General features: G+C 51.7%; 2 protein-coding genes across 3 annotated transcripts; both read right to left on the bottom strand.

The window, feature by feature from the left end:
- Positions 1-21,643: 21,643 nt before the first annotated feature.
- EPHA8 (EPH receptor A8) lies at positions 21,644-55,257 on the bottom strand. Its single transcript, XM_080656406.1, has 17 exons — positions 55,063-55,257; positions 49,892-49,956; positions 42,806-43,469; positions 35,708-35,863; positions 33,966-34,301; positions 30,671-30,795; positions 30,434-30,596; positions 29,179-29,272; positions 27,869-27,936; positions 26,885-27,049; positions 26,479-26,664; positions 26,157-26,218; positions 25,418-25,627; positions 24,483-24,632; positions 24,207-24,397; positions 23,739-23,912; positions 21,644-23,587 (listed from the first exon to the last, which is right to left on the bottom strand). The coding sequence occupies exons 1-17, from the start codon at positions 55,154-55,156 to the stop codon at positions 23,473-23,475; spliced, it is 3,018 nt and encodes a 1,005-aa protein (XP_080512532.1). The 5' UTR covers positions 55,157-55,257; the 3' UTR covers positions 21,644-23,472.
- A 20,872-nt stretch (positions 55,258-76,129) lies between these two features.
- Positions 76,130-138,006, bottom strand: ZBTB40 (zinc finger and BTB domain containing 40). 2 transcript variants are annotated; one of them, XM_080655045.1, is made up of 19 exons: positions 137,878-138,006; positions 116,896-116,970; positions 111,181-111,940; positions 110,593-110,726; positions 100,913-101,105; positions 100,153-100,295; positions 95,887-96,079; positions 94,041-94,177; positions 93,477-93,678; positions 93,014-93,147; positions 91,306-91,474; positions 89,634-90,098; positions 88,650-88,856; positions 86,411-86,575; positions 85,365-85,579; positions 84,076-84,238; positions 83,317-83,403; positions 81,866-82,092; positions 76,130-79,950 (listed from the first exon to the last, which is right to left on the bottom strand). In XM_080655045.1, the coding sequence occupies exons 3-19, from the start codon at positions 111,863-111,865 to the stop codon at positions 79,756-79,758; spliced, it is 3,714 nt and encodes a 1,237-aa protein (XP_080511171.1). In that variant the 5' UTR covers positions 111,866-111,940; positions 116,896-116,970; positions 137,878-138,006; the 3' UTR covers positions 76,130-79,755. The 2 variants fall into 2 exon arrangements, with proteins under 2 accessions (XP_080511171.1, XP_080511172.1); XM_080655046.1 differs by lacking the exon at positions 116,896-116,970 and having other exon boundaries at positions 137,878-137,969.
- Positions 138,007-141,192: the final 3,186 nt, after the last annotated feature.

Raw genomic sequence — 141,192 nt, 5'->3', positions numbered from 1 at the left:
CTGGTCAAGGGCACATGCCTGGGTTGCGGGCTCAATCCCCAGTAGGGGGGCATGCAGGAGGCAGCCAATCAATGGTTCTCTCTCATCATTGATGTTTCTCTCTCTCTCTCTTCCTCTCTGAAATCAATAAAAATATTTTTTAAAAATCATCTCTAAATGACTCCAGTTCTTTCTGGTGGAGTCACATCTCACTCGAGTTGGGTTCCAAAATCAGCATATTGGACAAAAATTGTATGGTAAGTGTTAGTGTTGGGGGGAAAATACTTAGGAAAGTGCCATGTTGGAGACCATATTACCATTTCGCAGGAGCCCTATGATATCACGTTTGCCTCTGACATTAGAATAGATTTCTATTTTTTTTATCAGTTGGCTAAGGTGCATGCCCTTTTTTGAAGAAAGACATTGAATCCTTAAAGATTGGAGTCATACTCAGTGGGAGGTGTGTAGACCATGAGGAGCTCATAGGAGCCGAAGCAGACTTGGGGACAGACTTGGGGACTGCAGGGGCAGCCAGATCTCCCCGTCCACGCTCTGTGGGTCTGGAGTGACAGCAGCATCCCCTTCCTCATTTAAATTGGTTTCCTTAGCTCTTTCTCTCTCTGAATCTTATTAGGCAAAATGCAGAGAATCAAATGTATATGGAACATAACTCTGAAGTTCTTGCATTTCTTTTTTTAATTAAAAAATGGAGGTTGAATTCACATACAGTAAAAGGCAGTCTTCAGCGCACTGCTCACACACCATTTGTCTCCACCCAGATCAAAATACAGACCGTCTCCATCACCCCAGCAAGTTGCCTTGTGCCTCCTGTGTTACCCCCAAGCCCCACAGAGACCAGTGAGTTCTGACTTCCGTCACCACTGGGTGCTTCTGCCTGTTCTGGAACTTCATGGACAGAGAAGCATCGAGTATGTGTCTTTCGCTTCCCATGCTTGTGAGATTCATCTGGCTTAGTACTGCTGAGAAGCAGTCCATTGTGTGCATGCATCACCCTTTGCGTAGCCCTTCCCCCGTTCGTGGGCATTTTGGGTGATGATGAATAAAGCTGCTAAGGACGTTCTTGTACGAGTCCGCCTCTGGGTGCCGCCCTGTGAACGTATGTGCTCCGCCTGCTGCCGTAGTGTTTGAACACCAGGGAGTGGCACTGAGTTTACACGGACACCCTTTCCTCTCCCATCCACTGCCCCACACCTCTCTCCTCAACAGTCTCTAAAACAAACAAACAAAACAAAACAATTCCTCCTGCACCCTCTGCCTGAACCACTTTTTCTCCCTCTCACTCACTCTTCCTCGTTTCCCTGCTCTGTATTATAAAGATTGTCTTTATTTTGTCTTTCTGGCTAAGTCCCTTGCTTCGAGGCATTTGCTGGGTCTCTCCTTCTATTCTCCATCCCTTCACCCGATAAGATCAAGCTTTTGTTGCGGGGAGGGATGTTTGGGAAAAGGGGAGGGAGCTGTCAGAGCCTGCCACACATCTTCAGTGCACATTCTTTATTCTTTGCATCTCTCTTGGCAGATAAAAGCTCTTTTGGGGACTGTTTTATGAAAAACGGAGGGGATTGTAAACAACGAATAATATGTGCCTCCCATTTGCGCTGTCTGGGGATGACAACAACCCTTCAAATTATGGCCAGAGTGGCTCAGTGGTTGAGTGTCGACCTATGAACCAGGAGGTTATGGTTTGATTCCCAGTCAGGGCACATGCCCAGGTTGCAGGCTCGATCCCTGCAGGCCTGGTGAGGGGCGTGCAGGAGGCAGCCAATCAATGATTCTCTCTCATCATTGATGTTTCTCACTCCCTCTCCCTTCCTATCTGAAATCAATGAAAACATTTTTTAAAAACAAAACGAAATAAATTGTGGCCAGGCTTCAGATCAGTGTGGTTTGTCCCTGACCCGAGGTGGGCACTGAGCAAAAGTCCCATTTCCTCCTTCTTCCTGCTCCTGCCACTCAGGGGCCAGGGCATGGCACAGCTGAGAAGGCCTCCACCCCTCCACCCAGGCCCCAGCTGGGTCCCAGAGTCCTGGCTGCCCAGAGGGAAGCAGCCAGCCTGCCAGGGCCCAGGTGGAGTCTGGGAGCAGCTCCAGCACCAGATCTCCCGGGAAGGTGCTAATGGAAGCCACCAGGGGTGCAGGCAGGTGAGATGTAAAAAGATTAAGAGGATTTGGAGAGAGTTTGGAAAACAAACAGCAGGCTGTGGGAGCCAGCAAGGAGGCCTTGCCTCTGCCTTGTGGGGGCTGGGTCCTGGGGCCTTTCAGGGACCATGGCACCCAGAGGCCAGGAGAATATGGCTCACACAGATCCCAGGGTCAGTCACAGGTGAGTGACTGGGGGGAAGCTCCCCAGGGAGAAATGGTCTCCGTCATCGGCCCCTCACCTGCCTGACATCCCACCTGGACCCATGGCTTCCATGCGTAAGCACTGCCTTCTTTGGGAAGCTTCATGAAGCTGTGTCCTGGTGCATTTGCAAGAGGTGACTGGGCCCTACTGAGTGAACCCTACTGCTAGGCTTAGTACTAGTGCTGAATACACGATCTCATTTAATCATCCCAACTCCCAGGAGGGAGTGCTTGATGGATGAGCCCCTTTTACAGATGAGGCAGCCGAAGCTCAGACAGGGCAAGCGAATTACACAGGGCACACAGCTAGTAAATGGTAGAGTTATTTCTACCACACAGGCACCTTTCTGAAGTTGTTCCACTGTCGTCCCGCACCTCTGAGGCCTGAAACAGGAGCTCTGAAAGGAAGAGGAGAACGGAGGGGATGAAAGCATTGGGTATGGGACGGTGAGGAAGGCAAGACTGGTGAGCTTCACATATCCACCTCCCCCGTGCCAGGCATTTCACACACATCAGCTCACTTCATTTACACAGTGTCCTCACAGGGAGTATTTTGGTTTATTTTCAAAGAAGAAGGAGCTGGGGCTCAGAGAAATGAAGTGACTTGCTCATGGGTCCGGGGTTGCTAGATTTAACAAATGAAAACATAGCATGCCCAGTTCAACTTGCATTTCAGGCCAACAACGGGAGGCAGGGATATGTTTTATTTAAAAAATGGTCCATTCTACATTTTATATGGCCCCCTCGGGAGATCATACAGCCTGGAGGTAAGTGACTATTCCCCACCGCCCTGGCTCATTGGAAGGAAGAGGTGGGCTGAAGGGGGTGCTCCGCCCTGCCTCCCAGGGGAATAGGGTCAAGGCCACTGCTTTTGTAGGGGAGCCACAAACCCCAGCAAGGTTCTCCGCATGACTCCCCACATCATTGCCACGGCGGGCTGCCCTCTGGGTATCTCTCCCTGCCCCAGAATTCCATCAGGAGAGGCCACTGTGGGCGGGAGGCGCGGGACTTGGGTTCCGTTCCCAGCTCTGAGTGTCCTGGGACATCGCTTCTCTGGGTCTCAGCGCCCCCCCCCCCCCCGCCCCCATCTGTAAAAAAGAGGGGGGAGTTGAAACAGCAGTGGTCAGAGTCACCTGGGGGAGCTGGTTGAGAATAGCATAGCCTGAGCTGCATCCTTACTACATCAGAATCTCTGGGGCGGAGCGTCTGCGGTTTTCACAGGTGCCCGGGTGAGCTGAGGCAGGCAGCCCGGTATCTTTTACAGCAACTGAGCGGCTTCCCCACCTGGACATGTTGGGGTCACAAGGAGGGCCAGGCCAGGCCAGGGCAGGGCAGGGCAGGGCCAGGGTCTGTGCTCCAGCTCGCACTCATTTTCTCCTGCGGAGCAATCCGGAATTTGGGCAAAGGACAGCTGCTCGTGCCCTGCTTCCGCCCCCTCCTCCCGGCGCGCGGCTGATTACAAATAAACACCGGGTCTACGCGGGAGAGTAATTAACTCTCCGAAGTGGGGAGAACTAATCAGCCTAGAGTTTGCTGCAGGTGGGAAAAGCAAAGGCTTCCCTAAGTAGTATGCAAATGGCACCGTAGTATGCAAATCAATCCCCGGAGGCTCCTGGGAAAGGCCGGCGGAGCTGCCAGCACCCCGCTGAGGAGGGAGGGACAGGCTCTGGGGAGGGAGGCCCTGACGGCAGGGCCAGTCCCTCAAGTTCAGGAGGCTGGAGAGGTCAGAGGAGGAGTGGGGGGCTCACCTTCTGGGTTCCCCACAACACCTGCCGCTTGTGTCTGGAGCCTTGAGGGAGGCAGAGAAATAGGCTGGGGGCTCAGGGAGGACTGGCTTTGAACCTGAACTCCATCTTACCTCTGTGACCTTGGCGAGTGATTTGCTGGGTCTCAGTTTTCTCATTGAACCATGGAGACAATGCATATTTTCCAGGCTGCGCTGAGCGCTGGACGGCACCTAAAGCACCTCGCATGGTCTGGCACGTGAGGTGTTCAGTCACTGGGAACCCTTTTCAGAAAGCATCCAGCTAAGCCCATGGCACCCCCTGTGGGCCACATGCTGCTAAGTCAAAGCCCAACCCGGGGGCTCTCCTCAGTAGGTCTGCCTTTCAGGGGTGCGGTTGGCCTTGTGATTCTCGGAGTGTCCACCTGCTCCCAGGCACATTCTCCTTCTGCCTTGCCTGAAACTCTGGACCAGGACTAGTAAGGAGAGCGGGGCTTCCAGGGAGCAGTATTTAAGGAGCACACACTCGCAGGATTCCCTGTGAGCGAGCTCCTTCTCAACGTTTTGCACACCCTGGGCACCTCACTCACTCCATCCTCGTCCAGGCCCTACGCACAAAATACCAGAGATGACTTATTCAAGAAATCTATTGGCTTGCTCAGGGAACCTTGGCCAACTTACTGGGCAGGATGAACCTTAAGAGGGAGTGTGAGTTCAGAGACAGTGGGCATCTCTGGGGGCTTGGAGTGAAGGCACAGGAAAAACAGGGCAAATGGCCCTTGGCTCAGCGATTTCTTCCCCTGGGAAAGGGACTTCTGAGCAGTCCTTTCCGGGGTCCCCCCACTCAATTTCCCCAGCCTCTTGGCTCTGGCAGATAGGCTGCAAGACCCGAATGGAAGTTGGCACATTCCAGGGTAGGGGCTGGTGGGATAAGCACCTTTCCCTTCGCTCTCACCATCTCCTGCAGGAAAGAGGCTGGGGGAGGCCTTTCTGGAGGCTGGCTTGACCTGGTGGGGAGCAGAGGAAGCCTCTGGGTCCAGCCTGGGGTGTGGTTTCAAAGCTGTTGCGAGAGCCAGGCCAGGAAACTGGTTCTGGGCCTATGCGAGGGAAAAGCCCTCGCGCGGGAGCCTGGAGACCGGTGAGCGGCCCGCCTCTGTGCTGCCTCCGTCTCCTCCCTTGCTTCTCAGGTGTCAGTAACTACATCTCTGACAGGCACTATCCCTCCTGCCTCGTGGGGCAACCTGCTCAGGGTCCCCCCCAGACATCCAGTAAGAGACAGACCAGGTCCTGAACTTGGAGATGTTTATGGAGCAGAAAGAGGGCTGGCTCTGCTCCCCGTGCAGCCCAATAGCGGCCTCCAGTCAGTGACCCCATCTGAGAGCCTCAGTTTCCCTATCGCCAATGGCAATGGCAGTTACCATGCTACAGGGCAGGCAGGGGTTTTTATTCTATGTTTTAAAAAATGTTTTTATTGATTTCAGAGAGGGAGAGAGAGATAGATGAGAGAGAATCACTGACCGGCTGCCTCCTGCACGCCCCCTATTGGGTATTGAGCCCACAATCCAGGCATGTGCCTGTGACGGGAATTGAACCTGGGACCCTTCAGTCCGTAGGCTGATGCTCTATCCACTGAGCCAAACCAGCCAGGGCCAGGCAGGGGTTTTAATTATTATAACCAAATGTTTACAACTTCCTTTCAGGGTAGATATATCACTCCTAGTGTACAAGTAATAAAGAGGGCTCTGAGAGGCAATGTCCCTCACCCACGGCCACGCACTAAGAGAGCTTCAGACGGGGCTCTAGCATACAGCTGTGTGGCCTTGAGCAAGCACCTTTGCCTCTCTGAGCTTCGGTTTTCACATCTGTAAAATGGGAATGGCGGTCTCTCCCCTGCAAGTGCTAAACACGGGTAGAAAGTAACACTTGTAGGAGAGCTGGCTGAGGTTTGACCCAGGGGCCACATGACCCCCTGGCCCTGCTGGACACCTGGCTGCCTCTGTCACCCCAGGCGTGGGACTGGCTGATCTCCAAGAGCAGCTCGCCTTGGACACTTCCCGGCCTTCACCTAAGCCTCGAGTTTCCTTGAAGGCCTCTGCCTGATTTCATTGGGTCTGCTGCCTGCTGTTACTCAGATCGCAGGCCTCAGGCCCCGGGGCTGGTTTTGAGGATGTGGGGTCCCCGCTCTCAGCTCTATTTCCCAGAGCCCACGTGTGTGAGGGTCTTCCATGGCCAGGAGGTGGTCGTGACATCCTAGGGCTTTCGGCATCTGGGAAGGGCTAACTGGGGGTGCCACTCCAGAGCACCCCCCCTTTGCTTCTCAGCAGGAGGGGGTGGCCAGGTTATTTTTATGATAAAAGTTTAATAAATTGAAAGGCATGCTTTTCATTCCGTGGGTAATTAGCTGCGGCCGCTGGGCTTCCTCCTAATTGTCTCTCTCACACCAGACGGGCGCAGATCAATAGGAAGCAGCCGCTGTGCGGTGAAAGTCACAATTAATTAATTGTCAGGCGAGTGTGTGTCTCCATCTCTGTCACATCAAAGGCCCGAGGGTGGCAGCTGCCCACGTTTCTGGCTCTGCCGTGCTGGCCCAGCCCGGAGCCCCAGGTGCGTGTGACCACAAGCCATGGCGCATGTTTCCTGCCTCTCCCTCGGGCAGTGGGAGGCTCATGCAGACGGGGTCCCCCGAGACCCCAGGCTCAGGGGCCTTCTCTGACAGCCAGCATGGTCTTGCCTCCTCACTGCAAATGCATCCTCCACCATATCTCTGCTGGGTACCTGCACCCTGGCCCCCTTGTCTCACCCGTGCCTATCCAATTCACCCTCCTCCCTGTAGTCCAACCCCACAGCTTTTCTAGGCTAAAGCTTTGCCTGTATCTGGAATAGTGGGGGTGGGTGGTATTGGCTGAGAGAGAGAACCTTCTGGAATGCTGGGAAGGCTCTACGTTTTTATTTGGGTGGTGGTTTCATGGATGCATACTATGTACTAAACCATTTTGTGGTACCACTGAAGATTAGAGCAAACAGTTAAACACGCACAGACCAAGGCCCCTCCCCCATCCAGCAATAACTTACGTTTATGTGTCGTTGAGACACTAGGATGGCGAGGAACACGGCCCTGCTTAAACGTGTCTTTCCTAATCCTCCCACCAGTCTTGGAGATAGGTAGCATTTCCCCTTTTTACAGATGGGGAAACAGGGGCACAGAAAGGGGTTGGGAAGGAACTAAGGACAGGAGAGGGGAGGAGAGGATGGAGGGTGGAGGGTTGAGGAGGGACCTGTGGCCATAGGGGGCTCGTGGGTGCCAAGCGCTCCACACACCACCACCTCTCCATGAAAGCAAAGCCACACGTCCCAGGCTACAGCTGAGGCTCGGAGAGGTGGGCCCCTTGTCTGAGGTCACATGGCCTGGGAGGGACGAGCTGGGTCTGGATCCTGGGCTGTCCCATTCCAACGCCTTTCTGAGGGGGAGACACGGAAGAAGGGGAGGGAGGACAGAGAGAGGTGAAGGTGAGGGGGCTTGAGGTGGAATGAGTGAGTCAGGGAGGTGTGTGCATGGAAGAGGCGGTGCTAAAACACACGTGTGGGTGCACACACACAGGCACACACAGGCATACACGCACCTGCACCCCCTACTTTTGCTTCACTCTTTCTGCAGGGGCTTCCTGCTGCCTCTCTGGGGCTAGTTTTCCCTCATCTGTAAAGGGGGACAGGAACCGTGTGGCCCCAAGGTTTGCTGTGGCCTGCACACTGTCCAGCACACACAGGGCTCAGTGCGGGTCTGGCCTTTCCCCCTCCTCCTGAGCTAGAGCTGGCCAGGGCCTTGCTGGGCTCCCTGCCACCCGGCCCTCCGCCTGAGGCCTGAAGCTCTGCAGCTGAGCGTGGCCTTGGGAAGGGTCAGGCCGGCTGTCCCAGCCCATGGCCAGTGCTCCACTCTGCCCACCCCCCAAGCATGCTCATCCGTGTCCCCCTGGAGCTCAGAGGTTGACAAATATTGTAAGAGCTTCCTGGCTGTGGGGAGAGGCGGTACCTGTCCTTCTGTCGCTGTTTCTCCGTGAGAACACAGCAGCGCGCCCAGCCTCCCGCTCTCGGCTGGTCACCAAGGGAGGCCACCTCCACGCTCCCACCACCGTCACCGCCTGTCATCGCACCTTTGAAGTGGCGCCTGATTTTCCAGTCTGTCTGAAGTCGCTTGCTGTTTATGCAGCAGCTGGTCCAGCAAGTCCCCCGCCGGGCCTCTCCATGACGGTGCCAGCCGCCAGGGACTCGGGGAGACAGCCACCGGGTCTCCGGGGGGTGGGAGGCGGGGTAGCGAGAGGAAGCCGAGATGCCATTTCTATCTTCAGGGTCTTCTAGACTGAGCTTGCTTATTTTTTGTTTAAAAGGAAAAGAAAAAGAGTTTCCAAAACCCCCAATGTGCTATTTTCTTCAAAGAAAAAGGAATAAAGATTTAAAAAAAAAACCCCAAAAAAACAAAAAACAAGGGCCAAAGGTAAAGCTTTTAAATTCGTTGAACATTTTTAGTGCTATGGCAGTGCGCGGGGGGAAAGCGCGAGGCTGGGAATCCTTTCATGGATGCTAATGTGCCGTGTGACCTTGGACAAGTCACTTCTCTCTGGGCGTCAGATCCCTGATGAGGGTCTGACCGGGTCCGCTCCACTCCACACTTGGGGACCTTCTGATACTGTTTGTTTCTCCTGAAACTCACTGCCACTGGCTGCCTCTTCCTCAGCCCAGGAAACCAGCGAGAGCCATGGAGGGGCCTCCCTACAGCAGAAGAGCAGGCTGATCCCTTTCAGGCACGGATGCTCGAAGCCTCCCTGTTGAGGATGTCACAGCTGGGCACCAGCGGGGTTGAGCGACTTGCCCAAGGTCACACAGCCAGGGAGTCTGTGGTAGAAGCAGGGTTAAATCTGTGCCTTTAGCTCCCCAGCCGGGGCTTTTTCTCCTGCCTCATTAAGCCACAGGAGGACATTCCCAGCGAGCGAGCGGGGAACCACATTTATGTGACATACGTGTTTCAGCTGAGGCTCCTGAGAGTGGAGTTTAAGGGTGAGGGCCCTGGGGTCAAACAGAACGTGTCCCCGCATCTGCTGCACTGTTCGTGTGTCCTTAGGCAATGAATTTCAGGGCTCTGCGCCTCAGTTTCCCTAACTGTAAAATGGGGCCGTTCCTTGTGCCTCCTCCATGCATAGCTGTGAGGGCGACGAAGAGGGTGCTCAGGAAGCACTCAGCGCGGATCCTGGCACGTGGGAGCCCTTCCGAAATGCTGGCTGCTACTCTTGCGAGCCTTCAGCGTGGGGCTGGAGCCACAGTCTTCATCAAGCTCGGGGGGAAGGAGGGCACACCGGGCCGGCCTCTCAGGCCTGGCTGTCACATCTGCCTTTCATGCCACACGCCCTCCCACCAGAGCCCCTGCCTGGGAGAGACAGGCAGCCCAGGCAGGCTGCACTGGAAATGTCAGCCTCATCTTGCTGAGAGGCCTCTGCTGACACTGACGAGACCCCTGGCTGGTGGAGTTGCCAGGGAGCGGCCCTGGGCCTGGCCTCACTCCCTCTGGGCCTGGCCTTTCTTGGCCTCCCTGTCATAGCTCTGGCTTCAGCCCCAGGAGAGGAACCAGAAGGTCTCCTGGGGCCGGGGAGCCATCAGCCGAGGGGCCGGCCTTAAATGGAGATGGTGGGTGGGCTACTGGGAGGGCTCAGCTTTAAACAAAGGGTCCAGGAGGTACGCGCTCAGGGCTCAGATGCAGAATGAACTGGGTGGGAATCTGACCCTGACTTTACCCTCATTAGCTGTGCCACCAGGCGCAAGGCAAGTCGCCTCTGTAAACTCAGGTTCTCCAACGGAAAACTTGGTAAAACTCAACAAGGCTTTGCTGCACAGTCACTGGAATCAGCCAGCCCAGTTCCAGGCACTGGGCAGATTTGGAGAACAGACTCCGGCCCTGGTGGAGTTGACACTCTAGTGGGAGAGGGTGTGGGAGTTCAGAGGCTCAGAGAGGATAAAGGATGGGGCTGGGCAGCAGCAGGGAGTAAAGAGAACTGGAGACCTGAGTTCAAATCCTGTCTCAGCCCCTTTGTCCTGTGTGAACTTGGATCAAGCACGTCCCCGCTCTGGGCTTTAGTTTCACATTTGCAAAATGGAACCGGCCACCCAGCCTTGCATCCCCGAGAGATGAGCCTCCAGTGAGGGCAGTCTTGGGAGGGCACTAGGAGACCGGGGTTCCTTTCCCTGTGCAGCTTCTCTACCCTGAGACCAGGGTGGGCAACTAGCAGAAGTGCCACCTACAGCACTTCTGCTCAACCTGGGCGCCCCAGCCCAGCATTTCCGAGCTACACACCTGGAAATGGCTGCTCCACCTTTTGAAGTGGGGCTGGAGCTCTGTAACTCTCCTCCCTCCCTAGAACCTCCAGACTAGGACCCCCTCCTTGAAATCCCGTGTCTTCTAGGCATCCTAGGGCAGTGGTCGGCAAACTCATTAGTCAACAGAGCCAAATATCAACGATTGAAATTTCTTTTGAGAGCCAAATTTTTTAAACTTAAACTTCTTCTAACGCCACTTCTTAAAATAGACTCGCCCAGGCCGTGGTATTTTGTGGAAGAGCCACACTCAAGGGGCCAAAGAGCCGCATGTGGCTCGCGAGCCACGGTTTGCTGACCACTGTCCTAGGGATAGGATTCTGGGGATCTAGGCAGCCTTGCTTCTGGAGAAGACCAGCTATATTCATTCATTCACTCATTCATTCGTTATCCATCATTTGGTTGGTCATCAGACAAACACTCATCCACCAGTTACCATGTGGCACCCATGTTAGGCACAGGAGATTGGGATGTGTCTTTTTTTTTTTTTTTTTTGCAAATATTAAGCATATCCTCTGTTCCAGGCTCTGTGCTTGACACAGGGGACAAAGTGATTAATTGGTTTATTCAGTGTTTAGAGGTACCTGCCATGTGCCCTGGGCCGAGTGCAAACAAATACTACTCTGTGCCAAATGCTATGACAGCCACAGGGAGCTAAGCCCCGCCCGCTTCCTGAGCCTGGCACCACGCGCCCGGAGAACAGTGGCCGGCGTTTTGTATGCAGACATGAAACCCAGCGAATCCCTGTGGCTAATGAATCATCGGGCTTCACATGAGAAGTGCGAACAGACCTCCTTGTCCATGAATTTGCTAATTGAGCTCCTCGAACTCAGACATTAACCTGAATTACCATAAATACTGCAGAGAACAGCCACTCTCGATGCATGCTCAGTGGTAATGGAGGAAATCAGACGAGGAATAAGACTGAAATGCAATCCTAAAACTTCATTTTCACCATTAATTTGAACTTAGTTTCCCCTAAATACCATTCACTAAATGTTTCTATGACACTCCAGGGCTAGAGAGAGGAGGTGGAGGGGGGCGGTGGGAGGAAGGGAGAGGCTGTACCACGGAGGCTCAGGTGTATACACTGGGGCTGGAGGGCTGGGGGCTCCTGGGCTGGCCTGCCTGCTCTGTTCCATTTGGGGCACCGGCCTGGTGGTGGTGGGAGAGGTGGTCTTGGGTGATGAGTGAGGCCAGCTCCACACGTGGAGAGAAATGGGGGTGGGGAGTGACATGGTGGATGGACAGGCAGACAGACAGGAAGGCAGGACTGACTGAGGAAAACACATGGACACACTGAAAACAGGCGGCCAGCCTGAGCAATGACGGGATAGACAGACAGACTGACAGAAGGTTGTAAAGACAGACTACCAGTGGCCTGGGTGATAGGCAGCCAGTCTGACTATTGGAAGGACAGATAGACTTAATGGGAAAACACAGAGGAAGACCAGCAGACAGACTGACAGACATGTGGACTCACAAGAAGCCTGACATCCAACACCGAGCAGTCAGACAGGCACAGTGACAGTTCAGGAAGCGGATCAAGGGAGAGACAGGCAGCCAGTCTGCCCATTGAGTGGACAGATGGACGGACGAATGGACTGGGCAGTGGGCAGTGGAGGCTGGAGTTGGGACAGAGGCTGGGCTGTGAGGGAGGGAGCTGGGGAGAGGGGAGGGAGTGAGCAGAAGAGGCCTGGTGGATGCCTTTACATCGCGTGTCAAGCCCCTTGCGTGAGGGAGACCAGCATGCGTGCAGGGTGCTCCCCTGGGCCGAGGCTTCACAGCCTCTTCCCCTCCTCCTCACAGCTGTGTGCATCATCTGGCACGCAAGGCAAGAAGGCTCAGAGCCATCCCTGAGGTCTACTCCGTGGTGGGGAGTAGGGACAGTGCCTGCTCCCTCTCTATGGGGTGCCTGGACCCAGTGTTGGTGGGGGGCTCTCACCCAGTGAAAGATCCTGGCTCTGGGGACATGGGGGGTTGGGAAACCCTGGAGGGGGCTTGTTGGTCTGGTGCCCCCCCTGCCTCATTTGTACCTTCTGATCCTGGCCCCAATTCTGTGTGGTGGGTTCTGCTATCACCCCCATTTACAGGATTTACAGGGTAGCAAGCTGGGGCTTGGAACAGGGAAGCTCTCAGGCCAAGGGTTCTCAGCACGAAGGCAGTGGGTCTTTTCTTCTGGGAGCCAGTCTGCCCACAGGAGGCCCCTGTGTACTCTGCTCCCTGCAGTTGATGGGCTGCCAGGTCCAGTGCCCTTGTGGCTGGGCAGTGAGTCTGTGGGACCCCGGGGCTCACCATGGGAAACCTACAAGCCCTCAGACATAGGCCACATCGTTCAATATCACCTTTCCAGCGACCAAGACGCCTCTGCTCTCTATCTGTCTCTCAGTTAGTTGCAAAGTCAGGTGGGCAAACCCCAAGAATGGGGGCCCCGATCAGTCTGATTCTCTATTGCTTGTCCCCCCCACCTTGTGAACATGGCTGTTTTCCTAAGAAGTGCCCCGCTCCTTTATGAATGGAACCGTAACTCCCACCACCTTGATGTTTATCAATTTCTTTTTTTGGTCACCAAGCACTAGGGACAAAAAATACTTCCACCCATTAATCCTATATAATAAAAGGCTAATATGCAAATCAATAGAACGACAGAAGGGCTGGTTGCTATGATGTGCACTGACCACCAGGGGGCAGACCCTCAATGCAGGAGCTCCCCCCTGGTGGTCGGTGTGCTCCCACAGGGGGAGCACCGCTCAGCCAGAAGCTGGGCTCAAGGCTGGTGAGCACAGTGACGGTGGCGGGAGCCTCTCTCACCTCCGCAGCAGCGTTAAGAACTCCCCAGGGGATATCTGGCTGCCGAGAGACCCCTCCCCCTCTCCCCCACTGCACGAATGTCATGCACCAGACCTCTAGTATAATGATAATAACTGCAATAGCACTATTACTACTAGAGTAGCAATAGTGGTCGCAGTAGTATTAGTAGCAGCAACAGTATCAGTATTAGCAGCAGCAGCAGCAGTATTAATAGTACTAGCAGTAGAGGCAGTAATGGCCATTAACTGAGTGATAACCAAGAGAAGATAAACTATATCCCAAGCCCTAGACACATTAACTCACACCTCACAGTGACTCTGTGAGGTAGGCATCTTCTCTATATGACTGGAGGGGAAGCCAAATCTCACGTGGCTTCTCCAAAATCTCATAGTAAGAGGCAGAGCCAGGATCTAGATTCTGGTCTGATTCAAAGTCTGGGCTCATTCTGCCTCCCGAGGCCAAATGGGAAGTGCAGTTGGAGCCTGGTGGGACTTCTGAGAGCCATGGCTGGGCCATGGGGAGCAGGGGCGGAGGGCAAGATGGTGGCAGATGGTGGGGCAGGGCGGGTCAGACAACCCGCAGAGCGGGAGGCAGGTGGCCTCAGTGACCTACCGGCAGCTTCCTCCACTGCCCTGGGGTGCTGCAGGTGAAAAACACTGTCCCATTCCTCATGAAAGAAACATCAGTGTTAATTGGATCAGGCCTCACAACTGGGCTGGGAGCCTCATTCATTTTAAATTTGTTTCTTCCTTAAGACTCAACCCATGGAGAGGAAAGGGGAGGGAGCTGAGAAGGCTGTGAGGGGACATTGGGGAGAAGGTAGGAATTCTACACCTTCTGGTTGCTTTGGAAGCCTTTGTAGCACAGAGGCTGACAGTGCAGGTCTGGAATCCCATGCCTGGGTGTGATTTCAGCTCAGTTTTTCACTAGCCATGTGATCTTGAACAAGTCAACTGCCCTCTCTGAGCCTCGGTCTCCTCCTCTGTTACACAGGGCTAATGATATATACACCTGTGACTTGTGGCAGGCACATCATAGATGTTCAATTAATGGCATCCATTGTGCCAAGGACTGGTCTGCTCTCCTGGGGACCCTAGAGAAAATGGTATGCTTTGTCTTTCTGTCGGGAAGCTCATCTCTTCCTGAAGCAAACTGACCCCTTGCTGGGGAAACTCTGACTGTAAGAGGGGTTTCTTAAGCGGAGTTGAAATCTGTCTTCCTGAAGCCCCCACTGTATGATTCTGGGAAGAAACAGCCTGAGTCCCTTTCCCAGGACAGCCCTCCAAGATCTGAAGACATGATTGGTGATGCCCCATGTCTTCACCAGGGTCTTGCCACAATCTCCCCTTGCCCTGTTTCTCCCCCCAGCATGGAGTGTGGCAGCAAAACCATCCCCCCTGATTGCGACTCTGCTTCTACTAATCTAGCATCTGCTCCTCCCAGAGCCCAGAGAGGCCCCCCCAGCCAGGCCCTGGAGGCAAGCCCTTCGGATGCGGCTTCAGTACCACGGACAGCTCCCAGCGTCACGGGGCGGCGAGCACGGATTTGAGGCTCAGGGAGTCTGGCGAAGGTAATGGGTTCTACATATAAAGACACATTTATTAACCTCAGCCATCCTCACCTTCATGGCATATACTCACCCATCACAGTCATACTCACATAGACACACACACAGTTATACACACACTTGCCACACATGCCCTTTTGCACAGTCACATGCCACCACATGCACAAACATTTCCACAACTCTTCATAGTCCCCCACTTACAACAAAGCACAAGCCCATAGCAATGGGCCCGTCCCCTCTGGCCCATCACTCACCCTCTTGGCCAGTGGGCTGGGGATGCTTTCCCCCAGGAGAAAGATTCAGGTGTGATCTACTGGCTGGGCATGATTCCGGAGGTTAGGGACAGGGCTCACACCCTTAACCACCCCCTCCAGCACACCCCCCCCCCCCATCGCCTCTCCCCAGAGCACCTGGCTGACCTGGATTTAAATACTGGTTCGCCAGTCACCAGCTGTGTAACTTGGAGCCAGTTACATAACCTCCTGGTGCCTCAGTTTCCTGACTAGTGTGCAGGAGACAGTAATAGTAACACTCACACGCTGCTGTGAGAACTGGGACGCATAATGCATAGAAGAGACTTGTCACTGTGTCTGGCACATGATAAAAGTGCAGTAAATAGTGACTCATTATTAGCAATAACAACAATCCACCCACATGGGTTCCCATTAGATGTCATACCGACAACCTTCTATCTCTTTGCAGCCCCTTTCACATGAGTGTGTGTGTGTGTGTGTGAGTGTGCGCACACATAAGGGAGGGGGGAATAATTACTTTCAGCACCAAAGAGGATGTCAGCACTGGGAGGAGGGGCACCTGGACTCCCCTTCCCTTCCTGCCCTGGCCCCAGCCCTGGGTCACCTTGGCCGTGCCTCCTGAACTTCTCTCCCAATGGGTCCCTGCTCCCTTTACCTGAGTCTGCATCAGCTCTACCCCGGCTCCCTCTCTAGCCAAGGCCCCCAGGCCCTTTTCTCCCCTAGGGCTCTTGCCACCTCAAGGCAGGAAGAAGGCTTTCTGGTTTATTGTGGTTTATTTTACAGTTGACGCTGGACCCCTCGTTTTTGGTATTCAGAGAGAAGCTCTTGCACTATTCTCCCCATTCTAAATGCTCATCACATTTCTCTTAAAGCCACAGGATTTCCCCCCACCCCCCAGCTCAATTCCCATCTTTTATTCATCACCTACCACCGGCCCCAACACAGGAGACATGGAAATGCAAACCCTCCAAGGACTGCGAATTTCATGCCAACAGATGACCCTTCCCCAGTGCCTACGGCAAGGGAGATGGAGGTGTCCTAATGAGGTGCCTGGGCATCGGGATGGAGTGTGAGAGGTGACGGCCCACATTATGTGATCTGTTCTCCTCTCCTCATACACCCCCTGTAGGGGTGGAAGGCTTTGACCAGCCTTGTCCACACTGGGGACTCAGAGAGTCATTCTTCCAGGGGCTTCTGTTTTATCCCAGGGAGTCCAAAGGGAGCAAGGCTCATGCCAGAGAGGTGAGGTCCCTCGGTGGGAATTCAGGTAGGTGTCTGATTAAAGGTTAAGGCGCTCCTCTGCCCAAGGATTTCCTTTGGTCCTCGAGAGAATTTGCTTCCCTTCTGCAGGTGGTACCTACAATGGCACCCAAGAGCCAGGAGGTAGAGGAGAGGCCAAGGTTGCTTTGGGGGGGCCTTCCTTTGAATACAACCTATGAGAAGTGAGGTGACCTGGGTTCAGATCCAGACTATACCTCTGACGCTGTGTAAACCTGGGCGAGTCCTGTTCCCTCTCTGGGAAAGGCTGGCTTTCTTTATCTCAGAAAAAAAGAAGGTGTAGAGAGTGAAAAACCTGTTTCCCTCAAAGTCCTCTAATACTCTGAGAAGAGCAAAGGGACTTATTCCAACACCCTATGATCCTGTGACTTGGTTTCTCTGCTGTCTCTAGCCTGTATCTTAAGGGCAAGAATTGTCTTATTTGTTCCAGAGTTCACAGAGCCAGGAACAGGGCCTGTCACAGAAGAGGTGCTCAGTAAATATGCACTCATTTGTTCAACAAATATATGTCACACAGAAATGAGGGCCATCGGTGTGCGGTGTGCTAGGGCTAAAGCACTGAGTAAGTTAGGTGAGGTACCTCAGTTTTTAGAGCATACTGGATGATGGGGGCATAGAAGACATAAATAAACAATAAATGGGATCACGTCAACTGGTGCTGTTACAATCACACTGGGCGGCATGGCAGAAAGTGACGCAGGTGGGAGGTGGTCACACTCCAGCTGAGCCCTTTGCAGACATGGAAGAGCATCAGGTAGAGGGAGGAGCTAATGCCCAGGCCTGGCACGTTGGAGAGTGAAAGGAAGGGTGTGAGTGAGGGGGAGGATGGCCAGAAGCAGATTAGAGAGGCCTGCAGGAACAGATCAGGTAGGGTGTTTTAGGCCAGGTGAGGATTTCAGGTGTCATTATACTGGTCAACTTGACCAGAAGCTTTTGGAGGGTTAAAACTGGAAAAGCAGCAAGATCTGGGTTATCCTAATATATAAAAAGCCAGGGGCCATCATGACTGAAACAACTGGATGGACAACCGAACAACAGGCTGCGTGGGGCGACCAGGCTGGCAGGGGGGTTAGTGAGGGATGAACAAACAACTGAACAGCAGGCCAGCAGGGGTGGCAGTTGGGGGTGACCAGGCCAGCAGGGGGGCAGTTGGGGATGACCAGGCTGGCGGGCGGAGGGGCAGTAAGGGGCGACCAGGCTGGCAAGGGCACAGTTAGGGGCAATCAGGCAGGCAGGCAGGTGAGCAGTTAGGAGCCAGCAGTCTCAGATTGTGAGAGGGATGTCCGACTGCTGGTTTAGGCCCGATCCCCAGGATCAGGCTTAAACCAGCAGTCAGATATCCCCTGAGGGGTCCCGGATTGGAGAGGGTGCAGGATGGCTGAGGGGCCTCCCTGCCATATATGAATTTCATGCACTGGGCCTCTAGTGTTTTTAAAAGATCCCTCAGGCCACTTATGGAGAATGGATTAAGGGGGAGGAGCAAGAGCAGAAGAAGGGAGACCAGTGAGGAGACTCCTGCAGAGGTCCAGGGGAGAGGTGGTGGCGGCAGCTCAGATGCAGGGTGGGTGGAGATAAATGGTTAGATTAGGATTTTGGGGAGAGAGCTGCTAGTTCCTTGCAGCACACCCAGCCTGCCCCTTTGGGGTCCAGCACTCTGGACAGCACACCTCCCAGGTTTCCGGAGGGCCAGTCCCCTTTCTCAGAGGACACTGAGATTCTGAGGGCAGCCCTAAGAACCCCCTCTCTTGTGTTTTTTAAAACATTTTTTTAAAATATATTTTATTGGTATTTCACAGAGAGGAAGGGAGAGGGATAGAGAGCTAGAAACATCAATGAGAGAGAAACATCGATCAGCTGCCTCCTGCACACCTCCCACTGAGGATGTGCCCGCAACCAAGGTACATGCCCTTGACTGGAATCGAACCCGGGACCTTTCAGTCCGCAGGCCGACGCTCTGTCCACTGAGCCAAACCGCTTTCGGCTAAAACATTTTTGAGTTATAAAACATTTCAACATACAGAAAGTGATGTAACAGACATATGTATCTATCAAGAGAAATAGGTGTTAACATTTTGCCATATTTGCTTCAGAGCCCTCTCTTTTTTAAAAAAAGAAAGCCAGGGAAACATTGTAGATACAGCTCAACACCCCTTCTCTCCTTCCCCTCCTTCCCCAGGGGTAACCAAGCAAAAACTGGTGTTTATCTGTCTCAGGCATGTACTGTCCTTATCTAGTTCTGCATTCAAAACCTGTAATTCTATTGTTAAACAGATTTTAAAAGTTTAAATGCATGGTATAATACTGTACATATTCCTCTGTCCTTTATTTTTTTCACTCCACATTGTGTCCTGGAGACTTATCCCTTTTGGTACATGTGGATGGAGTTCATTCATTTTAACCGTGATAGACGATTTCATTGTACTTATACAGCAGCTTAATTTCCTGTTTGCCTGCGGAGAGGCAGGCTGCTCCTCATTTTCCTATGACGGACTAAGGTGCGATGAATATCCTCGGACATGCATGCTTTGCATAGGAGTATGAAAAAGGATGCGCACAGAGCACTGTAGGTGCCCCACCCAGGTTCCTTGACCTGCAGGTGTACTCCCTCCCCAGCCGCTAAGGACTCCTCGCTGCCCCCTTCTTGGGAACCTCCCCGCGCAGGAAGTTATACGGCCTCCCCCTCACCATGGGGCAGCACACAGGCAATGACTGATGAACACGGGGTACCAAAGACTGGCCCCCTTGCCTCAAGGCGGATCAACGCTGCGGTGTTATTAATGCTCCAGACCTCTCTGTGGCATCAGATGGAAGCTAATCTCCAACAGAGAACACATAATTGCTTAGCTTTTCCTCCTCCCTGTCTGCCTCCCCCACCCCCTTTCACCTGGGAGCTGTCCCTCAATAAATCACCTGCACAAGAATCCCAGGCTCTGCTTAGGAACCTAGTCTAAGACAGGCACACACCAAGGTGGAACTGCTGGGCCTTCGATTTGCTCACCTTAAAATTTATGAAGTATTCCCGAATTGCTCTCCCACATAGTTGTACTAGTTTGCATTCCCATCAGCTCTCCCCCACCCCCACACTCTCATCAATACTAGTGTTATAGACTAATTGTGCCAATCAGATTGGTGCAATACCGATTTCGTTGCTGTTTTAATTTGCATTTCCATGTTTACCAGTGATGCTGAGAATCTTTTTATGTCTTTATCGGCCATTCACATTTCTTTCTCTTTTACTTGTCTGCTCATATCTTTTGCCCATTTTCCTATGGCTTTGGAAATGGATGCTCTGAAGTGTTAAAGTAATTTTATTTTGGAAACGAATTCTCTCTTGGTTGGTTATACAGGTTGCAAGTATCTTCTCTCAGTCATGGCTTTAACAATTTTTTTAAAAAAATTTTTTTGTCATGTAGAAGTTTTTTACTTAATGAAATAAGGTTTATTGTTATTTTTCTTATCATTTGTGTTTATTTTCTGATGAAGTTATTTTCCTGTGTTTTTTTAGATACAGATTTATAGTCTGTCTTTTACATTTAGGACTTTGATTACTGGAAACTTATTTTTGTGAGTGGTGTGAGTAGGGATCTAATTTTACCTTTTTCCAGGGGTGGTGGTGGTGGTTTTTAATTGTCCTAACATTACCCATTACCCCTTGTCATGTTTCAAACTCTCATATATATTTGGGTCCATTCCCAGGCCTATTCTCTATTCTTTCACTGTTTCTCTATTCCTGGGGCCAAACCAAACTGTTTCAATGATTAGAGTTTTATTGTAATTATTGTATCTGGCAGGGTGAGGTTCCCTTCCCCTTCCTCCCCTTTCTTCTTCAAAATCATCTGGGCTAGTCTAGTTTCTTTATTAGCCCTTATACAGTTTGGGATGACCTTGTCAAATTGCAGAGAAAACCCCATTGCAAATTCTACTGGAAATAAAATCTACAGAGTAGATTGGAGGGGGGCTGGCCAACTCTCTGACAGGGGGACTTCCCACCTGCCAACAGGGTTTGGTTTTTCTCCGGCTGTATCCTTCCTCTCCTCTGCATCCCATCCTCCGGCAGGGGGCTGCCTCGGAAGTGAGCCTCTAATCCCTTCTCATCCTTCAATGCCCAGCTGAGTGCCTCCTCCTCCAGGAAGTCCTTGGAGATAGCCCTAACCTTGCAGGCTCTCTCTCTCTCTCCTCTAACCCGCTTTATTTCTCTATTTCCTGGACACTGAGCACCCTGGGTCTGACGGAGGGAGCCACTTCTGTACACTGATCCCCATCTCAGCCTCTGAAGAGAAGGGGCTGCATTACCTTCATCTTTGTACCCCCAGTGGTACCCATTGCACAGCTGACGCCCAGTGGGCTCTGGATGATTGGTCCTTAGGTAAGAGAAGTGTGTAAAACAGGTTCTTCCTCCATGGGGCGGGGCCTGGGATAGCGTTGGGGGTTTCAGGGGAGACACACCTGACTGAAGTTAGACAGATCTAGCTCTTCGTGGTGGTGTGCTTCGTGGGACAGTGGCCTCTCTGAGCATGTGCCCGTCTGTAAGGTGGGGACATGACCAGTCTCATAGGGCTGTTGTGAACATAGCTGAGATTGCAGGAACACACCACAGGTGTTTTCTCCTTGCTCCGCTTTCCCCGTGTGAGGCAAGTACAGAGTCAAGTCCCTGCCCTCAGCCAGGAAAGCTGCTGGGGGTCATTTCCTTGTTCACCAGTAAGACCCAGGGGCACCTTCCCCAAATGTCTGAGCCATTGACTCCAATGGACTCCACTCTGCCCGTCTCCTGCCCAGCCTCTGATGCCACCCCCCTGCCCCCTGCTGCTGTGCCCTTTCCTGGAGCAGAGGTGGGTCCTATGGAATATGCTTGCACCCCATCTTCCCTTCCCTGCCTCATAGCACCCATCTCTCAATGGACCCCGGGGCCCCAAGTTGTTCCCATGAAATGCTTCTTCCTCTTGCTACTCCTCCAGGGGCATCTTCCTTCCCCGGGAGAACCAGAGGCCAGGGCAACGTCTGGCTGCAAGGGGCCGCGCTCCAGTGCTAAGCGCCGTCTGCACATCTTGGAAGAGAGAATACGGGGCTGATGGGGGTGCTTCCTGGTGGAGCATGGGCTCAAGTTGGACAAATCTGGGCTCTGATTCAGAACTTTAGGTAAGTTGGCCTCTCTAAGACTCAGCCTCTCCATATATACAGTGGGTACATGGGTCTGACCTGGGGGAGATGAGACCAGAAAGGAAGAGATGCATGGGCTGTATAAGGTAGCGGTCCAGCATAAGGTTGCCCCTTCCTTACAAGACAGTGGGAATGGAAAAAAATGAGGGACACAAGCAAAGATGAGGCAGAATTTATTCTCATTGTGGGCAAGTTCAAGACTCATGATGGAGACCACAGAGGCGGATCCCTGGAGGGCACCTCACGCCGGGGACAGGGGCACACTTTTGCAAGTGCCAGCCCCACGGTGTCCCCCCGACTATGAGGATCCAGAGTCCAGGAGCTGGGTCAGAGTGGGGTGGGGTGGGAGGAAGACAGGTCCTCCCCAGATCCTGTCCTGACCATGTTTCCGACTTCCATAGGAAGGAAGAACAGCTCGGCTATATGGTAACATATAGAGGTGTAGAGAGCTGGCCGCGGCACCTGGGCGGGGCTGACTCCCCGAATTATTGCAGGAGGGAGAGGGGGCTCAGTGCTGGTGTTTCCCCGGAATAGCTGGGCTGGCTACAGGGCGGGCTGAGCAGGGGTCGGGGCTAGGCCTGCCCCTCCCTTGGGGCCAGCAGGGGGTACCCAGCATCCTGCCCTATGGGATTCCTTGGGCCCTACCAGCTCCCCTTGGGGTGCAGCCTTCTCACCCTGGGTGCTTCTTATGTGCTTTGAAGACCATTTTTGCATTGTCAGGAGTGAGGAAAAAATATTCTGACATGGTAGAAAAAGATATTTACATACCCTGGTGGGCCGTAAGGGAGGGGGTCAGGCTCTGAATGGGGGCGCTTCCCAAATGCCCTCCCACCCACAGGTGTCCACGTGGGATGGTGAAGGAAAAGAGCCCTGGGAAGAGGCTCAGCTCCAAACTTGGCTGCTGTGTGCCTTGGACGAGACACACTCCCTTGGTCTGCCCAGACGGTACAGGAGCGGCGGACTTGATGGTCCCTGATTCCAGGCAGGGGGCTGGGGGCAGGGAGGTTGGCAGAGGGACTTCCAAGCACAGAGCCCTGGGCTGTGGAGGGGTTATCAGAGACTAGAGGGAACTTGGTGGCCCCTGGCCAGGCAGCCAAGTCCAGCTGAGGGCATCTCACCAACCCCGTGGTGACGCCTATACAGAGGTGGCCAGAGGGGCTGGCCGGGAACCCTGTTTTCCTGTGGAAGCAGCGGAGGGAGCCAGGTGGAGGCTGCAGGTGGCCCCCCACCAGCTAGAGGGAGGGCTCAGACCTGAGATAGAGCCGGGACTGGGGTCCCCTGGGGGGAGACAAGGGTGGGCCTGGTGCTGGTGTGCTTCAGAAGTGGCCCCTGGCTCCGGCCTCCAGGCCTGGGGGTGGGGGGTGGGGGGTGGGTGTGAGCCTCTCTCCAGTCCCTGTGGGTGCTGGGACCCGGACCCACATTCAGTGGGCAGTCACACCAAGGTCCCTGCTCATAGGCTGGTGACACTCATCCTCATTCATGACATGCCACCCACAGTCACATGTACATGTGCTCCCAGTCTTAATGAATAAGCCTGTCCCTGTCTTAATGGCACACATCCATCCTGGGGCCTGGCAGGTGGACACATATGCACGCAGTCCATGACCTTGTGAGAACACACCCCATACAGCACAGGAGCACATGTGTGCATACACACACACACACACACACACACACACACACACACACACACACAGAGGCAGGTGATCGATGTCTCTGTTGGGCTCAGTGGCGTTGAGGCTCCAGCGTCTGGGGCAGAGAAGGCCTCTGCCCTGGGCCAGGTGTCCCAGCGGTGCGGGCACCAACGGTCCCTTTCAGGTGGCCTGAGCCCGGATGACTCCAGGTCCCTTGGGGGAGTCCTCAGCCTCACTGGTGCCTGGCAGGAAGGCAGCCAAGAGAGGGGCACAAGCCTGGGGCCACCCTGCCCGCTGGCCAGCCCTGTGAGTCCTCTGACCGCTGGCAGGACCTGGGGCCGCAGTGGTTTGGTCAGAGGTGCCGGCGGGGCCCCTGGGTGCTGGTCAGCTGGGCCCTCATGGTCTGGATGCTGCCCAGGATCTTCTTCTGGTGGCCCATTAGGGTGATGCCCAGGGCACGCACGTCCCTGTGAAGGAAGGGGTGGTGCTGGTCAGGTTGGCCTGGGAGGCTGGGAGCCATGGAGACAGGGACAGACTCATTCCCTGGAGCTGCCTCTGGCCCCCTGCCCTCTCCCCTTGCCCCTGCCCCTGCCCCTGCCCCACGGGACCACCACTTACTGGGAGTTCATTCGCAGCACCATGCCCAGAGAGGAGTAACCACCAGCGGCAAAATGGTCCCGGTAGCGGCCCATTCGGATGGAATCCAGCCAGTCCCCCACGGTGAGGGCCCCGCTGCCACCCCCGCCCCCGCGGAGGTCAAAGCAGCTCTGGGCAAAGGCGGGGGCCGGGCACCTGCGGCACAGGGGCCCTGCGTAAGTGGCCTGCCAGGGCCTCTGCCTTCCTCGAGGACCCTGACATTAACCACCCTCAGCCTCCATCCAGGCCCAGCAGTGGGCAAGGGGTGTAAAGGGTTAGACCCCAGGCTTGGAAGGAGAGGGCTGAGGAAGGCCCAGGCCGAACAGGGGTCAGTGCCCAGGTTGGACCTGGTACAAGGGTCAGGACAGAGTTTTCCAGGGTCGGGACTAAGTCCGGGCAATGTTGAGAGGGCAGCTGGGCTGGGGCAGAGCTGGGGTGGGCGCCAGGCACCTGCTGACTGTGGCTGTGGTCCTGAGACTCTCAGGATTGTGGATCAGTGCATCAAGGATGCTGACTATCTGGGAAAAGCGAGGCCGCTGAGCCCGGTCCTTGTGCCAACAGTCAAGCATGAGCTGGTGCAGGGCCCGGGGGCAGCCCATGGGTGCTGGCAAGCGGTATCCCTCCTCCACGGAGCTGATGACCTGGGGAGGGGGAGCACAGGCTGGGCTCGAGGCTGTCCTGCCCTCAAGGCCCCACTGCCCCTGCCCGGCCAGGTCCCACACTCACGTCCCGGTTGGTCATGTTCCAGTAGGGCCTCTCCCCGTAGGCTAGCACCTCCCACATGACCACACCAAAGCTCCACACGTCACTGGCCGAGGAGAAGGTCCGGAAGGCGATGGCCTCGGGGGCTGTCCAGCGGATGGGGATCTTCCCTCCCTGCGAGGGACACAGGAACGGTGACGGCTTCTCCTTAGCCCGAGCCAGGGGCAGAGCCCTGGGGCCCTGTTTCCCACTGGGGTCCTGCTAAGCAGTCCAGGGCGGGAGACACCCCCAGGGGGCCTGGGGAGGAGGACTGACCAGGGAGACCTGCACCCAGAGCTGCCGTGAAGACTGAATGAAAGACAGGTGCAAGTGCCTGGCACGTAGTGGACACTCAGTAAACATCAGCCAAGGGGTCAAGGCCTGAGCCAGGGATGCATGGCCGAGACCATGGCCGAGCACTCCTCTCCTTCTCTGTCTTTTTGGGGGGCGGGGTGTCACAAATCCTTCCTCTAAGTGAGATCTTATTTGGAGGCTCAGAGGATGAGATGCAAAGGGAGGTTCTGACTGAGGCAGGGGTGGGGGCCTGAGCCCCTGCCACTCAGCCTCCTGCCTTTGAGGCAGCCCCTAAGGTACCTCCAGGGAAGCCCAAGGCTCCATAAAATGCATTTTGAAAATGCTTATATGTAGCCAAACTTCAGAGAGACAAACGTGGGGTCAATGTGTTTCAGACAGACGCTAACTCTCCCACAATCTCCCAGCGTGTGGTTGTGGGGCCAGCCCTGGGGTCCACAGCCCCCCAGGACCGAGGCCAGGCTGCTCCCATTTCCGAGGGGGACACATTTCTCAGGGAGAAGGCAACCTTCACTGAAGGACAGGGTGTGTGTGTGGGGGGTGGGGGGTCACCCTCTGTTCCTCGCTGCCCCTCCCTGGGCCTCTAGGAGGGAGAGTGGGCCACGCACCGTGGTGGTGTAGGCGGCATCGGGGTCGTCCTCCAGTACCCGCGAGAGCCCGAAGTCAGACACCTTGCAGACCAGGTTGCCATCCACCAGGACGTTGCGGGCGGCCAGGTCGCGGTGGACGTAGCCCAGGTCTGAGAGGTAGCGCATGCCGGCGCCCACCCCTCGGAGCATGCCCACCAGCTGCATGATGGTGAACTGCCCGTCGTGAGTCTGCGGAGGACACGGCTTGGGCTGCAGGGAGGCTCTTTGCAGTTCGCAAAGTGCTTCACTGCGTAGGAAGCATGTGACGGGTTAAGGCAACGTGTTCCCACTCACACTCAGCAGCCCTGCGAGGGAGGTGGGGCAGGGAGGACAGTGCATCCATTTTGCAGAAGAAATAAAGGCCCAGAGAGGTCAAGTCCTGTGTCTAAGAGCACCCAGCAAACGAATGGCTGGGAGGGCTGGGAATCTAGGGATTTCCACGACACCCATCATGCCTCCCATCTGCGTGGGGCCCTGGGCCCCACAGAGGCACCTTCTGAGCCGGTGCCAGGGCAGCAGGACCCCATGCAACACAGGGACTCTCTCGTGATGGGGTTAAAAGGCGGGACTGGCTGACCATTAAGCCTGTAGCTGGCTCTCCCTTCCCCAGGGCTGTTGGGTCCAAGTTTCTGGGGTGTTTGGAGGCCTAACATTATTTCCCAACACCCAGGCTGACCTCCCCTCTCCCAGCCCATGTGACAGGTGAGGGGGCACGCACCCTCAGGAAGGCGTCCAGAGAGCCGTTCTCCATGTACTCGGTCACGATCATTGCCAGGCGGCCTGGCAAAGGGACGGGAGACAGGCTGTTGGTGGAGGAATCAGGGCTGCTGATCAGAGACCCGGGGGTGTGGCCCACCAGGAGCTGGGCCAGCAATGAGGACCCGGGGAGCCCAGCGCCCCTCCTGGGTCCCAGACGCTAGGCCCCTTCCTGACCGAGTTGTCCGAGGATGTGAGCTGGGGCCTGGACAGAGCAGGTGGTGTGGGGATGGACCCAGAGCCCTGTCCTGGGCCATGTGAGGCTGCCTTCCCCGGGCACCTACCACGCGTGACGACGCCTTCCAAGCGGATGATATTGGGGTGGTCAAACTGACCCATGATGGACGCTTCACTGAGGAAGTCCCGCCGCTGTCTCTCCGTGTAGCCGGCTTTGAGGGCCTTGATGGCCACGGGCATATCCCGCTGGCCCGGCACCCGCAGCCGCCCGTAGCAGACTTCTCCTGACTCTCCTGTGCACCGGGAGTGGGGCAGGCGGGGGAGGGCAGTACGGGGGAGGGCAGTGGTACCCTCCTTCCTCAGCCCGCACCCCCACACCTCCCCCCCCCACCCGCCAGCCTCACACATGCAAGTGCCCCCCTGGGGCCTGGCCATCCCAGGCGCCCAGTCCCCCCTCACCCACTGCCCTGGTGCCCCTCCACGCTGGCCCACCCCACAACCCCCGGGGCTCACCGGAGCCAATGATTTTCTCAATGTGGATCCTGGAGGCCTCGATCTCGCGGGTGAAACTGCGGCCCGCCCGGCCCGGCTCCTCATAGTTGTGGGGTTCTGCATAGAACTGGGGCTCCGGGATCTTCCCCCGGGGGTGGTGCAGGGGCAGGAAGACAGGTGGAGGTGCTGAGGGGCCAGGGCAGAAGGGCCTTCAGTGGGGTCCCTGAGGCCTTTCCCTCCCAGCATCCCATGGGCCTGGGGCGGGTCTGGGGGGAGGGGGAGGAGTGTGTCTGGGAATCTCGGGATGTGGGGGCAAACACGAAGCGCCCAACATGTGCTTGCCACGTGAAAGCAGGGTCTCTATGGGGTCGCTCTGGAGTTTCTAGGGACCTGGGGGGTCTCCGGTGAGTCTGGAGAACGCCTGTCATTTTCTGGGGTCACCTCTAGAGTCCCGAGATCCTGCTAAATTGTTCTGGGGTAAAAAGTGGCAAAATCCTTTTCATTACAAGTGCCAAGTTAGACGGATTGAAAATGGTTCTCTAGACAGCTGTGTTAAGAAGGATTCTGAGGCTACATTTAGGCTGAATGGGGACCAGTACCATGACTGATACCAATGTCCACCTGGGCACAGAAGTGGGGTGTGGAGGTAGGCACCCCCTGTATTTGCTTTGTTTTCCGGGGTCTCTGCAGGGTCCTGAAAAAACTCTCTCTAGCAGGGGTTCTTGTCCAGGAACATAGGAACCTCCCTGAGGTTGTATGCAAAGCTGTGTGTGAGCGCACACACTTGTACGTTTCCCTGGGGGAGGGTCCCTCGCATCGTCGGTGGGGTCTGTGAACCCGCGGAAGGGGAACTGCACTGCACCTTTGGGCCTCAGGTCTCTGTGATGTGCTGCCGTCTATCTCTGGGGCTCTGGTCTTTGTGGGCACCGCCGCCCCGCCCCCCAGACCAGCCCTGGTTCCCACTGTGACCCCCCTTTGCCCTCAGATCCCGGCTCCTGTGCTCACCCTGCCCGTTCTGGTAGTGCATCTTCTCCTCGTCCGAGTCCTGGAAGGCCTTGCTGTAGCCGCAGTGCCTGTGGAGGATGGGCACAGCTCTGCCCGGGGCCACGCCTCCCGAGACCCAGCCCTGACCCCATTGGGGCACAAGTCAGGACGCCCCTTCCCCTGCAGGGCAGCACCTGACACCCCAGCCCCTGCCCTGCTGCGGGGAGTCCCCATCCTCAGGCTCTCAACTCAGCTGAACTGTGATGTCCTTGACATTTATAAAACCTTCATCATCTATACAGTCGAGTCCACTTAGCCCTCCCAGCAAATTCTGTGGGTTATCAGTCCCTTTTCTCAAGAAACTGTCCTTGGCGAAGGGCTGAGAGATGAGGCGTCTGATGCCAGCTCTGCTGCGTGACCTTGGCAGGCCCCTTCCCTTCCCTGGCCTCAGTTTCTCCACCTACTGGCTGAGCCTTCCGATTCTCGCTGCCGGGGACCCTAAAGCCATGTGAGCACAGAGTCCCATCCCCACCCCCTCTGGAATGGAGGGGAGATGGGAGAGTGACTCAGAGCTTGGTGTTTCGTTAAGAGAGACCTGGGTTCAGGTCCCAGTTGTGGCATCTATTTGTCAAGTGGCCTGACCTCCAATTTACGCACCTGCAAAGTAAGGTCAGACTCTCCACATCACGGGAGTATCATTAGGATTAAAGGAGGTGGAGGTGGATGTTGAAGGGAGACCAGTGGGACGTGCTAGTGGATGGGTGTGGCATGAGAGAGAGAGAGAGAAGTCGAGAATGACAACTTGGGTTGGCGCTTGAGTAACCCCATGAATGGTGGTGCCATGTCCTAAAATGGGGAGGCCGGTGGAGGTGCAGGTTGGGGAGGTGCAGAAGGTGCAGGTTTGTCTAAAACACATCCGCGTGGAGATGGGAGGGGGCAGCCCGACCTCCGGGGAGAGGTCTGTGCTGTGCGACATGAATTTGGGGGCTGTCAGCGTGAAAGTGGAACTGAAAGCCATGGGCCCTGATAAGGTCACTCAGAGAGACGGACCTGGGAAAATGCAAAGAGGGAAAGGCCGGGATGAGCCCAGGTCCGCCAGCCTTTAGAGGCTGTTTGGAACGGAGGGGCTGGGGAGATGGAGGACAGGCCAGAGATGTGGACAAAAGTATGTGTGTGGGGGGGGAGCGGGGGAGGCAAGAGAAAAGCGTCCCTTCCAAGGAGGAGGACAGAACAGCTGTGTCTGTAAGTGTGCCCAGCCCCAGGCACAGGGAGCGGCTCAGTGCTCCTGGGGGGTGGGGGGCTTGGAGGGGCTGGGGCCCAGGACCGCCCACCTCTTCTTGCAGATCAGCAGGAGCAGAAGCACGACCAGGCCGGTGATGAGGGTCAGGCAGATCCAAACGATGGTCCGGGTGTCATAGCGGGGCCCTGCAGGGGAAACGGGGTGGGCGAGGCTCTCAGCCCCGGCCTCGGGCCCAGGGTTCTGGTGGCTCTCCCTGAACCTGGTGGGCAGCCTCTTCAGCTGAGAGTCAGCCCAGAGTCAGGACACAGGCCACCTCCTCTGACCCCAGCTCCCCTCTCCTAAGCTTCTCCTTTAAGACTCTGCTGCCCCAGGCTTCCTGGCTTCCCACCCCGGGGCTGTGTGACACGGAGAGAGTTGCTAGACTTCTCTGAGCCTCAGTTTTCTCACCTGTAATATGAGTCAAAAAGTGCCCATTGAACCTTCCAGTCTCAATGAACCCTCCCTCATCCCTTCCAGGGAGATATTATCTCCCATTTTCAGAAGAGAAGACTGAGGCTCTTGCTCAAAGCCACACAGTGAATGGGTGTGGCAGGGCCGGATTCCTATCCGCACAGGCTCACTGCGGTATCAGACCTGGGAGCACTGGAGACACAGTGCCCAGGAGTGCAGGTGAGCACAGCCATGAACTCAGCCTTGAGCCCTCCTATCCTGGCACCACCCCCTGGCGGCTGCCGAGGGTAGGAAAAGACCCCGGCTGGCTGGAGATGGGGCGGGAGTGCATCAAGCTTGACCTTGTGGGCTCGATAAAACCTACATTGATCAGCCCCCACCCCAGGGTTTTTGATTCAGAGAATCAGCATTTCCAATAGCTCCCGGGTGCTGCTGACACTGCTGGTTCCACACTACACGGTGGGACCCACTGCTCCGGAGGCTGGCGCAGGGTGATGGGGCGGGGGGAGGGGAAGGGGCACAGACTGACCATGTTCAAATCCTGGGTAACTGTGGGCAATTCACTGTATTGCTCTGCCCCTCAGTTTCCTGGTCTGTAAAATGGGGATGTGGGTAATGCCAACCCACTGGAGGGTCTCTGGGATGATGATCAGGATCAGGATGTCCTGCTGGCAAAGGGCATCGTGATGCCTGCAAGTCACACTGATCGTCAGGAAAAGCCAGGGTTTGGGCTGTGAGGAGCTCGGTTGCCTTGGGCAAGTCACTTTCCTTCTCTGAGCCTCAGCTACTTTCAGCTGTGAAGATGCCACGCCAGCAGGCACCAGCTGGGCACGTTCCCTTCCTCTGCCCGCCTGGCCCGGCCCAGCTCCCTGGCCCTCCCTGCTCTCTGCACTCACGTGGTTTCCCCGTCTCCACCTCCATGGCCTGGCTGAAGCGGCCGCAGCCTGCCGAGGTGCGGGCTCGGACCTGGAACACGTAGCGGGTGCCCGGCTTGAGGCCCGAGACCGTGGCCCTGGTGGTGACAGCCTTGAGGGTGGAGTAGCTCTGCATCTCCTTGTCCTGTCCACAGAGGCGCAGTCAGCCACGGCACCCCTGCCTGGTGCCGCCCCCCACCCGCTGCCAGAGGCTGGTACCTTCTCGTAGTACTTGATCTCGTACTCCAGGATGACGCCGTTCGGCTGCTCAGGCTCCTGCCACAGCAGCGCGACGCTGGTCTGCCCTGCCCACTCCTGGCGGATCACCACCACCTGGGACGGGGCTAGGGCGGGAGCCGGCCTTGATCAGATGGGTGGATGGGTGATCACTGGGGCCAGCCTCTGTCCCACCCCTTCCCAGGCCCTGTGTGAGCCATGCTTGCTGGCTGTCCTGCTTCTGCCCCAGGAGAGCCCGCCCCCTCCAGTCCTCCTGGCAAATCATAGCCTGCCGCCTGGTTGGTCACCTGGGCTCAGCTGCCTCTGGCCTGGGATGTTGGGGGTGGCTTGACCCAGACAAAGCCTGAGGGCCCCGGCTTTCACTCCTCTACCTTCTCCTCTCTGGCCAGGCCCTGCCACTGGGAGTGCAGGACCCCAGCAACCCCAGCAAGCAGCTGTTCTCGTCCACTCTGGGGCCCCATCACCTGATGTCTCTATCTCCAGGTCTCCCACCCCAGCCCTCTGGCCATAACTCTCAGGACTGCCTGAGGGAGGAGGAGGAAGGGAGGAGGAGGAAGAGAGGGCATGAATGGAGGGAGCCCGCACCCTCACCGCCGGGTTTGGAGGTATGCCCAGAACAGATCGTATACTTCGGGAAGGGACATGAGCCGAGCCTGGCCCATGTGAGCTCAAGTATTCTCACAGTCACACAAAGACACCCATTCACCCTCATTCATTGACCGATTCACCCGTTCCCTCCACCATGCATTGCCACCCTCCCTCCTGTGTCCAGTGCATTATCCTGGAGGCAGGTCTGCTGCAAAGTGTCAGATAGACACCCAGCCACAGCCAAACAGGAAAGCACCTGCAGGGATGCAAACCCCTCTCCCTGTCCCTCCAGCCCACAGGCCTCCTCTTCCCCCTCTGCGCACCCCCACACCTCCTGTGCCCCCCACCTGCCTCATATCTGGGCATCTTGTCTCCTGGGAGGCCTGAGAGCCCCCTGAAGGCAGAGACCACACACACTAGCTGCTCAATACATGCTGGACTTTGACATGAAGAATTAAGAAGCAACTCCAGAGTTAAGTTGGAGGGTGTGGTCCATAGGTGTCCCCACAGTCTGGGACTCACAGCCAGCCCCTATCTTGCTGGTTGCGTCTCCTGGCTGCAGCTTCCCCATCTAGACAGCAGCTAAGCTAGCAGGCTAGTGGGCACCCCTGCCAGGAAGACTGAGGATCAGATGAGACCATTGCAGGCAACGAACACACGAACACATGGAGCCAGGAATGCTAACACCTCTTAAAGAGGAAGAGATTGCCAAGGCAACAGTGTGAGTGGGGCAGACACAGAGGGAAAGCAGAAAGCCTAGGTGGGAGGGAAGTGGGCGGGGCACCAGAGAAGGCTTTAGGGAAAGAGGGGGTTGTGGAGAAGAGGTGAGGACAGGAAGGGGAGCAAGTGGTCTCTGAGGATAAACCTTGACCATTTGCTCAGGGCTGTTGAGCTGTGGGGTCCACGCTATCGTGCCCCTAGGGTTTCCTGAATGCCTCCCACAGGCCCGGCACTGGGCTAGGACCTGGGCAGACTGCAGGGACTAAGACAGCCTTCAAGGCGCTCATGGTCTACGAAGGGAGACAGTGAATAAGAAACCAAGTCAATGCATGATGACAGGTTGGTGAAGTGCCCTGTGAGACAGGAAGAGGGAGCTGTGATGGAAAGGACCACCCACGGGGCCAGGAGGGACCTGCCATGTCAGCTGGGCTGGCCAGGGTAGGCCTCCCTGGGGTCGGGATGCCAGCTGAGCTGAGGACTGAAGGAGCCAGCCATGGGGACGTCACAGGGAGGAGCGTGTCACTGCGATGGAGAAGCAAGGACAAGGCTCAGCGGGGGAAGGGCTTGGTGTGTTCAAGGATGGGAACCGAGGACAGTGTGGCTAAAAGGGATGAGCCAGGCAAGAGTGGATGGGGTAAGGCTAGAGAGGCAGGTAGGGGCGGGTCATGCTAACAACATTATATAGTAGTAAATTTAGGCAACCAACCTAATGGAAGAGGGTATTTGCAAACGATACTTCCGACAAGGGGGCTAATATCCAAAGTATATAAAGAACTCATATAACTCAACAACAGAAAAACAGTCTGAATAAAAAATGGGCAAAGGACCTGAATAGACAGTTCTCCAAGGGAGATGTAAGATAGAATGCTCCACACCACTATGATGAGGGCAATGTAAATCAAAACCACAATGAGATACTACCTCCCAGCTGTTAGAATGGCTATTATCAATTAGACAAGAAATAGCAAGTGTTGAAGAGGATGTGGAGAAATCTTTCATTTTTAAAGCTCACTCAGGATGTGGTGTGAGAACCAATTATGGGCAAGGTGGGAGGGGGCTCCTGTGGTTGTCCAGGCAACACGTGCTGGGGACATGGGAGGTGCTATGGATGTTAACTGTGTCCCCTCTCCCCGCAATGAATATATTGAAGCCCAAACCCCTAATGTGATCATTGGAGCTGGAGCTTCAGGAGGTAATTAAGTTAAGATGAGGTCATGGGGGGCCCTCATATTAGGATTGGTGCCTTTATAAGACAAGACACCAGAGAGTTCACTTGGGAGTGAGACAGATGTGAGTTTGATTCCTAGCTCTGCCACTTCCCACGGGCTGATGCTGGGTGGCACTCTGCACCTCCGTTTCCTGCTCTGGGACTTGGTGGGAGTGGTGTCTGCTGGGCCTGTGCGGTGTGGGGAGGAGAGGATGGGGCGCGGTGGGGGTCCAGGCCACGTGTGAGATGGCTGCTGACAGGGAAGCTGGCTGCCACTGTGGGCTTAGGTCAGGCTGTCACTTGACGGGCAGGACCCACCAGAATTGGAAAAGAAAGAGGTTCCAGTAGCTAAATTCAGTGCAACAACCGGCTGGAAACAGATAAATGGCTGGCTGCTGTCCAGACCAGGAGACCAAATCCACGGGCCGGACGCTGGGCCAAGCATCTTCCTTTCCTTTATTTAAGCCTCCTAATAGTGCCCCAGGCAGGTACGATGTATGCCAGTGCACCAGGGAGGAAGCAGGGGCAGAGAGGGCAAGTTCTGGAACCCAGGTCTATGATGGCCGTGAGCACTTGCCTCTGTGCTTTCTGGATCATAGGATGCGTCCTACTGTTCTAAGGGAGCCCGTAGCTCCAGGTCCTGGGGAGCAGGGCAGGGCCAGAGAGGCAGGCGCCAGCCTAAGACCACAGCAAGCCTGTGCGGTGCGCGGGGGCCTGGGAGGGCAGGGCCAGGGAAGCTGGGCACGGAGCGTCTCCGCCTACCTGCCTGGTTCGTGGTGATGTTGACGACTGCAGCCTGGCGGGGCTCGGGGCTCTGGTCAGACACGCCGTTGACGGCCTCTATCCAGAAGGAGTAGTTCATGTGGGCCAGCAGGTTGGCCACCAGCAGGCTGGCCTGCACCAGGCTCGCCTGCTGGGGCACGAAGCGGGTGCCACTCCCGCACTTCTCACAGTGGCCCAGCGCCCACGGGCAGCGGCGGCACACGGCGTTGTAGGTGATGTCGCTGCGGCCGCCCGGGTCCAGTGGAGGGGCCCACTCCAGGGTCACAGAGGTCCCATTCACACTGGAGATGAGATTCACTGGTGCTGAGGGCGGCCCTGGGAGCAGGGAGTAACAGGGGGAGGGGGTTGAAGGGTATTTATTTGGGGTGGTCCAGTTCCCCCCACAGACCAGGGAAGGTCTCTGGCTCCCCCATGATATTTGGGGTTCACTAAGGATAAGGTCACACCTACTCTAGGAGGATAGAGTGAGTGGAGGCAAGGGTGGAGGCAGTGTCTGCCATTGGACAAGGACCACAGGGCCACAGTCTGTCACAGAAATCTAAGGCCCCCTCCCTCCGCTGGACAATAGGAAGCCTGGGGCTTGTGCTTCCCAACGTCATAAGAGCCGGAAAGAGACTGCATAGCCCTGGGGGTGCCCACAGCAGCCACTCTGGGTGTGAAACGTCCCAGTCATTGGTGCCCACACTCACTCCTTAGCCCCCTGTGCTGAATGTCATGTAAATGCCACTGAGCACTTGGCTGAGTAGAGTGAGGCCCCAGGAAGCCCAGTGGGTGTCCCCAAACCCTCCCTCCCCCAAGATGAGAGCCCCCATCTAGGCAGTACAGAGCCTTGGAGAGAGCGGTGGGGCTGGGGTGAGCCCCTGAGGAGGGGGATTGGAGCAGGGAGAGCCTGGGAGGGGGCAGGGCTGTGGAGACCCCTGGGCCTGAGAATTCCAACTCTCAGAATCCCAGGAAGGCATCTTAGATCTTAATAGCATGGTGGAATCTCAGAAACATGGAGAATCTTCGATCTGAAGGGTCTGGAATACTAAAAGCCCCGCCTTAAGATTTCTAGAGCCTGGATTGTGCATGTGGAGAGAAACCCGAGTCTAGGGCAAGTGTCCGTGACCTAGACAGGCTGGGCTCTCCTGGGCCGGGAGCCCAGAGATGTCACCATGTCACTCAGCCATCCATTCTGCCCCGCCAAGTCCCACATGCACAGGTCTGCACAGGAAACGCATAGGTCTGGGCAGAATGGTGGAGGGTGCGTGCGTGTGTGTGTGTGTGTGTGTGTGTGTGTGTGCACGCGCGCGTGCCTGTGTGTGGTGTGAATACACTTGGACCCTCACTTGCCTTGTGCAAGGAGCCTGGGGCTGGGTGGTGATGGAGGTGGGGGCAGGAAAAGATGGGGATCAGGTTGGAGTAAATTCTGGGGCAAGATCGGTCAGAACCGTGTGAAGTCTGCCTCGTCCCACCACAAGAGCCCAGGGCTGGCAAGTGGGGTGGCTGTGCTGGCTGCAGCCCCTCCCCAGCTGGGATGGGAGGCGAGAGGCCCCTTTAGGCTGGGGGACAGGAGGCAATGGAGGAGCTCCAGCACACACTTCCCCTGCAGGGCAGGAGCGCACAGGGAGGGCTCACAAGACTCTACTGGGGCTCAGGAGTCCCCTACAGGTTCCCAGACGTGCACATGCCCCCAAGAGCCACTCACATACGTGGTTCTGGGGTCTAGGGATGGTACTCACGGGTGCAGGCTGCAGACGGTGGGTCTAGGGCTGCACGGTAGTAGCTGAGGTCACAGCGGCAGGCCTGGGTGGCAGGGGCCGCCGAGTGGCTGTGGGGAGGGCAGCGGGCACACAGCTGGTCCCCGGGGGCCGACTTGTAGAAGCCCAGCTCACAGGCTGTGGAAGAGAAGGTGGCTGGAGGTAAGCCAGCTGGTCTCAGGAGCAACTCTCACTCTGACCCAGGCTTCCTGGGGGCGAGGGGTCCCCTGAGGGACAGAGGTGCTGACCTTCAGCACCCCCCATCCCACCTTCATTTGTGAGGGAGGGACTGGAGCACAGAGAGGACCAGTGACTTACACAGGGTTGCACAGCAAGTCGAAGGCAGAGCTGAGGCCGGGACCCTGACACCTGAGTCCCAGCCCCAGAGGCGGCACAGGGCAGGGCCTCTCCTCCCACAGCCCCTCCCACCAGGACCTGTCTATCACAGGACACTGGTCTTCAGCCTCAGGGGCAGGGCCAAGAGGCTAAGAATCAAAGGGGGCCAAAGCCCAGGATGTCACTTAGGCCAGACATGAAAATGGGACAGGGAGTGAGAGTGGGCAGACAATGACTGGAAAAGACACGTGTGCTGGAGTTAGAAGAGCAGGAGTGTGACGGGGGGGAGAAGGGGGGCTGGAAGTCTGTGTTTTATAAGCTCTCCATGCAATGCTGACCATTCAGGAATTGCAGGCCCCTGGACCCTCTCAGGTCACGTCACGGTCACGGTGGCCGCCCCGGACTTGTCTCCTATGTGGCCCTCTTTCCAGCCTCTGCCTCATGTCTCACCTGGATGACTCCACAGCCTCCACACCCGGCCTCCAGCCCTGCTTCCCCAGCCCCAGCGGCTGCGTGAGCACCTGCTCGGTGCCAGGCACTGACTGGGCGCTGGAGACACGGCCAGGAACCGGATCCACACAGTCTCTGCCTTCAGGGAGTGGCATTTGGGGGCACACAGTAAACAGGCTGTGATCTTTCCAGAAAGGAAATAAAGGAGCAGCTACCTCCCCCAAGAAGGAGACAGGAGGTAACATGTGAGCTGTGGCCTAATGGACAAGAACGAGTCAGCCGGCCGGGACCGGGCATCCTCTGGGTGGAGGGACTCCCTACAAGGACACCTGACTCTGTCACTGCCAGTCCCAATCCTCTGGGCTCCCATAGGCCTGGCACCCCACGGCCTCCCTGCAGCCTCCCCTAGCACCACCCCTCACTCCCGACCCTCAGGCAGAACGAAAGGACTGGCCGTTCCCCACACCCGGCAGGTTGATTCCTTCCTCGGAGCCTTTGCACGTGCTGCACCTTCTTCCTGGGATGCCTCTTCTCCGTTGTCCACCTGTCCAACGCTTTCAAGATTCCTTTTTAACCGTTTCTTCAATGACGCCTTTTAGGACCTCTACACACACACACACACACACACGCACGGCCATGCACACACACACACACACACACACGCACGGCCACGCACACACACACACACACACACACACACACACGCACGGCCACGCACACACACAGAAGCGACCACTGCCCTCCCTATTCCACAGCGCCTGCTCAGTCTCACCACCTGTAGCACTATGCTGTACTTATCTATCTGTGTGTCTCTCTCCTCCTAGACCAGAAGGTCCCTGTGGGCAGATCCTTGTGAGTAAGGTCCCAGGACTGCCGTATTCATCCCAAAGCCCCTAGCACCTGGCCAAGAGGGTGCCAGTGCAGGTGGGAGTTTCCCAAGTGAGCCACTCCCACCATTATCTGCTCTGGGCAGAGACCCCAGGCCTTCAGGAGGCCCAAATGCCACCCAGCCAGGAGCTCCCAGCTACGCCCCTGGAACTGAACCCTCTGCACCAGGGAGCCCAGGGAGCTCACGAGGCTCTCTTTCCACTAAGTCCCGTTCTAGAAAACTCTGGGCTTGAGAGGCGCTCTATTTGACAAGACATTGTCATTTTAAAAAAACCACCATATCTCTTTATTGTAATAGCTAAAATCAGGTTAATTTGTAAAATTCTACTAACTTGAGAGAAAACCTGAAATCCAGAGACGATGATGTCCTTAAATTGCTTCAGAGACTCAGAAGCCGTGGAGCCAGAGGGGCCTCCAGGTTGGGGAAAATGTGCCCCGATTTTGAGACTCGACTCGGGGCTGGGAGCTTGGAATTGGGGGGCTCCTAATTGATACACTGTGGTCTCACCTCCTCTTCCCAGGAGCCCCCCAGGGGGCCCAGCCTAAGAGCTCCCCTCTGAGCCCAGGAAGCGGGCTCTGCACTTGGTCAGCAAGTATTTGTCGAATGTGCCGTTGAACTGACGGACAGTAATCCTCACTGTAATTATCGGATCCACGTCGATCAGCACCTCAGGGACTGTCTGCTTATTCTGTCCCTCGGTTATTCCTTCACCCAAATTCACTGAGCATCTACGGACCCGAGCTCAGGAAGAGCTGGCCCTGCTCTCAGGGAGCTTTCAGAGCCGCGAGGGGCAGACAAGGACACATGCGGTGACATCCTGGGAGATGCGTGGCACCGAGGAAGCACGTGACAGTCTTCATTCATCGAGTCCCTGACCATTCGGAGTTCATCTAAGACCTTGCCACTTAAGACTGGCCCTGGGGAGCAGGCTGCCCAGGTTCCTTTTCTTGTCTAACCTCTTCACCTAAGCTAAGTGCCATGGGGCATGTTGCTGGGCCTCAGTTTCCTCATCTGTAAAATGGGGGCTCCGAGGGCTGATGTGAGGATAACATGAATGCGTACACATGCATTCATGCCAGGATGCTGCCTGGCACTTATTATTACAGTTCTATGTCGTCGACATTAGTACATCTGTTTGGCAGAGAGGAAACAGGCTCGGGGAGCTTGTGTGCCTTGCCCTAGTCACCCCCCACCCTTGCTATGCCCCCAGCCAGAATGCAAACTCGGAGGCGTCCCTGGCCTTGGAGGTGGCCCTGCTACTCTGCCACTCACACGCTCCACTAACACCCATATGGCTCGAACGTGTCAAGGCCAGATTAATCCGCGCAATGAAATAAAATAATCTTTAATAAGAATACTAATCGCCAGGCCTCGGGGAGCCCAGAGACCTGGAGGCAGAGCCGGGAATTAATGGCCGAGACAGATGGAGCAGCTCTGGGCTGGGGCCTGGCCCTGCCCGTTGGCCCAGGGTGCTTCCGGAGTCTGCATGTGCCCCGCCTGTGTGGCCGTGGGCCAGGAGGGGCCCCTGCCCCTGCCGAGGGCACCTTGCCCAGGCTGCCTGTCAGGCCAGCAGCTGCCCGAGGCCCTGGCCACCTCTCTCTTCTTCTCCGCTAAGAGCTTGAGATTTGACAAATAAGGTGTCCGCCGGTGGACGACCAAAGGAAATTAATTCTAAATCAGATTTTAAACACAGTCAGGAGGCAAGAGAGCTCGGCGTTCACGCTCCCCCTCCGAAATGAGACTCCGATATTTATAGAAAGATGATTAGGGCAGTGGAGGGTGATTTATAGTCTGTGTCCAGGTGACAGGAAGGACGGAACTGGGACTTCAGGCTGGGCTGCTGCTCCCCAGGGTGATACTCTCGGAGATCCTCCCCTGTCTGGGGCAGGGGTGGGAGGGGAGAGCGCCAGGTGTGGGGGAGGGCACTGGGTCAGGAACTGTGAGGCCTGCGGGGGAGCTTCCTGGTCAGGGAGCTGATTCAGTCCAGCACCCCTAGCTGCATGCCCTGGGGCCAGTCTCGTCACCTCTCTGGGACAGACTAGGTCCCAGCTCCACCTCTCACCAGCTGTGAGACCTCAGTAGGTGACACGACCATCTGAGCCTCAGTTTTCGCATCCATAAAATGGAATTACAATACCTGCCTTGCTACCATGAGCAAATGAACTGATATCTGAGGAATCCCCTTGCAAGCTGTGGCCTCCATTTCCTCACTGGTAAGCTGCATTAGCTCCATATGGCTCTGATATTCTTCTGTGGGTCTCTGAGGCCAGAGGGCAGTCACAGTCAGGCCTCCAAAAAGCGCTGTGACCAGCTAGGTCCCTTCTCCGGGGCGTTCTCCGTGAAATCAAGCACAGCCCACTTCTGAGGGGTGCTCTGAGGGCAAAACTTGAGAAACAGGATCCTGGAGGCTGGCAGGTGGCTGTCATGTGGTCTGGCCTCTGCTGCAGGCCTCAGGGATGTGTGTGTGTGGGGGGCACTCAGGACTGAGCAACTCAGGACCCCCTCTTAGCAAGTCCCAGCCCTTCCTCTCCTCACTGTTTGCTCAGAGAGACCCATCCACCGGAGAAGGGGGCCCTACAACCTGAGGAGGTCCCACAGCTCTGAGAGGACCCCCCTCAAGTAGCCACAGCCCAGGAAATGCACCCCCATCTGTCCCCAGTTTCTTATTGGTCCCCATCTCCGCACTGTCAGGCTACCCACGAAGGAGGGGGTGGGGATGGGGGACACAGCCGGCCTCCCTTCCATGGGCCTCGGTGTTGGGCCTGTGCTGCTTCCTTAAGGAGGTTCCACGGACAATCCCAGAAGCCCTCCCACAGGACAATCCGAAACCCTCTCTCATCGTGCGACTTAAAACCGGCCTTCTGTCCTAAAACCTTGCTGCCTGCAGGGTACCAGGAATTAATATTTTTTATAAAACCTATAATTATCTTGCAACTGGCATAATTATGTGTGTTGTGATTTAAATGAAAATTCAGAATTTGCTGCAATTCCCTGACCCTGCTTTGCCTTCTCTTTATTTTTTATTGCCGTGCCAGCAGCGCCAGGAAATGGGAGCGGCCGTGGCCTCTCCCGGCCCTGGGAGGTTCCGCTGCTCAGGTGTTGGGGTTTGCACCAAGAGCCCTGTCCGTGACATGCTGTGGGACCGTGGGCAAGGCACAGTCCCCCTCTGGGCTCCGCTTCCCGCCTCTGTCTAAGGAGGCTGGAGCAGTACCTCTGAGCAAGGCCCCAACCCTGAAGTCAGGAGGACCGGTCTCCCTCCCACGGGCGAGCGCACCGCAGCGCACACGGGACAAGCTAGTGACTTGTGTGTGCTTGGGGGCTGGATAGATCCAGAGCTGGGGGCAGCGGCTGACAGATGTCCACCTGCTGATGAGCCAGTCTGTCTGACTGTCACCCGGGGAGGAGGGAGGCGGGGCTTCGAGGACACAGGAAGCAGTTCAGGGCTCTGGAGTGAGACACCTGGGATCTGACCCCTCCCGTGTGACTGAAGGGCTCGATGTCTCACATCTATAAGATGGGGGCATCTTACTTAGCTTCGGGAACTATTGTAAGGATGAGAAACTGCGTGAACTCCCCGAAGGCAGGGACGCCCTGTGTCTATATCCCCGTGGCCTGGGTCACAGTGAGATGCTCAACAGAAGGAGTAACTAACATGATGTGTAAGAATCACTTACTAAAGTGCCTGGCACATGGCAAATGCTCAAAAAATCGTCTCTAAAGGGAGTGTTGGAAGCCAGCTCTGGTGAGAAAAGCAGTTGGGGTGGGCCAGGAAGAGGTTAAACACCTACCCCTGGCTCAGAGCAAGACAGACTAGGTCCCAGCTCCACCTCTCACCAGCTGTGAGACCTCAGTAGGTGACACGACCATCTGAGCCTCAGTTTTCCCATCCATAAAATGGAATTATAACACCTGCCTTGCTACCATGAGCAAATGAACTGATATCTGAGGAATCCCCTTGCAAGCTGTCAAGACAACAGGGATGTCTGTTGTTTTTTTTTGTTTTTTTTATGTCTGTTGTTTTTATTATTATTACCCAGCTGGGAGCTGAGAAATACAAGGATATCTGTGACAGGGACCAGGAGAGGCTGGGGACCTGGGGAGCCCGGTGCACCAGGCCACAGAGGGTAGAACAAACCCCGAAACAGGCAAATGTCACAGAAGGTGCTTTGAGTCCAGGGTCCAGGAGCAGTGAAGACTCGTAACAGTTGGGAGTGTGAAGAAAGATTTGTAAGGAAACCAGAGAGCCTCAGAGAGGAGCTGGAAAGGGACTGGTGGCTGGATGGACAATCCTGGTCCCAGAAAACGACCTTGGTCCCCACAGCAGGCTTCACTGTGCTGAGTGGCTGAGCTGCCATGTGTCCAGCCCCCGGGGAGGCCAAGGAAGGGCAGAGGGCAACCAGGCCGAGACCAGTACCAGCTGGGGTACCAGCTGCCTGTCCACACCTGCTCTCCCGTGTTCCTGGGCTTGCGGGATGCTCGGCTGCACTGTGCCACGTGGGAGTCTGCTGACCACGCACATGTGCGCGCGCGTACACACACACACACACACACACACACACACAGCTTGAGGTCGGCCCTGCTCCTGGCCCCTGACATGGGAATCCCAGCAGTACACCTGTGGGGACAGGTGTCATGCCAGTTCATGACCCAGGTGCCCGCAGCTGTCCTCCTTCACAAGCACCTCGGCTGTCCTCTCCCAAGGCCCTTAGTAAGATTCTCCTGAACACAGCAAGTGCTGCAGGTGCCCGTGACATGCCCCACCTACATCGTTCTCCCTGGTGTCCCTGCCCGCAGACCTTCACCATGGCCCCACACAGCACCCATCCACCCGGGCCGGGCGCCACCTCCCTCCACCCCACAGGCTAGCAGCTTCGTGGTTCTGAGCACGGACTTGAGAGCCAGACTTCTGGGTTCACATCACAGCTCTGTCACTTCCCAGCTGGGTGACCTTGGGTCAAGCCCCTTTGCCTCTCCGTGCCTCGTCTCCTCATCTACAAAACCGGGACGAGAGCAGTTTCTGTTTCACAGGGAGGGGTGGGATGGAATGAGTTAGTGGTGAAAGGTGCTTAGAGCAACGCTGACCTGAGTCAGCTCCCCGCATTGTTCCCTAGCACAGGTGTGCACCCCGTGGTACCCAAGCACACAGGGTCCTGGAGGGTGTCCTCTCCACAATGCCACAGAGGGTACCGCCTGGCTGTGGCGCGTTTCCCTCCTTGCCCCCCATCACACACAGATGGCCTGTGTGTTTGCTGACCCAGAACCACGGGCGGCTCACCCACGGTCCCAGGTGCTGCGTGCACCACCCAGACGCCTGCTGACTGTGGTGCCCCGCCCTCCACGCACACCTTGGCAGCCCTGCCCCGACGGAGCCCACCTGCCAGCCCGCCCTCACGGGGCACGCTCACCCACACAGGCATCCTGCCGCTCCTCGTAGCCGGCGCTGCACACGCACTTGCCGATGGGCACCAGCCACTCGCCCTCGGCACTGCAGTACATCTTGGGCGTGTCCCGCTCCTCTGAGTGCCGCACGCACTGGCCCCGCACCTCCACCAGAGAGGAAGAGTCTGCCCCGGTCACCGCCTCCGAGAAGGCGGCCAGGTTGCGCACCATGGTGGGGCACTTCTTGTAGTAGATGCGGAGGGACAGGATGGCGAGGCAGGCCCCGATGTCCTGGAAGGCCAGGTAGAAGCCGCGCTTGCTGAGCGGGCCCACGCCGCGCACCTCCGTGTTGAGCTTGAGGCGCCGCACGCCCAGGTCGGCGCCCGTGAAGCTCTCGTCGGCCGCAATGGTGTCGATTTTGAGGAACTGGCTTTCTTGGGTGCTGGGGCCCAGGTCGCGGTCCGACTCCAGGTAGTAGAGGTTGAAGGTCTCCTTGCAGGTGCCCAGCACGCCCGGCATGCTGTTGCAGTCGCGCAGGGTGAACTTGATCTCGGCGTAGACGCGCCGGGCGCCGTCGCGGGGCACCCAGCTGGTGCGCAGCCAGTTGTTCTGGTTGGGGCTCATGACGTTGCACACCTGGTACGTGTGGATGGGCCGGAAGGACTCGTCCACCTCGTTGATGGAGTCCCACTGCAGCGGAAAGCACAGCCCGCTGAAATGGGGGTCTGCCAGGCGCCCTCCCACTGCCCCACGTGTCAATCGTGGTGGTGGGGGTCCTGGGGAAGAAGCGGGGGCCTTCTCCAGCCTGGGGGAGCTGATCTTGTCTGGCGGACTGTCACAGCTGCCAGATAGCAGGCACCCTACAGATGTGGGGACAGAGTGCCACATCCTTCTGGGGAGGGGTTGTGTATGGCCTGTTTACAGATGGGCAAACAGAGGCTTAGACATATGAGCCCCGTGCCTGAGGTCCCATAACTAGCGAGTGATGGAGCCAGGACTGGAACCGATATCAAGGCTGCACGGCTCTGGCCTCGTCTCTCTGTGGCCACTCCTATCCCTCCTAGAGTGCGGGGACCCGCTGGGGGAAGTCAGCGAGCCCCCGGGCCAGTTTCCACATCAGCACCCAGAGGAATCTTTCTAATGCACGAACCCCACCTCAGATCCTGCGGCAGCGCCCCCTGATCTGACGCTAGTTCAGACTGATGGATGGACTTGGCCCTGCTGCTCGTGATGGTCCCTCAGCCCCACCCTCCCCCACAGGGCTGGGGGCTCCCGGGCTGGCCGGGGTCCACTCACAAGTGCCAGGAGGTGGGAAAGTGGAGTGTGACTGCTTCTGTGCCGGGTGCTGGCCAGGCATCACTGACCCAGAAACACACCACACGCTCCCAACGGAGTGAAACGGCGACAGTGGGTGGGAGAAAACATCTGCAAATCATGTCTCTGGTAAGGAATTAATGTCCAGAATATGCAAAGAACTCCTACACCTCCATAACAAGAATACAAGCAGCCCAATGTAAAAGCGGGCAAAGGCCTTGGACAGACATTTCTCTGAAGAAGACATACAGACGGCTAAGGAGCACGCAGAAAGATGCTCAGCATCACTAACCAGTCGGGAAGTGTGACTCAAAAGCACAATGCGGTTCCACTTGACACCCATCAGCTATTATCAAAACAACAGAAGAAAACGAGTTTTGGTGAGGATGTGGAGGACCGGGAGCCCTGGAGTGTTGCCGGTGGGGACGTAAAATGGTACAGGCACGGTGCACAACAGTATGGTGGTTCCTCAGAAAATTAAACACAGAAGCACCACAGGGTCCAGCAATTCCACTCCCGGCTGCACACGCTAAAGAAATAAAGGCAGGGACTCAGGGATCCGCACCCCCGTATTCACGGCAGCCAGAAGGTGGAATCACGCGTCCGTCGATGGATGCATGGACACAGAATGTGGCCTCTCCACACACTGGGCCAGCATTCCGCCTCCAAGGGCGTGACACCTGACAGAGCCTGCAACCTGGGGAGCCTCCGGGACATCGCACAGCGTGAGATAAACCCAACACAAAGGACAACTGCGGCACGACTCCACTTACTGGTACACGCGGCACTCGGACTAGTCAGACTCAGAGAGACAGGAAGCAGATCGGGGGTGCCAGGGGCTGGGGAAGGCAATGGGGAGTCATAGTTTAATGGGCACACAAGTTTCAATCTGGGAAGATGAAAACGTTCTGGAGCCGACGGTGGCGGTGGCCACACCACACAACCACGTGAATGGACTCAGTGCCACTGGACTGTCCACCTAAAAGTGGTTAAGAAAAAAGATGGGACATGCTGTGGTGTGTGTATTTTACCACAACTTAAGAGAGAAATACACCTGAAATACTCCCTGCCCTCAAGTGCCTCATAGTCCGCTTACAGACAAGGTGGTGGAGGGACATGCCAAAGGGTGTGGGCATCGAGGGGGCGGGGGGCAAAACTTGCTGTGGGGCTGAAGCAGGAACCTCTTGCAGGGACGGGAGGGGAGAGCCCAGCGAGGCTGGACGGGTAAGCCGTGTTCGGCGCAGTAAGTGTCACGTCGAAGATGCTGTGTTGACCTGCTGTGTGACCTGGGGCTCGTTGCTGCTCCTCTCTGGGCCCCCGTTTCCTCAACTGCAGAATGCTGGTTGGCGAGGAGCAGTCACGGGTGGGCTGAGTTCAGTGGACTCCTGAGGGCTCTGAGGAGGGGCTGGGGGCCAAGCGCAGATGGAGGGGACAAGCTCTGGGTCCCTGTCCTAGCTCCACCCGAGATACAGGGTCTTGATCTTCTCTCTTGGGCCTTTATGTGCAACTGCCCTTGAACTAGAGCTCCTGTAACGTAAGCAGGGGTCCGGGAGGGGTAAAGACCACTCCTGGTGAAATAAGTCAGGGAAGGATGGGGTACCATGCAATTTCACTGATATGCAGAATCCAGAGAACAATATAAACGAACAAATAAAACAGAAACAGACTCACAGATACAGACAGCGGGCTGAGGGTTGGCAGATGGAAGGGAAGTGGGGGGCTGGTGAAACAGGTGAAGGGAGTAAGACGTCCAATTGGTAGTCACAAAACAGTCCTGGGGGTGCAGGGTGCAGCTTAGGAAACAGTCAATAATACTGCGATAACTGTGTGTGGCCCAGGTGGGTTCTGGACTGGGGTAGGGCGGGGGGAGTATTACGATTGTGTGTCTAACCACTGTGCTGTACACCTGAAACTAAAATAAAACAATACTGAACATCAACTGTAACAGAAAAAAAAAAAATAGAATCAGAAGAAAAGGGGGACAAAAGGTAAAAGCCACCACCACCACTCCTCGTGGTGCCCTGAGAAGCCGTGGGGTTCTGAGTTGCCCCAAGAGGCAAAGCGAGGACCACGGGCACCTCAAGTCCTTCCTGCCTGACCCAGCCCCCCTGTTCCACCGCATCTTGGCCAGCGTGTGGTCTGGAGCCGCAGCACCCACATCTGTAAAACGGAGCTCAGACAGGCCCACCTCACTGAGGATGGAGAGCTTGGGCCTGGCAGAGAGAGGCACCGAGGAATGGGGCCGATACGATGCTGAGCATCTTCTCAGCACCTGCGCCTGCCTCCGGGGACCACTGGGGGAGAAGCCCAGCGTGTGCCAGTCTCACCTGAAAGAGATCATGCTTCCTGTAACCCCACCCCAAGAGGACCCCTGCCCTGCACCCCACACCGCAGCTGGGGTCTCTAGGCAGTGCTGTGTCAGTCACATCTGGGGTTAAAGTCACTGTCACAATTAACAAAGCACCGAAGAGCCAACCAGCTGCTCCTTGTCTGTTTCCTGCCAGGGACTGGGATAAATTAATCAGCTCTATTCGAGTCCGTTCCAGCTGCCCCACCGATGCCAGCGGCCTGACCTGGCCCTGCCAGCCCCAGGGCTGCTGCCGGTGCCCAGAGTGGCAGGAATTCCTGGAGGCTGGCAAAAAGGTGGAATCTGTCCTGCTCTCCACCTGGGGCACCCCATCCCGGGCTGGGTGTCACTCCCACCCCAGCTGCCTCTCTAGCCCTGCACCCTCCTCCCCCAACCCCCACCATTGCTCTGGAACTCGGTCTCATTCCCCGAACGGAAGGCAGTGAGCCAGCTGTGCAGCCCTGGGTACATCACATCCCTCTCTGAGCCTCGGGCTCCCCATATGTAGAATGGGGTGGCTACAGTCTGCCCATCCCATCCACTCTGGGGGATGGAGAGGATCCAGTGAGACAATGGAAAGGAATGTGCGCCCTCACCGGAGGCAGCTGTTCTTTACCAGAGGTGAAGCTCGTCCAGTGTGTGGAGGGCGGGGCGCAAAGGGAGGGCACAGCCTGGCGAAAAGCATGGGTTCTGGGGCCAGTCTGCGCCCCCCCCGACCCCCGCCCTGAGCTTAGCAGAGATGCTTAACCTCTCAGAGCTCCTGGTTTCTTACCGGTAAACCATCCTTTTCATGCGTCATCTCATAGATGACAACTCCACGGAGCCCGTGTTATCGTCACCCCGTTATAAGTGTGGAGGTCGGGGGGAGGTAAAGGATTTGCCCGAGTCTCACTGATTGGAGGCGGCAGAGCACCGGCTCATCGGGACCCAGCACCTTGGCCTTCAGGCTGAGCCGTCTGCCTGATAATCTGATAACTTTGCTGATGCTGGAGACAGTCCTGGGTGACCCTGTACCAGGGTGTTTAACAGGCTGCAGGACCAGGGGGTGGGAGGAACCTCAAGGACCATCTCCAAAGGCTCCCCACCCAGCTGGGCACACAGTCACCTGGAAGGCATATTAAACCAAAGATCCAGCTCCTCCCTAGACCCCCTGGATGTCAGCATATGCAAGGTTCACCTGGTAGCCCAGCACGGGTTCAAGGCCTCGAGCCTGGGAACCAGGGGTCTCACCTGGCCTTGTTCTCTCCCTGGGCAAGCCCCACAGAGACAGGAGGTGGTCCGTAACTCAGGGGACAATGCAGGGCTGCCTCCCAACCTCACAAAGAGGGCAGAAGGGACTCAACTCGGGCTCCAGGCTCAGAGATATGAGTTCCAGCCCATCACTTAGAACCTGTCCGATGATGAGCAATGATCTCCCAGTGCTCTGAGCCTCAGCGTCTGCATCTGTAAAAGGGGGTGGCTGTACCTGCTTGCAGCATTGGTGGTGGAGATTAAAAGAGAAAACGTCTATAGATTGTTAAGAGCTATTGACTGTAAGTTATTATTTGTTCCAAGTCCCAAATGAAATGAGATGGCTCTGAGCCACACTTTACAGCACCCTGCAAACAAAAGAATAACAGCGCGATCGTGGGAAACAGGTCCTGTTCCTCGCCTTCTTAAAATCCTTACCACTCCTCGTCACCCTCAAAACCAAGTCCTAAGATCTGAGGGGGACAGAGACTCCCAGAGCCAACCTGCAGCCAGGCCCACGCCCCCTTAGCTGCAGGGCGTCAGGGGAAATGCTGACCCAGACAACAGCCCGGCAGTCCCCCCCTCCTCATGGGCCAAGCCCCTGGCCCCCGGCAGAGCCAAGATCCTTGTTCACCCTCCTTCCCCCTGGGAGAGAGCCAACTGGGGCTCACAGGGAGCACTGCCCAGGGAGAGACCGAGGCCCAGGAAGGTAAACAGACACCCCAAGAACCCGGCCTTTGTCTCAGGCAGGCCTGGCCTGCTCAGCCAGAGAAGGGGGTTCCTACTGGCTCTTGGGCCCCGAGGCCTAACCCTCCAGCTCCTGAAGCCTGGTGCCTAAGGGCTGATGACAGGAAGCGGACTCAGCTTACTGCTCCCTGGGACCCGGGAGAGAAGGGGAGTTCTGACCTCAGCCACAGGCCACAGGCCACAAACGGCCCGGATGAAAACCCTACCTCAAAGTAAAGAAGTACCCCTTCATAAATGTGAACTCCTGGCGTCATTATCATCGTTACTATTATTAACACGATTATCCCTCTGTCCCCAGAGCCACGGAAGCCAGTGTTCACGAAAGAAGTTGTGGTACATGATATGCTCACGTCTAAAGCAGGGATGTGCGTGTGTGTGTGTGTGTATGCATGTGTGTGTGTTTCTGAGCACATTTGTAGGAGGAAATTTATGTGAGATACAACCATAATATCCTATATAATAAAAGCATAATATGCAAATTGTCCCCTCGACCGGGTGTTCGTCCGGGAGTTCGACCAGGCCGGGGGAAGGGAGGGAGGCCCCGGCCGGCAGCCAGCAGCTGCTGGGGGACCCTACGAGTGTACGAATTTCATGCACTGGACCTCTTGTATACTAATAACAGTGATGGTGACAATACATTCAGGGAAGGCTCGTCGGTAACAGGCACAGTCTAAGATCATGTGTCATCACAGTCCATGGGGTCGTCACGTGCTCCTCCCTTTCCAGAGATGGGACAGACCCAGGGGGGTGAGGTGGTGACCCAGGGCCCCAGCTTGTTGACGGCAGAGCCAGGACCCCAGCAGGCTCATGGCTTGCTTTGGCTTTTCTGCCTCGCCTCCTGGGACTTGGATAAAAGAAGTGGAGGGACCGGGCAGTGCAGCCTTGTCCCTGGAGTTACCATAACCACGCCCCAGGAGAGTGGGAGGGGTGTCTCCCGTGAACACTGACCCCAAGGGAGCTGATGGGCTGAGCCAGATAGGCCTGGGGCTGGCAATGCCAGCCAGGTGGTGCTGATGGAAAAGAGAAGCAAGCAGGGAATCCAGATTTCCTGACAGCCCTGGTGAGGGCACGGCGGCTGTGAGGGAGGGGGATCCTGAAGCCGTGAAAGCCCTGGATAGGGCCCTTCCTGGCCCTGTTCCTCGACAATGACATGTCTTAGGCTACCCTGGGCCCAGCTGTGGCACATCGTGAGTCTATGGACCCAGGACACAGACTTGAGGATCCCACATCCGGGGCCTCAGACATGAAGCACCAGTTGCCCAGCACCAGGGGTGGTTCTCTATTCCCAAGGCTCTGTGTGCACGAAACCGTTACGAAATCAGCAGCTCTGTCTCCCGTTGCTGTGTGTCCTTGGGTAAGTGCCCTCCCCTCTCTGGGCCTCTGCTTCTTATTGATCTATCTGATTAGATTCTGTGAGTCACAGCCTCCCTCTGCTCACAGAGGGATGAGGCTGGCCCCACTGTCCATCACTTACCCCATGAGCCGGATACGTGAGCCAGCCCCAGTCCCCGTGGATGGTTGATGTGTCCAGCAAGTTCACTGCAAAACAGGAGACGGGAGCACATCAGACCCCTGAGACCGCCTTCCCTGTGCCACAAGAGCCACCCAACCCAGCCACGCGCCAGGCCCTGCGCCTGCCGATGTCTGTGTGTGTTCACACAGGGCCTTGCTGGTCAGTCTCACGCCAGCTCCCTAGCTCTGTGTCCTTTCTGCCTTGCCCAGTCCATCAAGGCACAGTTCAAGTTCTCTCTCTTCCCTGAAGCCTTCCTCCACCACTTCAGCCAAAACATGATCTTCTGAACTCCCAGAATACACGCTGCCCCGAGTGCCAGCTGCCCCGCTTGGTGGGCCAGTGGGGTGGCTGAGACGGGCCGGAGCCCTGGGTCATAACCCCGGCTCCAGCACTTAGAAGCTGTGTCCTGAGCAAGTCCTCCCCCTCCCTGAGCCTCAGCTTCCTCCTCTGTAAAATGGAGCGACAGTGCTTCCTGTCGCACAGGGGTTTGTGAAGACGACGTGACCCTCACCTATTCATGGGACGTAATGGCATTCAAAGTTACACCAAAGTTCATGCTACAAGGCCATACCTCCCCCAGAGGACTGGCCCAGCTTTATAATCACCAGTGTCCTCCAGGAGATGCCCCGCACCCAGCAGGTCCTCTGCACAACTGAGGCAGAGGGACTTAGGGCAGTAGAGCTGCCTCTCGGTGAGCACCTACTATGTGCTGAGCTCTGCAAGGGGAGCTTGAGATGCCTCATCTGTGACCCACACAACTACCCTGAGAGGTGGCCTTTCTTATCTCCATTTTATAGATGAAAACACCGAGCCTCAGGGAAGTTCAGGAACGTGTCCAGAGCACCACAGGCGTAGCCAGCAGGGTCGGCATTCAGAGCACCTGCTGTGGCAGCCACAGACAATGCCCCCAGCCCTGGCAACCTGGCTCCAGGTGGTGGGGAAGGAGCTCTGGCCAGAAAGCAAGTCTACTTTAAGCCAGACCCTCACAGCAGGGAAACGAGCCCACGATTGGAGTCAAACCCCTCTGGGCTCAAATCTCAATACATCAACTTGTAGCAGGAGGTCCTCTGAACCTCAGTTTCCTCATCTGTAAAATGGGGATAATAATATCAAAGGGTGGGTGAGGGTCAACTGTAAAGCCTGGAGTCAATGCCAACTCCCTGTCCCTAAGTCCTGCCTCTCTCTTTGTACCTCAAACCCACCCACTCCCTTTCCAGCGATGAAGAAATCAACGCTTGAATCCCAGGTCTGTCTCTAACTGCTGTGTGTCCTTGGGTAAGTCCCTTCACCTCTCTGGGTCCCTGCGTCCTTTGCTGTATCTGGTGATAGGTGTCTGAGAGAGTTTTTTCACTCTCTGTTCATGTACCCCCTCTCCCAGCCAGCAATTATGGGTTTCCAACTAACCCGATGGGCAGGCTTGAGCAGGTCACAGAGGGTTAAAGCAGGCCCTCCTGAAACTCTGCAGGCTGGAAGGCTGGAAGGCAGAAGCCTGAGCTTTGTATCACTGGATGCCTGCCCCTCAAAGATGGAGACAAGTGTCCTCAGGAAATGTTGGAGTGAGGATGCTCTTATTTGCTGATTTTCTTTCTCCTTTCACACTCCCCACCCAATTGGGGAGTTGATAGGAGCAGGCTGGCTAGAGCGAGGGCTTATAGAACCAGGGAGGGGTCCCCAGAGGCCAGGTAGGATCAGGGGATGGATCTCCCCTCCCCGGCCCCAGCCCCACGCGCCAGGGGCGCAGGCAGAGCAGCCTTCCCGCCTCCCTCCCTCCCTCTCAGGCAATGGAAAGAAAACTGGGTCAGGCAGCTCTCTCCTGCTGCCTGGAGGGAGGGAGAGGGGGCCGCACTGCAGTTTCCCCCAGACCAGCAGGGCCTGGTTTGGGGAGAGGGAAGGAAAGAGACCTGTGGACGCCCCCATCCTCCCCCACCCCTTCTTCATGCAGCTCAGCCTGCCCCTGCGCAGCGGATACCTGACTAAATGTCCCCTTCCTGGACTCTTCCCCCTGGAATACCTTGACTTTAGGGCAGCTGCCTGTAGACCCCGCTTTCCAGCCCTCCCTTCCCCTGGGAAGCCCTCCACATTTGCAGCAGGTTCTGGACCAGCTAGCCAGGGGGGCTCAGATAATCCACAGATAAGTCAAAAGTCGATCCTATCGGATTCAGGAAGAGCTATAGGATTCCAGGGCTGCTTGTTCTAATTCTTTCCAGATCCTTCTCGGCCCCTCCCCTCTCCTCTTCTCCCTCTGTCCCGCTCTGCCCTACCTCATGTCCCCTCTGGTCGGGGGGACACTGAGTGTCTTTCACGGGCATCTCTGGCCCACGGCAGTTTTCATCAGGGCTGGAGAGAATCCCAGCATCTGGCCCGCCTGGCCTGGCCTGAGTCCCCAAGGAGATGCACCCCCTTCTGGTCACCAGGACTGCCTCATGTACCGCCGAACCCTGTGACATCTGTGATGTCAATTCCCCTCTCTGGGCCTGTCTCCCCACTTGCAAATGTAAGGGTCGGGCTAGATGGCCTCAGGGCCTTTAATGAAGCAAGTCACCGAACTCCTCTGTGCCTCAGTTTCTTCATCTGCCAGAGGTCCATAGACATCCTACCTGCCCGGCGGTTCTGGGGGATCATATGAGTCCCCCTCCTGTGCTGAGAAGAACAGACAATCCCGAAGCCTTTCCTGTTCGACCGTGGAAGCATTATGCGATTCCTTTTTTCTCCAGCACCGTCACCTTCCCCCATTCCATTTCGCTGAGACTAATACTTAAATTGATTTACATTCCCCGAGGACACAGTGCATGATGGTGAGGCTGGAGGATATGGGGTGGCCAGGGGATGTCAGCCAGGACTCGAATGCCTCCGAGATCACCCAGAGTGGTGGGTAATCCCCACCAGGGTAAGGAAGGCTGAGAGCCTGGCGGGGCTGGCTGTAGGGGGCAGGGGGAGGGGAGGTTGCAAGGCCTTCCCCAGCCGGAGGAGGGACCGGGTATAGGGGCACTTGACCAGCCTGGCGCACTGCCACCTTTGGGACCCCAAAGGGGAACAGAGCCCCCCTCCTCAAGTTCCAACAGTCTCCCTGGCTGCCCCAGCTCTGCGCCCGGCTGAGCTGGAAGGGACTCCTGGCTGTCCCACGCGGAACATTCCCTAGGTCTCCACCCATGGCTTCTGACCTGCAAGGGGAACCCAGGCCCGGCTGTGGGTGCCTGCTGCATCGACCAGATGGGTGTGGACAGTGCGTCCCCCCGCCCTGCCGAGCTCCCCACCTGCCTCTCTTTATAGATCTTGCCTCTGCCCCAACTGTTGTCTCTCCCCAGACATAGACACATTCTCTTTCTCAGGCCAATGGTCTATCCTCCCCAAAATCCCCTCCCTAGGGGACTCTGGTGTTTGCTGCTGCAATTCCAGAGGGTGCTGGCTCCACCCCAGGAGAGAGTTGAATTAAGGAATTGAGGGTGCACCACCCAATGCCCAGAGCCTTGATGTCGGTCCCCTCAGAATCCTACTGGGTAAAGCAACCGCCCCCTTCCCTGTACTCAACCCTGGGGAGACTGCTTCTCAGGCCACAGCTTGGAGTCACTGCCTGCCCTCCTGACTCCTGGTGTCTCAGGAACCTGTGCCCACCCCAGCCAGGCTGTCCCTCCTGCCATTTCACCTTAGCTCCCCTGCTATGGTCCCTGCTCGAACGACCCGTTTCATTGGAAACTATGAGTTTACCGATGTCTGTGCATTTATTCTGTGCACACGCATTTCCATGGCACGAATGCAAGTTTGAAGGCCTCCTTAGATGTGGTGTCTGCCCACAAATGTGCATGTTTCCAAGTGTATGCATCTGTACATACATGTGTGTGCACACATGTACTGCCTGCATTTCTGTGCATGACAGTGGGCAGAGGGGGGCTGTCACGCACGGGGGTCTCTACGGGCCTGGGTCTATGCGTGTGAATCCTGCTGTGTCCATGAGTGCATGTGTGCTTGAGGGTACGGCTGCATCTCTGTGAGCTGTTTGCGTGTGTGTGTGTGTGTGTGTGTGTGTGTGTCTGAGTGTGGATGAGAAACACTGACTGGCGCTCCCTTGAATCTGAAGTTCATTCTCCTGGGTGAGACCCAGGGCGTCAGTCCTGGGATCCTGCACGGAGCACTAGATCGCTTCTTCTGGGCAGCAGGGGAGGTCTAGGGCAGGGGCTGAGGCTGGGAGCAGAACTCAGGGCAGCACCCTGTGTGTGCCAGGTGTGAGGCCCTGCCTTGGTGCTGGGGACCCTGATGGATGCCCCCTCCCAGCGTTCCTTGTCCCCGCCCATCACTGGCAGGTCACCCAACGAACCCTTTTGGTCCTGACTGTTCAGTTCACAACCCCTGCTCCAGCCTCTCTCCCATGTCCCCTGAGTGACCGGACTGCCCCAGCCTTGTCCCTGGCCAAGAACCTGACCTCCGGGCCTCGCTTGCCTCAGTTCCTCGCCAACCCCTCAGCTCTCCCCTCACTGGCTCTTCCTCACAAGGCCACCCCTTCCTGCCCACCACAGCTGCCTCCCCACCAGCTATTCCTCCCTGGCTGCAGCCCCTTCTCCGCCAGCCCTCCAGCCCACCACTTCCAAGACTCTCAGTCCCTGCCCCTCAGTTCTGGCTTCCCCCAAACCTGTCCTGTTCTCTCTGGTCCTCAGTTCGTGTTCCCCCCTCTCAGTGCCATCCTTGCCCCTTTTCCTCCAGCCTCTGAACCTTATCCTGCATCTCTGTGCCCCTCTGTCCCCACCCGTCCCTGCCCTCTCTGTCCCCTCTCTCCTCTATACCTCTTCTCTCATCTCCTGTCCCCCATCCTGTCCCCCGTCCCCAGTGTCTGATCCTCAGTTCTCTGTCTCCAGCTCCGAATCCCTCAGCCCTGTCCCCCAGCCCCGGCTGCCTCTGCCCAGAGCCCCAAGCCTTCGGGTCCCGTCCCCTTCTCCATCCCACTATTCCTTGACCCTGGGGTCTCTCCCACAGCCAATCCCTGTCCCCCCAAGCCCAGGGTTCCCGCCGCCAAGCCCAGGGTCCCAGCCCCAGTGGCACTCAGGGTCGAGGAAAAGGAAGTTGAGCCTCGATCAGCGGGCGCCGCGTCCCCGTCCCTCGGCCGCCCCCGCCCCGCCGCCGCCGCCGCCGCCGCCGCTCACCTTCGCCGCGCGCCGCGGACACGCAGGTGGCTGCCGCTGCCGCGGCCGTGACGACCCAGAGCGCGGGGGGCAGGCGTCCCCGGGCGGAGGCCATGGCCGGGAGGGCGGGGGCGCCGCTCACCCTCGGCTCGGCCGCGGCAGCCCGCGCGTCGGCGCGCTCCCCAGCTCTCCCGCACACCCGGCAGCCGGGCGCACACACCGGCGCACACGCGGCTCACAGCGTACACGCGGGCACCCGCGCCCGCCGCCGCCGCCCCGGACGGGGGCCGGCCCGTCACGGCGCCAAGCCAATCAGCACCGAGGCGAGGGGGCGGGCTGGAGCCGGGCGGTGGACAGCGGCCCGCGACACCCCCGCTGCACGTGCGCACGCCCGCACTCACCCGCCTGCACCTCCGGGGGTAGCGTGCTCCCCGCGCCCCGTGTCCGCACGTGGACTCAGGGCCGCCGCCCCGGTGCCACGGTCAGGACGTCCCCGCGACACCAGGATGCACAGACCCACTGGGAGAAGTCCCCCTGCACACTCACTCCTCACTCTTACACACACGACTCAGACTCACTCGCCTACACAAGGTACCTCGCACAGTGACCCTCTCGGATGCACACGTTCACTAACAGAGGCGCAGAGACCCGCTTAGAGGCAACCTTAGAGAGCACCTTTAGGTGAAAACTCTCACGACTGGGCATGAAGGGGGCACCCTAGGTTTAGAGTGCAGTGGTCTGGAGCACAAGTTCTGGACCATACAGAGAAGTGATTACATCCTGACTGTGCAGCCTTGGGCAAGTGTCTTAACCTCTCTGAGCCTCAACCTCCATGTCTGTAAAACAAGGACAATAGTATCCGAGTCCTAGGGCTGTTGTGAGATTTATATGCAAGGACGCAGGTAAAGTGCACCGCCTACGCCAGGCACACAGCCAGGAGGCTGGCAATGGCAGCTGCTCTTGGATGGTGGGGATTAACACGCCCTGCTTTTCCTCCCTTGCCTTTCCCCACCTCCAGTTCCATTCCCAGAAGTGGTCTCTCATCCTGGGAAAGCTGTGGGGGAGGGGGGGAGGGCAGGGACTTGGGGATTCCTCCAGGTGTCAACTCCCCCCCCCGCCCCCCCAAATCCCATGAGTATCTGGTGGGCCAAGTTGTCTGGAAGCCGATAAGAGGTCTGCAGCTCCCAGGGGCTGGCCCTCTAGTGGGGGTGCCCCCTGGGGACACGTTCTGACGCCGCCTCTAACTTCTAATGGGCACAGACTATTATCTCTGACCGCACTCCCAGCTCCTGCGCTCGCCGGGGAAGGGGGAAGAGTTGGACGAGGGGCTGGAGGTTAAAGGATGATAAAGGCTCTCTGGGGAGTGTGCGCCATGCGCCAGGCCCTGCGTTAGGAGCTTTGTAAACTTGCTCTACTTTAAGCATCACACGGCCCTGCGGGCAGGTGCAGCTAAGGAAACTGAAGTGCAGAAAGGCCATCATTTGCCTTAGATCGCACCGCTGGTTCCATGCTAGAGAGGTGCTCAGACCCAGATCCACTGGACGCCAACGCCCACTCTCTCCCAGGCGTCTTTGTTACAGAAGGGGAAAGACAGCTGGAAGTAGGAGCCCTTTCTCCACAGCTCAGATCAACGGCCTCAGAGAGGTAGGAAGCCCTCTGTTACCAGGGGCACTCAAGCCGGACTGGGTGGAGGCGGTTCAGGGATGCTGTGAAGGGGTGGGGGATAAAGGGAGCAGGCTGGACGAGACCCAGAGAGGCGAACACACATGCCTGCAGGAGACAGGCTGGTCCCCTGATGGAACCTGCTGGGGGCGTGTTCCCAGCTCCAGACAACGCTGCCATGAGGATGGGAGCCCAATTTTCTGCATTTTCAGAAGTTTTATATCTAATTTTTGATGTGGTGTCTCCTAATATTTACAGTTGGCAGCTAATGCAAACATTGTAAGAACACTGTAGTGTGGGCAAACCTGTGGGTGGCGTGGCAAGGCTTCCCCAGCTTCCCCATCAGTGCTGGACTCTCCTTCCCTCCTCTCATCGAATCCCCGCGATGTAGGGCTTTCACCCCATTTTAAATGAGACTGAGACTCCTGAGGACAGACTGATGGAGTGGGAAGCGGGAGCGGGATCTGGGCTGGCTGTATCTCCTGTGTCTCCTCTCCCTGACTGGATTCCCAGCCTCCTGAGGGAAACGTCCATCGCAGGGTCCCGGCTGGGTCATGCGTGGTCTTCCTGGTGCCCAGAGGCGTCCTGGGAACCTTTGCTAAATGGCAGGATGATGCATGAGCAGGCTTCCAAGAGGCCCACAGTTTGATGGCTGGATGGCCGCACAGGTGTGCTAGCCAGATCTGCTAAATGGCCTTGACTTCCACTCTCCGAGGGCTGAATCTGAACAGCCTCACCTCTCCCACCAGCACCTTGACACCATGGGTCCTCGCTGTAGGAACAGGCAAGGCGGGCGGGGGCAGGGCAGCCTCTGAGCCAGTCCTGCCCCCACCTCCCAGCCCCTCCCCCGACCGTTGTCTTTCGCTTCTGGGAGTGGGAAGGGGAGTTGTAGGGAACATCAGGTGAGCCCCAATTACATATGGACCCTCCCAGGAGTGTTTCTTCCCTTCCCAGCTAATAAGATAGACCCTTCCCTCGAAGTGCCTCCAGGATGGAGGGGAGGCAGCCTCCGTTGGCCCAGCTATAAAAGTGGGGATACGCCACCAACTCAAAGAGGTGCTGGGTGGCTCAGATGATTTCCCAGGTGCAAACATGCTTGGGGACCTGGGCAGAGATGGGGGCTGGGAGGCACTGCTGTAGTTCCCAGGAGCAGCGGGAGGGGCTGGGCAGTTCTGTACCACAAGGGATGGGCTGTGCAGGGCACCAGTTTGGTAGAAGAAACGGTGCTGGCAGGAAGGATGGGTGAGTGTGAGTGTGCGGGTGGGAACAGTGGGTAGTGGTGAAGTCCACTCATCCTTCAGCCACCCTCACCCTGCCCTGGCAGCCTCATTGCCGCCCCCCCCCCCCCCCGCCAGCAGCCCAGACTCCTACAGAGAAACCCTGCCCCCCCCGCCGCCCCCCCCTGCTCCTCTCACTCTCTGCTTGATTCACTCTGTGAGGGGATCGGAGGGGGCAGGCCGCCCTCACATTTGTACAGAAACCTCTCCTTCTTCCCTGGCGTGGGGACAGAGCCATTGGCCCTCTTAGCCAGAACCAGGTTCTCAACATGAGGCCCATGTGGCTCCCTCGATTAGGGACTGTTTTCCCATCTGTTCGGGCCAACTCCCCTGTTTTCCGAGTTATAAGGGGCATGAAGGGAACAGGTGCCAGCACTCCATTGGGGGCGGGGAGGTCTGGGGTTCCCAGGTAATAAGATAGGACCCTCCCCTCCAAGTGCGCCCCGATGGAGGGGAGGCAGCGTCAGAATCCAGTGAGAAAGCAGCTTACTAGTATGTTGCACAGGGGAGACTCACTCAGACCACAAGGACTGTGTTAGCGCCAGAGCCAGCAGGGAGTGTCTCAGGCAGCCCTGGCCGACTGGCCGATGGAAAGACAACGTGGCCACATATGAAATTCAATTTTTTTCTAGTAGCCACAGTAGTAAAAAGAAATAGGTAAAATTAAATGGGATAATAGAGTTGTTGAGCGCATGCTGCCTGGTCTGTAAGACTAATTTACGAATCAATTCAGTCATTCAACAGCTCCGCATCGAGCCCCCCAGGCACGGGGACGAGATGGGGGACCGCGGGTGCGATCCTGGCTGCACAGAGCTCCGGTCCGGCTGGAGCAGATCATTAAACGGGCGATGACAAAAGCCCCTTCCACATAAGGGAATGTTTCAGAAACTGTAAGCATCACAACGTAAAATAAAATTTACAATTTAAATTACTTTTTGATATAAAGTCCTCTTGAAGCAGAATATATCGAATGCGATTCAGCTCCTTCTCGGTGGCTTGGAGTGAACAAAGGACCATCGGATCTTGATGTGGGAGAGGACCTAGCGATGCGTCCAAACCTCTGTGGGGGACAGGACGAGGCAGATGTGCCTTAGAAGTGGGTGGACCCACTTGCCCCCGTCACCTAAAGGCCCCGGGCTTCCCTGCTGTCACGTGTCCCTGCGTGTCCCCTCACCCCGAAGCCGTCAGCTGCTGCTCCCCACTGCAGGGCTCCTGCCTGGCAGCGCCCACTGCCTCCTAAGGGGCTGCTTCCAGTCTCTTTCCGGCTGAAAAAGAAGGTGCACGCTTATCTGCGCGGTAGGTAAAGCAGGAGTCCCCGGCTTCTAAGTGAGGGCCTTCCCGGGAGTGGAGAATGTGAGCGTAGGCTCAGTGCCTGTGGCTGCGCAGAGGTCTCCTCTGCGTGCTCCCGGCTGGTCTCAGGACATCTGTCCTCAGGCTGGAGAGGGAGTGAGGTGTTGTTATAAATACGTAAGAGGCTTATTAATGGCCGGGCATGCCCAGACTAATTGCTTCCTCCTGTTTACATATAATCAATCACTTCCACAGGCGGGAACCACTGGCGAGGAGCAGGGCGGAGGGAAAACATGACCACATGCCACAGCCTCCAAGGTCTGGCTGCCCCATCATCGTTCACGCTCAAGTCTTCTCTGTCCTGAAAAAAACAAACCATCCCTCTCTCCCTCTCTCCCCTCGCCTGCTGCCTTCTCCCGCTCTCCCCACCTTCCCCGCAAGCTTCTTGAAAGAGTCGGCTATCCTCATGGACTTCTTTCTCTCTCAGTCGCTCCTCGTCCATTATCACCTCCACTGTCCCTTAAACATCAGCCACCCCAGACCCCCCTCCAGGCTTCTCTGTCCCACGCCTGGTTCTCCCTGGACACCACCCCCCACCCAGCTGTGCAAGTCCAGGGACCCGAACTTTGTCTCGGTCCCTCCTTCTCCATCAGCTGTGTGCCTGGGACATTCCAAGTCCTTTGCATCCACTCCTCGCCGCTGCCACCAGCCTGCTGAGTCCCCATCACCTCTCTCTCTGGGGCAGCTGCGCCGGCCACATCGCCGGCCGCCGTGCACGCTCTCTGGGCCCCTTAGTCATCGCCACACTGCAACCAGAAAGCCCCGTCAGTGCAAGGGTCATGGTCAGCTCCTGCCCGGGCCCTCCCCTTCCCTGATTTCCAGAGCCTTCCGCTGTTCCCTCTGGATGAAGATCCAAGGCCTCTTCCCGCTGCAAGTCCCTGTCCAGGAGGCCTGGCCCCCGCCACCTCTCCAGCCACCACCTCCCCCCTGTCTGCACCTGGTCAGTGTGGATTCCTTGACCCACACCTGAGTCACCCCTTCCTGAGAGCAGGGCCGGCCTCTGCTCTTGCTGGGCATCCAATCCTCAGCATCCGCACGTGGGCGGCCCTCCCTCCGGAGGACTTTTGCCTTGGGCCCGGGCTCCCTCTGAGGCCTGGCCCAGACCTGGAACTGGGGCTAGATTCAGGGGGTGGGGGGGTGGGGTGACTCCAGGCAAACCTGCTTACCTCTCTGGGCGCAGCTCAGTGTGGGGGAAGGCTCTCAACGTCTAGGATAAGGTGGCAGAATATCCACTATTCTTACTAATCCTAATAACAGCCTTTGAAGTAAGTTCTATTGTCTGCACTTCATAAGAGAGGGGAATCAGGTGGGGTGACGTGATTTGTCCAAGATGCCACAGCTACTAAAGTGACCTGCTTGGGATGCCAACGCAGACCTGTGATCCCGGCGCCCACGTGGCAGCTGGGAGCAGGGGGAGCGTGAGCGCTCAGCTGAGTGGGAAGTCTGGGGCCCTGGGCTGGTCAGAGGCGAGGGAGAGAGCAGGTGCCACAGTGGTGCAGGTGCCATTGATCTGTGGGTTAGACAGTGGGTGTGCTGACCCTTTCTGAGCCCCTCAGGCTCCTGGGGGGGCGGTGGGTAAAGGAGCTCAGAACCCCGAGGACAGGCCACCACTGGGCTACCGCAGGGGTGGGGGAGGGAGGTCCTGCCTGGCCCCTGCCTGGGCCCCGGCTGTCGTTTTGAGCCAGCGTGGGGCTTGACCTCTCCGCTTGACCGTGGGACAGAGCAGGACCCTCCCTCTGGGGTGTCGGGGTGACAGGGGGCAGCAGTTGGGGGAAAGTCTCTAGATTCGTTGAGAGGCAGCAAAGACCTTGGGCTCCAGAGTTAGACGTGGTTCAGATCTCAGGCCTAACCCTTCCTGTGTGCTGTGTGTCTCTGGGAAGTCACTGTACTTCTCTGAGCCTCAGGGTCCGGTCTGTAAAATGAGAGCACCACCACCTTTTCTGTAGGGTTGTGATGATTAAACAGTGCCTGGCACACAGTAGGCCCTCATGCATCCCAGCTCGCCCCACTCAGCCCCAAGACCTTCCTCAGAGAGCAGGAGGGATCAGGCTGCGGCTCATTATCCGAAAGAGGAGCATTAATATCCCTGATATTAAAAAATAACCTTATCGTCACTCTGCCTCGTGGGGAGGAGATGAGCCCACATCAGCATTCTGACAGATGGGAGCAGCTCCCTGAGAACCCGGTGACAATGACTGGCTGGGGCGGGGGTTGAGGGTGGGTGGGAGGGGGTGGGTGGTGATGGTGCCTCTCACCTCTGGAGCCAGGGAGCCTTTTAGGGGGTGACTTGCTAATATCCAATATCGAATGTATTGACATGCTAAGCAGCCCTCCAGATCTCTGTCTGATTTTCATTAAAACTGCGGAGGCAGCGGGTGATGGGAGGGGTAGTGGCTCCGGCACCATCACCGCCTGGAAGGTCTGACTGCAAGAGCCAGAGCCGGGTTGTGACCAGAGAGGCCACTCCCACCCACACCTCTGCCACCCCCTTCCCAGCCGCCACCCCAGCTACCATCACCCATCACCGGCTAGGAGGGAGCCCTGGTCCTGCGAGAGGCCCTTGCTCATGGAGCCGCCTCAGTGAGGCCACCGCACTCCGTGGGCGCCAGCCCCGGCACCACCCCGGCAGACCCCCTCCGCCTGATCCCAGTCCATTTGATCTCTGCCACAGGGACAGAGAAGGACCCCTGTCCCCCCTCCATCCGTGCCATCCACCTACACTTCCTGAGCCGGCAGCGTCGGGGTGGGGGCTGTGCTGGGTGCAGGGTAGGGGGACACGTCAACCGCCCTCCAGGAACCGCTCATCTGATGGCGCAAACAGACCTCGAACAGGTCACTTCACGGCAGAGGTGGGAACACGCAGCTACTGAAGGGTCAGAAGGAGGGAGAGCCGAACAGGGTGGCCACGGTGTGCATGTGGGGAGGCGGAAGAGGGCGGTCACGACTAGAGGGCAGGTGATCCCCCAAGGTCACCCCACTCGGAAGCAGCCAAACCGAGAGGTGAACCCAGCACATCTGACTCTCGAACTGCGTGTGTCCCCTCGGCCGGGCGGCTTCCTGGGAGGGAGACAGAGTGGGACCCATCAGGGCCCGGGGTCACCTACAAACCTCCCAAGAGTCCCGTTGGGTTTGGAATTGTCCCAAATGCAGCTTCACTCCCTGGGATGAGAGGGGGAGAGGGGCTGAGAGGCCGGGCCTGCGGCCGGGCTGTTTGAATTCCGGCCAAGCTGTTGCAGCCTGGCCCAAGGTCATTTGTTCGGGGAAGAAAGGCAGCTGCTCAGCCCCGTGCAGGCGCCCTCCCTGCTCCGAGCCGGGAGCCGGGAGCTGAAGGACAGAGCTCCTGGTGAAAGCAGATTACCCGGTGAGGGGCTGGCGGCGGATGGCACCAGGTGACAGGTCCATCAGGCCTGCCTCTGCCTCTCAGAGGGGATGTTTCCTGGGGCTGCTGGTGACAGGCCCAGGGCTGCGGAGGGCGTGCTGATGAGGTGGAGACAGCCTGGCCCCAGCCCGGGAGCGATGGGCGGGGGCTCAGCCTCTCTGCCTCCCCGAGAAGCCAGAGGCGTCGTCCATCACCAGCCCTTTCCAGCTCGCTACCATCCACGGGATCCCTCCCCTCTGTAACTCCATCACCTCCCTCTCTCCCGGCACCGCCTCCTACGGGCCCTCCTTGCCTCCATGCCCACCTCCAATCCCACCTTCCCCACAGTTGGGGCAATCTTTTTTTTTTTTTTTAATATTTTTATTGATTTCAGAGAGGAAGGGAGAGGGGGAGAGAGAGATAGAAACATCAATGATGAGAATCATTCATTGATCGGCTGCCTCCTGCTCGCCCCCTACTGGGGATCGAGCCCGCATCCTTGACCGGAATCAAACCTGACCTCGACCTAACCCTTCAGTCCACAAGCTGACACTCAAGCCACGAGCCAAACCAGCCGGGGCTTTCTAAAGCACGATGCACCCCTGCTTGCCCCCTGCAGCGCCCCCGCTGTCCCGGGAGAGAGCCCAGCTCCTTGGCCTGAGAAGCAAAGACCGCCCTGGTCTGGCTTCTGCCTCTCGCTGAGGCCGCACCTTATGCTTGCCCCTCTCTGCTTGGGGCCTTTGCACATGCTACTCCTTCCTCCTGGCACCCTCCCCTCACCCGCCACTTCCTCATGGGGTCGGGGGAGAAGCGGTGACAGGGGGCTAACTCTACTTCTCCCGCAGGCCTAAGCTGGGATAGCACCTCCTCGGGGAAGCCTTCCCTTCCCTGAGGCCCTGCAGTCTGTGTTGGGAGACCCCAGTGCCCGGCCCTTACCCGTGACCACCCCCACAGCTCCCTGCGAGAGACCGAAGGCATGTGGGGCCTGTGCTAAGGGCTGTGCCATGTTGCCTCAGTCCACCTGGCGCTGGCCAGAGTGTGGTCAATGCCTGTTTGTCCACCTCACCCACCACACTGGGGGTGCCTCATAATTGCCCACTTTCTAAAGGGCGGCGGGGGGTGACCTGCTCCAAGGCACCAGCAGGCACAGGGCTGGTATGAGCCAAGAATCCAAGGATCCTGACTACCCCGAGTCCAGCCCACATCGCCCCCTTGAGACCACGGCTTCTGGGGGCCGTTCTGGGTTCGCCCAGATGCCAGCCCTGGTCCGTCAGACCTCCGCCAGGGCCCCGAGTCTCCAGGCCCCTGACAGGTCTGAGCAGCTCCCCGGGCTGCTCCTCCCAGGGGGGCTGCATCCACAGACTCTCCTCTCCTTTCCTCTCCTCTCCTCTCCTCTCCTCTCCTCTCCTCTCCTCTCCTCTCCTCTCCACTCTTCTCCTCTCCTCTCCTCTCCTCTCCTCTCCTCTCCTCTCCTCTCCTCTCCTCTCCTCTCCTCTCCTCTCCTCTCCTCTCCTCTCCTCTCCTCTCCTCTCCTCTCCTCTCCTCTCCTCTCCTCTCCTCTCCTCTCCACAGCTGCTGGAGCTCCTGACCTTTCCCATCCCGACCCTGGCTTCTGGATGCACCGCCTGCATGTCCCTGGTCCCCATCTCCACACTCAGAGCCACCTCTTGGCCCCACCCGCCTCCACTTGCTGGCTCACTTGCTGGCTGGGGACCCTGGACCCCGCCTGAGCCCTGCCCCAGCCCTCAGTCTGGGCTCTGGCTTCTTCTGTGAACCTGTCCCCTCATCAGAGCTTTGAACCCCAACGTGGAGCTCAGCGCTCTGCCCACCCCCTCCTCTCTCCACCATCGCCGAGGGGCCGGGGGGCTGGGGATGATGAAGTCGTCTCCGAAGAAGGAAGCTAAAGATGTAAACGAGCCCGTGAAATCCCCGATGACAGCCGTGACCACTGTGGCTCCAGCCATTAAACACGGAGCTTTAACGGCCCCTGAAATACACCTGGGGCGCTTGTCAGCAGCTCCTGCTCATCACACGTGCACATGCGGCCCGTGCACACGCCTGTAAACGCGTGCACGCACACCCAGGCTCAGGGAGCAGCACAGAAGGGTGGGATGGGGACCCGGGAGACGGTTCCAGCAGTTCCCTTGGCCTCAGGATGGGGGCGCTGGGGTACAGCATGGAGGCCCAGGCACCCTTCACTCTGCATCCCTCATGGCCTCCCCATCCTGCAGATTGCACGCTCTGAGTGGAGAGCACTCACTCACCCCCTGCATCCTTCTGAAATGGCTTTGATGAGGGTCAGGCCCTATCTAATATCCTCCCCTCCCCTTGTCCCTCAGCTCAGCCTCACACACGCGGCTCGGGGCCTGGCACACAGCAGGCACCAGCGATTCCATTCACCGGATACACTCAGCTGCATCAGCCATGGAGGAAGGCTCCTAACGAGAACCGCGCGCTCTGAGGCCCACTTGGTCGGATTCAAAGCCCTGGCTGGGGAGCCTGGCTCCGAGTTCTGGCCTTGGCGCTGACCTCCGTGTGACCTTTGCCTCCTGTGTGAGCAAGGCCTCCCGCTCTTTGGTGTCAGTTTCCGTATCAGAGAAGCCCATCTTGCCCGAGTCACCAGAGCAGCTGTGATGGGTGTCCGACTCACATGGGAATGCTGGCTGGTCGGTGGTCCCTGCAGCCTGGCTGGGATGGTGGCCTGGCGGCTCTGGAGCCAGAGCCTGCTGGGCACTCGTGGCTGAGAGGCTGTATTCGGGTCGCTTCCTTTGTGGGCAGGTGCTTTTGTTCACACAGCACTAAGCACAGGGCACGTAGTAGGTGCTCACATAGTAGGGAGGTTGATTAGTCTGCACTTAACCACCAACTCCCGTAGGAGTGAATTTTCAGGAAGCATTCAGGACTCCCTTCTTCTGTGGCAGTTCCCCACCAAGAGAGTTCTGTGTCCCGGCTCTCGCTTCGCTCTTCAGCCACGGGCCTCACCATTCCTGGAGAGCCTGGGCCAGCGGCTCTCGCGCCGTGAGCGTTGCCCATTCTGCCGCAGGCACGCTCAGCCGGGACCATCCTTCTAAAGCGCCAGGCACAGGGCCAGCGTGACAAGTGCCATTATTCCCTCCTGGGCTCCCTTTCCAAAGCCAGCGGGCCCCTCTCTCACGTTCCCAAGGGCCTCAGGGCTCAGTCCTCCCACTCCAGTCTCAGCTACGTTTGCCCTTCTGGGGGTCATCTGTTATAGGCAATAGGACACGAGGTGCCAAGAGCTTTTATTTTAAAGAACCTGAGCAGAAAAATGCCTGTGCTTGCCTGGCGGCAGCCTGCAGTGAAACCAACCCCCAAAGGCCTATCTGCGGTGGAAAAGGTGAGAGGGGGCCTTTGAGGGGAGGGGACAGGCAGTGGTGGGAAAGCAGGCAGGCCTGGCTCCAGTGCTGGGGACTCCAGGCAGGCAGAGGGACCAGTGACGGCCCTGGGGGCCTTACCCCTCAGGCCACCTCCCTCCCAGAAGGGACTGACCGAGGGAGGGCAGAGCACTGCCAGGGGAAATTTACGTGTAAGCAGAGGGAAAAGGGCAGCTCAGGACAAACCCCAGGCCCTGGGTTTGGAGGATGGGGAGACCGTCGGTGGGGAGGAGCTGTGAGTGAGCTACTTACCTTCTCCGGCCCCATGTTCCCATCTGTAAAATGGGGGAATAATGCTAGCAGTGTCCCCATAGTGCTGATCTGAGAGCCGTCTGATGCGGATTCGCCATGGTGGTGACTGACTACACTGGCCGTTGTTATTGTTACTATTATAGTAACAGTGATTGTTTATCCAGCAGCAACTGTGGCTCATTTAACCCTCAACACACCCTGTGGTAAGGACCCTCATTAGGGCTTCCAGAGGTCTGGAGGGGCGAGGACAGGGATCCTGGCCACGTGGCTGGGGAGCAGCGGAGGGGCGGGGCCGGACTGTCAGACCTCCCCCCGAGGGCCGAGGGCTCCCCCCTGCCCAGGGCTCCTGCCTCTGTTTCTAAGTCCAGGGTTCGCTGGGGAGAGATGGGGGCAGCAGATGTCGGCCTGGGGCTGGTGCTGACCCAGGGAGCATGCTCTGAGGGAGCCACTGGTGACCATGGGTGGCTGGACGTGTAGCGGGGAGGGAGTGTGGAGGCCGGGCCCCCACCCCCGGGCCCTGGGATGGTGGCCCTGTCCAGACCTCTGCCCACCATCTCATTTCCAACAGGGATTCATTTATGAGCAGTGACCAGCTGGCTCGGGAACTTCAAAGATAGTATTTGATGAGTTTTAGCAGCTTCAGCAAAACTCTAATTTGAATTTCAGGCGCTGGTGTGTGATTTCCTCGGTGACAGCTCCGAGGGATGCTGGGTTCGCTGTCATCCAGGGGCCCTCACTGGTTGCTTGGCGCCTGCCTTCCCGGGGAGCCGCCTCCACTGAAGCTCAGGGAGGAGAGGCATAAACAGTGACAGGGAGAGAGGGGGGCAAGGCGGGGCCCAGAGCAGAGACAGACACTGAGAGGGAAGGGGAGGAGGCTGCGGAGGAGGGGGAGGGGCCTGGGGAGAGAGAGGCATAGGAAACAACAGGCACAAGGACCATGGAAGACCCAGAGGGCACAAGGCGAGACAGAGAGACTGACACGTCAAATGCAGACAGAGGGACCACCCACAGCAGAGGACAGGTGGAGACAGAGACACAGGAAGACAGACAGTGGAAGGCAGGGACAGATGGGTGGGGAGGTGGGAGAATGAAGAGAGACACACTGAGGGAGATGGGAGAGGGGTGTGACCCACATTTGCGAAGCACCCGCTCAGTGCCAGGCCTGGGGTCGTGGGGTCCAGCAAGGAACAAGACAGGCAAGTTCCAAGGGCTGTGGAGGGAGCCTGGGCTCAGGGCACAGGGTGGGGTGGGAGAAGGGAGTTGTCTCTAGCCCCAAAGTCCTCCCACCCGGGGACGGCTGTCCCAGAGGTGAGGGGGGAAGTCCTGAGTCCCCTGATCTAAGTGCTGCTCTGACCCAGCCACCTGCTGCCCTGACCCCAGCAATGGGCAGTTTGCAACAGGAACTTAATGCTCAACCCCAGGGCTGTGCGTGTGAAGGGGACTCATTCCCATGTAGCTCTCCACCATGCGCGCGCACACACACACACATGCATACATACATGTGCACACACACACAACGGCTGGGAAGGAGAGAGGACAGGGAGGGACAGGATGAAAGAGGGATCTGGGAGCAAGGAAAATAGTCACTTCCTCTCGCTGAGCCTCAGTTTCCTCCTGTGTAAAACACTGGGAGCAGAACATCGCACATCCCACCTGGCTCTTGGGAGGTGGCCCAGCACCTGGCTCAGTTGAATCTGAGTTGAAGGGACACCCGCTCCCCCCCCCCCCCCCGCCAATAAAATGGACCTGGGTTCTGAGATCAGTTCCACCCCCCCATATCCTTCCCCCCACATCGCCCCTCCTGGGGGGAGAGGAAGGTGGGCCTTCTCCCCTCCTCCCCTCCCAGCCGCAGGGGGGAAGACCTCGGGCTGTGTGTGCCTTCCGGGCCATGCAGGATCCCACCGGCCTAGGAGCGAACTCTTGGTGTCACAGGCCCTGTAACTGCGGTCCCGACGGGCACTCAGCCAGGTGGCAGGGCCTGGGAGAGCAGGTGACCCCGGGCTGGGCAGGAGCCGCAGCATCCCGGATGCGTGAGAGCAAAGGCTGGGGCGGGACTCGATGGGGATTGCAGGCTGGCACAGCGTGTGGCTGTGGAGCACTTGAAATTAGTGTCTGGATGAGATGACTATTAGAAATGTGAACTATCTCATTAGTATTTGTATACTGATTACAAGTGAAAAGGAAAATAATTTGGATGTAATGGATTAAGTGCAACATACTATTACATTAATTTCACCTGTTTCTCTTTACCCTTAGAATGTGGGTATTAGAAAATTTAAAATTACACATGTGGCTCATATTATATTTCTTCTTCCTTTTAAAAAATCATTTATTGATTTTTTTATTTTTATTTTTTTAGAGAGAGAGAGAGAGGAAGGGAGAGGGAGAGAGGGAGAGAAAAAACATCCACCGGCTGCCTCCTGCACGTCCCCCAAGGGGTTCGAGCCTGAAACCTGGGCCGTGCCCTGACCGGGAACGGAACCCACAACCTTTCAGTGCCCGGGATGACGCCCAACCAGCTGAGCCACACCGGCCAGGACTCGTGTTACATTTCTAATTGGACCTCACTGTTCTAGAACACCTGCGTTGGAGGAGCCGTTACACATCCAGGACTCTGAACCTCCCTTGGACGGGGAGGGGGGAGGCCCAGAGGGGACCTGTTGCAGGTCACAGTCAGAAAGCGGTGTCCGGGAGATTTGCACTCAGGTCTCAGGGACGGATTGGGAAGGAAACGGATGAGCAGGCAGCACTTCTGAGAGGTCTAACAACGCCAGGGGGTAGGAGCGTGACGAGGCTCCCGCCAGGGCTGCTGGAGGACCCTGACCTCGGTGAAAGCCTCCACAGCGAGGGGGCCGGAGACTCAGCGCTGCCGCGGCCACGAAGGAGTGTGCTCACTGAGAAGGACAAAAGGCGAAGCTCACTGTGGACAGCAATGAAGGCTGAGTCCTCACACGCTAATGAAGGGCAGAACGGAATTCTGAGAACACCACCTGCTTGCGCCCGAGGCCCTGGGGACCCAGCTGAGGGCTGTGCAGGAACAAAGCTGGTCTTCGGCTTCAGCCGGCTGGGCGGTGTCAGGCCTGGTGGCAGCCTCTCTGGGTGCCAGCTTCCCCGTTTGTGGCCATGTCTCTGAGTGCAGGCTGTGGAGCGGACGAACCTGGCCCCCGGCTCTGCCACTCATCCCTGATGCTGGGCCAGGTAACCTCTGTGGGTCGCACTTCCTCATCGGAAGGACGCCGGGAGGGTGGGCGGGTGACAGATGCCAAGTGCTCAGCTGCTGCCGGCCTAGGAGGCACGAGTGTGCTCTGTAAACATTTGCTGCTGGAACCTGGGAATCCACCCGCAACCAGACAGGCCGGCCCGCCCCCCGCACTGCTGATGGTGCAGATGGGGAGACGGGCCAACGAGGAAGTAATTTAGATCCTGACGAGTGCGATGAAGGAGTTAAAGGAGAGCGAGATGGAGAGCCACACCTCCCCGTGTGCCTACCCAGTGTCCTCCCGCCCAGGCCTCCACCTCCCCGGCTCACTCCGGAGACTCTGGCATCGGACTCCAGGTGTCAGTCCCAGTCGGTCTCCCAGCAGCTGAGATGAGGGCACGTGTGGAGGAAGGGGAGGGCGGCCCGGGCCAAGGCCTGGAGGCAGGTAAGTTTGGCCCCTGAGTAGGAGCGCTTGGCTGGTTACTCAGCAAGTTCCTCTACTTCCCCAAGACCCCACCTTTCCCCTTGTGTGACGGGGCGAATAACCCTCGAGGCCGCCCTGGCCCCCTGTGAGGGCCGGCCCGGCTGGCGAGGCCGACGCAGACAGCTACGGTGTCACCTAAATCGCAGGTGGGCGCTCAGCAGAAGCACAGGAGCACCTCCTGAAAAGGCGGCATCTGAGTCGCAGCTCCCCTGTCTTTGAGCATGAGCGGGACTTGTCCAGGGAGACGGGAGGACGGGCCTTGGGAACAGCACCCTCAGAGGCTCCTTCCTGGCGGGAGGTGGGGCCCGGCAGAGTGGGGGTGCTCCCAGCAGTTTGACAACCTGGAGAGTGAAGCTGAGGCCAGGGCTGTGGCTGATGAGCTGAGGGATGGCAGAGGTCAGATCTTGGAGAGCCCTGTCTGGCCGACGAAGCCACCACTGGGGCTGCAGCCAGGGCATGAGTGTTACATGAGCAGATCCCAGTTGAAAGGTCTGTGGAGACAGCCCCAGAGCCCCCTGAGCCTCCCTTTTCTGTCTTGGGGTCTCGAGCGGCACCCGAGCCCACCCCCTCAGCACGTGCTCTGCTTGGAAAGGCACCCACAGGAGTGAGAGACACTGGCTGGGCCATGGAGGAGGGGAGAAGCTGGTGGGGACCACTGGCGGGGGGCACGTGTGGCGGAGGGGGAGGGCGGCCCGCGTAAGGCCTGGAGGCGGTCCGTTTGGCCCCTGAGTAGGTGTGCTTGGCTGGCTACACAGGATCTCACGCTGGGAACGCTTTAGCCTTATCACCTCCCCCTCCCCCTGGCAGCCGGGGTCCGAGCCCCAGGAAGGCTTGTGGAAAAGCCTCTGGTCAGAACAGAGGGGGCCACCCGAGGTTTCCAGGGGACCCTCTCCTCAGGCCTCCTGAGTGGTAGGTTGAGGAGCCCACAAACCTGGGGTTCTGGTCTTGGTCTCCCAGCCAGCCAGGCCCCACCTGGAGGACGCAGGCCTTGACTCTCCCTCTTAGTTCTGAGGCGACAGCCTCAACAGGTCAGGGGTGGGACCCCTGTGCAGACTCTCTCCTCTGAGTGCCCTGGGCCCCCAGAGTCCAGACTCCACAGCTGGCCTTCCTGGGGTCAGGCCCGGGAAGCTAACATGGCCTCCCGAGCCCCCTTCGGTCAGGGCCTTCACGGCTCTCGCTCTGTAATCCAGAGGCAGGCAAGAGCTCTCACCGCTCAGCAAGCAGTGAGGGAGACAGGCTCCGATGGTGGGGGGCTTGCCCAAGGCCAGAGCGCCGGGCAGCCCACGGTTGACGTTAGACGTGGGCCTCTTCAGCTCTGACTCAGCCCTCCGACTATCTTGGCCCACCTTGTGCTTTCTCCGTGCAAAGTGGGTGCTGACTGCGGCCCTGCTGCTGACTCCTCGCGTGACTGACTGAGTGATGGTGCCTCCTGGAGCCTCGGTTTTTCATTTGCAAAATAATAATTCACGCTCCCCTCCTCAGAACACTGCTGCCGGAGTCAGGCAAGTCAACGATGGAAAGGGCTCTGAATTTCGGGGACCACGGAGGCGGGGCAGCACGGAGAGGCGGGATAGCCTGCATCTGATGGTGGAGAGCGGGCCGCAACCCCACCGCTCACCAGCTGAGGACCACCGAGGGGGAGTCTGAAGGCCTTCACCCTGAAAGGGGCAACAGTGAGGACACTGCCCTAACCTTCATGGGACTGTGAGGATCAACAGTGCAGGTGAAAGTGATGGGAAATGGCAGAGTGCTACTCAGGAGTAAGACACAGTGGGACTGCCGTTACCCGCACCTGAACGAGGGGGGCCAACCTGGACCACGCGTTGTCCTCCCTCTCCTCTCTCTGCTCCCCCAGGGGCCTCTCGGCTCCAATAGACCAGGTCAGGACAGAAACCAGGGCACCAGGTGGATAAAGCCTAGAGCCACACATCTAACAAGACAGAGCAGGGATCGGAACTCAGTTCTGAGTGGCTCTGAACTACTGCACTAACGTATACTGTCTTCTGATCCGACACTTTCCCATAAAACGGTTGCTGTTCTAGAAAACATTTTTCCTTTAGGAGCACAGGGACAGGGGAGAGAAGGGGAAGTCAGATCAACCAAGATGCTTCCCAGAGCTGCCTGGGCCGGGGCACCACCCTCGCACACCTGAGCCAGACACTGTGTGGGCTCAGCTGCCCCACGCGTCCTTCTCCACTCGAAGGAAGGGCCCGGCTGAGCCGGCAAGTGTTGACTGAGGACAGTGAGACTGAGGGGCGGGACTAAGCCACGGACAATCCAGTCCCGGAGCAAGGCACAGGGCATGCTTGGTGCTGCTGGACACATTTCCAGTTGACAAAAGCAGAGTTTAGTTCGGTCTGCTGTCTCAGGCAGGATGGGTAGAAGGAGAGAGCAGGCCGGGAGACTCGGTAGGTCCTATGACAACACTTAGGTCTGACAGGCCAGGCTGCTCAGGGACTGGGAAGGATTAAGAAATGCTTGAACATAGCATGGTGTTTAGCAGCAAGCTCTGGAGCCAGTGGCCTGGGTTCCCGTCCCAGCTGTGCTGCTCACTGGTTATGTAGTTCAAGTGGCTTCCCGGGTGCTGGTTTCCTCACCTGTCACAGGGGATGGATAGTAACAGCACCCGCATCATGGTGCTGGTGAAGCGAGAATTACACTCGCTCTTTATCCGTGTTCAACATGTGCTTAATAACAGGAACTATTAATGATGAGAGCACTTCTTTTCTTTTTTAAAACATATTTTATTGATTTCAGAGAGGAAGGGAGAGGGAGAGAGAGATAGACACATCAATGACGAGAGAGAATCATTGATCGGCTACCACCTGCATGCCCCATACTGGGGATCGAGCCTGCAACCCAGGCATGTGCCCTGACCGGGATTCGAACCGCGACCTCCTAGTTCATAGGTTGACGCTCAACCACTGAGCCATGCAGGCTGGGCAATAATATTTCTAAAAAATATCAATCCCCCCTCCACCACCACCACCTGATGAAAAAGAGAAAGAGAGAAACCCAGCATTTATAGGTACTTTAGGTCTCTGGGCGGCATGGGCGTTTTTGGTTCTTGTTTCTCATGTGTGACCCTGGCCTGGCCACAGGTCTCCAGTCCCCCAGGAGCAGGAACCACGCATGGGACTGGACACTGGTAGGCGCTCAGGCCTCCAGAACTTCAGGTCTACGACAGCGATGTGCTAGGCTACCTGCATGCGTGTGTGCATGAACAGAAGGAATAAGGCAGTTCTTGCCCTTGAAGGGGTCACCGTTTAGCGAGGGAGGATCTGTGCTCCCAAACCCGCAGGGGCCCTCCGCCTGCAGCTCACCCAGGCTCACGCCACCCCTTCCTCATTTCCCTTCGTTTCCGGGCTCACAGGCAGCTCTGGCCCTGGCCTCTGGACATGCTGGCACCAGGCTGGACCCTGTGTGGGCACAGAGGTTTCTATCTTCAATGGAATGAGAAGCTGTTCGGTCCTGTGCCGGCCCCACGGGCCCCTTTCCCACGTCCTGCCCATTCTTATCAGACCCGCCTGATGGCTGCTCTATAATCTCCCCTGGAGGTGACAGTGGGTCCCTGGACTGACCTTGTCCTGTGTGTTTGATCAGCTGTTTGTGGCTTGAGCCGGGGAACCAGAGCGGGAAGAGCCGGCAGGAGTGGTGTTTGGTCAGAGCAGCTGGGAGCCAGGCTACTAGCTGCTCCTAGCCTTCCGCTAATCTCCCTGGGAGGACGGAGAGGAGGGAGTGTGGACAGACTGGCCCACCGATGACTCGGGGGAGAGGAGGGAGTGTGGACAGACTGGCCCACGGGTGACTCGGGGGAGAGGAGGGAGTGTGGACAGACTGGCCCACTGGTGACTCGGGGGAGAGGAGGGAGTGTGGACAGACTGGCCCACCGGTGACTCGGGGGAGAGGAGGGAGTGTGGACAGACTGGCCCACGGGTGACTCGGGGGAGAGGAGGGAGTGTGGATAGATTGGCCCACTGGTGACTCGGGGGAGAGGAGGGAGTGTGGACAGACTGGCCCACGGGTGACTCGGGGGAGAGGAGTATGGATAGACTGGCCCACTGGTGACTCGGGGGAGAGGAGGGAGTGTGGATAGACTGGCCCACTGGTGACTCGGGGGAGAGGAGGGAGTGTGGACAGACTGGCCCACCGGTGACTAGCGGGAGAGGAGGGAGTGTGGATAGATTGGCCCACTGGTGACTCGGGGGAGAGGAGGGAGTGTGGACAGACTGGCCCACGGGTGACTCGGGGGAGAGGAGTATGGACAGACTGGCCCACGGGTGACTCGGGGGTAGCATGGCTGGCAGGGGGGGATAAAGTTGGGTTCTCCCTGAGCGGCCACAAGGGTAAGCGAGGAAAGCACTGTGTGGTCCCGGCCAAGCAGCAGCATCTACTAAGCACCAAGCACACTGTCTGGGCCAAGTATTTGGGGAGACAGTGTCTTCGTGGACAGGGGACCTGTGGCCTGGCTCACTGGATGACAGGGCAGCAGACACAGGTGCACAGGAAGGAAGGAGCTTGCTGCCTGTACCGATGTCCTAGTGACGCCTCGGTCCTCGGTCATTTTCTAACCAAGGTGATGGCTCTTGGCCTCAGACAAGTTACTTTGCACACCACACGCATCCCTGAGTGCGCGCTCGGCGTGTACGGGAACAGTGAATGGGAACGCTCCAGCTGCAAGGCCAGAGGCCATCCACACTGAGGGCTCCGTTTCCCGAGCCCTGGCTGGGTGTGTCCCGCCCGACACTCAGAGTCGGTGCTTCACTCACACATGGCCCCTCAGCGGTGGTGCCCCGGGGCTGGGTCCCTGCGCCATCAGTTCTGGCCTGGGACACAGCTGTTCGCTTGCCTGGGTCTTGAACGCCCCTGCGGCTCATCCAGGCCCTCAGCCTCAGGACGGTGAGGCTTCCTCCTTCCCGCCCTCGCCCCTGCCCAGGCCATTGTCAAGTACCTGGGATGTGGACAGGCATCCTGTATGGGGCACCTCCCCTCCGGGAGACATTTCACAAACGCTGACTTTCCTCCTCCCAAGGTCATCGCCTAGTCAGAGGTGGGCTGGGAAGCTCGGAGTCCAGGCCTGAGGTGACCGATCACCCAGGACCCGCCGGCCCATTTCCTACCTCTGCTCAGTCCTCCCGCGCTTCACCTCTGTGGTCACCTTCACGCTGGAGCCAGCGGCACGCTGCAATCACCCCGCTCCTCAGACGCTCTTAGGATTACAGCTCTAAAAACCACAGCGCCAGCCTCTCCCCAGACACTGCTTAGGCGGAGGGCGTTCCTTCTCAAGGCGCTGTGGGCTCTGGACAAGTGTATTGGGGCGGGCTACTCCAGGAGGCCCCCCTCCCCGCTCCCAGCGTTGGGTGGGCAATGCTGGCCTGAGCCGAGGCTGCAGGCTAGACCCCTCCCCTGGCCTCACACACTGGATCTAACTGCAGAAACCACCACAGCCTCTGTGTCTGCCTCTCGTTTCCTTGTTGGCTGCCAACAACGTGACATTTCCAGCTTTCACCACAAAAGGTTTCTGCTTATTTTATAGTTATCTGCTCAGCATCTTATGCTTTGGGGGCAGCTGAGATTCTAGAGATGAGTGAGAAGTGGTGGGTGTTGTAAGGATCCCTAAGGATGCGCAGGGACTGGAAGAGACATGTAAGCGTGAAGGAACGAACACTCAGTGCTAGAGACCGCAGGGAATGGCTGGCCTGTGTGAAGGACGTGATTAATAACAACTACAATTTTCAACACTAAGTTCATTAAGTCCAGGCTTTTAACCCACACTACAATTCTGTGGGGTAGATATAATAACCCCCCCATTTACAGATGAAGCCAGAGAAGGGAGCTCAGGAAGGACCTCACCAGTCACACGGTCAGCACGTGGCACAGCCGGGATGTGCCCAGGTCTGACCCTGCACCACACTGGCTCCCTGGGAAAGAGTGTTTAGGAAATGAGACTCCACAGGACAGGCGAGCGCTCCCCCACCCACCCTGCTAGCATGGCCTGAAGGTGCACAGAGCCCCTAGGAGGCCAGGCCCATCCAGCCTGTTGGACAGCTGCCCTGAGCCACAGAAATCATCTACATCATCACCGTTCATTTGAAGCTCACGCAGCATCACGGTTTTCAAAGTACATATTTTATTAATATAGACCAATGCAAGGTGAGCACGAACAATGGTTTGTAATCCTATTTATACAGCATCATGTGCTGCTTAGTCGTCCTGATCACGGGCGGGGCCGGCCTGGTAAGGTAGAACGACAAACATTTCTGTGATTTGGAAGCCATCGAAATTAAATTGCCCGGGGATACACTTCTCCTCAACACGCTATCACCAAAGCACAGATAGTTTCTCTGCATTATAGGCTGAGTCGATGGTGTAGCAAGTTTCTGAGTTCTGACTGTGCTTCTGAGCCTTTGGCCCAAGTCCTACCAGCCCCAAGGTTTTCTATGGCAACCAAAACAGTTATCAACTTGCTTTCACACTCCCTTCAACCCCAAGTCCTCCTTTATCTTCTACTTCCCCAGGTCCCTGGGATGCACTGGGCCACACCGAGCAGGCCTGGCTGCTGAGTTCTTTTGGGAGGACTGATTAAAATACGCCAGCATTTTCTCCATCACTGTCCAACTTTCTAGCCCGTGTAATAGCAACATTGCTTGTAAGAACCACTCAGTGTAAGGTGAGCAGTTTCCTCCATCCTTGGTCATTCACTGATCTCAGGCACATCCCTCCCACCTCATTAATATGCTGCCAGCCTGTGGTGCCCACATTACCCGGGTGAGAGAGAAACTCCTAGGGCCTGCCTCACCTCCTCGATTTGGGAGTGTTCCTCACTAGCCCAGGTGCAGAGAACGGGCCTGATTCCCATTCATCCTCAGCTCCTCTCAGGCCCTCCCTGGGGGTGAGGCTGATGTGTCCCATGGTCAGCAGGAGGAGAGTCTAAAGCAACCCCAGAGAGGGCTGCAATCTCCAGGGAACCCAGGACTCACACTGTAGACCATGGAAGACCATGCCTCAATTTTCCAAACACAACGCTTTGGAGACAGAAGAGATGGGCTTTATAAAATAAAGGAGGAGACACCTTCGTCTTTGCCCCTGTGCTGCCCCTCTGGCCTCAGGCTCTGCTCAGACATCTCCCTACGGCCATCCTTGCTCCTGAACCTCTACGTGCTTCTCACTTACCTGGATGGTAAGTCCTGTCCCTAAGTGATTCCCGTCATTCCCACCGAATTAGCCTTCCGCTCGCAGCCTGCCTGCCTGCCCCTCCTCACCAGCTGTCTCAGGAGCTCTGGGAGCCACGGACTTCTCCACACCATGGCATAAGCCCCGCGTTCAGCCAGAGGCCACAGGCAGAGAGAAGACCACTGCCATGAAGCAAGTCGGTGAGGGGGACGAGGCCACAGCAACAGTGTCCTCTGTGTCAGTAACTCAGAAGATCTCTTCGGCAGAAGTGGGGGAAAGAAAATGGCCAACTAGAGCTAGAAAAGCTTTTCTACAATAAAATCACACCTGGGCATCTCTAGAGAGGGACAGTGTAAGGTCACTGCCAATGCTGCATCTTGCAAAGGTCTCCTTGGAGCAGAGACAAAACTCGGGATGGCCCTTCCTCATCCCCGACCAGAATGAGCACAAGGCCGTGCCCGACGCGGGTGCCGGGCGAGTCTGACAGCAGCAGTCAGTCCGGCGTCTTGTGTCAGCTCCCAGCTCGGCGACCTGCTGGGCTGGTGACAGGAGAAAACACATGTCCTGTCACAGCCCGGGTCCGTCAGAAATGAAGGGGTCTCAGTACCTGAAGGATCGGAACTTGGGTTTAAAACACACACCTTTCTTATTCGGAAGACTGTTTAAAAGGAGAAACCCCTTTCTCCTGCAGGCCCTCAGCAATTCCTTGTCATTTACTTGTGTTTTGACTGGGAGATGTTTTGAGCACACGCAGTTCCCAGCCGCAGCCTGTGGCTCTGAGGAGCCGTGTCCTCATCGCTGCGCTGGGCCTCAGGCGCTGTAAGCACAGGCCACTCCACTCTCTCAGTGGGTTTATCTGGTGTCAGCGGGAGAGTCAGTGTCATTTCGCCACTTGCAGATCGAGAGCTCTCCTGGGCTGACAGCTCACAGGACTGAAAACCTTAAGGAGACCGACAGGCTTGGCAGCAGCAGTGAGGGCTGCACGTGGAGGCAAAGTCTCAAAGGTTTGAGCACCATCTTCTGGTCATTTTTTGGCTTTTGAGGCGACTTGCCTTTGAAAACGTCATTGACTTCAGAATGAAGATCCCTGAGCTGACCAGCTCAAGCGATTTGCATATCACAATGAGGACACCCTGGAGGCAGGAGTATGTGGGTGGAGGGCCCAGGCAGAGCTCACTGCCTGCACAGGTCCTGGCCCACGCACATGCTGATCAGTGTTAAGGGCCCACCTCTGCCTTTCCAGCAGTGTGCGGTGGCAATAAAAGTCCCTCCCCGTGACCAGCATGCACCCTTTATCCCTGCTTGCCCCTGGCGATGTGAAATGTGCTTGGAAAGGGGTGGGCTAGTCTTCTGCCACCTTGAGCTTGAAGGCCAGTGATCACATTGGGCACTGCCCTCCGCAGGGGGCAAGCCCGAGGTGGCAGGGAGCCTGCCTGTGTGTAAACACTGCACTAGCAGGCCAACCTTCTGGCATGGAGGAAAGGAAGATAAATGCTAGTCATTCTCTCTAAATGGCGGGGACCTACATTCATCTAATTGCACTTCATAATGGACTCCACCACCCATTAATTACCAGATTACATGTTAGGAACAGAAGATAAAAAGCCTGGTGAGATTCAGACTCCAAAGGATCCCTGACCTGCAGAAGCGGTGGCAGCCTGGAAGAGTCAGACAGCAGGCCGAACACCCAGCGTGGAGGACGGTGGCAGGAGGCAGAGCCAGGGCGGTCACGGGCACTGCTCCACCTGGCGCGGGTTGCTAGCTCCATTACATGCTCCAGAGGGGGAGGGACACGGCCTCCGGGTTGGGCAGAAGGCAGGCGTTGACAGGGAAGGGGATGAGGGCAGCGGGGAAGGCCGAGGCTCAGCCTTCAGTACAGAGCACCACGAAGCTCCCGGAGGGGCAGGGACGGCTTTGCAGCCGATGGCCTCCACTGAACACGTCCAGCAGAAACTCTTCCAAGGCTTCGCTTGCGGAAGGGCTGCCGGCACTGCCCGGGTGGGAGTCCCCATGTAGATGAGGCCTTGCTGTGTTCACAGGCTGCTCCTGTCCATGACCAGCAGCTGGGGGGATGAGAGACGTGAGGAAGGGGCCAAGTGTGCTCAAGACTGGGGGCCCCTGGATGGTCTGTGGGTGCTTTTCTCTCATTCTTAAGTGGCCAGAAGGTACTGACAGCATCTGCAGCCCCACAGTGGGGGCTATGACCCCACACCTGCCATTCTGCGCAGAGGGCTGCGGCTCCTGGCACCTCTGCTTACCTGGTCACCAGGTCCTGCCCACGGCTTTCCGACTCTATTTCAGAAGCTCTGCTCTGCTGCGGGGTGGACAGTGTCACGGAGGCCATGGCCAGCCTGTGGGAGGGCGGTGGGTCGGCAATGATAAACTCAGACATTATTGGTTCTATGAGAATGACGCTTCTGCCGTCTATTTTCCAAGTGAGACCATTTTGGTTGGTGCTGGGCTAAGATGCTCATCACGCAGGACAGCCAGGGACAGAGGGCAAAAGGCCCGCCGTGGAGCTTTCTCTCTGCTGCCAGTGCAGGACCCTTTCACTGATGAGCAGCCACTCACTTGGCCTCACCACAGATCAGGGTCACGGTCCCGTCCAGCAGATCCTCTACGGTCACCGCCACGAGCTCAGAGCTGGTCTGAGACGCCTGCGAGTCTGGCAACGTCACAAACACCTGGGACCCAGCAAGCTGGGTCTCCTCCAAAGTGATCACCTGCTCTGTTGAGGTGGCCGGCTCCGGGGTTTGGATCACCTGAAAGGAAAAGACCATGAGGCTCTGGGCAGAGTCCACAGTTAGCTCCCTAGAATTTACATGGTTTCCATCTCAGGCTGTAATGATGATATTTATGTTTTCACCTGAGGAGAGCAATTACACGTGCCTAATGGGAAGAGGCAAATCTTACACACCAGTGATGCAAAGGAGAGGCAGGCAAACAATTTAAATAACCGTGTGCTAAATTGCTATAATTTAGCTCAGTATGCCATCTCAGGCCCGGACTCTGATTACACACCGGTGAGCGCCGGCTCGGCTTCTCACACTGGGCCTTTCCATCTCGAGGATTACATGCAGAGTGAGAGCCATGCGAAAGGAATGCTACTAAGGTGTCAGCTTCATGCTAGAACCAGGGACACTGGAATGATTTGCCGACAGGGGGGTTTCTGGACCTGATCAGGCTAAGAGCCTCCCGTGGCTCCATGGCTGCAGAGCGAGTGGATGAAGTGTGACTTCTGTCAACTCACTCATTTGGCTCACCAGGCTGGCAGGGCAGGCATCTCCCCTCCCTCCAAAGGCCACACTCCTTCCATGTGGGCATCTGTTAAAGATGGCCTTCCCGTCGCAGGGAGAACCAGTCTGTGCTAAGTAACCCACTTCCTGCTGGAACCTCCAGGTTGATGACCTGAACTGCAGAGCTCAGGACAGCCTGATGCCACTGCTATTTTAAGCCAGAGTGCCCACAGGGGCACAGGTACCCTGGCTCTTGAGAACGAGCCCAGAGTGGGCAGCAGGGCACTAGATAAAAGTGGGCAGCAGTGGGGCAGCCCAGCTCAGCCACGTCTCTGTGCCGCTGGGAGTGGAGAGACCAACTATGATGTTCAACCAAAAACCATCCAGAGTAGTTTTCAAGCCGTGTGTTCTTTCTTTTTCTTTTAGCAACGGACTCTTTTCCCAAAGGCCATCTTACCAAGGTTCCGAACAGGTGAGAATGCTAAGAGCACAGCCTCTGGCATAAGGCAGGAGAGTCACCCAGAGGCCTGCCCCGTGACTGGCCCTCGCACCCTGGAGGCTGTAGAACACGGCTTACAGAGGATGCTCAGGAAGCTGAACAGCCGTGCCATCAGCCTGCAGCTCCTCTCCAGTCCCCCCACAAATTCCTGCCAGTACTTAGAGGGGAGCTGCTTTTCCTTTCTGCCCCCCTCTTGAAGAAGACGGGAAGAACAATGAAAGGGGGCGGGAGCAAGCTTGGCCTCAACACACATTAGGAGGCGCTTTCCACCCGGTAAAGGAGAGGCCCACGTGCCCATGTGTGTCCTGCGCCAGCCGGAGGAGCTCTCAGGGTGAAGGAGCTCCCAACAAAGAGCTCCCCACCTCTCCGAGGCTCCCCAGCTCTCACCACATCCCACAGTGCCTCACAGGAGGCGGGAAGTGCGTGAATCGGGAGAGCTGCCTAGGTCAGTGGTCGGCAAACTGCGGATCGCGAGCCGCGGTTTGCCACTCTGGTGACTAATGAGTTTGCCGACCACTGGGACAGGGGCTTAATCACAAGGAACAACAACAGCCTGTAATTATTGGAATTGAGAGTCTAGGTCAGTGGTTGGCAAACTCATTAGTCAACAGAGTGGCAAACCGCGGCTCTCGAGCCGCATGTGGCTCGCGAGCCGCAGTTTGCCGACCACTGGCCTAGGTGGTTCCGCTTTTGGAAATTCTTGTTCTAGACTCCCGCTACTTAGGGGCATCTTGCATGTGGCCACCAGGACACTAGAACTTTCTGTTCTGTTTGGCAAGAGGTCCAGAAAGACTCTGACAGGTCCTCTTAGCGATGACTGTATCGCTTACAGGACCCTCTGAGAACCCTAGAGAGAGAGAGAGGTGTGTAGTGAGGGAGAGACCCCTAGAGAAGCCTTAGGAACCCCATGTTAGCACCCCCGTGGTCTGAGGGCCCAGTCACCTGCACCACCTGCGAGGCCGCTGCCTGGGTTTCAGTGCCCGCCACCTTTGGGTGCTCGGATTCCAGGTGACCCTCCAGCTGGGCCTGGGAGGTGAAGAGCTCCCCACAGAGCTCGCAGGGGAAGGTGCTCTCTGACTGCTTGAAGTGCTCCGTGGTGACGTGGTGCTGCAGTGCTCCGGGGAAGCGGAAGGTGGCCGCACAGTACAAGCACCTGAATGGCTGCGACCCTGGAGGCAGGAGACAGGGATGAGCTGTGGGTGAAACGACTGAGAGACAAGGGCAGGGAGAGGCAGGAGCAGCGAGGAACACGCTCAAAGGCAGACCCGGGTTCTGTGGGCCCGAAGCCCCCATGAACCACAGCTTCAGGAGCCTGAGTTCAGGCTAAACCGCCTCTGCGGAAGCCCGCTATTCCCTCAGCGGCAGGGAATGGTGCTGCCGACACTGTATGTCATCAATCCTAGGAAGCACGTTTTAACATCTCTGACACGGAGTCAACGGCATTTAACGTCGCCACGGGCGAGGTGGCAGTCGGGCGTCACTGTCAACGACTGCACGAAGAACATCGAAACTGGATGAAGTCCGGCACCAGGACCTGCAGTGTGAGCCCAGGGCCTGGAAGAAAATCCCTAGGACAGGAGCAGTGCATGTCTCTCACTGACCGGAATCCAAAGGCTTAGGAGAGAGGAGGCGAGGGGTGAGTGTTCAGACATCCCCTAAACGGGAATGAAAAATAAACCAGTTTCCCATGGTGCTCAACAGACCATAGCCAGAGGCCCCACTACGCGCTCCACCCAGCCCTCCCGATGGCAGTTTACCACCATGTGGAATAACACGCACGTCCAACAATCTGAGTTGAAAGCTACTCTGAGAAGCTGGAGTCTGACCTTATTTATTTCTTCTGTTTCCCTTTTTATATACACACATAAGAATGCATATTGGGGTGGGAACCGGGTGGAAGGGAGCTATGGGGGAAAAAAGAGGAACAACTGTAATAATCTGAATAAAGATTTATTTAAAAAGAAAAAAAATGCATAAAAATCTATGTCAAACTAAGTCCAAAACAGCACTTAGAATAATCTGTAAGTTCTAAGTGACAAGGAAGCAGAGTTTAATTAGCAGCTGCATTTCTTTCTTAATGGTTCATTCTTTTTAAAGGGTGCATCCTAAACTGGCTTTTAGATTTGATGAGACATAGCAGTAACAATGACAATCACAGATCATGCTTACGGGATGCTCACCGGTGCCAGGCCCCTGTGTGTATTTTGTCTACTGGCATATTCAATCCTTACAGTTACCTGACGAGGTAGGAACTACACCTGTCCCTGTTTTACAGATGAGGAAACTGAGGCACAGGTAGCTAGGCTACTTGGCCTGGGTTGCACAGCTGTGAACAGTGGAGAGGAGAGTCTCCGCAGGGCAGGGCAGCTCAACCGCATCCCCAGGGCACTGACCTGAGTGCTGGCACTTGATGTGAACTTGAAGCAAAGCTGGCGTGGGGAAGAGCTCCTTACACTGCTCACATTCATGGAACTTCATATCTGTGAAGCACACAGGGAAGAAAAGGATGGCTCCCTAAGGCTGGACAGTGACAGGGTTGGGGCGGGGGTGATGCCTAACACTGAGCAGGCGCCTACCAAGTGCCAAGAGCCTTCCACCTATGACATATGCACTCTAGTGGTGAAGACGCCAAGGCTGGGTCCAGACGGCCTGGACGCAGGTTGTTGTGAGGATTAAAGGACAAAATACACGTGGAGTTCTTAGCATAGCGCCTTGCACACAGGAAATGCTTCATAACTGCTGGCTGTTGTGATTATCCTCAAATTCCCCTGCAAGGTAGGTATTAATTACAGGCATCCTGAAGAGAAGGAAGCAGGCTCAGAAAGGAGAAGTCACTTGCCAAGGTCATGCAGCTTCTCAGTGCTGGTCAGGATTTCCACCCAGGCCTGTCTGCACCAGAGCCGCCCTTCCCTTGTGCTGTGGCTGAGTGTGACTCGGGCTGGGAGCAGCTTACACTGCCCTCCATCTCTGGGTTAGAGAACTACTGCCACTCAGGCTGCTGTTACTGGGCACCAGCGAGGCACCCTTCAGTTGTGCTGGGAGAACGAAGGTCATTACCATCACACCCTACTCTAGCCCCGAGATGGGGTTCGGGGTAAAGCCAGGATCCGTGTCACTAAGCCTCTCTGCTCCCCGCCTCTGGCACCGCTCACCTGCATGCTCTGTTTTGATGTGCTTCTTGTGTTCAATGGTGTTGGAAAAGGTTTTGTCACACGAGCTGCACTGGAGTGATGAGAACTTAGAAGATCGATGGTTCTGAGCAGCAAACACGTCAGGGTGGTGGGTCCGATTGTGGTACCACAGACCAGACAATTGCTGCAAGGAATTTGGCAAGTGTTCAGTTTCAGGATGTTCCAGCAAGCAGAGAGCTCAAAAAGCCCTCATCCGAGAGGGAAACCGCTCTCAGGTCGGCGATGGGTCTGGACTCCCACTCTTCCCTGCCACCGAGTGCTGGCCTGACAGAGGCTAGTGTTGCGGGAAGAGGCACCTGTGCATGTCCTGAGAGGCCACCAAGGGGCAGGCTCAGCAGGACACTCACTCCGCACAACAAGCCCGTGAGGGAGGAGTTAGAATCATTTCCGTGAGGCGGAGGCTGAGACAGAGGGGTAAAATGCCTTGCCCAGGGTCACACGATTAGTAAATAACAGGAGCAAGATTCAAATCCTGGCGTCTGTTCTTTACCACTGAGCCGTGTCTCACTGCTGCCCAGTGCCCAGGTGCAGGGAGCAACCTGCTAAAGGGCGCAGGGCCCCTACTCCACAGGCAGGTGACCCCTCCTTCCTGGGTTCAGAGCAGCACTGGGACTCCCCACAATCCCACGGTTTCCTAGGGACCAAGCCCAGGCCTTCCTCAGCTCTGTACTGTAATGTCCCAGCACAAGGCTTGGTACAAAGTCAACATCCCAATCTCTGCTGAGCTGCAATGAGCTGCTGGGCTTCTCTCCATAACCTAAATCTTACAGATGCCGGCAAGGACCCTTCTCTTCTCTGTGCTCTTAGGTCTCCATACGTGTGGTTTCTTTTTAGTTCTCTATGGACTTTCCCTTTAATTACATACCAAATTCTGAGGTAAAAAGCGGAGCCCTTCCCTGGGAGTTAAAAATAATAATCCTAAACAAAATAATTCTAGGCAGTGTTACAGGCTCTATTGCATTCTCATGTCCCTCCACACTCGGGGTCAATAGAGTCTAAAGAATGTGACTGCCCTGGGGGAAGCAGCACCCAGTTCAGAGGGTGAGAACTCGGCTCCATTTAGAGCCCCCCCAACCCCCGCTCCCCTATTACTCCCACCAGATCACCTTAGAGAATCTGCATTAGTACAAGCTGCATCTTCATGAGCACCAGCCAAGTCGTCCCACCTGGAGACACGATGTGCTCCACAAACCAGACCAAGGGGAGGAAAGCCGAGGGACAGGGACGAGTGCCAGGGAACCTGCGGTCACCTGGTAGGCCTTGTTGCAGATCCCGCAGCTGAAGGGCTTCCCTCCAACGTGGGTCACCATGTGGCGCTCCAGCATGGAGGGGGCGCTGAAGATCTTCCCACACGTAGGGCAGGGGTGGTAGTCCTTGGAGTGCACCTCGTGGATGTGCTTGCGGTGATCCTGCAGAGTGGAGAAGCTCATCCTGCACTTCTTACAGTCATACGGATCTTCTATGTCTGGTTCCATGAGGGACGTCCATGAGGAAGGGGTGGGAAAAAACACAGGCAGTGGTCAGTGAGGTGTGGGTGGCCGTGCACAGCTCCAGGTACAAGACTCTCTTTAGAGGTCATGCAAGGTCACAGGCTCCAAGGACCAGAAGTCAGTACAGTGATCATCTGACTATCCTAGCTTCGTCCCGGGAGATGGGATTCCTCCGAAGCTTCTGGATTAAGCATCTCTGCAGCATCAAACAGTTCCCCTCAATTCCTCACTTCACATCTTACAAGTTAAAGTCTGTTTTACTGCTTTCCAGGGCGTGCTGCTCTTCTCCTGCTTGTGGTGGGCATTTTTGTTTTCTAATTCTCCCTAGAGACTTCGGACATACTCCCCAGAGCATCACTATTCGTATGAATGACAGGAGGAATGCTCCCTTGCTCCCCACTTTAGACTCGATAATAAAAACACTTTCATAGGTAATGTTTAATGATACCGTGTGACAGGCACGTTCTCAGTGCCTTGCATATGTTAACCCACTTAATCCTTCCAACAACCCTGTGAGTAGGTGCTAGTCTCAGTCCTATTCTACAGAGGACGGAAGTCAAGGCTTAGAGAGTGAGGGTGGCACAAGCAGGAAATGGCTGAAGTAGGTAACGACCCAGCTTTCATTCCCGGCTCTGGTAGAGTGGGGCCCAGCTCTGGCAGAGTGATAATGTGTTATGACTGTCACATGTCTGAGGCCTTGATTGGGGCCCAGCTCTGGTAGAGGGACAATTCTGTTATGATTGTCAAATGTTTTCTCAAGGCCAGGTCTGTGCTGAATGTCCATCAGCCACAGTCTCAGTACATACTGTGAAAGGTGTGCAGGTGGATGGAGAGGCCATTGGCCTGCCGGAAGCCCTTGCCACAGTCCCTGCAGACATAGGGCTTGTCCCCAGTGTGGGTCCTCACGTGGCGGGACAGCTCGATGGACTGGGCAAACACAGCATCACAGTACTGGCACGCGTACATTTTTCCTGGAAATACACATGTTTATTAGAGCCAGCACTAAACATGAGGCAATTTGCAATACGATGGGTGAGAGCCTGAGCCATCTCATCAGAGGATGCCTCATAAACACAGCTGATGTCAGTGTGGTCTCCCCCCTGAGGAACAAGGACAGAGCTCTCATCACACGGATTACCCATCTTTTAACCAGGCCACCACAAGTATGGCAGAGCTCATTCCACACGCAGGAAACAGATATATCCGGGTGTCCAGAAACCCCCAAGTCTGGATCCCCTGAACATATTCAGTATGGAACTGCAGCAGCACATAAAGGTGAGACTCAAAGCTTCTCCCAATGACTTGCTATAGTTATTATAAGTCACCTGGCTTCTCTGTTTTCTCACTCGGACAAATGTTAGCCTCGTAAAGACCCATTTTGGACTTTTAACCTCCAAAGCGGTAAGATGATACGTTCTTGTTGTTTTAAGCCATTGTTTGTAATACACGGTTTGCATAAAACCAAAGCCCTTACCTTGGCGTATAAGGCCCTGCAAGGTCTGGCCTTTGGTGACCTCTCTGACCGCATCTCTCAGCACTCACTCGTTTATTCTGCTTCAGCCCCTTCTGGTTCCTTTGGTCTCTCAAACAGCTCAGCTCATTCCTATGTGGGATGCTTTTCTCCTAGAGCTTCTGCTGGTTCCACCTCTCACTTCATTTAGGTTTCTACTCAGTTCTCAGCTCTCAGAGGCCTTTTCTGATTAAATAAACAGGCCTCTCCTCACCCCTGTCCTCTTGCTGGTTACCCTGCCTTATTTCTCTTCACACAATGACCACTACCTAAATTTATATTACTCACTTATTTGTTTATGGTCTGCTTTACCGAGAGCAGAGTATACAGTTACATTGTCCTCAGTGCCTGCAACAGGGCTCAAGAAATTCATTTACTCAGTAAGTGTTTCCTGAGCGCCTTCCATCGCTAAGTACTATTCCGAGTTCTAGAGGTACAGCAATGAAACAAAAGACTAACAGCTCTGCCCTCATAAAGCTTTCATTCTAACAGGGGAGACTAACTCTAAGCAATGACTAAGGTAGATAATAAATCATATGACAAGCACTATGGAGAAAAATAAGGCGGGAACTGGGCTGGGTCCCTGAGATTTCACACAGGTGGTCAGGAGAAGTGAGGTGAAGAGCCTTCTTGGGGTTTTAAGCAGAGAGCAACAGGATATGGTTTAGTTTCAAAAGGACCACCCTGCCTGTGTACTGAGAACACTGTCCAGGGGGAGGGGGAGAGGAGACCGGTTAGGAGCCTACGGCAATTCAGGCAAGATGCAGGCAGCATTAGCACTTCCATATAAATGCTCCAAACTATGCAGAATCCTTGGAGAAGGCTCCTTCCCTCCGACCAGACAAGAACCCCCTACGTCTTCCTCCCGTATCTCCAGGTGTTGTTGGGTATCACACCACCGGTGACTGCACTATCACTGTCTCTACACTACACACTCTAAGCCACCAGCTCTGTGAGCACAGGATCCAGCTTAGTCACTCAGCATCTGCCACTGCCCAATCCACAGTAGGTGCGCAATCACGGTCTGTCCCATGCTCCAAGTCCATCTTAAAGTCCAGGGAATTCCTGGCTTTATGAAAATTCTATGACTATAAAGTCATAGCACTATGTTGGCCTCCCCTCAGAATCACTCACCAGAGCATTTACATGCCTGCGCACATATGTGTTCCTAGTCCTCTGTGTGCCTAGAGATTTTACATTCTGTTCTGTTTTTAATCTTCTTGAGATATAGATCCTAATTCCAAGTGGGTTTTCAGGCAGCTCACACAATTAAAGTATCAGGAGAAATGAAGAAATTCTTGCCCAGACTGTGTGGCTCAGTGGTTGAGCGGTGACCTATGAACCAGGAGGTCACGGTTCGATTCCCAGTTAGGGCACGTGCCTGGGTTGCAGCTCAATCCCCATGTGGGGCGTGCAGGAGGCAGCTGATCAATGATTCCCTCTCATCATTGATGTTTCTATCCCTCTCTCCTCTCCCTTCTTCTCTCTGAAATCAATAAAAACATTAAAAACAAAAAAAATTCCCCATGCCTTACCTTCTGAGTGCTTTTTCTTGGTGTGGTAGGCCAGGGCCGAGGCCTGGGTGAAGGTCATGAGGCAGTGCTTGCACATGAACGGGCGGTCCCCAGTGTGGAGGCGGAGGTGGTTCTTCAGGGTAGAATTGGCTGCAAACTTTGCCCCACACTCTTCGCAGGAGAAAGGCTTCTCGTCAAAGTGCTCGGTCAGCTTGTGGTACTGCATGCCTGGGGAGGCCAGCCAGGGACCAGAGAGATACCAGTCATCAGTGCCATGATGCTACCTTGTATCCAGTGTCAGGTACACCCCAACATGCCTCGGGCCAGGACTCATGAGGAAGCCCAGCATGAACCACAGACACAGGTCATATGTGCTTTGACCTCACACGGCCATGCTGCCCATCTGCCCAGCACTCCAAAAGTCACCTCAGTCCCATTCATGGTTCAATCAGGCATGAAGGGTCTTAGGTTTTTCTTTCCTATCCTCTCTCTCCTTTTCTTAAAACAGGATCCAGTCACCCAGAAAGAGTGAAACAAAACTCATTGTTATGTTTCATTAGGTTTACCCAACATCTGGGGCAAGGGAAAACAATTCTGACTATGTATCCATGGTTTCTCTTGTTTATTATCAAGATTCAAGTGATGCATAGAAGCCTAAGAGTCAGGTGTTAAAATAGTTGGTTATCATATGAATAATAGCCACAATTTACTGAGCACTAACTTAATGTAGGTACTGTACTAGGTGTTTAGCTATATTATCTTAAATCTTCATAATAATCCAAAAATATAGGTGGAATCAGGGTGCCTACTGATGGGGAAATTCAAGTTCAGAGAACAGATTCCAAAGCTCATGCTCTTCTCAAAATACCGCCCTGCTTCTGTAGGAACCAGCTCTGTTTTCTAGCCCATCCCTGGCCTTGATTGCATACAGCCAGGAGCCAGGCCTAGAGTCCAAACCACAGCATCCAGAATGATCATGCCGTTACTTCGCCCTCCTGAACGTACCTGAGGCATGAGCAAATTCTCTTCCACAGAGGTCACAGGTCACTGGAAGCCTCTTCTTCTTCTTCTTGGGGACGTCAGCCTCTCCCCCTGCACCATGGGCCTCTAGCTGATGCTTCTCCAGCTCTTTCTTAGAATCCTTGGTCTCATTACACTCCTTACACTGCACCTGCTTGCTCTTGGCCACCCGGCAGCGCTTCATGTGCACCTTCAGGCGGCAGTAGAAATGGAAGCTCTTGTCACAGGCCTTACACACAAAGCTCTTCTTGGCAGAGTCAGGGGAGGCAGAAGTATCTTTCTTTTGTTCTGGCAAGGAGCGAGCCTCCCCTTGGCCATTCTGCTTCCGGGACTGGCAGTCTTCTTCAACGGGCTCAGCTGCCTTTGCATCAGCTTTGTTGTTGGCTTCCAGGTGAAATTTATTACTCACCTTCCACCTGTCCTTCTCCCCATTTTCCTGAGTAAGGAAACCTGCACAGGAGAGAAATCTCGTGGCTCTAAGTTTCTCCGTTGCTCCTGAACTTTCCTTCTTAGAGGAGAATGCAGATTACTTGAGACTCTCAGAAAACTCTGAAGCAGTATCATCTTTACTTGATTAGCACAAACAGTATCATTTTGCATCTATGTCTATGACTTTTCTAAGTACCGAGAGCATATAAAATCCTATCTAATAAAGAGGGAATATGCTAATTGACCATCACTCCATCACAAACATGGCTGCACCCAAAGCTGAGGCCAAGTTCCCTTAAGGAGCCTTAACAAGCAATCAACAGGCACCTGAAGCTACGCCCTCTCCCGCCCCCGTGGGGCTTGACAGGGGACCTCAGACCCCACCCCCCATCTAGCAGGACTTGACAGGGGACCTCAGGCCGTACCCCCCACCCTGGTGTCAGGCTGAGGGACCTCAGGCTGCTCCTCCTGCCTTGGCACCAGGCCGGGGGACCTCAGGCCACGCCCCCCACCCGGCGGGACTTGACGGGGGACCTCAAGGTGCACTTCCCATCCTGGTGCTGGGCTAGGGGACCTCAGGCTGCTCCCCCGGCCCCAGCGCCAGGCCGGGGGACCTGAGGCTGCGCCCCCCTGCCTGGCGGGGCTTGACAGGGGATCTCAGGCCGCGCCCCCCGCCCCAGCACCGGGCCAGGGGACCTGAGGCTACTCCCCCTGCCCAGCGGGTCTTGACAAGGGTGGGACTGGCTGGGTCTGGATCTAGCCCAATGAGGGGGGTGGCTGGGTCTGGGTCTCACGCGACTTTGAGGCGCATGTGGGTGGGCGGTGACTTGACTCTGGGTCCCCCCCTTTTTTTTTTTTTTAAAAAAAATATATATTGACATTTTACAGAGAGGAAGGGAGAGGGATAGAGAGCTAGAAACATCGATGAGAGAGAAACATCGATCAGCCGCCTCCTGCACACCTCCCACTGGGGATGTGCCCGCAACCAAGGTACATGCCCTTGACCGGAATCGAACCTGGGACCCTTCAGTCCGCAGGCTGACGCTCTATCCACTGAGCCAAACCGGTTTCGGCTGGGTCCCCCTTTTAATGTGCATGAATTTCGTGCACCTGGCCACTAGTAAGTAAATAAAGCAGCTATGGTGAACTCTCATATGAACTGCTGCCTCTTTTCTCCAATATGGAAACCCCTGGGGGCCTGACAGGACCCCACCCACCCGTTCCTCACCAGTGTGTGCTAACTCCTGCATGACAGGCTGCAGGCCTGGGGAGCAGCGGCGGGCGCTGCACAGGAGCTGACACATCTCAGTGGCCGACACTGATTTCTCCGCGGCTCTGCTCAGCACTGCTCGCAGGGAAGCTTCAGGGCTGGCTGTCTCAGAGGAGATGCTCAGAATCTAAATGAATACCACGAGATGAAGGTTTGTGGTTAATATCAACAGATTTTCTTTTGCAACTTAAAAAAAAAAATGAAAGCTAATTTCAGGAAGGCATTGCTCCATCTATAACAAGCTTACAATGCCTGTGATAAATGTAGTGGAGAGCCCTGTTTTCCAAAAAACATGGACATTAACAAGTGAAAAAAGGAGGCACCTGGAAGACAAATGTGCAGATACAAAAAGGTGCATGCCAGGAAGCAGGAAGCGTTTGCTATGAGAAATACCCTCTCACCAACCAGAACTTTTCAAGATCTTAATATTAAAAGCTTGGAAAACTGTAGGATTTGGTTGTTGGTGTTTCTGCCTTGAAGATCAAAATAATTTTTCATAATAGATAATTGTTTCAATATCTGGAAGTAATTCTGCATGATCAGTGGCTTTACATTTTTAGATACTTAGATGCACCTTTAAACATCATTTTCTTTCATAAAGAAACTCAGCTTTTTAAAGAAAGGGGCTTTCAAGAGGCCAAGAACATTCTTTCAAAGCCATCATCTTTCAGAATGTGAGAGCTATCAGCAGAAACAGTCGTACACTGAGGAAATAAAGCAAAACCATCCACAGATGGCCAAATGGAATTTTCATTTTGGAAGATATTTTATTTCTGCTCTTTTTAAGTCTCTCTAAATAAGCCTGCTGTCCCTGGAGGCAGGCATGAGACTCATTAGTGAGGCTCAACTGATCAGCTGCAGAAGCCCCATCTCTGAAGTGTGTGGCGCTGGGAGAGTCTAACAGACGGATCTTCCCTCTGAAGCCCACAGAAACGTGTGCCACCTTCCTCCGCTTGAGAGTCAGACTAAGGTGGAGCGGGCACCTATGTGGACAGTGAGAAACCAGCCCTCTGCACACCTCTCATGCCCATGTGGATCAAAAGGCACTATTGTGAACTTGTGTTTAATTTTGCTCTTTTATAAGTCTTCCCCACTCCAGATACACCTGATCTTGGGCTGGACATCCACAAATTCTCCCCCAGTCCCACCCGGTTTTTCTGGGATGCTGGCCACACCGTGAGAAGCCTTACAGAAAATGAGTTGGCACTATTTGCTACCCCATATGGGCAAAAGCTTTGTTCTATCTATGTGTATCTTGGCTCTTTCTAGAAGCCAGAATGGAGCACATAAGACCATTTAAGTTTCCTTCCTCTGAAAGAAGTTGCTTCTTAAAACTAACATGTTAGAGAGCAGTATGGCTCCCTTGGAGTTTGCCGAGGTTTAGACAAATGGAATAAATCTAGTGGGTTTGTCACATGAGCCCGGGTTTGCACTCCGCTTCATCTCTGAGCAGCTGGAGCAACCTAGACAAGTTACTGAACACCTGGAGCCTCAGTTCCCTTATCTGTTGACTGGGGATGACATCTTCTCCCACGTAGAGCAGAAGAGGTGTGACTGGCAGAGGCTTGGCCCACAGCAGGCACTCTGCAGAAGTGGTTCCTCCCTAGGAGTGAGGCAGTCCCAGGCACTGACTCTGCAAACAGTGTGTTTTTAATTCCCACCTCACCTCTTTCACAGCCTCCGCCAGGTGCTCTTCCTCTGAGGTCAAGCCCTTCAGTTCAAGCGTGTGCTGGATGGCCTCCAGGATCAACGTGCGGTGCCTCAGGATGGTCCCTAAGGCAGCACTTTCTGGGGTGGTCACTGGAAGAAAGGGGGTTGAGAACTTACTAGTAAACTATGAGCACCATTCTGGGCTCTGGAATTCTCTTCGCCTTTTCTCAACTCAATTCTTCATAATGAGGATATACTTCACCTATCTCCTAGCAAGGAAAATGGCACTCAGAGTATAATTCCTAATAAAAGCTTAGACTACTTACTGCATCTTTTATTTTAAAAGGTTTATATCCTGAAACAAAATGACTCGTCCTTATTTCTAATGGGAGGGCTTGGAGGTTGCCATAAGAGAGCCCCTGCTATTTCCTGACAACAACCTCTAGTGGGGACGGTCACACACAGGTCAGGTCACCTACCTGCCCGGAAGAAAGCCCCGGCGCCCGGCTCCCTTCGCATTTCCTCCATAAGCGGGCTCAGCGGGCAGGCCTTTGTCTCCTGAACCAGCAGCAGCAGCTGCCAAACGGCTGTCGCGGAGAGAGTCTGCTTTTCTAGAACTGCTGACATCAAAGAACTGAAACCACCGGAACCAGAGTCACGTTTCACCAGCTTCTCCATGACCTTCAAGAGGCAGCGCAAACACACGCGTGAGAGGCTTCCTGGCCACGGGGTCCAGGGACTGTGCCATGGGAGGAGTTTCTCAGCACCTTCACTCTCTACCTGAGAGATGCTTATACATAACGAAGTTCTTCATGCCTCCTGTTGAATGCCTTTCCTTATTACTGCAGAAGTTACAACTATCCTACTTGTCATGCCGCCTCAGGAATGGAATCACCTTCTATTTCTCCTCTACTGACCCCTTAGCTTAGCATTTCTCAACATGGCTGTGTGTGTATATTTATATAAGATATAAATACCTTTAAAAAAATTCATCTTTTTCTCTACTTTCTCATTTTACACCCCTCCCCTGTCCCCTCTCTTACCTCTCTTTCTCCAGGGGCTAAACTCCTCAGGTGCAGGATCATGTTTAATAACATCTGGTTGTCTGTGAAAATCTCAGAGAGGTTTTCGTGATAGCGTCTCAATAGCTCAGTCCCGTAATCTTCAGGGCTCGCTTGGACTGTAAGGATATTAGCAAAACAATAATGTTCGGTAGAACACAGCTCCTTAGGGGCTTCTCCTATGGAGGACCAGGGCGTTACAATGAGAGAGGAGGAGAGAAGTCAGCGCAAGGGCACTGTCTCCTCTGGAGAGGAGCTCAGCTCCTGGCTTAGGCCTCGTGCACGTGCTCACGTTCAGATGTCCTTCAGTCTACACTCGATCACTCGGTGTGCAGGGTCACAGACCATTAAGCCTTTGAAAGTTAGTGCCCTGTGGCAGAAGCTAGCGATTGCTCAATGGGCTGGGGGAGGGGGTGCTGAGAGAAGGGAGTAATTAGAAGGCTTCACGTGTAACAGATTCAGATGAACAGATGCAAGGTGTGTTGTTTATCAAGGCTGAGGTAGAGGATCCATGTGGTGGTCAAACACAGGCAGGCATGAGTCAAGACTGTGGTAGTCAAGCTGACCCTCTGTTCTGTTTACATGCCCCCTGAGCTAATCTGCTAGATGCTTTCTTTTAAGAGGTCATATTTATTTGAAAGTAAAGAAAAATCAAGACCATCAGGCATTTCCATTAGCTTTGCTGATATTTAAAAATTTATTCTCCTTTTTGGTCCAATAATTCCGCTCCTGGGGATCAAGGTATTGTTACTGTATAACTTGTGGTGGTGATGACAATGAAGATAATAACGACTATTTATGAGTGCCTATTATATGCAGGCACTGTGCTAAATGTTTTACATATATAATCTCGTGGTAGCCACAAAAATGAATGTGACAGGTACCTTTCTTATCTTTTTTCACAGAGAGAATGAGGTTCAGAAAGCTTAAGTCACTTGCTCAGGGTCACACAGCTACAAAATGAGTAGTCTTGACAGTCTTAACCATTATGCAACATGTGTACCCAAACAAGGGCATGAATAATACATCATACACATCCTTATGAATGAAAACTACCTAGCCTTAAAAAACAGGATTATAGGAAGGTTTTTGTAATGGGGGAGAATGTTTATATTATACTGTTAAATGAGAAAAATTATACCATTTCGTAGAGTATCTCAACACTGTACAAATAATTGACAGATAAAATATGACCATGTGTAAATATTGATATAATCAAGTGGTAGGATTTTAGGGTTTTTTTTCTTTATTTTTAAAACTGTTCAAGTCTGTGTAATTATATATTACTTTTAAAAGATAGAAAAAAGTTCTTACTTCCCAAATATGCTTTTTCTGAAAACCATGTAGTTTCAAGTGCTCTAAGACAGGGGAGAACTGGCTAAAGTGGGTGTTTTTCTAAGGATGGAATATGGACTCACTGCCCCGAACTGAATGGACAGGAGAGGGCTGCTGGAACCAAACAGCACTCAGTGGGAATGGGGAAGTCAAGATTTGAATTTTTACTGCTCACATTTGTCAACAACATAATGTGTCAAAATCGTGAGCCTTATGAGCCCATTTGATGACCCGTGACATCCTGGGAAAGCCACACTTGAAGAAACCCTGCACCACTGGAACATCATAAGGGAGCTTAACAGAAAAGAATGGTTCTCAGCTTCCAGATCTTAACTTCAGAAATATTAGGATCACTGATTGGTAACAGCTAGTTTCTGTTTTGCAATGGCATTTCTTAACATTATCTTGCTCCCCAGCATGGCACTAAAGCGTGTTTAAGCTATAATTTTCTGTAGGAGCGGTTCCAGTCCAGAGAGCCAGCAATTAACAATACCTGTGGTGCTCGGCAAAGTGGCTAGTTTCTGCAAATTCTCCAGCAGGAGGCCCAAATCCGGGAATGCCATCTTCACAGCCTGAAGGACTTTTACCAAACTCTCCGCAGTCAGGGTCCTTTCCTCAGATATTCTGTGCAACAACTTTTCTATTGTCTCCTTGGGTGTTCCGCTCTCACAGCAATTCAGAATCACCTGTGGTGGCAAGCAATCAACCAGACACCAGTTACTGGCAATTCTAGATGTATTTGTCGCACCACTGGAGAAGCCAGCAAGCTGGTATTACCAGATGCCCTGTCACCAGGTCCTCCCTCTGCTGGTCTTTGGTGTTATTTTTGTCAAAGTCTTTTCCTTATTCTGCTTCAATAAAAATCCAAAACATTCTCCAAACAAACAGCTCTATGAAAATCAATCTTTCTCAGAGGCAGGTGTGTGTATTTCTTTGCCTCCAACAGTTTGCATTTTGTGAAAATATTCTTATACTGGGCCTACATGGCAGAGCAAGCAGCTTACATCTAACCTGATTCTTTAGATTCAGTTTGTTCCGACACTAAGGCTGAGAAACAGATTGGCAATTAATTAATAGTTATAGCATTTTTCAATTTCTGTTCAGTAAAGTACATGACAGTGGTACAGGTTGCAATTTCAACACAATTCTATTATTTTACTTCCTTTTACTTTATTTGTATAGCATTTTGAATACCCAGATAATTTATATATTAGTCTGTACCCTCCAAAATAAGACTTAAAGTACGTTTTTGGATTAGTTTTCTGTGGATTCTTTGCTGTCTATCCTTCTCATTCCCAATGGCCACATATACCAGCTCCAGTCATCACCCACATCATCATCTGTTCTTCCTGGTGTGTTAAAGGGTGTTCTGAGTCAAGCGTGCACAGGGCCCAAGCAAAAGGATGAAAAATCAAACAGGTGACATCCATCTTACAGATATTTTCCTATTACAATAGAACTGTTTCTTAATGGATTTACAACTCACTATGCATAACTTGGCTCTTATGGAACTGATAATGCAGGGGATTATTTCAGTACGTAATCTACAGGTTCACAGTAACTGAATTTTGAGGTTTCCTTTGGGAAAGTACCAGCTCTCAGGAGAAACCGTCCAGCAGATCATTCACAGCAGCATGCCGGAGGATGCTACTATCAAATTAACTTCCAGTTTAAAATAATTACTTTTGCTATAAAAACAAATTGGTTTGCCTTAGCTGGTTTGGCTCAGTGGATAGAGCATCGGCCTGCAGACTGAAGGGTCCTGGGTTCGATTCTGGTCAAGGGCACATGCCTGGGTTGCAGGCTTGATCCCCAGTGGGCAGCATGCAGGAGGCAGCTGATCAGTGATTCTCTCTCATCATTGATGTTTCTATCTCTCTCTCCCTCTCTGAAATCAATAAAAATATACTTTAAAAAATTGGTTTTATATATGTGAAAGGAAAATTTATATTATATATATATATATATACATATATATATATATATATATTAAAGGAATGGATATATTATAAATAAGTTGTCATATTCCTTGTCAGTACACCACATAGTCATCCTCTTTAAGGTCTAATGTATCTTAGATTTCTACTTAAATGAATCATAATTTAAAATTTAAGAGCTTGTACCTAAAACCCATATTGATTTCAGTGCTATCTTTTCATTCCGAAGCAATAACCTGATACACAATGAGGAAGCCAGTTACTTTAAGAGTAGGAATGGGTTTTCAAGCCAGATAGGCCTAGTTTGAACGCCAGTTCTAAAATTTATTGCCCATGTGAGCTTGGGTGAGGTATTTCATTCTTTGAACCTTATTTTCCTCATCTGCAAAAAAAGATAAGTGTACCACCTCTTGCACTATTCTTAAGAGACGTCTAGAATGAAGTTGCTGTTTGGAGAGCTAACCCCTAGGACATATGTGATAGTGAATAAATGACAGTAGTTACTGATATTATTAGCAGCAGTATGCACAGTGGTTAAGAGAATGTGCTTTGTTGAGAAGTCTGGGTTCCAGCACTGGCTACAAGCAGCAATGACTTTGGGTAAGCTGCTTAACCTTCTTAAGTGCCTGTTTCTTCATCTTTAAAATTAGGGTAATATCCATAGCTTCATAAAGTTGCTGTGAGGGTAGAGTTTATAAACTTAAAAGGTCCCCAGCATATTGCTTGGCACACAGCAAGCAATAAGTAAATAGCAGCTATATAATTCCTGTTTTTGTATGTTTCCAATCCTGAAGACATTCTTATTCACCATTTCTTGCAGAACCCAAGATATGTACAGATAAGGGCCATGGTGCCTGTGATTAGCATCATTCCATAGCAGAAAAAAGCTCTAAAAGGCCTGAGTGCATGTTCCACGTGATGTCAAAACACTGCGGCTATTTGATCAACATTCACCTCTACACACCTACTTTATTATTTTGCTTCAATCTTTGTGAAAAGGAGTAGCTTAATGAGGCTCTGGTGGAACCCAACCCTAAGAAATGTTTTTTTGTAATTTATTACTAATTTAAGTTCTTCTGCTTCAGCCCTTTCTGTCAAGTTAACTGAAAATGACAGAAGAAAATGACAGCATGGTCTGCCTTGCAGCACACAATGAGGCTGAGTTTGGGCTCTCCCTATTAATGTTGTTTTACCAAGATAATGAAACAGTTCAGAGGACGCATCCAATCCAGCTATTAAGGAAAAGGTTTGAATGAGTAATCGAATGGAATCACTAAGGGTATCAGGTGCCTCCAGCACATAAGCAACTTACTTTGAGTGCCAGAAATTACACTTAACCTGAGTCTAAGGATAAAACGGGTTTAATTTTAATATTATTTTGTGTATTATCTTTTTCTAAGAAGTTCAAAGGAGTTAAAATTTTAAAAACATAATTTGCAAAACACAATTTTGAGATTAAAGATTATTCCCATTTTATATGAAATAATAGCAATACAAGATTACTGAAAAAAAGAAAATGTAGAATCCAGTCTCACTATTCATCCAGTGCTTAGCCATCACACCAGTGATTCGTAAACACTTTCTCCCCTGAACATTTAAGCCACTTCCCACAAAGAATTGATGCCACAAAAGTTCTCTGTTCCTATTGCTTCCTTCCAGATATAAAAATACTTTTAGCACCAAGTTGAAATCAATAACACCGACAGATACAGTTATCTAGTTGACTTGAGAAGTCATGCCAGCAGTTTTATGAGGATTTCAGTAGCCGGCTGGTGGGAGAGTAAATCGGTATAACCTTCCTGAAGGGCAATTGACAACATATACCAAGCACTTGAAACATTTTATACTATTTCAAAATCCCACTTCTTAAAATTATTCTAAGGAAAGGATTTCAGAAGTATGCAAAGATTATGTGCCAGGGGGTTCTCTGAAACATCATTTACAATAGCAAAATACTGGGAGCAAATGCCCAACAATAAAGAATTAATGGATTATGGTATGTCCATTAGACAGAGTACAATACAGCTCCCAAAATCCATACTGAAGGAGATGTATTCACAATATATTAAATAAAACAGTTAAAAAACTGTCTGATAACCCCGTGCAAGGATGACTCAGATGAGAAAAGGCGAGCACATGCTCGACAGGGTTAGCAGTGCTTGCCTCTGAGTGATGGGATGGCGTGATATTGGAATTTTTTCCTCCCCTCCCCCCCCCAACCCCCGCACTGTTTTCTACAGATGAACAGTATATAATTTCTTTAAAAAGGAAAAAGTGTCATAATAATTATAAATATACTTAGACACTTCAATTCTTGGGACAACTATTTTTTTTTTTTAATATATTTTATTGATATTTTACAGAGAGGAAGGGAGAGGGATAGAGAGCTAGAAACATCGATGAGAGAGAAACATCGATCAGCTGCCTCCTGCACACCTCCCACTGGGGATGTGCCCGCAACCAAGGTACATGCCCTTGACCGGAATCGAACCCGGGACCCTTCAGTCCGCAGGCCGACGCTCTATCCACTGAGCCAAACCGGTTTTGGCTCTTGGGACAACTATTTTATAAAACTCACTGATCAGAGCAGGAATACCTATCCACTTACCTACCCATTTAACGTACAACTACAATGCGCAAGGCCCTTGGCACGCTGCTGCTAGGATGCAGAGGCATGAATCAAGAACCTGAACTTCAAGATGCTTACTATGTAGTATGTACAAAAATACTGCAAGGCAAAAATTGCTACATGCTGCAAAAGGAGTTTAAAAAAACACAGTGCCTTATAAATTCAGAAGGGAGGAGAGACACTTGACAGTTACCCTTTTCTCGGTGCCGGGCAGGAATCCCTCTGTGGCTGTTTCTAGGAACTCCATAATAGGTCTCAGCTGGGTTACACACTGGATCAGGTCCTCTTTGTGTTCTAGTAACAGAGCGGACAAGGTCTTTCCCTCTCCTGTGCTCCCTGGGGGGAAAGAGTTAGAGACGCACAAGAGAAGCCGGTCAATTTGAAGAAAATGACAGCATGGTTTGTCAAGAGAGATCTAACAGAATAGCAAAGTGATTCTCGGCCTATTCTGAGGATCCAAATGCAGAATCTCGCTTTTTGGAGAGGAAAATACTTTATTATTCTGTTTAAATTGTATGAAAGGAAAAGTATTTCATTTATCTGTCGAAACACAAAGCCACAAAGCCAGCCAGAGGTTAACTTCTGGTAGGCAAGGCCACTGCTTTGTACCGAACCCCAATGAGACAAGCTGCAGCCTTTAAAAGTACTGTCAGCGAACCAGCTCACCCTGGGCTCAACACATCGAGGAGGGTGTGTGGCTTTTTGAAGTGCAGAACACTGATGGCATTCTCCAACCTCAAGGTGTCAGACTAGTTTAGCACACGAGGGGATAGAAATGGAGTCTCCAATTTAGCTTGTACATATTTAACATGCAGCTTCTGGAGTTACATGTACAATTTATGTGAAAATCACTTAACAATAACTAGGCCACTGAAGAAATGAATCACTGGAGCAAACTTCATAGCATCTGCCCAGAATAAAACTGGGCGACCCAGTGGATGGGTTTCTCCTACCTCTTGGCTGCACGGCTTCCACATCCTCTGGCTTTCCACCTGACAGTGCTGTCTTCACTGCAGGATTAGAATCCTGGTACAGCCTCAGCAGGGACACAACTGTCTGAACATCCAGGCTCTCGTCTCTTACTTTATCCAGGATTCTCTGGAATGCCGAATGTCCTTCTGCACCCACAAGACATCCCATCATGGTCTACGGAACACAAGTATCCAGAAAGAGAGATTAGCTCGACGCAAGAACCCCACACTCCTTGAGTTTGACAAGTAAGGCCCTCAACAATTTGATCCCCACCCACTTGACCTTTCTGTGCCATTTGGCACTGCTATTGCCTCTGTATAACAATCCTCCTCTAACTTCATCAGACTGAATGAAGCATTTTGGATAAGCACTTTCTGACCACTCCTTTTCAGCCTTCCTTGTTGGTTACTGGAGTAACTACCATGAACTTATCTTGTCTCTATTTTTAAAATAATAAATAAGATTCAGACACTAATTGAATGCTTAATCTCCTCTAGTCACACGTATTCAACCCTTCATGTTTTTGTTAGCTAGCCTACAATCTCTGTAGAATGCCTTTTCCCTGACAGCTGTAGGGACCTGAGGTAGGCAGCCTCTAAAATGGTTCTCAATAACCCTGCCTCCAGGCACTCATGCCCTTGGGCTGACCCTAATTAACTAAGGAAGGTAATAGGCAAAGGTAATGGATGCCACTTCTGAGATGAGGTCACTGTGACTTCCACCTTGCCTATGTGTGTGCCGTCTTTGCTCTGATGTGAGCTGCCATGTTGTGAGCTGCCGACAGAGCGGCAAGGAGCTAAATTCTCTGGCCAACAGTCAGTGAGTGAACTTGGAAGTGGCTCTTCCAAAGCCTGCCAAAGGTCACGTGACTAAGCTTAGACAGACACTCCCCCAGCCGAGCCCTGAGATGTCGGCAGCCCTGGTTGACACTTTGAGGGCAGCCCTGTGAGGCCCCAAGCCAGGGACTCAGCGAAGCTAGACCTGGATTCCTGACCCACAGAAACCATGAGGTTATAAATGTTTGTTCTTTTAAGCTGATAAACTTTAGAGTAATTTGTTACACGGCAATGGATAACTAAGAGAGACTCACTCTTTGCTAATGCCCTGAGTAAATATGTTTCTTTCTCTTTATTTTCCCTTTCTCTCTTTAGCACATCGTAATTAAATGGCATATAGCTATCTCATTCCATAGGTGGCCAGCTTTGTGCACCCGAAGCTCTCGAAATAGCCCAAATGCACCTTTCTCAGCATCCAATTTGTCTGGCATTATCACTGGAGCCACCGGGGAAGAGAAGCTTTCATCAATGGTGGCATCTGATGTGCTTCTCATTATCCTCTCTGCTGTCTCCTCCTCTGCAGAACTACTCAGCAGTGAAATTAAAACATTTGTTAACTTCATTGCTCAGCAGTGACGCTAGGGTGACCATCTGGGAAGAGAAGGAGGGGTGGGCTGATGAAAGGGCCAGGAGGGAGCAGTGAGTTGCCTGGATGGCCCTGCTCTCCACTCTTTCTTCCAGAACCTACTGGGGACCTGTATCAGAGCCAGCATTCATAAACTGTTACTCCACCAGCCCCCTGCGCTGCCTGGGGCTCCACAGTGGAGTGAGCTCTTTTCTGAAATAGTGTATCTGCCTAAACAGAAGGGTGTCACATATTGCTACAGGCTGGGGCTCATTGATTGCTACTATGTAACAGACTCCAAGACATGAACCAAAACAGAGTTCTGTTCTTTAACCACACATTTGGAACTCCTTTGATTCTTAGAGTTAAAGGTACTGTACCTTAGTAAATTCTTATAAATTCATAGTCACATGTATAATCAAAGCATTTTTATGTGAGTAAAGTAAAGATGAGACAGTTTCCTTTCTCTCAATTATATGTGATAAAACACTTAATCTTCCCCTTACACTCAGGTCTTTTAACTGAATTTTCTTATTTTCCCAACTGTTAGCCATCAGGTTTGTTTGGGCTACACTATATTCTTGTTTGCTCATGCCTCCCCTAAATGCTGGGCAGTAATGATACAGACCACCACAGCTCAGCACCACCCCAGACTGTGCACACGTGCCATCTACTTTACTCCACACATCACTCCCAGGAGGCATTACCAAGACTAGTTAAATGAGTCAGAGAGGTGAAGTAACCCACCCAAGGTCACGTGGCAAGTGAGCAGAGGAGTGTGGAAAAACAAACACTGAGCTCATTGACCTGGCACCTTCTTTATCCAGTTCCATCTCCCAGATTTTGAGTGTGACCAAATCCATGTACACTGGATTCTACTGGACTTCTAGAATCAACATCACTGTGAACACTGTGTAGTAGTACCTAGACAACCTGCAGCATTCCACTTGGTCTCATTGATTAGTAGAGATTGGTACATAGTAGGTGCTTAATAAATGCTTACCTGAATGAAATTTCCTTGCCATAACACCACTAACCCTTCTGTCTATGGCAGCATATCTTAGACTTGATAATTAGCACAGAGGAGATTTGGGGAAAAATGTATTTTCATCTCTCATAGAACTGCAGAGTGAATCCTATTAACTCACTTCTCAAGAGGGTCAGCCTACCCTGTCAGTGAACATAGTCCACATAGCACAGACCTGCACTTTCTGACAAACCTCCAAAGCAGTGATGTGGTTGAAAACATCAGATTCTCGCAGGTAATAAAAGTTGTTTGCCTTTGAAACAAAACTGAAGGAGAAAAAAAATGCTACTACATCCTCAGCTTTGGGAGTCTTTCTAGAACTTTAGGTGAAAAGTGGCTCAAACAGCAAGGAAATCAATAGTAGAAAAGGAAATCTCTTTATTCTAGTGAAAGGCTCACTTTGCTATACACACAATTAATTAAAAGCAGAGACATGGCTAGGAATAAAGAAGACAATGAAAAGTTCTAGCGTAAAAGCTGAAAAAAAGCCTGAGTTTGCCTTTAAATAAAGATTTTACTAAGCTCAGCCAGAAAGCCTCTTAGGTCAGTTCCTGCCTTTTCTAATGGGTAGGGGACAGAACACAAAGACAGGCAGAAGACACGTCCTCATCCCAGCACCCAACGCACTTCTCCGTAATCAGTTTTGGCTTTGGTTTCACATAATTCAAACAACCCAGCCTCTTCTCATGTTGCCGCAATCATTGCTCAGGGAATGGCTTTGCCACCTTTCATCATTTATCTCAGGAAATAAAATAATCAGGACACTGGTCCATGGTGTCCTTCCTAAACTCAGGCCAGCTGCACAGCCTGATCTGATTTTCAGAAAAGGTACAGGCGGTCCACCTCAACCAGAAATCGCTCATAAGCCTTAAATCAAGCCTTACAATGACACATCTAAGGATAAATTATTTTTTAAATACATTTTTTATTAATTTCAGAGAGGCAGGGAGAGATAGAAACATCAATGATGACCATCATTGATAGGCTGCATCCTGCACGCCCCCTACTGGGGATCAAGCCCACAACCCAGGCATGTGCCCTGTCCGGGAATCGAACCGTGACTTCCTGGTTCATAGATCGACATTCAACCACTGAGCCACGCCAGCCAGTCCAAGCATAGATTATTTTTAACATTAAACTATTTCAAATTATGTTATGACTAGAGGCCCAGTGCACAAAATTCGTGCATGGGGGAGCAGGGTCCTCTCAGCCTGGCCTGCACCCTCTCCAATCCAGGACCCCTTGGGGGATGTCTGACTGCCTCTCGCAATCCGGGACCGCTGGCTCCTAACTGCTTGCCTGCCTGCCTGCCTGCCTGGTTGCCCCTAACCACCTCTGCCTGCCTGCCTGCCTGATCACCCCTAACCGCCTCTGCCTCACCCTGCACCCGGGACCCAGGATTCCCTCCTCCAGCCGGTCACAGGCACCCGGACCAGGGCTTCCCTCCCTCTGGCTAGCCACAGGCACCCAGGACCCAGGCCAGCTTCGCCCAGGTTGACTGCAGCCGCAGGGGACAGTGGGCGGGTGGCTTCACCTGGGCTGCAGCCGCAGGAACTGGCGCCCGGGACCATGGGGCCGGTGGCTTGTCCCTCTCCCAGGCTGCAGCTGCAGCCGCAGCCACTGGCATCCAGGACCGTGGGGCGCGCAGTTTATCCCTCTCCCGGGCTGTGGGTGCAGGCGCTGGTGCCCAGGACTGCAGGGTGGACAGCTTGTCCCTCTCCCAGGATGCAGCCTGGCTGGTCCCCATTCCTCTTTCCCCATTGTTGAGTGTCTGAGCTGTGAGGGCATCAGGGAGTGACAACCATTTGCATATTAGCTCTTTATTATATAGGATAATTAACCAAACAATAACCACCACCAACAACAGCTCTTTGGGAACTAAAAATATGTAAGCAAGAAAACAACAACAAACAAACGGAACCCTCCAAACAACCTTTACAATTGTAGCTGAAATGTAGAATGGTGCAGAACAATTCTTAAATACTCTGAACACTGATGTCTTTTGGTGATTCCTATAGTTTGGTGGCTTTTGTGTACATTCCCCCCAAATTACACGTGGCAGATTTCTTTGCTCTTAGGACATTCTATAAGGATAGGGATCTAGTCTTAGGTTTGTTTTCCTAGCAACCAGCTCAATGTCTGGCACGTACCAGTTGCTCAGTAAATATTTGCTGAATCAAGGGGAAAGCAAAGAGTAACCCTTGGAAAAATGGATATTCAGTGACCCCACAAAAGTTTAAGAAATGTCAGCAGAGAAACTGTGACATCTGCCATCATGCACTAAGAATTTGTGAGCCATTAATTTTCCAGCAGTGCTTCTCAAAATGTGGTTTAGAGATACCAAACAGCATCCCACAGGGAAGCTGTTAAAGAGGGAGATGTCCAAATCCTACCACAATCTAGGAATCAGACTCTCTGGAAATGTGGTCTGGAGGTGTACCTTTTAACAAGCCCCAGATGATTTTTATATACACTGAACTGTTGTAGAGGTGATGGCTATGTAGGAGACACTACACCTACAGACCAGGAAGCTACTTCCAAGATGGGAATGGCACGTGACTTGCAAATTATGCCGAAAGTGACAGCAAACTATCTCGTGTAGGCGTAAATGACCATGGTACTAGGATATGAAAAGGCATGAGGTGAAGTTTGGTGTATTATGAATGTGGCACAGTAAATAAAACTATGTGTACAAAATATTAGTTTATTTCTATGGGAGCCATTATGTTCACAATATATAAAATGTATCTAATTAAACAATTATGAATCTATTTTGTGTCCTAGAAATGTTTTTGGGGAAAGATGGCAAAAATGTCATTGGAGCTAAGATGAAAGTGTTTTGTTTTGGAAAAAGAAAAAAAAAAGGCATGAGGTGAAAAGGGGGTTTCAAGATAAACTATGTCTAAAAAGGCTGTGTTAATGTATAACAAACAACAGTCCTTTTATGTGCCTGGCATTTTAGTATGCCTTTCATATAAATAACCTTAATTTCACCACGATTCTGAGATATAGGTGATAACATTCCCATTTTACCAATTAGAAAATAAAGGCTTAGAGAGATGAAGTTGCTCAAGGTCACAAGGTTAGCAGAGCTGTATGAACTGTATATCCACACAATGGACACTGCTCAGTAGTAAAAAGGAATGAATATGCAACCTCAAAATAAGTATGCTGAATGAAGGAAGCCAGACCAAAGGAATACAGACTATATGACTCCACTTATAGAGTACTATTGGCCTGGTGCATGAAATTCGTGCATGGGGATGTTCCCTCAGCCCAGCCTGCACCCTCTCCAATCGGGGACCCTTTAGGGGATGTCTGACTGCCTATGAGATCGGGCCTAAACAGGCAGTCAGACATCCCTCTCGCAATCTGGGACCACTGGCTCCTAACCGCTCAACTGCCTACCTGCCTGATCGCCCCTAACTGCCTCTGCCTGCCTGCCTGCCTGATTGCCCCTAACCCCTCTGCCTGCCTGCTTGATCACCCCTAACCTCTCTGACTGCCTGCCTGATCACCCCTAACTGCCTCTGCCTGCCTTCCTGATCGCCCCTAACTACTCTCCCCTGCCAGCCTGATTGCCCCTAACTGCCTCTGCCTGCCTGATCTAGCCCCTAATGGCTCTCCCCTGCCGGCCTGATCTTGCCCCCAACTGCCATCCCCTGCCAGCCTGATCTTGCTCCTAACTGCTCTCCCCTGCCTGCCTGATTGCCCCCAACTGCCCTTCCCTGCCAGCCTGATCTTGCCCCCAACTGCCCTCCCCTGCTGGCCTGATCTCGGCCCCAACTGCCCTCCCCTGCTGGCCTGATTGCCCCTAACCCCCTGTCGGCCTGATCTTGCCCCCAACTGCCATCCCCTGCCAGCCTGATCTTGCTCCTAACTGCTCTCCCCTGCCTGCCTGATTGCCCCCAACTGCCCTCCCCTGCCAGCCTGATCTTGCCCCCAACTGCCTCCCCTACTGGCCTGATCTCGGCCCCAACTGCCCTCCCCTGCTGGCCTGATTGCCCCTAACCCCCTGTTGGCCTGATCTTGCCCCCAACTGCCCTCCCTTGCCAGCCTGATTTCCCCAACTGCCTCTGCCTTGGCCCACACCACCATGGCTTTGTCCGGAAGGAAGTCGGACATCCAGAAGATGGCCGGTCAACCCAGTCTAATTAGCATATTACCCTTTTATTAGTATAGACTCTAGAAAATGCAAATTAACTATAGTTGCAGAAAGCAGATCAGTGCTACCTGGGCATGGGCAAGTGGAAGGAGGAGGAGGGAGGGGTTACCAAGGGAACTAAAACTTTTAGAAGTGGCAGACTCTTCACTATCTTGATTGTAGTGATGGTTTCAGGTTTCAAAACTTGTCAAACTGTACACTTTAAATAGTATGTGCAGCTGAAACCGGTTTGGCTCAGTGGATAGAGCGTCAGCCTGCGGACTGAAGGGTCCCGGGTTTGATTCCGGTCAAGGGCATGTACCTTGGTTGTGGGCACATCCCCAGTGGGAGGTGTGCAGGAGGCAGCTGATTGATGTTTCTCTCTCATCAATGTTTCTAGCTCTCTATCCCTCTCCCTTCCTCTCTGTAAAATATCAATAAAATATATTCTTTAAATAGTATGTGCAGTTTACTATATGTTAATCATACCTCAATAAAGCTGTCTAAAAGCAAGTAAAAAGAGGGAGAAGTGTGGGGCCTAAGAAAGCAGCACCTCCCTAATGCTATATTTTATTTAATGTAATCTTATGTTCCTGAAGTATCTTTTTCCTTTTTTCTTTCTGCAGCAGGAAGATTTATTATGGAATATAACAGAATCAATTTTAAATACAGCCACCAAATGGTGTGTAGAGCTCTTACTCTGACCTCTAAAAACCGAGGAAGAAATACCATAAGCCTATAATGATTGCCAGCAGTGATTCAGTGTTCTTTCAAAGTACCAGTAATGTTATTGCCATCAAAAGATTAGGATAAGAATTGGAGGGGAAAATGTTAAATGAGTCCATGTCTGTAAATATTTTTGAGCACCTGTTATGTGCCAGATACTTTTAGGCACCAGTGATAGGGAAAAAAATGCATTAAGACACAATTCAAGTAAGTACAGAGGTGTCATTAATAATTTCAGTATTGCTGACTAAGGGATGATGTTGCTCTCTGCATCCAAACTTAAGAGGAGAGGAAACCTTAAGAGAAAAAACGAAGAGGTATGACTACAGCTAGCTATCAAAGTACAGTAGGTCCTCGGGGTATGTCGGAGATCCGTTCCTACGGCACCACGTAACACGATTTTCACCGTAAGTCGGAACCCACCTACATAAGCACCTACGTCACTCACATGAAGCACATACACAGCAGTAATGAAGTGAAACAGTAAAAAAAACATAAAAGAAAGATAACAATTCCTGACCTTTACTTGTGGTAAATAAATAATAAAAAACATAAAGCACTTATGTACATACGTCGAAATGACAGAACTTTTTTTTTTTTTTTTATAAATAAATGGGAGATGGTGACGTAACCACAAAACGACATACGTTGAGTCCGACATAACCCGAGGACTGCCTATAACAAACTAGTGACAAAATGATGCATTAAACAGTTAAGAGAACATCCAAGTGCAAAAACATAAAACCATAATGTCCTTCAGCATAACTGGTTCAAAGTATACCAAGCCTTTTAACTTGAACCCTCCCTAAGAGAGTCCTCAGGGTTAGCCCAGTCTTGTAAATAGCTCATCTCTTAAGAAAATAATTTATAGCCAACTGTTGATTAACCATGGTTAAAATAAGTACTTGACCTTCACTTCGTTTTTTTAAAAAAAATTTTACTATGCATCCGGGATACATTTAAATATTAGAAGGCATTTATTTATTGGATTAATAGTAACTAACAAAAACTAAACAAGTACAAGCAACATGGGAGACCTCACAACACTGCCCACCAATCAGATGAGGAAGCCTGGGGGGCACTGCCCTCTCCTCTGCCAGCGCCTCTGGGAAGGGAGGGCTGGGGGAAAGGGGAAGCAAGGGGAGTTCCAAAATGGCCCTGGGATCAATCCTGCAAGGTTGTGAGGAATTGGGGAGTGAGGGAGCCTACAGGTGGGGGTGTGTCTCACTGAGATATTGAAGAAGAAAATAAAGGTCAGCTAAGAAACAGAGCCTGATTACCATTTGGCAGTTTTATGTCAGTTAATTCCTGAACATTTATACATACACTAGAGGCCTGGTGCACAAAATTCTTGCAAGAGTAAGCCTTCCCGCCCTAGCTGGTTTGGCTCAGTGGATAGAGCGTCGGCCTGGGGACTGAAGGGTCCCAGGTTCGATTCCAGTCAAGGGCACATGCTCGGGTTGTGGGCTCGATCCCCAGTGTAGGGCGTGCAGGAGGCAGCCGATCAATGATTCTCTTTCATCATTGATGTTTCTCTCTCTCTCTCTCCCACTTTCCCTTCCTCTCTACTCTTTAAAAAAAAAAAAGAGTAGGCCTTCCTTCCCCCCGGTGCCAGCACCGGCTTCCCTCTGGCACCCGGGACCTGGGCTTCCCTCGCAGCCCCGGCTTCCTCTGGAAGGTTGTCAGTCTAATTAGCATATTATGCTTTTATTATTATAGATGATATACACACAGCACTTTTACCCTTTGGGAGACAGTATTAACTCAACATGTATGAGAACAGCTCAAGTTAGAATGCTTAGTTTGAATTCTTGCTCAGTCTCACAAGCTCTGTGACTTGGCCAAGTTACAGCATCTCCTTAAGATAGTTTTCTCATCCATAAAACAAGGCTAAAAAATACCAAAGTGGCATCCACCTCGATGATTTTTTGTGAGGATTAAATGAGATAACACATGCTCCAAACATAGCATACTAAATGTTCACCATTCTTGTTTGGATAGCTGAAAATGGCCATTGTAGTCCTAAACATTGGATACAATTTACCAGGTAAGTTTATATTACATCCTTTTTGTACCATGTGTTAAGTATTTGTTGTTTTGTTTAATCCTTGATTAACTGGAGGGGATGTTATAATCACTTAAGAATCGAAATTAGTTATAAGCTGGAATTCACCTGTTAATCAAAATACAATTTTGTTTTGAGAGTATCTTGCCTAGTACTTTAGGGAATAAATGTAAAAAAAAAAATAGTTTGAAAAAGCCGAAACTCTGGGGGATTTTGCATTTTCATATTTCTGTCCTATTTTAGAAGCAGATCTGGTACCCTGAGAACATGAAACTAGCAAGTAAAACTCAGTACCTACCTCCTTCTGGAAACCTTTAATTTCTGAACATTCCTCTAGTTTTTTTAAAACATCCTGGGTAACCAAGAGTGCATCTGAGAAGATACTTTCATTTTCTAGAAGAAAATTCATCTGGGAGTGTTTTGTCTCATACTCTGAATGTAAAACAAAATAAAAAAATCAGTGATTCATTACTTGAAATGACTTTTAAAAGTTTAAGCTGAGAAGCTTCAGGTCATAAACTGCACCTGTGAGTCATACAGCACACCAGTTATCAGTAATAAATAGAAAACTTTGTCTCTAACATCTTCCTTCTTTGTGCCATCCTCATCCTGGTTAAAGTAATGGGCAAGTACAAAAATGGTGCACTGTTATTCCAATATTGCTTTTCTGCTCTGTAGTTCAGCTTCAGATTTTTAACACTCACAAACACAGATACTTTTACAAGAAGAATGCCCTGGTAGGAGTAATGTATTGGATTTTTATATCCTATCTAACAGTGGTCTTTGGTAAATTTATCAATGAAACAAAAAAATTCATAAAGGTCATTGAATCCAGTAATTGACGATAGGAGGATAGATTACAAAACAACTATTACACACGTATTACCTGGTTCTGTGCTGGCCTCCTTTGCCTCACTGAAGGCTTGGACAACAGGGGAGGAAGGACAGATTTCCGCAGTGAGAGGAGTCTCCGCTGGGGCGTCTGCATTGCCCTGACGCTCCTGGGCAGGGGAAGGACCCACACTCATCTCTTGTGCAACCGTAGGGACGGCTTCCTGCGTCTCGGCCGTCACAGGGGTGGAACCCTCCCGGGGAGGAGGAGGCTCTCCCGCACCCTCTGAAGAAAGGATTTCTTCTTCGGGCTTCTCTGACTCCTTCCTGAATGACTCCGAGGGTGGCACAGAGACATCCCTCACCACCTGACCCTGAACAGAGCAGTTTACAAGGCTACTCAGAAGATTTTTACAACTAACAGCCACGTCAAACATCTGGAGGCTGTCGGCTAAAGAGATGATTTTGGAGAAGTTGTGCTTGCCCACAGGTAGTTTGCCAGTGTACATCATCTCTAACAAGAGGGCGAACTCCTCGGGGCTCACCACAGATGCATCGATGGAGATGGTGTCTGTGTTGTCCAGCAGGGTTTTGAAGAGGAGGCTGGCAGCAGCCAGGACGAGTTTGTGGGCCCTGAAGTAAATGGTCCCAATAGAAATGGTGCAGTCACAGAACTGCTGCTCCTTGCACAGCGTGTAGAGCTGCTGGAGCAGCTGCCGGCTGTAGTTGGGGAGCTCCATCGCATGGGCTCTGCCGCGAGGCCGTCTCTTCCTCTCTTCTTCCAGGATCCGCTTTGTGAGGATCAGCACTAGATCCTAGAGAAACCCCAAAAGGCCATGTTAATACTTCACAACACACAGGGAAGTGCCTTGAATGAAATATTAAAACAAACCAACAAAAGGCAATTCACTCATTCATTAACAAATGATGCTTAATATGAAGGGGCACTGAGCCAGGTACACAAAATTAACAGTGCTGATAACTGTCATTGTTTAACTACATGAACAGGACTATACTTAGTGCTTCACCTGGATGATCTTATTTAAGCCTCACGATCTTATTTAAGCCTCACAACAACTCTGTGGGAAATATACTACATTCTCCCCATTTTCAGATGAGACTGAAATGCAAGGGGCTGAGAGAACCAGCCTAAGGGAAAACAGCCATTAAATGGCATGCCCATATATCACTGCTTTCAAAGCTGTAAGTATGTGTTCCTGCTACCCATGAGTTCTCAGCCAACTGGAGGAGACAAATACATAGACAGTTATAGCACAATGTCCTCATCTTATCCCACCTACCTGCAACATTGTACACAAGTCATCACTGCCTCCCTCTTAAATGCATTTCCACTTGCTCCTGCTCTCTGGTTCTCCTAGCGCCTCACTAGCCTTCTTAGTTTCCTTTGGCCAGATGCCCTCTGCATCACTTTGACCTCTCACGTTTGGAGTGCTTCAGGACTCAGTCATCTCACCTCACTCACATCTTCTCTCTCATCTGATTCCTTAAGTGTGAAATCTCTAAATGCGGACAGCTTTCAGATCTGTATTTCCTCTCAGACCTCTCCTCGGAGCACCCAATGTACACCTTCAACTATGCAAGCAAATCTCCAACTGGAGACCTGACGTGTTTCTTAAACTTAACATTTAAAACGCTCCTGCCATCTTGCCCACTTCACAGCAATTCTGTCCTTCTGGTTGTTCAGGCTAAAAATCTAGAAGTCATTCTTGTCTCCCTTTTCTTTTCATACTCCTTATCTGTAGGGAGCAGCTATAGGGTTAAGCCTCCGACTGACCAGTGGCAGGGCCAAAAACAAGTCCCAGCTTGGAGGGCAGAGCCCTCTTAGCATAATTAAGCTTGACCTTATAGCCCTCCCTTGCTCCTTCCTAGGTAGTTAATGGGCTGTGGGAGGTGCAACAAGTGCTGCCAAAACAAGGGAAAGAAAAATTAAGAGAATACCGATGACTGAACTACAAAAGGCTTAACACAATTCTCTAGCCTAAGTTTCAATTTTCTCTAAGAAAACCATTTCCAGTCTATATCTTAAGAGCTTCAACTCTTTTACGTCTCATGTCAGCCTCCTCACTTCCTTGTCCTTCAGCATTATCAGCTGCTTTCTGTAAAATAAGTAGAGAAGCAAACCACTTAGGATAGAACCTCAAATTCGGTGCAGAGACTATGAATAAACTAACATCTAACTATGTAAAATAGTAAATTGTTCAATGTAAAAAAAAAAAAAGAAAGAAATAATGGTGGAGTAGAAAGGGCATTATCTATAATTCTGCTAACAAAGGCAACCAGTGTTATTTTGACATATGTCTTTCTATCCTGTTATTTTTAATATACTTTTTGCTTTATACCAAGTGTACCGGTTAATAATGTGGATTTTGTAATCAAAGAAAGCACGATAATTTCAAGAGAAACATCAAAAGTGCTTTATTCAAAGTAATGTCCATCGCTAGCTACACATTTCCCCCATCATTCAGGTAATTTGTGGATACCGTCCCAACAGAACTTTTCTTGTTTTGAGGCAAACCATTCAGAGACCCAATTTTCCACTTCTTCGTACATTTGGAAGGGCTGCTCAGAAAGAGTGTGTGCCATCGATCAGAACAAGTGGTAATGTGAAGGCTTATGCCATAGAGGTATAACATCCAAATGTACACCCTGCATCCTACAGAAATCCTGAGCAGAGAAATTAACATAAAAACTGGTCTTTGACATGCAGCAGAAAAAACCCCAGAATACTTTCAAAACCCTAGGCATAGACTCACACAGGGAAAAAGGAAAATATAGAAAAGAGCTCACTATTATAAGCCATATGAGGAAACATGAATGTGAAAGGCAAATCTATAAAAGCTAACAGTAGAAAATGTCAGAGGGTATCTTTGAAGCAAGGGTAGAAAAACTTTTTAAACTAAAAGCCAAAAAAAAAAGGTAGAAGAAAAAAAGGTAAAGGATAAATTTAACTATACTGATATTAAAGGTTTCTGTCAAAGAACTCTGTAGACATAAATTAACAGACAAATGGACTAATGGTAGAACTAGGAGATAATATTTGCAAAGTTTAAAGGCAACAAAGAATCAAATCTAGACTATTGAAGAGGTTTCTGTAAATCTTAGGGAAAACATTGAAATCCAAGTGGAGATGGGAAATGGGAAAATTATATAACTACATAATTCAGAGACGGAAAAGCTTATTTAATTGACAACCACTATAGTAGTAGTCGTTGTTACAACAGCATCTAACACTTATTTGGACAAGGCAGATGCTGTACTGACGGGGAGCCTAAGGCCAAAGAGATTGAGTAATTTCTCCAAGGTCTCACAGAAACGTGTGCTGGAACATGGATTTGCATCCAGGGCACCACTGGTGGGTTTACGAATTGATACAGCTGTCCTGGAAAAAAAAATTCTGGTAATGTTTAGTTAAATTTTCTGTGCATATATGCCTTATGACCCAGGAATCATAATTCTAGGTATATATCCTAGAAAAATTCTCACATAAGAAAACATAGCCAAAAAGATCACTGGGTATTGTCTGTGGTAGCAGGGAGAGGAGAGGCAATTTAGATGTCCATCACGAAAAGAATGTTAAGTGTCTATGATGTATACTATGGAATATAGTGCATTACAAAGAACCACCAAGTAGTTATTCAGGCCAAAACATAGATCTTAAATAACCAGTGTTGAGTAAAAATATAAGAACCAGAATGAGATCTAGAGCATGACAGCATTTACATAAGTCAAAAATACACAATCAAAACAATACTATATGGTATATAAAGTGACATATACAGCCAAGGACATTTTATCAAATATACGTAAGAGTGGGTGCTATGCGGGGAGGAAAATGGGAGTAGGGGTTAATGAAAACTAAACAAGAGGTGCCTTGCCCAGATTGATATAGGAGGCTCTCTGTATCATCCCAAAATGGCAATAAAAATAAAAAGTCACATGAGGAAATGAATCACCAAAAAGGAAAGTCAGTAAATGCAAGAAATAACACAAATAGCATTCCCAAGAACTGAAAACCATAAAAATTATAGAATATTATGGGAAATGCTAAACTTGTTTCATTTTAATAAGCAGGTAGAATAAAAGAAGGCCATATGAAAGATCAAGATAATATGAAAAAAGAATAGGCAAATGTGAAAAAGAACTTTTAGGAATAAAAAATTAAGTCACCAAAATTCATCCATTGATGAATTAAATAGATTAGATATAACTAAAGAGAAAATTAGTGATTAGGAAGAGAAGTCTGAGAAAATTACTTGGGAGGTGGCAGAGTTAAAGAAGCAGAAATATGAAAGAGAGGCTAAAAGACATGGAAGATAGAATAAGAAGGTTGCACATGCATCTAATAGGTGCTCCAGATGGAGGCAATGGCAAACATGTGGGAAAAGCAATTTGAAGATACAATTTCTGAGAATTTTCTAGAATTAAAGACAGACATGAGTCTTCAGAATAAAAAGATCAAAGTAACACAGGGAAAAAAATTGTAAAAAATCCAAGAGAAAAAGATATTACTTATAAGAGAATGACAATTGGACTAATACAGAGAATGACAACTGGACTAATACAGACTTCTCATTAATAAAAACAAATGTCAGAATAAAATGGAGTAAGTTTTCATATATTAAGGAAAATAACTATCAATCAAGTATCTATATCCAGTTTGATATAACCTCATCTTTAGACAAAGATAAAAGATTCACTGACTGTCATTAAGAGAATTACCAAAGGAAGGAAACTGAATCAGAAAGAAAGGGGTACAATGTAAAGGAAAAACAAAAGCAAGTGGCAAGCAAAGAAACTGTTAAATATATCCAGTAGAAAAGTTAAAATCACAGACTGGTAACACCAAATGTTGGTGAGGATGTGGAGTGACTAGAACGCTCATACATTGCTGGTGGAAGTGTAAAATGGTACAACTACTTGGGAGAATGGTGTGGAGGTTTCTTATAGTAAAGAAAATGAACTACTGATAAGGCAACAACATGGACAAATTTTTAAAATATTAAGTCAAAGGAAAACACAAAAGAATACAAACCACATGACTTAATTTAGAGGTAACAGAAATATGGGCAAAACTGATCTACAGTGATAAAAATCAGATAGTGTTTGTGGAGGCTGTTGGGGTAGGGCAGGGAAGGGAACTGAATAGAAAGACACACAAAGGAACTTTCTGGGAAAATGGAAATGTTCTACATCTTATTTTGGATGGTCATTAAAGTGTAGATTATTTGTCAAAACTATTAAAATAGAAAACTTAAGCTCATTGGACTGCATGTTAATTATATCTCAATAAAAAAGAAATTAAGAAATGTGTTGGTATACCTAAAATGCACTGACTGGCCAAAACCGGTTTGGCTCAGTGGATAGAGCGTCAGCCTGCGGACTGAAAGGTCCCGGGTTCGATTCCGGTCAAGGGCATGTAACTTGGTTGCGGGCACATCCCCAGTAGGAGGTGTGCAGGAGGCAGCTGATCGATGTTTCTCTCTCATCGATGTTTCTAACTCTCTATCCCTCTTCCTTCCTCTCTGTAAAAAATCAATAAAATATATTTAAAAAAAATGCACTGACTGTTTAAAAATGGGCATGGGAAGGGGAGGTTAAAAACAAAGTAGAATAATGATAACCATAGTACCTACCACTTATTAAATGCTTACTATGTGCCAGGTACCATTTACATGAACTCATTTAATCCTTTTAACAATTCCATAAAGTAAGTACTCTTATTATTCTAGATAAGAGAGGTTACACTTACCCAGAGTTACACAACTAGGTCAAGGTCCAAACTCAGGCAGTCTGGTTCTGAGGTAGTTAAAACTCTACTGCCTCTCTGAAATTAAAAATCAACAACATAGAAGATGAAAGAAGGGAGACTAGAGTTAAAGTGTTCCAAGCTCAAGGGGATGACAAAAACAATGATTAACTTTAACCTTTGTTAAGTGATGTATGTTAACAGATAAGGGCAAAAGGGAATAGAAGCTAAATAAATATTTGCAAACAAGAGGTATAAAAGGGAATAAAGAAAAATGTGATTGATCCAATAGCAATTAAAAAAAGGGAAAAAGGAAGGCAAAGAAAGTGTAATAAATGAAAAAACAACTTAAGACGGTTGAAATAATTCCAAATGTGTTAGTAATTACAATTTTTAAAAAGGCAGATTAAACTTTCTTGTTAAAAAGCAGAGAGCCCTGGCTGGTACAGCTCAGTTGGTTGGAGTGTCATTCCATGCACCAAAAGATACTGGGTTTGATTCCTGGTCAGGGCACATGCGGGAAGCCACCAATTGATGTTTCTCTGTTCTTGTTCTCTCTCTCTCTCTCTCTCTCCCCCCCCCCCCCCCGCCCCCGTTCTCTCTCTCAAAAAATTAAAAGGCAGAGAGATTCTCTGTTTGGCTTTTTAAAAAGGGGGGAAAAAAGCACCCAGCTATATGTTGCTTTTAAAAGAATAAAGTGTGGGTGTATTTACACGTAAAACAGTGTTTAGCACATGATAAATACTTCATGTGTTAGCTGTTATTATTACCACCAAGAGAAGATGTGAATAATTCTCATTAAATAGTTTTTTTTAAATATATTTTTACACGAAATTCGTGCACGGGGGTGTGTGTCCCTCAGCCCAGCCTGCACCCTCTCCAATCTGGGACCCCTCGAGGGATGTCTGACTGCCCTCTCACAATCCAGGACTGCTGGCTCCCAACTGCTCACCTGCCTGCCTTCCTGATTGCCCCTAACCGCTTCTGCCTGCCAGCCTGATCACCCCCTAAACACTCCCCTGCCAGCCTGTTTGCCCCTAACAGCCCTCCCCTGCAGGCCTGGTCACCCCTAACTGCCCTCCCCTGCAGGCTTGATCACCCCCAACTGCCCTCTCTTGCAGGCCTGGTCCCTTCCCAACTGCCCTCCCCTGGTGGCCTGATCGCCCACAACTGCCCTCCCTTGAAGACCTGGACCCTCCCAACTGCCCTCCCCTGCTGGCCATCTTGTGGTGGCCATCTTGTGTCCACATGGGGGCAGTCATCTTTGACCACATGGGGGCAGCCATCTTGTGTGTTGGAGTGATGGTCAATTTGCATATTATTCTTTTATTAGATAGGATAGAGGCCTGGTGCACAGGTGGGGGCCAGCTGGTTTGCCCTGAAGGGTGTCCCGGAGCAGGGTGGGGGTTCCCTTGGGGCATGGGGCGGCCTAGGTGAGGGGCCTGTGGTGGTATGCAGGCTGGCCACGCCCCCTGGCGACCCAAGAGGAGGCCCTGGTATCTGGGATTTACTTATCTTCTATAATTGAAACTTTGTAGCCTTGAGCAGAGCCAAGCCTCCTGCTTGCTCCGTGGCCGCAGCCATTTTTGTTGGGATTTATTTATCTTCTATAATTGAAACTTTGTAGCCTTAAGCGGAGGCCAAGGCAGGCCAGGGCTGCGGAAACTTGGCTTCCTCCATCGCCGGGGGCAACTCAAGCCTCCTGCTCTCTCCAGCTCCGTGGCTGCTGCCATTTTTGTTGGGATTTATTTATCTTCTATAATTGAAACTTTGTAGCCTTAAGCGGAGGCCAAGGCAGGCCAGGGCAGGCAGAAAGCCTGGCTTCCTCTATTGCCAGGGAAACCCAAGCCTCCTGCTCTCTCTGTGGCTGCAGCCATCTTGGTTGGGTTAATTTGCATACTTGCTCCTGATTGGCTGGTGGGCATGGCTTGTGGGTGTAGCAGAGGTATGGTCTATTTGCATATTACTCTTTTATTAGATAGGATTGATTTCAGAGAAGAAGGAAGAGGGAGACAGAGAATCATGGATCGGCTGCCTCCTACAAGTCCCCCACTGGGGATCGAGCCCACAACCTGGGCATGTGCCCTTGACCGGAATCAAACCTGGGACCTTTCAGTTCGCAGGCTGATACTCTATCCACTGAGCCAAACTTGAAGCTAGCCATCTGACATGACAGCTGAAGTATCTATCTGTAAATAAACAATTAAACTATATAATCTTTGTAGACCACTTTCAGGTACGTACTACTGTCACTGAGGGATACACTAGTGATTTGGGGGATGCGGAAATATACTATAGAGGCTAAGTCAGGGGTGGGCAAACTTTTTGACTCGAGGGCCACAATGGGTTCTTAAACTGGACCGGAGGGCCGGAACAAAAGCATGGATGGAGTGTTTGTGTGAACTAATATAAATTCAAAGTAAAGGAGCGGAAGGGAGGCAAGAGAACCGGATAGAACAGCCGGATCCGGCCTGCGGGCCGTAGTTTGCCCACGGCTGGTAAATTATAATTTGCTGATCTCACAACTAAAATGTAAAAGCCTCTGACATATATTTTAGTGAGTTTACCCCTAACTCCCTTTGCAAAGATGTTAAATGGAGGAGAGAGAATATAGCATAGCTAGAATGTCACAAACATGTGCTTTTCAGAGTTAAGAAACTATAGTGTAAACACTGCATGTTGGAAATCTCTAAGGGAATCCTGTAGATTCTCATATAGAGGCAATCTAAATCATGTTATTAAGCACTTCCTGAAATTGCTAGTCTTGGGAAAATTGTCAAAGGTCCTAGGGGGAAAACATTTAACCAACAAAAGAGCACCAGAATGATGAATGTTCCTCAAAGGAACAATATTAAAGCCTCAAGAAAAGACCATACTGATATAAAGATACTTTGAAAAAACTTAATTGGTTGAACCAAGTGCTGCATAATGACCCGAAACACAAATGGGACTTCAACATAAAGTGAAAAATAGGCCAGCTTTCTAAAGAAAGCACACATATATTTTATCTATCTATCTATCTATCTATCTATCTATCTATCTATCTATTATCTATCTATTCACTTACAATTTTATTCTGCCTACTTCCAAAAACGAATTGGAAGTTTGAAGATTCTTTAAGTTACAGAGAAACAACAGTCACAGGAGGAAAAAACCACAAAACACAAAAGTAGCAACTAAGTCATAGTTGGTAGAAGCTATATAATCCCTTTAGTGAACATAGAGGAATATAAAAACTTACAGTTTCGATATGTATTGCTTAGTTTAATAAAATAGATGTTCTGAAATCCACAGTTGCTGGCAATGTCCTTAGCAAAGCACACAAACAAAGGCCCTCACTGCCACTACCGGAGAGTAAGAGACTTTTCTGTGCCTCAGTAACTGGACCTGCGATTCCCCCATTTACTGTACTTATCTTCCCCTAAGTCAACCAATAATTTATGGGCCAACTGCCTACTATTTACTCAGCACATTGCTAGGTGCCGTGTGGGAGCCAAGTGAAATAAAACAAGATCCTTGTCCATCGGGAGTTTGTAATAAAGTTGACTTAACACTGAAATGATCGAAGAATAAAACTCTTAAAAGACTCAATCCACATGAGACAAGAAGAGGGAAAGAAAGAAGAGGAGAGGAAAAACAGATCGATCCCAGTGAGTGGCAAGGACAGAGAAAGGGAAAGGGATGGAACAGGTATATGTAAGTTAGGTACAATTTCAACAGGCAAGGGTGAAAAGGTAAAGAACTACAGACTGAGGGAGAACCATGAACCCAGTTCCAGAAGAGAACACTTGGCACATACGCTGAAAATAATGTATGTGCACAGGCAACAGGCACTGAAAAGGTATCTGATAAGCAGGTGCCATTATGATATGGACACTGGGCTGGCTAGAGTGGGTCTCCAAGAAGAAGTGTGGAGTACAAGGCTGCCTAGATTGGGGAGGCCAGAAAATGAGCAGAGGAACTTACATCTACTTGAGGGAGAAGCTTCTGAAATAAAAACAACAGTGACAGGTAGGATGGACTAATGAGGAAAAGACAGCAGCAATGTGAAGGAATTATGGACATCCTATATATATTATCTACAACTGGACAACTGGAGTTCTATGGAGCAGAAGCTGGGCCCACCTCTGCTGGATTTCTGTATTCCAATATCCTATATAATCCTATAATAAAAGGCCAATATATAAATTGACTGAATGGTTGAACGACTGGTCGCTATGACGTGCACTGACCACAAGGGGGCAGATGACCAACACAGGAGCTGCCCCCTGGTGGTTAGTGTGCTCCCACAGGGGGAGCGCTGCTCAGCCAGAAACCCTGAGCCAGGCTCACAGCCTATGAGCGCAGCTGCGGTGGTGGGAGCCTCTCCTGCCTCGGCGGCAGCACTAAGGATGTCCAACTGCTGGCTTAGGCCCGCTCCTTGTCAGTCAGACATTCCCCGAGGGCTCCTGGACTGCAAAAGGGCACAGGCTGGTCTGAGGGACGTTCCTCCCCACCCCCCACTGCATGAATTTCATGCACCGAGCCTCTGGTTCCATGATAAAAGCCATTCCAATACTTGATCAGAGGTCCTCTATTCTGGTTCCCTAACAATTCTGTACTCTCCTTGCAGAACCTCTATCTCAGGGCCTAAGACATTTCTCTTATGGTCTTGTTCGATGCTACGTTAGAGCATTTTTTCCCTTACTGTTGCTATTGATAATCCCTATCTCCTGAATAAAATTTTTACTTCTCTTAATGCCTTGGCTCTGCTGGAACCAGAAAGCTGGAAGGGACCTTGCTGAGCCCTATTCATTGCTTTCAGCAAACAGTTCATTACTTTATCTATCACGTACTCTTGTCATATGACTAAATGACCTTAGTGCAATCTCTTCCTTTTTTAAGGAAGGAAACTGAGGTCCTGAGAGGCAGAGTTGCTCTTTGATCTGAGTCAGCTATAACCTCATGGCTGTTTAGTATCACACAAACAACCAGAATCAGGTGAAATAACAGGCACTCTCAAATAATTAGAGCAAAGATCATACATTCTGAGACAAGAAATGGGGCATTTGCTCCACACAAAAGGATGATTTAAAATGTAAGGTATCTAAGGAATCAGCTAAGTTAAAAGGGAACCACTAGCAATTATTTCTGAGAATGCAAGGAGGATTGGTGAGGTTAGAAAAGGGTGACTGTAGCTTTTAGCGGGCCCAGATTTCTCAAGTTCAAAAGCAGCTGTCATTTGGTCTCTTATCTTACACTGACAGCCTGAAAGGCAGCAATTTATAGTGTAAGGGATGAAGATTTTTGTATCTGACACTCTTGGGTTTATGGTAGTATCTTTTCTTATGTATCATCATGGTTATTTCTAATGTTATCATCACTACCATCATCATTCCATCCCAAATGCTGGTCTACTCCTGTTCCAGTCCCTAAGATTTGCAGCAACACCTGACTGACCTGTGTGCTTCCCTAAGTACATCCTGGTCACTGGGGAATCCAGGTAGACAGCACAGCTCTGAAGAACTCAGCATTCAAAATTCTAAAGCAGCTGAATCAGGCAGAAAACACACTGTTGGGGATTTGGGGTGCTGTCTACTGAGCTCTATGGCAGAAATCAAGTAAGGATGATGCTATGATAATAATACCTTGCTTATATACTGGGATTTGTGCCCCATCATCCCATTTATCCTCGAAGACTAAGGCTCAGAGATGCCAAATGCCTTATTATGGGCCACAGAGTTAATAAGGGGCAAAAAAGAGCCCACGTCTCAATTCTCAAGCCATGGTTCTTTCCTTTGTAATGCGAAAGCCTCACTGAATGCCAAGGCTTAGCTACCACTTCTGCAGATCATTCTCCCTTCCAAGAGCTCAGCAGCCATTAAGAAGTATAGCTGTCAACTCTAGGTCACTTAACAAGTATACTTACAGTCTCACTCTGAGGGAACTGCCCCACTGGCTCAAGAGACTATATTGTTCTCAATTACCAATTCATGTCTCTCAACAAATTAGTCTTAATGATATTTTGCTCTCTCTTCATATTCTACCAAATTATACTAGAATATTAATCATCAAATAACCACTAATAAGAGCTACTAATAATTAAGTACCTTGTTATGTTTATAAGAACTTTTTACATGTTACCTCCTTTAATACTAACAATCTGGCAAGAACGTCAAGTCCAATTTAAAACAAGTACTGATAGTGAAGAAGTTAAGGAACAGGCCCAAGATCACATAGCAAATCAGTAGAGAAACTGAGATTTTAACCCAGCCAGCCGGATTCTAAAGCTCATGCCCTCTGTCCACTAGAAGTTTCTCAAGCTTTCATGTGGGTAAGAATCATGGGGGATCTTGCCAAAAGATTCTGATCCAGAAGTTCTGGGTGGGGCCTGAATTCTGCATTTCTAATAAGCTCCAGGTGATATGAATGCTGTGGGTTCAAGGAATCCTCTCTGAGTCACAAAGGACATGACATTACCTCTTCCCAAATCTCAGTTTTTCACATCTAATTATCATGCTTTAAGCAACCCTTCACCTCTAAAAAGTAACAAAGTCAAATCCTTTTTTTTCCATCTGTCCTTGGCTCCAGCCTGAAAAACAAAACTCCAGAATAGCTCTGGAAATAAAACATACAAAATATGGAAGAGTCCAATAACCAGGCCTTAGTGACTAGCGCTATGGCCTGGCACCAAGCCGAACTCCTTTAAAATGCATTTCAGCAACCTGGTCCTCCAGGACTAGCTCAGCTTCCCTGGCTGCTGCCCAAGTAACTAGAGGACAAATTGCTCCCGATCTCAAGTTAAGTAGTCCACCAAGCCCGGTCAAGCCTTGGAAGGGCCTACAATGGTACAGCCATTTGATAAACATATGCTGAAATGAATACAGTGAAGAGATCTTGGTTCATGACATTATATATGATCTATTGTGACATATCCTTCCTAGCCACTGTGCCACCAGTCTTCCCCCACAGAATCAGACAACTCTACTTTTTTCCATAGCCTCCTACTCAGATCCCCTGAAAATGGTATTAAAGAGCATTTCAAGGCCTGTATTCTCTTTCCTAGTATCAAGTCTAAAATTAAGGATCAATATTATGTGCTGCCTTTTCATTTGGTAAAATCAGGAGAGCCTCCAAGGGCTTAATCACAAATTCCACTACCTGCTCTGCTGCCATGGATGAGGTCCTGTAGCCAAATAATCTTTCTTATAAAGGGACCAGGTACAGTTCCTGTTTATCCTTGAGCAGTGGGATTTAGTTCCCTACAGCCCCAATTTTTCAAATAAACCACTCACATCCTCTGGCAGGAGCCAGAGGGCACTCGATCCTCTTTATGTTACAAAGCCTGCCTCCCACAGCCCCTGGTCCCGCTGCTCCTGAGTACAGTCGCACCCTGGCATGGCCAGCTGTGTTCTCCGCTGGTGCCAAGTGTATATACTTATAAACTGCTGTCAATCTCATCTGTCCAGTGTCCTGTGTTGTCGGTTCAGCCATAACCCTAGGATTAGAATCCCTCCCTTGTCACTGGGATGAAATGGAGGTCATTAAAACATCTTTTTTGCCCAATCCACCAGTCTCTACTCTTTTCACATCTTTGAATCTCTTGAATGCCTTTGACAGGACCTCAACTACTCTAATGGTAATGATGTCCAGCACGTGTTAATCATAGTCTATACACTTTCCCATTTACTTCCCCGACCCTCCCTATGAGGTAGAATACCATCATTATCTCTAATTTTCAGGTGAGGAAATTAGTGACCAACAAGGTTATGCAACTTGCCTAAGACGCACAGCTAATGAATTTGGGCAGAGCTCAGATGCAGATCTGCCTGGCTCTTAATGACTACCTTCGTCTTGACAGGCTTTCTGGGCTCACTGCTGTCATTCCTCAAGGCCTCTCACAGACAAACATGTACTGTGGGATGCCAACAGGAGCACCTGCATTTGAGGCACCTTGTTTCTTCAGCCGGTCTCTGCTGAAAGATGGATGGAGATGTGTATCTGGCACACAGTGCTGTTGGAACAGGCCAGCTGACTGGCTAGGTGCCAAGACTCTTCCCTCGATGACTTGAACTTAAGGTCTGGTTTGGTTGTCAACCTTGCGGATACAAAAACCCCATCCTGTAGAAGTCTCACAGTTAATTGGACTTGGGGGGGAGGGGTTAGATAACACTGTCTAAATTCATAAGAGAAGAACTATAAATCAAAAAGTCAATTTATTAGTTCATTTACTAGTGAAATATGCCTACTTTTAGCAGTTATCTGTAAAAAAAAAAAAAAAAATTAAGCAGTGAGGCCAAGAATCATTAGAACGCCTTTCAAGAATCACCGAAGAGGCTATATTCACTGGAAGCCTGATGCATCTGTCTTTTCCATGGAAGTAGATGCCTGGCCTCAAGACTGGGCAGATAGAGTCTGAGGGTGAATGCACACTGTACAGGCAGCACCAGCTGCCATTCTATCTTTTCACCTTCATCACTGAGTTTCTGGACTCTTCTGTGGCTACTGTCTCTCTTTGGAACAGTTAGACTCAGCTTTGTCCTTGAGGTAAGCCTGTGCGGGTACCTAATAGCAGTGACCATGTGCTAATTTTTCAGACTCTCTGAGAATGTAAGGAGTGCCCTCCTGTTGCTCCCGCCCACGGGCTTTTCTGTTGGTGCTCTGAACATCTATCTATAGCAGATCAGAACTCCTCTTTCCAGGAGTCTAAGCCCAATGAAGCTTTCAACTCACTTCAAACTTATCCGCCTTCTAACTTCCATCTGGGTCATCCACCTTACACTGGCTATCCCACATACTGTGTGATCTTAGGAAAATTACTTAACCTGGGTGGGGCACAGTTTCCTCATCTACGAAATAGGAGTGTTAATAGTACCTCTCTCATTGAGTTGTTAGAAGCTTTATTAAATGAGCCCACACACTTAAAGCACCAGCACTAGGAACACACTCAATAAATCAATAAGCTGCTGGCCATCATCATCACCATCATCATCTCCACCATCACCTCACCACAGATTCTCAAAGTAGAGACACAGCAGATTAAGGTCCACTAGAAAGTAACCATTACATTCAACTATTCTTTTTCCAGACTCTCAATTTCAAATGGAATTCTTCTTTTGAGTCATTCTATAAAATACCATGATATAAAACATCAAAGTGCTTGGCATAACAAACTGCTAGTGTCCTCTTTATCTCAGACTAATTCAGAGAAACGAGCGATTTAAAATGGAAGGAGACTTATCTGCCTTTGCTCTGCCGTTCTGGGCCATGCTGCTCTGATCCCATAGTTCATCCAAGATAACTCTCAACAGGCCAAATTGCAAAATCTCCCAAGCAATACATTCATCTAATGAGTGACTGGGGACAGTGACTGCATCACATCTAGGGTGACTCTTGCATCCTGCATCAAGAGCCTCAACAAGCAATCATCACTTCAGTGCTCTCACATCCAACCTCTTAGGTGTTAATAAAGACCCTTGGCTTTGTCGCTGGTACCGATAGACATTTTGCTCTGACCTGAAAATGTGGATGAGTCCTGAGTTCTCACCAAGTTGACTATGAGATACACTTTTCTTCAATAGGGAATAAATCTGGACCAACACAATGCCAAATTCTAAGGTGAGAGATACTAGTCTAACGTGAACATCAAAGCACTCAGGCAAATAAAGGAGACCAAGCCAAGCCTTGGGACTCCAGAGGCTGTGTGCTTACAGTAAAGGTTTGGAGCTCAGGCTCTAGAGACAGCCAGGGAGTGAAGTGCAGCTCTGCCCCCTAACTATCTATATAACTTTTAACCCTCCAGACCTCAGTTTCCTCATAAGTAAAATGGGGATAATAGTTATCTCATGGCGTAGTTACAACTATACTACTAATATCCTACTACATGTAAATGAGTCAATATACATAAAGGACATTTCCTGTAACATTTTAAATATTCACTAAATGTTAAAAGGAATAATAAAAATACACCTGCCAAAATATGTTTTTATATTTCTTATGTTGGATGGTCAGTTCACAGATGTAATTTTTAAAATTCACTCTGCCTCATCATTTTATATGTTATCTATGTATCTTCTATATATGGCAAATATTACAAAAATTCTTCTTTAAATGAAAAGAATCTCTAGACAATCACATTACTAGTTTCATACAGCTGGTCTGAGATAGGAGTCAGCTGGGAAGAGAGGATGAAGAGGGTTAGGCCTCTTAGAGCACAGATCTCTGGGCTATCATCAGAGATTTCATTCAAAGCCTTAAACTCACTGAAAATTGGGAGGAGATACAAAGAACTTCTGAAATCACCTGGTTCAATGCCCACATTTTGTAGATGAGAAACTGTTGAGAAGTAAAGTATGTTTAAGACCTTCTAGTTAACTAGTGACAGAAATGAGGCTGATCTTGTTACCCCTGTCTGAGCTATATATTCTAAGTGGAAAGTAATGAGGAAGACATTTTGGAAAGGGAAAGAGGTAGACACAGTTTGGAAGGGTTAAGGAAGCGACCTAACAATATGTAGCCATCGTTTACCAAAATCTATTATATCCCAGGTACCATGCCAAGAACTTGGCATGGGTGGCCTTATATAATTTGTGCAAAACCTGTGAGGCAGTTACTATTATTAACTCCACTTTCAACTGGGAAAGTGGAGGCCTAGAGAGATGAAATGACTCACCCCAAATCACAAAACCAGGGAGTGGTAGAGTCAGTAAAATGAACCCACACTGTCTGACTCGGGAGCTGGAACCTTACCACTCACTGTACCTTGCCCAACCTTGAGAATTTAAAAAGCAGTTGAGCTTTTGATCCTAGAGTCTTTCTCCTACTTTTTTGGTAGCTTCTTTGTTAAGAGGCACTGCAGGGATAAAAGAAGTGATTTTTAAGTAAGAGCAGATGACATTATTTAGCATTTACTTATTCTATGCAACATGAGGCATCAATCATACACATACTTCTCAAGGCCCGGACTTGTCCCAGGCCACACAGCTGGGCTGTGAAACCCATGGACCCCCAGCATGACTCCAAGGCCGCGTCCCAGCCTCATCAGTGGACAGTGTGTCCAGCATGTCTTTACCAAGTTCAGCCAAGTGCCCTTTCCTGCGGTTTGACACTGCACAGAGAAGAAATTCAGCATAATCTGTGCTCTCGGGGAGCATATGGCACAGCTGAGAAGAAGAGACCACCTTCAGCTTAAGATCCTTCCTTTCTTACACCTTAGTAGTTAAGTAGCAGAAGCACTGAAGAAAATGAATCCCTAGCTCCCTACTGTCCTACTCCACTACTCAGGTCAGCTGACCTTCGGTACCTCTGTGTTCATTCACAGATGAACTCCATTCTCCTCTCCTTCTAGTGCTGTAAGTTTCTTTTGTCTTTGAAGAAATGCGAATTATTTTCATCTTTATCTTTCTCTCATCCATCACCAGGGAGTATGACAAGAGGGTTAAATTAAGGAGCTAATAAAAAATGTAAAAGGCATAACTTCTTTATTGTTTTTAACTTTGAGAAAGAGCCTATGGATTCTCTAGTATTTGCTCAAAAATGTTCAAAGGAAGACCTGGAACATTTCACCCTCAAAAATTTGCTGCCCGGGAAGAAAATCCAGAACTCCAGGGGCCAATTAGTCTGCTGTCTTGGACTTTGACCTTGGAAAGTTTCCCTGTGGATTGAATCTGACTGGAACTGAGGGCAGCTGACAGCAGAGTGGTGTCTGGGTGGTCAAATTTAATGACTGCCAGGCCTTTAGAGCAACATTTAAAAGTTATAGTACCACAGTAATGTCAGGGCTAAATGTATAAGAGCAATAAGTTTCACTGTTAAACTTACAAGTTCCTGTTATGTTCCTGACATCATGCTAGGAGCTGGTCACTCAAAACAGAGGCAGTCCTTTAAACATCAACTCATCAAATTGCACTAATAAAACTAGACAAAGAGAAGGCAAAGTGTGAGCAAGAGGAGTAATGACAGGAGGGCTTACCGTTTTTAAATGGCAAAAGTGAGGGCAGTATCTGTGATATGCATTAGGAGGGACTAATAAAATATTACCAGTTTGAGTTTGGAATAGTGGCTCTCGGCTGTCTTCCTTCTGCTTTTCCCTAGCCAATTGGAGTTAAAATTTGAAAAAGAAAATCTTAATAAGGAGCTAAAAACAAGTTAGCTTCTAAAGCTGACTTTAGCTTTGTAACCTTTGCGTTACTTAACCTTTCAAAACCTGCTTTCTCAAGTGTAAAATGAAGTGAACATGTATGTGGGCGTTCACAATGCTATTCTCACTTTTGTATGCTTGAAATTTCCAGTTTTAAAATGGGGATAATCATACCTATTGCTTAGCTCCTGTAAGGATTACACAAAATAATTATGTAAAAACACCCCGTACAGTGCCTGGCACTTTGTAGGTGTTCAATAAATGGTAACTGCTATTACCAACACGCTACTTTTTTAAAGTTCTGGGGTGGAGATAAAGAGAACAAAATACTCTGAATCAGTGGATTAACAGCTGCAGAGTGCAGACTTATAGGTCTAACTAGAGGCCCAGTGCACAGAATGGTACACAATAAGTTTGGAGTATGTGGATGTATGCAACTTCTCTGAGACGTTTTGGAGGGAATCTTAAGAATTTTTTTTTTAATTAAGAATGGAAGTCTAATAAACCGAACAAGAAGCATACAAATTTTATATAAGGAAAACATAAAGCACTCCTAAAAAATCATAAAAGTAACCCTAAGCAAGTGGAAAGACAGGATAGGACAACTCAATATCAGAAAGATGTCTGTTTTCCCTAAGCAGACTCATAAATTTAACATGATCTCAATAAAAATGCCATCAAGTTGTCTCCTCCTGAAATTAGACAAATTATGAAGTTCATATTGCAGAATAAACAAGCAGAAACAGCCAAGAAAAGCCTGAAAAAGAGAAATATGAAAAAAATTGGCCTTTCCAGATAGTAAAATAAATTAAAAGGCTCTAAAATTATGATGCTTTTGTAATTGCATATGAACTAGCAAATCAGTGGAAAAAAATGGAAAAACCCAGTAAGAAATCCAAATGCATACAAGAGTTTTATATCCAAGAAAGACTGCATCTAAAATCAGTGGAGAAAGGTAAGAACTTTAAGTAGTTTTGGGATGCCTGTCTGGCCAATAGGAAAAAGATAAAATTGATCTTTTCTCAAACTAAATGCCAAAAATTCCAGTTGGATTAGAGTCTTAGATGTTTTTATAAAAAGGTGAAACCATGTATGTACTAGAAGAAAACATAATTCCTCATAAATTGAGAGTGGGGCAAACTTTCTTACTCTGACTCAAAATCTAAATCAGCGATTTTCAACAGGTGTGCCACAAGAATTTTTAGAACACGCAATAACTGACTATTTAGTCAGGAGCACTAATCTCTTTTCCCTTAGGTTGCCAAATAGAAAAAATCACAACAGACAACACAACAATAGCCATCTGGTGTGAATGAATCAAAATTATACCTTTTTTTTTTTTTTTTTTGTCCAATCAGCAAAAACTTTATTTTTTGGTGTGCTGCAGAATTTTAGTAATCAGTTTATGTGTGCCATGAGATGAAAAAAGTTAAAAAGTGCTGGTCTAAAGCAGGACATACACTATAAGACTGATAAATATTACTATAAAATATATAAAACCTTTGTACAGCAATGAAACAGGAAAAGTCAGGCAGATGACAAATTGGAAAAAAAATCTTGCAATTTATACCACAGACATTGGGCAGCTATCCTTTATCTCAAGAAAGGAGAAAACAAATTTAAACTATAGTGATATATTATTTCTTACCTAACAGACTGACAAAAGCCCAAAACTGAAAGCAAGATTCAAGAGGGAAAAGAGGAGTCAGGCATGAAATAAAAACTTCTGTGAATGCACCTTGTTATATAATTTGGATTTTGAAATCATGCAAATGGTTTACACAGTTAAAAACAAAATTAGCCTTGGCCAATATGCTCAATGGTTAGAACACCTGCAGTGCACTGAAGGGTCTCGGGTTCAATTCTGGTCAGGGCCTGCGTTATGGGTTCACTCCCTGTCCCTGGTTGGGGAGCATGCAGGAGGCAACCAATCGATGTGTGTCTCTTTCTCATCCCCTCTCTTTCCTTTCCACACACTCCCTGAAAAGCAATGGAAAAAAGATCCTCTGGTGAGGATTAACAAAAACAACAACCAAAAATCAGGCTTTTAAAGCAATTTTTAAAGTTTCAAACAAATGAACCTGTTTATCAAGCTGGTGGCATAGCCACACAGAAAATAATTACAAGTGACTTTAGCGCAGATTTGGCTATACATCCCAAGTAGCATATTGTCTAAGGACAAAGAAACCACACAGAAACTAAGACAACATTCAGTAATCTAATGGTCAGTGTGGCTAATAGCATCGCCACTGGCCGGGTTAACAACATGGCCAGGAAATCAGCAGCCTCAAAGCCCAGAGCGTGGCCCAGAGAATGAAGTTCAGTGACCCACTGAATGTTTACTACAGCTTAAGTAGATGAGTGAGAGGGGAGCTGAGAGTGAGCTGAGATGAGGCTTGAGACTTGCCCAGCCAGAGAGCTCGAGGCCAGCAGATGCCAAGCCAAGGAAATGCACTATCCTGAGGGCAGACAAGCATCCTGGAGTTTCAAGCATGGGAGTGACATGTTCAGATTTGTGCTTTATAAAGATCACTGACAAACAGTGAACGAAACATACTGAAGAGCAGAGCTGGAAGCCAGCTGAGCAGCTAGAAGGCTGTTGCACTAACCCAGGACAAGAGATTACAGTAGCTTTAACCAAAAGAGAAAAAGGGGGCCATCCAACAGGTGTACAGCTGATATACATGTGTGCTCTTTGTGAGTGGGGGAGTGGAAGGAGGGTGGCGGCTTCAGAGAAGGGCAAGGACGTGGGAGGACTCCCAGGTTTCTGCCTTGGGCAACTAACTCTGTGGTGCCATTTACTGAGACTAGTAACTGAAGGGAAGTGCCAGATGGGAGGAAAGTGGCAAGTTCCCTGCTGCCTGAGCCCCTGACATGCTATTTCAGTTAGTGGGACAGGAGCTGAAGGGGTCAAGAAGGAAGATCCACGCTGCAGCCTAGCAAACTGAGAAACAGAGAAAAACTAGTTAACCCACTAGTTTACCTCTTGCAATATTTTCTCCAAGTCAGAAATAGTCACATCCTGTTCACTTTTGTTTTTATATTAAAAAATTCAAGTAACCAATATTTGAAACCTCAACAGCTATTATTTACACTTGTAATCCTGTATTTCTAATCTCCCTCATCCTTCTTGGGCCCTTGCCTTCATAAAATATTCCCTATTATTTGTCCCAAGAACCAGACTCTAGGACGTATAGCAGAGGCCACTCATCCAAATACCTCCAGAGGTCAGGCAGGTGTACAATCTCTGATGTTTAAATGTAAGCAACTACTTGTTAAACACTATATGGACCAAACTCTGGCCTACGAAAGATTTCTATTGAGGTGGCATTTTTACAAAATAGCCTAAGATAAAGATTTAAAAGGTATTTCCTTCCTCTTATTTCCCTTCCAGTACTAATAAACCCAGAAATTACATCTATGAATTGACTTTCCCAGTGGTCTAAGTATTAGAGAAGTTCTGAGTAAAGTTGTTTTCAGAAAGAAGCTCTTTACTTTCACAGGTACAGACAGAGGGACTCCGTACAAAAGCAGGCAGGCACCCACTCCTCCTTACTCCTCTGTCTCTGCCTCCCTGAATCTACCTCTCTCCTCCTCCCCATTTCCCTCCTAACCCTCAACTCCTAACTCTGAGGAACTGAATCCATCTGTAAGAAGTTGAAGCCCAGAGCCAAAGAATTAGGCTGCTACTGCTCCTCCTTTCACCTGTCTGAAGAAACAAATTTGGTATCTGCTAACAAGGTTGCCAAGACAACATGCCCCCATTTCACCGGTCTCACGTACAATAAGGGCAAACAAGGATCTCTAAGGGATTTCTGAAGCACCTCATTGGGTAAATATCTCTATCCTATCTAATAAAAGAGTAGTATGCAAATTGACCATCACTCCAACACACAAGATGGCTGCCCCTATGTGGTCAAAGATCCTGCCCCCATGTGGACACAAGATGTCTGCCACAAGATGGCCAGCAGGGGAGGGCAGTTGGGAGGGACTAGGCCTGCAAGGGAGGGCAGTTGTGGGCGATCAGGCCAGCAGGGGAGGGCAGTAGGGAGGGACCAGGCCGGCAGAGAAGGGAAGTTGGGGGCGATTGGGCCTACAGGTTAGGGCAGTTGCAGGGGACCCAGGCTTGCAGGGGAGAGCAGTTGGGGGGAACCAGGCCTGCAGGGGAGGGCAGTTAGGGGCAAAAAGGCTGGCAGGGGAGCAGTTAGGCATCAATCAGGCTGGCAGGGGAGTGGTTAGGGAGTGATCAGGCTGGCAGGCAGAAGCGGTTAGGGGCAATCAGGAAGGCAGGCAGGTGAGCAGTTGGGAGCCAGCAGTCCTGGATTGTGAGAGGGATCCCAGATTGGAGAGGGTGCAGGTAGGGCTGAGGGACACGCCCCCCCCATGCATGAATTTCATGCACTGGGCCTCTAGTTACAAATAAGCATTCAACTATGCTTGACTGCTTTAGACAGGAAAAAAGGCTGGAAAGATAATTTCAAAACTCTGAGATCAAGGCCATACAACTCTAGAAAGTAACTGTTTCCAGAGGGAGTCTCAACACTACTTTCATTTGGTGATGTGACATTTTGTTGTTGGCTCTGCACCCTTTGAGGGGTCAGGGACTGAGATCTGATTAATGTAATGGGCTCTCTCCCCAGAAAAACAACATTCACACAAATTTGCAGGCAAACTCAAAGGTTTCATGGATCCCTTGCAGCTGGGCCATTCACCCCAGATTAACAATCCTTGCTAGAACACATTTACTTCACCGAAGGAAATGAAATACTTGAAGTCATGATTTTGAGGACCTGACAGCATAATTTGGAGGGTAACAACATTAGGAAAGTGTAAGGTAAGTTAGCATTCTTTCCTTTCCCTTCTCTCCCTTGAGGCCTGCAGTAGTCTTAAAACTGCACACCCTGCATGACATTTAAAAAGTGACAATCTCACCTTTGAATTTAAATAATCTTAATATTTAATTTTCCTCTCTGTGGTTATAGCTTGCTTTTTCCACATTATCAAGATGATGACTTTAGAAGGCAGGCTATTGGAGATCCAGAAACCATATATCCCAATCCAATGCCCTTGTAAAAATCAAAGCGCTCACTCTCTGGAAGAGTTGAAAGAGGCTGAGGGGTCACCGCCTGCCCCCAGGGTGCTGGCACAGGCAGAACTTCAGAAAGGTAATGTAAATACGCAGTATGAGGCAACAGGGCATACCAATTTGTTTTTCAATCTATTTTATTTCAGTTCAAAGCCTCATTGCAGACAGGTAGTCCAAGAAAATAAGCCACATGTTAGTTATACTCAGTCTTCCTCAATCTCCTAAAGCAGCTGAGCATTGTCAGAGTGTGGCTTTTTCCTGCGCTGCCTGTCTGCAATGATGCTTTGAACCGAAATAAATAGATTGAAAAACAAATCAGTATGCCCTGGCTCTTCCTGCAGTTTTATATTATCCTTCAAAGCTAGTGTTACCACCTACTCTTTACTGGAACACAACAGACCCAAATCACAGAGTGAAACTGCAATACTTTAAATGTGAAGGTCCCACCCAACCCTAAAATAGCCATTTAATTCGGGGCTTGTTGTTTAACATTGCATTAACATGCCACTCTCTGTCCGGTTCTGTGCTCCATTTGCTGGGCTGGATTATATCTTCTGATGACATGTGCCATCTGGTTACTGGATACAGTTTAAAGCAAACCTTGACATTGCTCATCTTATATAGTTTGCTTGATTTTTTACTGCCTCTGTAATTTTCCATGTTCATGAGCCCAAACATCATATTATTTTTACCTATTTAAAAAGTCCCCTACTTGCTTTAAACGTATTTAAAGCAGGGCATTGAAAATAATGCAACATTATTTTGAAAACTTTTAGAGGAAACCCAAATCATTTGCAAACAAATTTTGAAATGACCTCCAACTAGAGTGTGAAGCCTATCATTTTGTTAGCATGCCTCTTTCATGTGTGCAATGGAGGAACAAACAGTTTCAAGCTTAAAGCACCAAAATGATGAAAAATGCTCTAAATAGACATTTGTATAATTAGGTTGAAAAAAATTACATCCCAGTTGGAAAAGTTCAACTCTTAAGAGAAACATTAAGAAAAAATAAGATTTGTCCCTCTTCCCCCAAAAGACAGAAACACACACACACACCCCTTCAATTTTGTCTATAACATTCTTCTGGATTTTTGTAATCATTTACCATTTTACATAATTTTCCATTTGGGGCCTAATTTCATTAGTTTCCTCTGATTGGAATTTGGCAACAGATATAACAACAAGAAAACTCGGAACCTATTTTTACATGTTCTCTTAGTCCACACAATAACTCTTTAAGGAGGTACCATTATCCACGTTTGGCAGATCAGACAACTAATCTGTAACTGGCCCACTGGCATGCAGCTCTATCAGCAGCAAAGCTATGTTCAGGGCCAGGGGCTCCGGACAGGACTAAGAACCACAGCACAATCACTCATTTCTTTTCATTCTGCAGCACCCCAAATTCTTGTCAGCTCACAGGCTCTAAACCTGCTGAAAAGTCCTGCCTTCCCACTTCTCTCCCTTTTCCCTTCTTGCTGGACTGGATCCTTGTCACTCAACAAGTTTCAGCTTAAACTTTTCCAAGGCCCTCTCAGGTTAGCACTGCTTGTTTCCTTTTAGCAGTTGCCACAATTTGGAATAACTTTTGTTATTTCTTCACTGTCTCAGACACTGTTTTAGGTCCATCTTGCTTACTAAGGTATTTACAGGGTCTAGCACAATGGTGTCTGGTACAAAGCAGGCACTCAAATGTTTGCTCAACGAACAGCCTGGATTTGTTTATTTAATATTTACCAGATGACTGGTTGTGGGCACTGGCTAGCAGCTGATACAAAAGACTGCCCTTGAGGACCTCCCACATTGGTAGAAAAGATAAACAGATGGACTAATACAGGGTGGTGAGTGTGATCAGTTCAGGTTCAGATCCCAGCTCCCTTATGCATTAGCTATTGTAACCTTGTAAATCTCTTCTGGGTCTCAGTGTCTTCATCTTTAAAATGGTAGTAATTAATACTACCTATGTCATGATGGTGTGAAGATTAAAAGATAATCCATGCAAATCAAGCACATAGTGTAAAACAAGCTCAAAGAGCTCTGGGCAACACAGGAATGAATAAATATTAACTACTCATTTGTTATTATGATGCTCTGACAGCTGTATTTGAAATTATCTTTGTTTACTTGTGTACCATTTGTCCAAGCCCCTATATAATTTAAATTCTGTGGAAGGACAAAGTTCACATTGATCCTTTCACCGATGTATTTCCAAGGATTTGGATCATCCCTAGTACATAGTAGGTGGTCAACAAATATTGAATGATTTATGAATGCATGCATGCAAACCATTTGTTAAATTAGTGATGAATATGCCCGGTGTGGGCTCAATCCCCAGTGTGGAATGTGCAGGAGGCAGTAGATCAATGATTCTCTCGCATCATTGATGTGTCTCTCTCTCTTTCCTTCTCTCTTCCTCTCTGAAATTAATAAAAAATATATTAAATAAATAAATAAATTAGTGATGAATAGCTAGGTTTGGGCACTACTGCCATATATGAAAGGCATCTAAACTAGAAAGTGGAGTGTGGCAAAAGTTCGAAGATTTTAGCCAAGTAGAGAGATATTTCACTTTGGGGTTGTAATTAAATCTACATAAACCACACAAAAGACGTGGATACAATTCCAAGGAAGAACCAATAGCCCCAGATTGAGAGAGTTGAAAGAAATTCTGAGTATATGGCATGGGTCACCAGGCAGGGGGCTTCCAGGCATGACCTATACAACCTGTGACCTAGGACCACCTTAAACAGCTTAACCACTCAGAAACTAAGATTGCTCCTCTTAAGTAGAAACATGGACACTTGCTTATAAAGTGTTGTTAGCACAAAAATGCTGTGTATGAATGTAAATAAACCACCTGACTTCTGGTAGGAGCTGGGTGGATGGTATTATTGTTATTTAAAGTAGGGGAAACAATTCCCAGTTTGAGTAATAATACATCATTAAGACCAGAAGAGATAATGGAAGTCATAGTGTTTTGTCAAACAGCTCTCCGTGCAAGGGACAGGTGTACCCAGAGTTTCCCATTAGGTGTGAAGTGACCAGAGAAATCGCTGGACAACATGGACCCAGTGTATTTGTGTCAAGGGTAGGGGTCGGCACCCTTTCTGTGAGGGGCCAGCGAGACAGATGTTCTCCGCTTTGTGGGCCAAGAGATCGATGTCATGCAACATGGGACTCTCCCAGCTCTGCTCCTGCAGCAGGAAAGCAGCCATAGACAATACATAAACAATGAAGATGGCTGTGTTCCAATGAAACTCCCTCTATGGACTCCGAAAGTTGATTTCATAAAACTGTCACAATTCATATGAAATATTCTTTCCCCCGCCCCCCCAACCATTTAAAAATGTAAAATCCATTTTTAGTTTTGGGAGGGATTTGGCCCTAGGCCAGATGGCCTACGCCAGGCGAAGGGACTTGGCGGGGGAGGGGGAGGGGGAAGACCGAGAAGATCGGCAGCGGCAGCGCGAGGCCGCGATCCGCCGAGGAGCAGGGGTGCGAGGCTAGGGCAGGCCCGGGGGAGAGAGGAACCCCGCGGCGGGGAGGGCCCAGCCGGGACCCGCCGCCTTTCTCCGCCGGAGATTAGAGCCGAGCCTGCGCTCCGGGTGTGGGCCGCTCCTGGAGGTCCCGGGGCAAGGGGCGGCTGGGACTGAGCAGAGCCCGCGGAGGTCGACACGCGGAAGGGTCTCTGTCTCTGTGATCCCGTCATTTGGGGCGCCTCTCAAGCCTCAGCTACAAAAGGGGTCTCCACGCTGAGTCCTAGCCCCGTTTCTATGGTTACCTGTTCAGCACCGATTCAAACTGCCGTTCTTTATTGACAGCGCCATAGAGGACACGAACACTCCTGCCCGAAGGGAACAATAAAGATTTCTCCATTCAACAGCGCCAGAGACGCCACAAGGCGGCCATCTTGAGGCTGGCGAGGAAGGGATATCAGTGAGGAGGGGGAGGCCCAGCCTGCCTCACGCGCCACGGTCACGTGCTGGGGGCGTGCCCCCGGGGCGGGGCCTGCGTCACTCCCGCGCTCTCCACTAATACCAGGCCGATTGCTGGCCTCGCCGCTCGTCCTCGCTCCTCTCCCGCACTTTTAGGGAAGTTCTAATTGGGTTCCACCAGACCTGGGTTTAGAATATTATTTCCAAGAATGGTGGGAAGGTATACACGAAAGATTTCTCTCCGTTTTTCCAAAACATTACGTTCACGTGCAAGGCGGAGAGGGGACCTGAGGCTTGTCCCCGGACGTATTCTCATTGGTGGAGAGGCTTGACACCGCTCAGACATGATTGGCTGACAGGCCCGTATCAACCAATCGTGGTGTCTTGAAGGCTTTTTTTTTTTTTTATCCCGCCTCTCCTCCCAATTTTAGTATTTAGGGTTTGGGAGAAACCGTCTTTACTGCAGTCTGTTTGCTAAATCCCCGTGTCCCACACTTTGTCGCACACTATACATTCCACGTTGACGCTCCTCTTGCCAGCCTCACACAGCCAAGCAGATGAAGTGAGATGCAGACAGCCTCAGACTCATCAAGCCAGGTCCGGGCGGCACCCCGCGCTGCACACTGTCACTCTGACACGCAGCCACTTTTTCTGTCACTGCCAGCCATGCTGCCCAAATCCAGTTGTCTCAGTACAATGCCGGGCTCCCTGTGTGCTACAGCTGTTGCCTCCACCGTGTCAACATTCAGTCATTGTCAGACTGACGCCCACTCCATCACCGTTTTTAACCACAAATTCAATCCACTGGGCAGGACTGTCACTCACATTGTTGCTGTCAATGGCCCCTCATTTTTACCGCCACTGTCTGATATGCAAACACAGTCAATGACCACAAACGTCAAGCTGTTCTGTACAACGTAGCACTTGGACCGTGTCCCCAGCTGTCACCCTTTCAGTTGTCTTCACTGTCACTGGCACTCGCCTACTTTCAGTGCCACACAGCCACGCCAATATTTAGCAAGCCCCCACCGGCACACACCTGTCCTTGTTACTGTCCAATTAGTCACTTTCACTGTTATACTCACACATCACTGTCTCCTTCAGAGTCAGATTTAATGTAGCTGACATTCAGTCATTTTTGTAGTCGCTCGAGCCACAACACAGCTGTTGTATCTCTTAATCATGTATTTCCACTATCGTTGCATTCTCCTTTAGTAAGAGCCCTCAGTATAGGGTTGCCAGATTTAGGAAACAAACACCTACAATGTTTCTTGGCACATAGTAGGTGCTCAAGAAACACTCGTCGGATGAATAGATTTTAAAAAAACCACTATTATTCCAATGTATTGTATGTGAATGTGGATGACTTGAGGCTTATCAGTCACAAACAACAGGAATAACTTTGCGGGTAAATCTGTCCTCGCTCTTCCACTTACCCAAACTCTGCATCTAATCGGGACTCGAGGAGAAAGTGGGAGAAATGTGGCCATTATGCCTAAACTGAAATCCTAGGACCGTGTTTGCAAAGTGTAGGGTTTTTTTAAAAAGTTTTTATTTCTTATTTTATTTCATATTCTAAAACAAAAATACCTTTGCTGTGGAGCATTTGGAAACATTAGAAGGAGTCCCTCCTTCTGAAGGGTTGTTTTAGACATAAAGAATGCCATCCCTGCCCTTGCTGGTTTGGCTCAGTGGATAAAGCGTTGGCCTGTGGACCAAAGGGTCTAGGGTTCGATTCTGGTCAAGGGCATGTACCTTGGTTGCAGGCTCCTCCCCAGCCTGGGCCCTGATCGGGGCATGTGCAGGAGGCAACCAATCGATGTGTTTCTCTCACATCAATGTTTCTCTCGGTCTTTCTCTCTTCCACTTTCTCCAACAGATCAATGGAAAAATATCCTCTGGTGAGGATTAACAACAAACAAACAAACAAAAAGAATACCATCCCTCAATGCACCCCACACATGCACACATAGTCAATGGGTAAACAGCTTCAGTTTCTCCATAATTGTTTACTTGTGGTTTTGCATTACCAGAAACTCCCATGGGGATGCCTGGACCACAGTGCATGAAGAACGGCACAGGGTCATGGAGAGCAATGGCCCTGGGTTCTGGCTGGCCATCAGATGGGAGAAGAAGAAAACAGTAGCTGGACCCTCTTGGGAGATCTTCAAGGTTTTTAGAGAAATAATGATTGCTTCTAACTAATCGCCAGAAGGACCCAATCCTTGACCTTGAGGGGGAAGGTACTTGTGGACTTTTCATACTTTTTTCTACCTTAAGAGAAAATGTTCCCAAGACAGTGGCTGAGGTGGCTCCAACTAACCCACCATTTCTGAAGTGACTATTACATGCCAAGAATACTGGGGAGAACAGGACATGGTCCCTGCCCTGGTAGGAGGTAACACAGCCGCTACCACGTCTACAGCTACTACCAAGTCATCACTGATCCCACTTTACTCTCCGCCAGGCACCATGCCAAGATCTTTACCTAGATTATCTCATCTAATGCTCATAACCACCCAATGAGGTGGGTTACACATCACACTCTTATCCCCTTCTATGCAGGAGGAAACTGACTCAGAGAAAGAAAATTATGTTCTCTAGGTAAAATAATTTTTTCTACTAAGCAGTGGAATTGTGGCTTAAAACTAGGAAGTCTGACTCTAGAGCCTTAATTTTTTTACCCCAGAATAATGACTTATGTTTTTTACAAAATATATAGGTTCATTGTGAACAATTCCTGGATTAAAAAAAAACAACACAAAAAAAACATACAAAGAGAGTTAAAAGCAGAATCACTGTAAATCCTACCACTTAGCGGTGACATTACATTATAGGGGTGCATTTCTCCATCTCTGGGCAGTTATATGCAGGTAGGTAGATGGACAAATAATGATAATAATGACAGTTTCCCCCTAGTGAGCACTGTGTGCTGGATGCTGTTCTGAGGGCTTTCCATGAATTAACACATTTAATTTACTCAGAAATGAATAGACAGAATTTTATTAAAATGAGTTCATTTAACATATTCAGGGGTCACATCAGCAGCCAACGACCTGGTGGTGTTTTCCCCAAATCTGGTTCTTTTCTCGGTCTTTGCTGTCTCCTCTCTGCCTTCCAATCCAATCTTAAGCCCAGCGTCCTTGGGCTGCAAAAGCCGA

Source organism: Plecotus auritus (genome assembly GCF_963455305.1).
Source record: "Plecotus auritus genome assembly, chromosome: 2".
NCBI lineage: Eukaryota > Metazoa > Chordata > Mammalia > Chiroptera > Vespertilionidae > Plecotus > Plecotus auritus.
The sequence above is the reverse complement of the archived record's forward strand: the minus strand, read 5'-3'. Positions and strand labels throughout refer to the sequence as shown.

Coding starts and splice junctions, on each gene's coding strand:
- ZBTB40 (XM_080655045.1), bottom strand. CDS start 111,865: ATGGAGCTCCCCAACTACAGCCGGCAGCTGCTCCAGCAGCTCTACACG. Junction 110,727..111,180: donor GGAGGCCAGCACAGAACCAG/GTAATACGTGTG, acceptor TTTTACATTCAG/AGTATGAGACAAAACACTCC. Junction 85,580..86,410: donor CCACCTGCACACCTTTCACA/GTATGTACTGAG, acceptor TCATGGAACCAG/ACATAGAAGATCCGTATGAC.
- EPHA8 (XM_080656406.1), bottom strand. CDS start 55,156: ATGGCCTCCGCCCGGGGACGCCTGCCCCCCGCGCTCTGGGTCGTCACG. Junction 27,050..27,868: donor GCACTACCAGAACGGGCAGG/GTGAGCACAGGA, acceptor CTGGCCCCTCAG/CACCTCCACCTGTCTTCCTG. Junction 26,665..26,884: donor TGAGAAAATCATTGGCTCCG/GTGAGCCCCGGG, acceptor CCCGGTGCACAG/GAGAGTCAGGAGAAGTCTGC.